We start from the raw sequence: 134,549 nt of genomic DNA, 5'->3' as shown, positions 1-134,549 counted from the left end.
ATTCCATAAAGCACTACAATAACATTTTGAAAACGTTAAAATGTTGTTGTAAAATATTTTGCAAACGTTTTTTGCAAAGTATTTTGTCAACTTTTAACTAACATATTAGACTGTTTTGCGTGAAATTTTCAAAAATGTTTTTGGAAAGTTATTGAAAGGTTTTATACCCTTCCGGAAAATGTTATGTGTTTGCTGGGTATTAAACCAATTCTGAAAATAGAAACCTTAGAATTACTGGAAGTTAGAAACTTTGTGTAGGGTATCATTTATCATGTAGGTGATATTGCAGTACATTTGTGTTATTTTCACTCCAAAAAAAAGTTTTGCATTATATTTGAAACTTACATGTACATGTATGTTTCACAAGATAGATGTACAGAAAGTTAAAAAAATTAATTTTGATATAATTTTTAACAAAAGTTTATATTTTAAAGTCTTTCTCATTAGTAATTTGTACATTTGATACTGAAGAAAGATCTTGTTAATAAAATTTGCCTGTGCTGTGTATTACATAGAAAATGGGCGATGGGGAGGCACAGCTGGAGTTTATACTTTGATCAGTTCATAATCGACGGACATTGCTGATTAATATCAAAATATTTAATTATGAGAATTGTCTTGTGACATCTCACCAAAAGCATCACAAATTATTAATTGAAGTCCTATACTTTGTCTACTTTCTTTAACACACAAATATAGTCCAGACAAGTCAACTAATAGCACTCTTACCATGGGTCTTCTTTTCGGCGTAGTGGTAAAAGCCTAACATTTCCCACCTATTACGAGCTGATCAAACCATAGGGTGTTATTGACAAATGGGATTTTGAATTGTCATTAAACCATATTGTGGTTTTCTTGTAAGGTCCTTAATAATTACCAGACATTTGTAAAGCACCTTACTCCATACTTGAGTAAATTTCAAGTTGAATTTGGGGTGTATACAGTGTAGCTTACTGCAGTAGAGAGAATTCACTGTGCTCCGATTTGCTTCAAAGTTGTGCTCCTCATGTATTCAAACTTGTTTATATTTTAATCTAAGGAGTCTTTTACTTTGACAGGATACCTCACAATGCTATTCATAGATTCCTTTGCTCAGCTAAATCTTAATCAGCTGGGGAGAAATATATAACAATTATATAACAATTGACAGCCATGTTGGTGGAATAGGCTTGAGGTATTTCTGAGGTTAAACTTTAACATGTGAATTCTGTTCTGTCTGTCATCAAAGTAACAGGTGTGAGTCAGTTCCTCTGTGGTGAACTGATTGAATGGGGTGGCCCTTTTAAAGGGATAGCTTGCATGTCTCAACCTACCTACATGTTGTACAGCAATATATTATTAGATTTGCTCACAATTGGCCTAAAAGAATGGCAGACACATTATGGGTGCCGTTCAGTTCGGGTATTCAAGCCTTTTGAAATTCCTGTGGATGGAAAATGTATAGATCATCTTATCATCTTTTTGCACACATGCTTTGTGTATTTGATGGATGTGGAAGAGTCAAATTGATATTTTGTATCAAACATTTTAATTATAGAAAGATTATTTTGATTTTTTAGATTGTGTTTTTATATACTAATCAATACAAGAAAACAGTGCAAAATATATAATAAGATCATTATTGCACAGCTCCTAAGAATACTAAACTAAAAGGCAAGATTACTTTTAGAGGTACTGTATTCATACCAATAAGCGCCCAGGGTGCATAACAAAGTGGGCGCTTATTTTTTACATGGTTTACCTAATTTTTTCCTAACAGGTGTTTATTAGAGACAAATTTATGTACGCTATAAAAGGGTCCTGAGACGTTCTAGTAGCTTTTCTGATGCAGAAAATGTATTGCATGTTTACACAGGACTTCTAATCCCCCAGCTATTTCACTGTATCGATGTATATCCATCACTTCAACATTAATGGTAATCTTTAGCAAATTGAAAATACCCTGGGTGGGCACTTATTGGGGCATGGGCGGCATTGGGCGCTTATTGGAATGAATATGTTAGTCCTAGCATAACTTAGCAATGCCAAGTGTGTGCTGTCTGCCATTGTTCAATTAACAGAATTAAAATTTGACCAAAATCATACATTATGGTTTGAACACAGATATCAGACAACTTTTCTAAACATCGTTTTTGCACATTCATTGAAACAATGACATAAGACCAAGAAAAATATAGATACAGATTGTATACAATTAACAATTGTATTGATTTACTCTTTTTTTATGAAGCAGTCTATAATAGATGTACTGTAGAGCATGATATATTCACATGTATGAAATTTGTTGAGTGCAGTAAATTCACAAAATATTTGTGCATGTGAATATTTTTCTTCCCATAAGCCTCAAAGGAAATGTACAAATTGGCGCAAATTTCATGTCTTAGAAACATGTGTTCTTCCCAAAATGCAAAATTTTAATGCAGCGAAAATATCATGCATTAAAGTATAATGAGGTTGAATAATGATATCATTTAAATGTAATCATGGAAGTATGATATGAAGCTTGTAGATGGATCTAATAAAGCATGTATAATATGTACAGGTCGTGAAGATAAAGGTTTATCAAAAGTTAATTCATTTATGTCACATAAGAGAATTAAATGTATGAACAAAATGATTATATTATGTGCAATTAAATGTACAAATTATATGGCAGTATTAAATACATTGTGTGTGTTGTCAGTTTTGTGTCTTTTATATTATATCTTTTTGGTTTTCTTGAGCTAACTAAACATTTTCATATACTGTAAAAGTGGAAATTTTTGTGTTTCCCTTGTTAGATTTGTGATTCTAAATTTCCTTATATGTGACATGGTATATCAACTTTTGAGCAGGTTATCAATTTTAAGTGTTTTACCATACCTCTTAAATAAAGAGATATTTTACTCCATAACGCTGTTTTCCCCGATGAAATTGGAATTGGACATTCCTAAGCAAAGATATTGAGTTCGTAACTTATGGTATTATGAAATTGAGATATCGGCCTTGAAAAGTATTATTGACAATGTTGAGAGTAGGAATGACCTTGAAAAATGTCTCAAAAAATACAAGATGGTAGTTATATTCCGGTCTGAAACTATCAAACAATATTTTAAATATTAACATCACAAATTTGTAACAAACCCAAATTGTGAAAAAATCACCCCTGGGCAGATTTTTTACTATTTCTGCCCAAAAGTGTCTCCTTTCGATATACCACATCACATATTGACCTAGACACAAAAGGACTTTTACAATCCTGATGAATCTATTCCAAGACAAAAGGAATATATTTGTGTGTCATTTTCTTTTGTGGTAGCAGCTTGTAACATGAAAAGCATGAAATAAATAGAGCACAAAAATTTCTATTTTTACAGTACATGTTTTTGTTCTATTTTTCTTTTAGTGAAATAGTTTCCAGGGGGGCTCATCTTTAGAAGTGATGGGTATGTGGCTATTGATTTTGGGAATTAGGGGCCTTTCGCCTATAAATGTTTATGAAAAAGGGGGTCATAGATATAAAATTCAGAAGAAAGGGTCTTTTGGTATAAAATTTTGAAGAAAGGGGTCATCGGGTAGAAAAAAAATTCCTTCCAAATTTACAATACAAATTTGTTGAAATAAGAGCATTTGAAAGTTTCTGCATTATTCTATGGCATTTTGATGACAAAATTCTAGAGAAAAAAAGTCATTGAGAAGCCTATTATGTGATGTGATGTGATCAAGCAAAATGAGTTGGACGTCGGGAATATTGATAGCCAATAATAGTATTCAACTTCCATTTCTTTGTTATGAGCAACACTAAACTAGCCATATCTCTGGAAGCATAAGTCTAATTATGAGGGGGGGGGGGGGGCAAGCACAGCCACTGCATGTTAGTGTGTATAAGTATAAATTCGACCCTTGGAGCGTGTTCGAATATGTCTCCCTTATTCTGCCCATAAGGCAAGTCTGAGCCTTCTTCCAGTTTTGGTCATTTTGCTTATAAAGTTTATTTCTGCAGAGTAATACCTGATCTGAGTCAATGAAGCCTGCATGGTCAAATATTTCCATGTATTGCAGTTGTTGAGTTATGATAAAAAATATGTCAAAATGTAAGTTTTAACTACCCCCTCCCAGTGAAAATCATACACATTGGGAAAAATAAAACCCATTACATTGAGCCTTGGGATCAAACCCATACCCAGGAGGGGTGGGGGGAGTGCGATGCACCCCCCATTTGCAAAAGTATACAAAAAGTTTAAAAAATTAAGAATTTGCGAGCGTAGCTTGCCAAAAAATTTGAATTTTTAAGCTTTTTTTGGTCAAAAATGATCTAAATTTGCCCCATTCCCCAGAATTGCCCATCCCCCTTGGAAAAAAGTCCACTTTTTCAAAATCAGCACCCCCACAAAAATCCTGGCTACGGGCCTGCTTGGGATCTCACATATTGAACCCATACCTTACCCTATGACTAGTACAGTGAGGGCTTTATTTTTATTTGAGCACAAACCCCACTAGCTCAGGCACCACTCCAACTGTCGCCTAAAAATGTTCAGTGCAAAAATGAGGAAACAAAATCGTTTTTTATAGCCTAAGGCAGAATAGGTCACTTGTCAAAGCACTTTACTCTCTGCATTTTCCAAGGTGCGAAATGCTGAGGGGTGGGTGCAGGAGCCTGGGGGAAGCTTTTGAAATGCATACATTTGACATGAATTGTACCTTTTACACCTTAAAATTTTACCCTACAAATAGATAACTTTACCCAAAAATTATTATTTTACCTTAAATCATTGGTGATAGGCCTAGGGTAATACCGTATTGCAGCTCACGAAAATGGGGGAAGCGGGGGGAGGGCCCCGCACTGCCCGGCCGTAAGTCTTTCTCAGTTCTTTCTAGTCTTTCCTTTTTTGTCTTATTCAGTTTCTTTCTATTCCTGCATTCACTTTCTTACACACATTCAGTGTCAAATGTTCTCATCAAGCTCAAAGCTTGCAATCTGTTGGTTTTCAATGCACCTGCTGCTGCATGCTGTCTACTGAAGATAGCATATAGCAATTTTATTTAGGCCTATATGCATTGGGCTATTCCAGATAAAACATGCACCCCCCCTATAGAGGGCAAAATTGTTTTTTTCTAAAATGTCTGGAATTCCAAAGCATACTTGAGGAAAAAACCTGGATTTCCGGCCCTGTTTAGTGCATGTAAAATCTGGAAATCCATGGAGGGTATAGAGGGTTTTTAAAAATTGTCAAAAAAAGTTGGAATTTTCAATTGACTTACCAAAAAAATCTGAATTCCATCGCCTCTATAGAGGGTTTCTAAAAATACTCAAATAAAAAGTTGGAATTTTTCAATTGACTAGCAAAAAAGTCTGGAATTCCATGGAGGGGTATAGAGGGTTTTAAAAATTATCAAAAAAAGTTGGAATTTTCAATTGACTTAACAAAAAAATCTGAATTCCATCGCCCTCTATAGAGGGTATCTAAAATTACACAAATAAGTTGGAATTTTTCAATTGACTACCAAAAAGTCTGGAATTCCATGTTAGGGTTTTTAGAGTTGTGTTAATTAGGCTTGTATAGGTGTTTATTGTTCTAAAGGTTTCATTATATTTGCTTTATCTGCATTTATTCCAAGTCATCTATGATGTTTTACATGTATAATATAGGCCCACCACCAAAGGCGTGTGTTTGGCAGTAACGTCGCAGGTTTTCAAAGTCTGGTTCAGGGTCTCGAATCTCTGACTGTTTTAAAATTTAATAACTAATTCCCCAGTTTCCCCGATTGGGTGCATTATTTCCCTAACTTTTGACAAAAAAAGGGGAAGGGCACATCCCCTGTCCCCTTTATGCATGTCACTGGTGTTGGTATCCTAGGTAACCACTAAAATTAAGCATCGCTTGTGTGAAGGGTTGCTGTTCTCCTTACGGGTTTCAATAACAATATGTGGTATGTAGGCCTACTAGTTTCTATATTAGGCCTAAAAAATGTTTTATTGGCGTAACATAATTTTAACATTCTTGTTAAATCGGGTCTTTAAGTCCATGAACTGAACCACACAAATTAGGGACGCATACTCTGTCGGCAGCACACATTTCGAACTATAAAAGGATTGTATTGTGAAACTCAGTTTCTTGCTTCAGCTCTTTCTAAAAAATCATTAGGGCAAAATTCTTTCTTTATGTCCTTAATTATTCTTCATTTATTCCTGTTCTTTCTTTCTTGAGGCCTAGATCTTTTTTCCCTACTTTACAACTCGAATATTGTTGTATTGTCAATGGATATACCGTAGAACGTTGGCCTAATGGCGCTATGGGCCCCTATGATATAACTGGTATTTTAGACACAAACTTAAAGTGCCCTCCTACAAAAATCCCACCAGCAAATAAGGGCATGCGCATACCCTTAATTCTTGTTGTGATTTTAGAGGAGGTAGCTCTCTCTTTGTACATGAAATTTACCCCAAGGCAAAGGAGCCCATGTGCGCCATTAGGCTTAACGCTTATGTACATAAGAATTCAAACTTTCTTACTTTGGTTTGAGCTGAGACTAAAATACCTAAAGCCTCAAATGTTGTTTTTATATTAAATACATACCTGTATTTGAATGAAATAGATATATTTATAATAGGCTACATGATAAATACATGAAGCCACAGCAAGTAGAACGAGTGCGACCTTGTCGCGCCTATGGTGCCTAATTGCTGCAGTACCTTGTACTACGTAGGTGCTCCTTTGTTAAACGGGAATTCCCTGATTGGGGAGTGGACATTAAAGAGCTCATATCTAAATTGTTGGGGACTGTTACTTTTTAAAGTTTCAACGTCCAGTATACATACGACATGTATGAATAAAATACGACATGAATAAAGTAATAATAAAGTGTACATCTTCCAAATCTAGGTATACATGTTGCATGGATCGAATGGTGCAATTAATAATACCTTGTCTGTGTCATGTGCTCATTTCTTCGATAAAACAAAACAAATAACCACTCGTATCATACTGATGTCTGAGTGAGGGATTATTATTTGAAAGGAAAATAAGTTCACGACTGCATTTCAGACCACAAATTGACCCCACTAACCCTAGTAAAAATCAAAATGCAAGTTTAAGAACTTGCAAGTTTTGGATTGGGAAACTTGCATGTTTTTACTCCACTTGACTCACAAATGCTAGTGTTTGAGCATAATGCAACTTCTTTTCTAAAATTGGCAAGTTTCTTGAGTTTTCTTGAGTAAACACGACCAAGCTGAGTTGTCCACACTTGCGTTTTACTTGACTTTGTTTATGTAAATATATTCAAGGTTTTTATAATTGACACCTGTCTATTTCTTTCCTTGCCCTGTTACATGTATAGCTATTATTATAAGATGAGCTCAAAGTGTATATTTCTACATTTTGAGCTCAAAATATTTAATCAATGATATAGGGATATCATATGTCTATACTATTGTGTGTGGGGGTGTGGGCTGTGGGAGTGAGTGTGATGCTGTTAAATAGGCCTATAAAAACAAAATCTTCGCACAAGCTAGAATGAAGAAGAGTGAAGACCCAAGTCGGGCTGGGGATCACCATTGCAGGGGATGAACCTATAGACCCACACCACTCTTCGTCATACATAAATTCTCCCAGGCGCATTTCATAATATGAAATTTAAAAAAAAAAAGGAAATTTAGTTCGGCAGAGGTGGGGCTCGAACCCACGCTGCACCGCTATCATGTATAGGCCTACAGTATCGTATCGGCATATTACCAGCGCCTTTACCATGTTTACCGCTCGGCCAACTGAACTACTTCTTGGAGCCATCTTGAAAATTTGAACATATAATCACAACTTCAATTACCGGTACTTCATTACTTCAACATACCACGTGACAAGCAAAGACAGAAAACGTACCATATTTTGGAATTTTATCTGCTTAAAAACATTAATGTGTAGAGCTACCATTATTAATATTGTTGAATTCTCAGGCGCATAAAACAATACGAGGGGCTTATGATACATACACAATTGATTTCGTGCATGCACATGCTCTGCAAGGTAGGGAGCCTAGTCAGCCTACCATTTTTCTTGTAAGACAGTCTGGATTAAGTAGTCCACATAGGTCCCCAAAGTTCTTTCAGATATTAAAAGATTAAATTCCCATAAAGACGAAACAGTAATCTTTAGTGGGGACCTACGTAAATTTTACATAAAATTTCCGCCATCAATTCCGTGTTCATTTTTATTATTCAGAAAATATTTTGGCGTATATAAAATTTAAATAAAATTCTCTGCTTCCTAAACCACTGAAGCATGATTGGGTATCACGAATCGTTATATATGATGTACAGTTAATATTCAAATATTCTTTTACACATATGATGCTTCAGTTTTTACACAAACAAGAATTTGCACTTATTCGACAATAAATAAGTGATATGAGGCTTAATAATGATACATGTGTCTTGACTCTGAAAAACAATATTTTTTTTTTTTTTTTTTTTTTTTAGTTTTTTAAGCCACCTCGGAAGCCACCTACAGGATCTCATTTTGCATTTAGGGTTTTTATTGCGTTGCAAAGTAGCAAAACTTTCTTTATATATGGCCAATTCGTGCCTGGAAAAGGCTATTCCTCTTACAACCTATCAACAGGTCTGATTTCTATAATGAGGTGTCACCGGGTTTCATGAGATAATAATACCAAATTTAAACACCATGAAATTCAATACATCACGACCAAGCTCACACTGGGCGCCCCATTCCTTTTTTAAAGGAATTTTTATTAAGCCACCTACAGGAAACAAATTTGGCTATAAACTACGAAGAGTCTAATAAATAAATAAAATAAATAAAATAAAATGAAAATTGTACATGTATGCAAGATGCCTTATCACTGAAGTAAACAATTTACCCAGCCATTTGCTCTTGCTATAGCTTTTGTCAGGGTCAGGGATATTTGTCTCATAGTCCTGCTTTTATGAACACCAATATTATACAGGTTTATAGGCCTACACATGGGTTATTACAAGAGTCAATGAAAATTTGACCAATTAACTATAGATAATGGACTTAGTTTTATGCAATGTAGTTATATTGAACTTTTTCTGAAGTAAGTCGCCTGCTGCATAATTTTCTATGTATACAGATGATATGTTTACTTTGTGATTAGGCCTGACCATGACCTGCTAGTTTGATTAACCAATCAGTTATGTGTATTGTCAGCATGTGATGGCTATAAGCCAATTGCAAACATATTTATAAAAAAAAAGGATAAAAAATTCCTACACTGAGCAGACTCTTTGCTGGGTTTAAGGGCTAAATAGTAAGTTGTCATGTTGGGCAAGATTAGATAAAGGCATACAAACTAGGGTATGAGATATTAGGAATTATTTCCTAGCCTCTTAACCACAGGGTTGGGCTATATAGCTATTCAAGACACAGGACATGTAAGGGATAAACTGTGCATATGAGATGTGTGGGCAAATGGCATCATTTCACTGACGTGAAATGACGTGAAAAAAATATTTCATTGAAAACCCTCCCACTCAGCTATTTTAAAAAGGTAATCAGGCTTCCTCAGCATATCACATGTGTTATGGTATTATTTTGTGAATTGCCCTTGGTACTTTATGGAGGGGAGACTTTTATTTAAATATAAAGGACGAGTGGCCAGTATTCGGTAGGGTCTATTTACAAATTCAGAGTCTTGCAATTATGATTTTAGAGCCAAAGGGGTAACTATATATTGTAAAATTATAAAAGGTTAGAAAGTCAGTATTAAAAGCAAGTCAGTAAAATACACCTCTACACTACAGGCTGCACTCCATAGTAGGCCTACAGCTAAAAACTACACTGACAGAAAAAAAACTTTAAAAAGAGGAGAACTTTTTTATTTTTATTTTTTTCTACAATGCAAAATTGATCATTAAGAGGAAGAAGCAAATTATATTGCCAATATGTTAACTTTAATTTTCCACTTTTATGCAAGAAATAAAAGAAGAAGATAAAAATTCCCTTTAAAAGGGGAAGCCAGCTTCAATGCAGAAGAGGTCTTGTAATTAGTTTGGGTGGAAGGCATTTTAGGATCACTTTTTTATGATCCATCATGTTCCATGACAGCCCACCAATAATGGGATTATTTTGAAAATTTAAAACGCTTGAAATTTCACAAACAAATAGGCCTATATGTTAATAAATAATATAAATACAAGCTAAAACCATGGGGGTTCGATAATGACCGAGTATTTGGAAAATGCCATACTGACGGGCGGTTTCACAAGCTGCCGGCTCTATCATGCCATTCGCCGCCGCGCCTGCACCAAACCATAAATGTCCGGCATCAATGATAAGAACATGCACACAGAAAAACCAAACATTAGGCCCCTAACAGTCAATTTTGAGTTTCCCGTCACATAATTTCTGAAAACAAGTGAGGTAACTTTTTCATTATTCATTATTCATTATTTGTCTGCCTCTCATTATATGACCAACACGCATGTAAAATGTGTTGTTATTTGCCGCTCACTCACTTGAAGATGGTTGTTTAGCACAAATGAGATTCAAAAGTATATTAAAAAGAGTCTGCAAGGTTGACAGCAAAATGTATGGTTTGATTTGGATTTTTCCACCAAAAATAAAGGGATATTCATAATTTTTTGGCAAATATAACCAGTTTTATTGGTATTTTTGGAAAATCACAATAATGAATTCAAGTGAGGGTCAGAAAATGAAGTGAGGGCGGGTGACGGGAAACTCAAAATCGACTTTCCTTGGCCTTAACTCCTATAACTTCCTGTCAACTCTTTAATTAATTACTCCAAATTGTTCTGTCTTTTTGTCTTTTCTGCCTTGTCTTTTCTGTCTTTTAGGCTACCCTCATTATTAATATAAAGAAATACACTGCAGTTTTTAGTTAATTGGCTAAAAACTGCCATCTTATTTGCATTATACATGCACATTAGTTTTATATCAATTTATATATTAATTCATGCAATTTATACATAGCACATTATAAAATGTACAAAGACTGATATTGTACAATAGGCCTGCATGTATATGAATTGTACCCATATCAAAAATAGGCCCTGAAATTACATCGAATTTTTCCTGTTGAAAAGACAAAACTGATGTTTAAGATATCAATTATTTCAAAATGACATTTTAAGTCATTTTTATCCATAAAACGATACAGGATATAGGATATAAATTTGAGTAAGTCAAATTTTTTCTTAAGTTGTATGACCAGTTTAAACTTACCTCAACAGGATATAGGATAGTTTTACTTTGACTTTTACGTCCATAAAGGTTTTAATCATGTTATTAATACACTCACATCTCATGCTGTGCTGATCTCCAGGTCTGCAAATGTAAATCTAAGAACGCCTGATAACAAGGATACTATCATTTTCTTTCGTTGATATGCTGTGGAAACTATTATAGGCCTGGCATATAACTTTTAATGTTATATTTCCTTCAAACCATAACTTTTGAAATTCTCACTCGTTTTCATTCGTTGAAACGGCAAAACATACTTTCTTTTTCTTACAAATCGAATAACAGCTAGGTCTTACATTATATTTTCAACATAAAAGTTCCGCTAAGTAATTCAAACCAATGCTAGTACCCGTAATCTCTTTAGCAAACAAAGGCGATCTCTGAATTAGATAGCCAGCTCTAAGCTGGCGAAAATCAGCCCTCAAAGGGGTAGGGACAATCAAGTGTTTGTTTGTTGTTGTTGTTTTGGCCAAATAATTATTTTCGCCAGCCCATAGGGCTGGTATCTAATTCTGAGATGGGATTTGTGTACACTAAAGATTAGCTAAGATTATAGCCTTCTTCTATTGGTATGAATTATTGTTTTTACTTCTTGTGGTGGAAATGTTTTTGATGTCTGCTAATTCGATTTGCAAGGAAAAGAAAGTATGTTTTGGAGTTTCAACGAACGAAAACGATTGAGTATTGCCAAAGTTATGTTTGAATTAATTATGACTTAAAAAGTTATCATAGGTTAGGCCTACACATATAAACATAAACTTGTTCAGCAATCAGCATAACAAAAAAATGACATGGTCAACAATTAGTAATTAGCGGGGAATGGTCACTGGAACATTAACGAGGTCATATCAGTGGACTACTGAGCATAGCATGATGTTTGGTTGCCTGTGAGTGCATAATTGATATGTTGATAACAGATCTAATAATGTTGTAGAATCAAAATCTTCATTATATGAACCACATTGAAGTCAAAGTAATTATCTATCCTATCCTGTATCGTTTTATGGATAAAATTGACTCAAAATGTTATTGATGATATTATTGCTATCTTTAACATCAGTTTTGTCTTTTCAACTGGAAAAATCCGATGGAAAATAAAGTTTTAGGGGCTAGCTATAATATTGAACAATATATCCCATATTTTGACATGCACATTTATAGAAAATAAATAAATTATTGTCTTACTTTATAAATTATAAAACTGTAAAATGACACATAACTAAAGTGAGGCCACTTTCTATCATTTTTATTTGATTCATAAAATTACATTCATCAAAATGATTGAAGACTGAGAAAACACACAATGCAGACTATTACAGAATGGAGTAGGTATAAGATGCCATGTCCATAGCTTTGCAGGAGTTTCTGGCTAACAATCAACACATTAAAAAAAATACAGTTTAAAAGTGAAGATTGTAGTGAATGATATCAGTCCTTTATCATGTGCTTGCCATTATCTACTTTATAGTAAACTATACATTGCGAAATAATATAAAATCATTTTAAAATAAAATGTGCATGTAAGTTGAGTTTAGATAGCGAATTAACTAACAACTGCAGTGTATTTCTTGATTTTAATAATAAGCATGGGTAAAAAAAGCAGTAAAGACAAAAATACAGAACAATTTGGAGTAATGAATTAAAGAGTTGACAGGAGTTATAGGAGTTAATGTTTTTTGCTGTTTCAGTATGCATGTTCTCACCATTGATGGTTTGGTGGACTGTCATGTAACATGGATGTAAGCGTGATTCTAAAAATGCCTTTCACGGTGACCCAAACTATTTACAAGACCTCTTCTGCATTGAGGCTGGCCTTCCCTTTTAAAGGGAATTTTTATATTGTTTTGATTATGTTCGATAAATTTGGTTTTACGATAGACCACTTATCTTTCCTATTTTGGAGATTGATGATAAAAGAATAATGTATGATTTTGGTAAAATTTTAATTTTGTTCTTCTTTTTTGTCAAAAATTACTATGATTACATAATATTACTACTACTAGTAACACTTTATCTGTCAAGGGGGTCTTCTGATCATTTTAACCTGAGACTAGTAAACCAATAGTCTCAGTTTTAACTAAGCGAAAATAATGTGGTAAAAAGTAAAAAACCGACTTAGCCGCTTAACTGTGGAGCTTTGGGGATCCCAGTTTTATTATAAAACTCTAAATTTTACTTTGGCATGGTATTTCAGATAGCATTGGGCAATTACAATACCCGGGTAACAATCATGTAAGAAGTGCAAATTTGAGCAAAATATGCAGCAAATGATAGCTTTACTGTAATACCAGAAGATGGGAGAAATATCTCTTCTGCTGATCAAACAGACCCCCGATCCAAAACAGCCTGGAGTGACTGTGAAGACTGCATGTATTATAAACTCAAGTGTGTATAACTTTGTTTGCCAAGTCATGGAACCTTTAATGTGTTTGAAGAGCATAATTATCTTTATCCATGGTTAAACAAACAACCATGAACAAGATCTTGTTCTGTTACATGTTGTACTGCTCTGTGGTTAAGGGCTGGGGTAGCGACGTTGGTCAGGGTAGCCCCTGTCGAAAAGTAAAGATGCCCTACACTCATTATCATGTGTGATAACTGCCATGGGTCAGTACATGTCATGTATACTCTTTTTTTACTAACTTTTATATCTGGTCAGATTTTTGGGGCAAATTAGTGAAAAATCGGTTTTTTGCACATTTTTCATTAAAGAGAAATGTCAGAAACAATCGCTGTTGGACAGTTGTTATAGGGGAGAGCGGGGAGTGTTCGCCCTATTTTTTTCTGACCAGCCTAGCGATGTCAATTTTAAGGTTAGGGATGACCTGATTAGCCCATGTGAAAGCCCTAAGTCTTAGCTATATACCGCCGCAAACCCAAAACTATAGGCCTTACAATAGCAACAGGATAGAGCAAACAAAAAAGTTTTGCAAAGTGGCGAACTTGCCCCACATTGGGGCAGGTTCGCCCATATGGTGGGGTAAGTTCACCCTAATCACAAAAAAAGATTTAAACATTGCATAACAATTACATATTCAATGCAAACATTTAGCAAGAGTATACAGGGCATTCATTCTCTTCTGGGGAGTCACTAAATTTGTTGCAGGGGTTGGGTCATGGTAAAATGTAGGGGTCCAAAGTGAGCTTAAACGTATCATGTTTACAACTTCGGGGAGATTATGGATTAGGACCTAAACGGTGGTATGAGTAATACTGATATCACATAACTTTAAAAAACATGTTTTTCAGTAGTTTTACCTTGTTTAACGGTATAATAATCAATATTTTGCATAATACGCTGATGGGGCAGGTTCGCCCTCCAGTTTGGGGTAAGTCCGCCTGGGAAGATATAGAAAGGCGAACATGCCCCATCCTCAAAAGGGCGAACGTGCCCCTTGTGCACATTTTTGTATTTTCTTCAGGGTATGCAAAATACAAATCGAATAAGGAGTTTATAACTGCATTCAATCTTTGAGAAATCCCATATGTTCCCCACACAGATTTCCATTAAAACCATCGGTATTTATGTATCAATGATAATACAACATTATTAATGCAACAAAAAATTACGTTTTGGTGTAATTTTTTTGTTTTGGCTGCAGTTCGATGAACACGTCCCTATATGTCGCGTAGCTAATATGAGAAGTTTATAATGACCTATGTCACCTAATTTTGCCATCACCAAATCCCCCGATAGCCGTAGTGCTGAGAAACAAGGGGTGGGCGAACCTGCCCCTAGGGCGAACACTCCCCGCTCTCCCCTACATACATACACACAAAATTTCAGTATGGTTTTAGCACCTGCGAGTTTTCCATTTAAATATTACACTCGAATTTGTCTTCCCATTTTGCTGTTTTCTGTCGGTTTTATGTATGTTTTCGCATTAAGAATCGTTTTCACAATGACATGCTCAAAATTTTGGTCTGACCGTCGGCATTTCTTGCAAACATTATCGCATTACAACCGAATTTTATTCAAGTCACTCTATGTGTATATTTTGGTTGCTACCGAAGTTTGCAAGTGATATAAACACAGTGAGACACATGTAAAAAAGCGAGAAAATTGTTTCTCGTAAATTGGCAGTCTAGATGTTTCGTAAAAAACGACGGTTTCTGGGGTAATTCTGATATTTATACTCACATTGTTTTTCCTCAGAGTGCCTGCAGTTTAGATATTCCATTTTCTTCTGAAATAGACTATTTTTATAGTCTACTAGTGCACCTGCGGCTGTGAGAGCCCAGATGCTGTGAGAGCACTGGCATGATAGTGATACTGTTTGACCCCAGATGACCTTTGAACTCGGATGACCTTGGTGCAATTTTTTTCATGCTCCCTCAATCATACGAAGGATTCCACCTATCAAGTTTAAGCCCAATAGGGCAAAGTTTAAATTTAGCCCCTTCATGACCTTTGCCCTTGGTTGACCTCAATTTCGTTTCGCGCATATATTCCCCTTGTATCAAGGATTGCACCCACCAAGTTTGAACCCGATAGGACAAAGTTTGAAATCCACGACCTTTGACCTCGGATGACTTCCATATAATGTTTTTCATGCTCCCCTCATACGAAGGTTTCGACCCACCAAGTTTGAGCCCGATCGGACAAAGTTTGAAATTTGACCCCTCCGTAATGACCTTTGACCTCGCTTGACCTCGGTTTTATTTCGCGCATTATATTCCCCTCCTATCAAGGATCCCACCCACCAAGTTTGGGCCCGATCGGACAAAGTTTGAAATTTTGACCTTTGACCTCCGGTCAACATGCTTTTCCTGTTACCTATCCATATCCGAAATATTGCATCGATGCGGCGGAACGCATAGCCGGACAGACAGATAGAGACCGCTTATTATTTTAGTAGTATAGATTATTGGGGTATGGGCGCTTATTGGGGTATGGGCGCTTATTGGGGTATGGGCGCTTATTGGGGTATGGGCACTTATTGGGTTGTGGGCACTTATTGGGGTATGGGCGCTTACAGAATTCATTTCCAGCAAGTTTGGGCCCGATCGGACAAAGTTTGAAATTTAAGATTCATTTGCAGCAATGCATTCTGGGTAGACATTACAGTGCATTTCAAATTGGGCAGATAGCCAAAAGCTGGATGAAACATGTCCAGAGTTGCCCAGTACACATATTTGTATCCACTTGCTGCTGCTTTTGCTATCCAGTTGGGGTATTTTCCCCCTAGATGACCTTTGACCTCGAGGGGCCCTTCGAAAACCACCGGTCAACATGCTTTTCCCGTTACCTATCTAGGCCTATATCCGAAATTGCGGCTCGATGCGTCGAAGCACGGCGGAACGCATAGCCGGACAGACAGACAGACAGATAGATAGATAGACAGATAGATAGAGACCGCTTATTATTTTATTAGTATAGATTTTGAGTCCAATTATTCTGGTAGAAAGTCGAGCTAGCTCGTATAATTAATATGGTTTTAAATGGCACGCCATTTTATTTATTCGTCCTTGACCCATGATGACACGTGATCTATTTTGAGGCAGAAAGTAATTCCTTATGACAATTCTACTTCAACTGTGCATAGTAAACCTAATTTTTATTGTTGCTTTTTGCAATATTTGCAAGAATTTAGAAAAAAAGACATTTTCAGCCATTTTAAAGCCCAAAATATAAATATTTATCAGTATCATTACGTACGATCTCAGGTCACGTCCTATTAACGTCCTATTGCGCTTAGCGTGCACAAGTAATATGAATGAGACTACATAGTGGGAATTTCCCACAGAGGTCAAACATGCGAAGAAAAGTTAGATCACTCAGCTCACATCATGATCATGCACTATTATGGCAATTCTTTCCTACTTTTCTGACTGTTTGCTGCTCAAATTTGTTGTCCAGTTATCCGTGAATGTTAGTCCCTATAATCATTCAATGGAATTATTTTGCCTAGCTATAGCATAATGTTCAAACAAGAATCACAAACGTTGCGATCAAAATTCGGCAGTCTTTATCATAGTTATTATAACATGTATAACCACACCAGAGAAGATGTTATAACCATTAAGACACATCGTTCGTACCCCGGCGCACAAAGACAAGGTCAAAAGGATGCAGAAGAAACAAAACTTCAACCTGAACCAGGTAATGTTTGATTTTAATATAAACATGATAAAGCATGAAAATGAAGCCAGCTATGAATATGTGTACTATTGGGCCTGTGCTGTGTGCAATATGGGGCGGTGGGATTTCTTTTGGAATACCCTACCTACCACTGCAGATTTTCAATGTCATCTTTTATGAACGACCCATACACATACACTGTGAATGTAAAAAGATGGTACCAGGGTATTCTAAAAGATGGCCGGGCGGTGCAATAAATTGTGAGCCCCGATTCCCAAACGGTTGCCAAAAATCGCTTGCCCCCCCTCCTCTCGCCAAAAATTTGCTTGCCCTCCCTCCCCGGCCCTTAAAATATCTTTGCTCCCCAACTTTACACATGTCAAATTTTTGGGATCCCAATTTGCAAACCTTAAATGGCCTAGATCATGTTGCGAGTGCAGCGTGCTAGAAAATTTGCATATTAAAAGCGTTTCGGTACTTTTTTTTCCTAAGCCTTTTAGAGTGTTTTATTTTAAAGGCGGCCCGGCATGAATATGTGCCAAAAATCGCTTGCCCCTCCCTCTCAGCTGGCCAAAAATCCCTTCCCCTTCTTGGCTCAGCAAAAATTGCCCCCCCCCCCTCGGCCTGCCAACAAATCTTTTCCCCTTCCCCCTTTGCACATGCCACATTTTTGGGTTCCCAATTTGCAAACTTTCTCAGATTTATAATTACATGATTAGCGAGCAGGAAATTGTACATTTTTAAACGTTTCTGTAGTGTGTTGCTATTTTAGCATGTGTAATTTAAAGGGTGCTCTGTAAATGTATGCCAAAATTGTACCTCCCCCCCATTCCCAGCCAGCCAAAAATTGCTTGCCCTCTCACCTTTTGGCTCGTTAAAAAATCCCTCCCCAAAAAAATATATATACGGTACCCTCCCCTAGGGCTCATAATTATTGCAAAGCCTCTAAGTGAAACTTATGCATTCCCAGGCTAATAATAATATGATAATGGATTTATGGGGAAGATGTTTATTTTGTCAAGACCGTAACCATGATTCTTTGTGGGGGGGTGCTGATTGGGGGGGCAATTTTGTGGAAGTAGACTTTCTTCCACAAATTTTGACCAAAAAAGCTTTAAAAATCGCTGGCAAATTATTACATTTTGGGGCTTTTTGTATACTTTTTGCAAATTGGGGGGCTGCCCCACCGCACTCCAGTCTAGCATAAAATTGGGCTCTGAGAGCTTCATTAGTTTACGATAGAGAACACTAAAATATCAAAACGGTAGGTGGTAAGTGCAGTCATTTTTACTCTGCGTTTCATGGTTTCAACACAGGAGAACTTTTGTGTTTATATGTCAGAAATTTAGCAAAATATTGTGTCAATTATTTTACTTGATCTTTTCGAGCAAATGTTGCCTATTTCGAGAAATTCAAAATATTTTGGTTCACTATTCTTGCTGTAATCAACATTTCCCACAGATTGAGCAAACTTAGTGGCAAATTGGAGTCATATACCCCTTTGTGCACATTGATTGAAACAAAAAATCACACTCAGCAGAGTTTTTTTTACAGTTGTCAGTCGGTCAGGTTAAGGGGTACTGCACCCTGGCCAATTTAGTGCTTATTTTGCATTTTTCTCAAAAATTATAGCGCATTTGATACAAGTAAGATATGTATATGTTAGGGGCATACAAGGACTACAACTACTGCACTGAAAATTCAGCGACTCAAGGCAAGTAGTTATTGATTTATTGATCAAATAATGGTTTTCCCTCATTTTTGACTGTAACTCCACAACTATTGTCTGTGCTGAAATAAAATTTCCAGTGCAAGAGTTGCAGTCCTTGCCCCTATAATATACATATTACTTGTCACCAATCAATGCGCTCTAATTTTTGAGAAAATACAAAAAATAGGCACAAAATTGGGCAGGGGTGTAGTACCCCTTAGACAAACTACTCACCTATATGTTAATTTCTCGCATCACAAACATTGCATTTAGGCTAACACATGGAAACCCTTTGTTTGGCAATATAAGCAGTTTGGTCGGGAATTAAAATTTTGAGTTTCATTTTGATAATGCTGGCAATATTTTACACATACACTGAATCGCATTTGTTTTGTATCTCAAATGCAGTTGCTGACATGGACACAAGCAGTGATGAGGATGTACTCCCAAGAAAAAAACATCTACTTGCATATAACGGTTAAGTATTTGTTCAACTGAACAGCCACAGCAGCACTCCAAAGATGTGCTGTCACATATTTGCATTGTCTGCAACAAAGTATAATACCCTGCCACAAAGGAAGCAGATTGAGATGCCAAGGGGCTCTGACATCTTGTACTTTCATAAGACAGAAATTGACGAAAGCCGTAGATGACAAATCATAGCAAAGACTGAAGGTGCATGCAGCAGCTTACAGGACCGGACAAACTGTGTTGTGCTAGTGGTTTGAAGTATCATGCAACATGCTACAGGGATTTTATCCCATATTAATTACCAACTCAACTTCAACTCCCAGGAATAATGTACATGTAGAGTATACTTTGTAGATACAGCAATCCAGCTGTTTATGTTTGTGAATTCATGTGTTCAAGAGAAAGTCATAAGAGCCTCAAAGACTCAAAAAGTTGAATAAACTGTTAAGTAGAGCAGGTAAAAGAGACAGACAGAGAAGATATTCTTATAAAACAACAATAAAGGCTGCAGCAGACATTTTCATTCACAGCTAAACAACTTGCGGTTCCGCCATTATAATGTGGGGAGAGCCTCGAACTGCAGCATACATGAATGGGAATTGAACGAGTCATAACGTGCTGTGTAAAGTTACATAATAATTCCGCCATTATGCACTATGTGCGGGGAGAGCCTCGAACTGGCAGCATACATGAATGGGAATTGAACTAGTCATGTAAGGTTACATAATTCTTCCTTTCATGTATGCAGCCAGTTCGAGGCTCTCCCCGCACATAGTGCATAATGGCGGAACCGTGCAAGTAGCGAATGCCGTGTAAAACCACATCAGCACAACTGAAGTGAAATGGTGTATATGACACTTTGTTGATGACTGGCTTTATGATGAGTGTCAATAGTTAAGGAATTGCAGATTCTAAGTGAGACAATTCAGTGTTCTTCAAGTGATGTAAACAGACTCGGAGACATTAATTATGTATTATATTTATAGGAAGTTTATTGACATTTGACACACTGCTTTGGATAACCATGAACACATTTCAATTTTGATACTTGGAAGTGTATGATTACAGACATCAAATAAATGTCAGGGCCGTCTATTCTTCTATTATTCACCCCCCACACACACACACCAGGGGAGGAAATAATTTTACCCCTTTGAGGAAGAATTTGGTTTTTCAAAGAAAAAAAGCTAGTTTCAAGGAAGATTAAAATAAAATGAATTATTATGTTATGGAGATGGGCTATGTAATTGGATTGGCTGGCAGTGACCGCTCTACAGGGTATGCAAATTATCAAGTGTCATTTAGGAAAGAATTATAATGGGTTTATATCATTTTATACATGTAGCAGTCTGTGGCTTTTACCCATCCCCATCAACAAAAATAATGATTTTGTAGGAAAACCAGGGAATGCTTAAAACAGGACAGTTGGTCAGTAATTTGTCCTCGCCTGGGCAATAGTGATCACTTATAATAATAATAAAGAGCCTACATATACCCCATTGTGGCCTGCAGGGGCATGTACACCATCCGCAATAATAAAAACATGTAAAAGGGTAGTATTCGCAGGTACTGAGGCATGTTACATGGGTAATACGCACAAGGTGCTACAAAATTACAGTTGCATTTGACAAATTTCAATTTGCATAATCAATTAGGGCCACTAATTAGAAAAGTTGATTAGGGTCCTAATTATTTTTATGCAAATTATGGAAATTTGCCAAATACATCCATAGGTTTGTTGCATTTTATGTGTATAGCCCATGTACCAAGTTTCAGTACTACCATACCTCTTATAATTGTATCTGAAAACTTTACTTTGCATAATTCATGCATATATAATGAAAAAATTACCTGACAACACTTCATGCCAAAAATAAAGAAAATTATAAAAAGAAAGTTGTTGCCAATTTGTTGGTTTTGTACCATTTTGACAGACCATATCTTGAGAACCGAATGTCCGATTAAAATCAAAATTTCAGTTTTGTAATCAGGAGAGCATGGACTTTTAAATTAGAAAAAAAAATCTATATACTAGTGTTACCTTAGTTAAAACGTATTGAATAAACGTTTTAAGAACATTTTGTGTTTGCTGGGAACACATTGCCCAGAGGTGTTTTTTTAAAGATGTGTCTCAATTTCACTTAATTGTTGACCAAAGTGAGAGGGGTGGACCAAATATTTTCTCCTCCATTTTTTTCCCTAGTAAATACTTCTTATAACCACTGACTCGTGCCCCCACCTGCCCCCCCCCCACTAGCTATGGCTATATAATAACATGGTTCATTGAACTTCATTCTCATATTTGAAGGGTATATTTTTGTTGTCTATCGCTACAAGATGAAAATAATTCTCAGGTATATCAAATCATTTTTAAATGAACATGTACGTTTTCAAGATTTTGTACACATTACACTTTGCACTTACAATTTCAAACGTCAACTTTAAGGGTACTTCACCTGCCAAATTTTGTGCCTATTTTTGCATTTTTTAAAATTATAGCGCGTGGGGACAAGTAAGATATGTATATTATAGGGGCAAGGACTACAACTAATGCACTGGAAATTTTATTTCAGCACCGACAACAGTTGTGGATTTACAGTCAAAATGAGGAAAACCAATATTTGATCAATAAATCAATAACTATTTTCCTTGAGTTGCTGAATTTTCAGTGCAGTAGTTGTAGTCCTTGCCCCTATAATATACATATCTTACTTGTCACCAATGCACTATAATTTGTAAGAAAAAAATGCAAGAATAGGCACAAAATTGGGCAGGGGTGTAATACCCCCTTAAGGGGGTACTACACCCCTGTGGTAAATTTGCGACTATTTTTGCAATTTTCTCAAAAATAATAACACACTGGTAACAAAAGTTATGTATATTATTGGGGCAAGGAATCCAATTTACACTGAAATTTCAGTGAACCAAGATAAGCGGTTCAGTAAATATGATAGGAAATGAGGTACATCCTAGCGGTACCTCATTTTCTATCACAAGTTATGTAATTATTTGTCTTGGGTCACTGAAATTTCAGTGAACCAGTAATAATTCCTTCCCTATAATATACATAACTTTTGTTACCAGGGTGTTATTAGTTTTGAAAAATGCAAAATAGTCATAAATTTATTTGGGTGTAGTACTTAAGGTTGGTCTGAAACCTAAAATTGAATGGAATTATGGAAACTTTCTGGGCCTCTAAATTGTTGGTCTAAAGTATATAAAAGTATACATATTTAGAATGGCAAAGACTTGATAAGTTCATCTGTGAGGTCAAATGTGGGCCAAAATGCCATTTTTCGCCCAAAATCCCAAAAATAACAGTTTTGGCCCACTTCTTTTTCAGTACATCGTAACAAAAAATTCTTGGGCCAAAATTTTGTTTTAAATTATTAATATTTAAAACTTGAATTCAAAAAAAAAAAAAAATGGGTCCTAGATATTTTTAAATTTTTATGGCGCTGGATAGTACATTACCCGGGAGATTACCCCACTGATCTCTAACCAATGTCTGTGGTTCACATACATGGATAGGCCTCCCAAAAGCATTTTTTCAGAAAGAAAAGTTCTGGTAGATTTTTGTCTTGCTATTAAAACCAGCCACATGTGTGTATGACCTATAATATAATAATAAAGGAATCATGGGTTTTCATTTGTGTAGTTTCATTTTTTTTCGCCTCCAAAGGCTAGATATTTTTTTTTCAATTTTAATGTATACTTTTATACAAAGTTGGTTGGGGAATTTTTTTTACTCATCAGTGAGGCAAAATTTTTTTTTTTCGTCTCACTAGCGGGTGAAGTTTTTTTTTTTTCGTCTCACTAGTGGGCGAAGTTTTTTTTTTTCAAAAACTCCCATGCCCCCTGGAAATCTAATGGTGCGCCCTTACCAACATCGTAACCTTGATATCGTCTTCTTGACTGATCTGTATTCAGGGAATGCTGAATTCCATTACCCCCTCAGTGACTTAAGAATGTAGGCCTACTATTTTCCTTCTACCTTCAGTCTTGGAAAATAGTAGACATATACTCTCCAGATCACCTTGGGGTAATAATTTGCACACTTTCTATCATGAGCAGCCAATATTCCCACCATCCACTTGGTCATTGGGCTATTCCAGTTTAAATCCACACTACCCCTGTGGAAGATTTAGCCAAAGTCTTCCACAGATGGAGTATGAGTTTTCGAATAGAATAGACAGTTGGGTAACTTCCATTTGAAATACTCACTCCATCTATGGAAGATATAGACCACTTGACATGTGACGTCATTACCCGGCAGGATGCATGCACGCATTATGGCACTTTCCATTGTTCTTTGCCCTGCATTGTGCGTGTGCATCGTAGTTTGCTCAGGGCGTGTGTATTTTAAATCTCCCACCACATTTCATATGGTACAAGAAAGCCATTGAACTGTGAAGCGGTTCGTTCGAGCAAATCGAAAGACCAATCCCTCGCCTTTGTTGATAAACATTGATGTCAAGTGGTCTATAGGTAAAGCCATAATGCAGGGGGTGTATGGGTTTCAAAATAATTAACCCTGACCAATTACATTTGAAAAACATACTCCCCCTGTGGAAGGATTGTAACTGGAATAGCTCAATATGAAGATATGACCTTAATCTCCCAGGGAGTGTGAATTTCAATTGTGGTTACCTGAATGGGTGACTCCACTTGAAATCTACATCACCTGTGTCAAAGATTAAGGTCATGTATTCCATAGGGGTGTATGGATTTCAACTGGAATAGCCCATTTGGTGTATAACAATGTGTTTGAATAATAACAATGAAAAAAACACTTTATCACAAGTTTGTACTTAATCATTAATATCTTTTATTTGCTAAATAAAGTTATCTCCATTTGTAATAAATGTGTTTGTTGAATATAAATTACTGACATCATTTGCCACTTGTATTGTATTACTAGTATATCATACTGTTATAACATGACAGAGTGCGAATAACAACTTACTAAATATATAACTATAAAGCGTCCCCATTTGTTGAATTGCTTCCCGGGAGTGTTTCAGTTAATCGCTTGAATTCGAGATCAAGTTTTTATATTGTTTTATCATGTCAACAGACTCACCACAGGACTAGCGTAGATACCCGGCCCCCAACTCAACACAAAAGTTGACAACCATGAGAGTTACCAAATCTTTCAAAAGCCCCCTTTTGCAATGATTTTTCATCAGATTTACCCCCTTTTTCATGCAAAATCGAGGACGAAATATGGCCAAAACAACCCCTTTTTTGCGGTTTTAAATGACTAGAATTTCAAACATCCGCTTTCAATGATTAGAATTTCAAACACCCTTATCAATGACACTAAATATTGACATAAAATTTCTGGATTTTCTCAATTACTTTTTATCAAAATATCGCGGACAGTGCAAATTAAATACCCTATTATGCTAATTTCACTGTCAAATTTCACGAAATTTTGCCAATTTCAAGGTCCTTGCTACTGGTAAAAAATAACCCCTTTTCCACGCAATTTGGTAACTCTCATGGTTGTCAACTTTTGTGTTGAGTTGGGGGCGGGCGTGAATATCGAAACAATATGAATTTAATACACCCTTGATGCCATTTTCCAAAAAAATGCTATGTCTCGGAGCTTGCAAACATTTCAAAATCCAATGATTTCAGTTCATATGCACTACAAGTTGCCATATTTGGCTGAGAAATAGCACTATTAATCTAGGCTATGGAGCCATTTCAACAACACCTTGCATTCAGTGGGAAAAGGTCATTGAACTTTCAAACTTGATCATAACCCATTTAAGGTTGTACTATTCCTCTGTGGTAAATTTGTGACTATTTTTGCATTTTTCTCAAAAATTAATAACATATACTGGTAACAAAAGTTATGTATATTATTGGGGCAAGGAATCCAATTACTATACTGAAATTTCAGTGAATCAAGACAAGCGGTTCAGTAAATATGATAGGAAATGAGGTACATCCTAGCGGTACATGTACCTCATTTTCTATCACAAGTATCAAACCGCTTGTCTTGTGTAAGCACTCAAAGAGCTATTTGGTTGAATACAATACTTGCACTTAAAAATTATGAATGATTAGAGTTTTGCCTTTTCACAAAGAAACAAACAACTGAAAAATGCCCATTACGGGCAAAACCTAGGTGGTACTACACCCCTTGATAAATTTGCGATTATTTTTGCATTTTTCTCTATAAGTAATAACACATTGGTAACAATTAAAAGTTATGCATATTATAGGGCAAGGAATCCAGTTACTACACTGTAATTTAAGTGACTCAAGACAAGCGGTATGTTATTGATGATAAGAAAAGAGGTACCGCTAGAATGTACCTCATTTCTTTATATAATGAACCACTTGTCTTCAATCACTGAAATGTCAGTGAAGTATTATACATAACTTTTGTTACCAGAGTGTAGTAATTTTTTAAGAAAAATGCAAAATTAGTCACAAAATTTATCAAGTGGCGTAGTACCATACCACCTTAAAGCCTTCAATTTATAATGTACATCAAGGTTTAGGTGTAAGTAACATTAAAGGAGGCTGGTCAAATTTCATCGCATGATATTTCTACCATGGATGAATGATCTTGAAGTTAATACTACTGCCTATACCTCTTGGGACAGAATATTCCTTTGTTGCTACATCATAACACAAAAATACTTTTTTTTATCTTGAGACGACATTCTAGAAACAGTTTTTTTTAATTTTTTTGATATCGGCCTTATTAACAAAAAAAAATAACTTAATAAATTTCACATATGCCAATATGCACAAAATGATGCATAAAATCAGAGTCTCCGGCAATCATAGCATTGTGCCTTTTATGTTAGAAAAATAATTATGAAGCATGAATCGCATGGTTTATTTAAAACAAACTCATATTGACTATAAAAGCGAATAAAACAGTCGGCTCTCAACACGCGATATTCAAAATTCCTGCGCTGAATCTGTCTAAGTGCAATGACATAATGGTTATTTGTACCAGTACTCAATTGTCATTACACTCGACAATTTCAGCGCCCAGGAATTTTGAATGTCGCCGATTGAAGACGGTGTTTTAATCGCTTTATAGTCACGATGATGAGTTTGTTTTAAATAAAACCATGTGATTCGATGCTTGATAGTTATTTTTACATATAAGGCATAATGTTGTGATTGCCAGAGACTTCCTTTAAAGATACTACAATGTAGGCCTAGTTCACCTGTCAATCAAACTCAGAAACAGTTTGTTTGTATACATTTTTCTTGATGATTGAAATTTCTAACCCATCGGAAACAGCATGCCCTATGGTTAGTTTTTTACCTTTAAACATACAAACTCTCTAAAAGTTAGGTCTTAGTAATAGGAAACTAATGCTAGAAAACAATTCCTAGAAAAGTTGCCCTTTTCCTTCCTAAAGTTCAGACATCATTGGCCATTGTCTCTGATTGTGTGCTTTTAAAGTTAAACATATCACAGGCCGTGGTGAGGATTGACATGATCGTCAGATGCAAAATAGTTCACTCATTTCTGACTATCATTATGAATGCATGTTTTTGAAGCTCCTAAAAATTGGTTAATGCAAACCATGCAATACAAACAAAATGCCCTTTTAATATGATACATGCAGAGAGCAGCATGCACTTTGCTCAGTGTGCTACACTATATATGCAGTATGCTCTGTGTGATACAAAAATTCTCTATTACTTTACTATCAACAATAGCATTGACATAACTACACAAAAGATACAGAAAAGGGATATACAGGGTGTAACAAAAAAGTTTACCATCAACGTTTGCTTGTAAAGTTGACCAGGTGCATATAGCCAGGATATGTGGCTGCTAAGGGGCTGTTATTTTCTTCGGGCAGGGAGGGCACCTATGTTTCAGATGGACATTTTATTTTTAAAAAGACCATATATATACAATACATAAAAAATATTTCGTATAGCCCCCTCACGAAAACTAGTGCATTGCATTTGTGCTTGCTCAATTAGCATTTTGTGCAAATTTTAGTACACAATTTGTTACCGTTCTTTTTTATGGACCTTTTCATTTTACATGTAAAGTCTATGGAGATTAATATTAGAGAAGGCTGTTAATTATGGATGCTATAGCCTCATTTTAGGCTATTTTAAGAACTTACAAGTTCATAAAAAATGGCAACAAATTGTGTAATAAGGGACCGTTCATTATTTCCACCGGAGGGGGGGCCGGGAGAATACATGGGGGGGTCAGATGGTTTTGGTCTGGCAAAAGGGGGGTCAGATGGTTTTTAGTTATTGAAAGGGGGGGTCAGATGGTTTTGCACCTCAAAAATCCTGGAGCTTCCGGGGGCTTCGCCCCCTGGACCCCCATCTGGAACATTGCCCCTGGACCCCTGACCATTAGATTTGTGCTTTGCGTTTCAAACATCGCAGCATCGTGCGATGAAATTAAAATGTACATTTTAATTTCATCGCGCGATGTTGAGATGTTTTAAAAACATGTGGGGTCTGCATCTCCTTTTAAGGTCATTCTACCGACCTTGATTTTCCAGCAGCCAATCAGAAGCGTGCACGAAATTTCCACCGCGCGATGAGAATTTCCACCGCTGAGCTCGTAAAAACCTGGCTCAGATTCCTTATAGTATCGCATCGCGCTGCGATGTGGAGTCAGGACCGGGCTTTACACTATACAAAGACTCGCCCAAACCACCATGACAGTAACTAGCTTGATAGTTTGATAAATGAAGAAATTAAACTTATTTGATTTATTCTGTATGATTTGATTTAAATTACAACCTCTTTACAAAAGAAATTTTTTGAAGTAATTGATTTAAATTAAAAAATAAAATAAATTCATTAAAAGTAGTATTTCATCCAACCCTAAATTGTTAATCAATTTACAGCCATTTTAGCCTAATTACATAAAACCAATGAATTATAATAATTTTGACCCCAAGTTTCCAAACCTGCCACTTGAAAGATTGTTCTTGGTGCAAACTTTAATCACTCAGTCTAAATGGATAATATCACTGTGGTTTGTTCAGGGACCTGTAGTATTGTAGTACATGTACTAGTGGGAGCACAGGGTGGCAGTTTGAACCAAAAACTGTGTACATGCATGTGAAACAAATAATATTGTAAAAAAACAACAAGTTTTGAAGTTAAAATACCCTGTGGGGTTCTACCTGCAGTAGTGTAGCCAGCAGGGGAAGGGGGGTGCAGAGTGCCCCCATGACAAAAAAAATGATAGAAAAAAGTGCCCCTCTGACAAAAAATGAAAGAGAAAATCAGGAGGGCAAGGAGCCCCTTTTATACCAAAATTCAGACCAATCATGGGCCAATATAGTGTAAAATACAAAATTTTTGCCCGCTATGCGCGCACATTGTAAAGATAAAGCCATTTCTATCCTGATAATGGCCGAAAATAGTGTAAAATACCAAATTTTCTGCGCGCTACGCGTGCACATCGTCCCAATAAAGCCTTTTCTGAAGCTCAAAGACATACAGTCTGTATGTATTGTTATGATGCAACTGTAATTTTTTCCGTCTGTGCCCCCGAAATTTTATTTTGCCCTCCCCTGACCAAAAAAGCTGGCTACGCCCCTGTCTACCTGGTTGAAGGTATATGAGGATGTGCCATGATTTTGGGGTCCTTTTCAGCGATTTTGGTATATTGATGGGTGGCTATTCAGTAGAGACCAATATTTGGGGAAAAGTGCCCAATTACTGCAATTAGGGTAAATTTAGGTGCTTTTTGTGAAAAATTGATAGCCGGGTGGCAAAAACAGCAAGAAAGGCATAATTTTTCAGCCTGGTATGTGGCAGTGACGTAGTGTGTTGAGGCAGCTGATCTAACATGCGCCCATCTATTGCGCGTCATTACATGTACACGTGCATATGTCAGCACTTTAAGCATCCACTAGCTACTGTGCCTATTTTAAATGAAATGTACACTGACATCACTGCTACATACAGAGAAAGTCAGCATTCAAAGGTCTGCGTGGCACATCCCTGTAAACCAAAATTACAAAGACCCCACTCCTCCACGGCAATACCCTTTCTTTTTTTTTTTGGTGGGGGGGGGGGTCATATGATTTTCATGTAGCTCGGAGGGGGGTCATATGGTTTTTATTATCGGAGAAGGGGGGTCATATAGTTTTCGGTGGCGACTTTCTGTCTGCTCCGGCCCCCCCTCCGGTAGAAATAATGAACGGTCCCTAAAATAGAAAATGCCACTTGAGCAAGTCCAATTAAAAATACGTCTGGAGTGGGGGCTATAGCTAAAACAAAAAAATGTCCTACACCTTAGGCCAAGTAAAAAAATAAACATATTTCACGTCCGGGTTTTTGAAAAAAAAAGGAGGAAGAGGGCCTTTTATTTTGTATTTTTATCATAAAATCAGTGTAAATACCCATAATTAGAGCTGTTTTAGCGTATACAATAATGCCTGGAAAAAGGAGGAGGCCTCTTTTATTTGTTGTTCTGAGAGATAGGCCCCTCTAACTATCACAAAACCTTTAGACTATAGAAAGCATCTCTACTTCCTAGACATATTTTTGAAAAGTTGTAACTGAATTTCAAAAATAAAAATATAATTGAAGAAACCTCAAAAAAGGAAGCGGGAGGGGACGTGAAACATGTTTATTTTTTTATTTGGCCTTAGTGGTTATGAAACAAAGGTGAGGGTCATGAATATGTCAGTGAGCAGAGTCGATTTTTATGAACCCCTTCCATCGTGGGCTGAAAATTTTGTGACCCCCTATTTTTGGCGGAATATTTTGATGACCGCCCTTTTGTCGCATACCAGAGATAAATTTCCAAAAAGTTAAGAAATGTGTGTTTGATGGAAAGGTGTGCACAGTACAGAAACATTATTTTGTCATTGTAACTAAAGATTGTAAAATTTGTGATGGAAAGTGTAAATGTGCTCGTAGGGCACCCACATTTTAAAGTCACGCCCTTTCACTCGTTTTCAGAGAAGAACGGCAGCCCTTGCTCAGATTGACCTTGAATGCCTTGTTATTCTGTTAATGAGCGACATATACAAGGAGCTTTGTTTGTGCAGACCAATGTCTAAGGCGCGTAATCGGCCAAGCAAATTCGCACGTCTGTAGTTATGTTTGTCAGCCGCTTGAATCAGCCAATCAGAACCAGTGCCGTAACTACGGGGCAGAGGGGGGGCAACGTAGCGTGCCTGGCGCTACCCTTAAGGGGCACCAAATTGACCAATTCAGCATCGATTCCGCGCCCTCCAAGCGATGAAAGTCAAAATTTTCAGCACAAAATCTATTGAAAGAACATTTTAAGACCGATATTCAACTTCTAGTAACCAAAATTAATTAGTGGTAGGCCTTATTTGTCCAAAATTTTGCGTGCAAATGTTTAAAAAATTTCCCACGTCTAAGATATTCTGGGGGTGTAGGGCTAAATTTTTTTTCTTGCCCCAGGCGCTACCAAACCTAGTTACGCCACTGATCAGAACCCTACTACCGTGTTGACACTGTGCCCACTCTCAAAATGTAAACAAGTGCCATTCTTCTTTGAAGGAAACTGTAGTAATTATAACCTCCTTTTTGGTGTAAAAAATTATGACCCTCACTATTTTTGGTATACAATTTGTATGACCCTAGTATATTCATGACCCCATTCTGAAGAAAATGACAGCCCCCTAAATGCACAAAAAATTGTCTTTTATGCAAAGGTCATTCAGCACTTTTGAGCCAACCTGAAGCATTCATCCTTGTTCACCTTAACTGATATTGGAGGTCAAGCTTCACCTCGATCAGCTTACTTTTTGCTCACAAATTTGAAGTCAACTTTCACTATATAAAGTGTTCTGTTGGGCCAAGCTTCACCATGCATCCAAAAGGATTTTCATTGTCTCACCATTTATGCGTTCAATTTGTCACCATGCATCGGTTCACGATAATATAATGCCTGAAAGCGAAAGCCAAGTTTAACCTTAATCATACGAATGCTTTTATTAGTTCAAGCTTCACGCAGAAGTTCATTTTGATAAGTCTAAACTTAATCATCGTAAAGCTGTATCCAAGAAGAAGAAGAAAATAGTGAAGCTTGACGTGGCTTGAGGAGGGTACTGAGTTCCAAGATTCACAATGATGCCCACATTAATGTCTACTGGATCTTCTTATTGTGGGATAGCAACCCCTGTAAACATGGTAAATGTATTCCTTATTTTTAAGATGCTCGCTTGGCTTCTGTAACAGTATCCACATCAAGTTGTGAAGCAAGTGTGTATGCTGTGGATAGAAAAAAATACGATTATTATTGACATATCTCTGTTGAAATGTTCTCATTCCTAAAACACTATTACAATGTACCAAATCATTGTATATATTATCTTCAATTAATTGTCACCATAATTAGTTCCCTTCTCCTAATAAACAAGAAATCAAGGGCTCAGGGACATAACATCTTAACTCAAAATTGCTAGTTTGAGTGCACTGTGTAAATACAAACCATGATGTAGATCTATATGATTTTGTGTACATTAAAATTTTCATATTAAAATCTCATTTTCATCACAACGATACTGTGGCGTATATTGGGGGTGCCACCAGTGTTCGAAATATGCCTCGAAAAGTTACAGGCCAGCCAGGCTTGACCTTTTAAAAAGTTACCGGCCAGCCAACTAGATGCCAGTCAGAAAATTTCGGCCAGGCCAAAAGTTACATGCCAATGGCCGACTGACCGGCCATATTTTGTATGCTGGGTGCCACCCCCAGTCCCAACCTTTCCCTGGTTCTGGAGTAAGGTGCATCTCATGCCCCTCTTGTCAAGCAAATTTCTTGTCCCTAGTCTCAAAACATGCCATTGGTCAATATATTACTGCATACCAAATTTAAAATTATTCCAAAATCATAATAGGGGCCTCCGTGATGCTGAAATTGTTGGTCAATGACCATACCCTAATGTTTATGTTAGAAATTATTGCTGCCTTATGCATTTTAGTTCATGCAGTTAGGACTATTAATGAATAAAGATGTAAAAAAAGCATACTTGTCTCAAAATTAAACATAAGGGAGCTATCTACAAAGACCAAGTTTATGTAAACACAAATGGCTGCCTTGTGCTGTCTTTACTGTGTAATTGTGAAATTGCTAAAATATTCATAACTTTCCTATTTGTGCTATAAACTTTGACCTGTTAGGCAGATAATACTAAAGACTTGAGATCACACACTTGCATCTAGACCTTGCTCAATTTGATGAGACAACACACACAGGCCTGATGAGCTCGAGGGTAGCCTTGTTCAAGGCCTTCTAAGATTTCCTCCCTGCTTGAACTATTTTTGGGCTCATGAAGTCAGTGAGGGCCACAGATTACAGCTATTAATGACCGTGCGTATGCTGAAAAATTGAACTTGGGCTCAGTCACGAACCGCTAAACAGCCTTGTCTCGCCATACGAGCTGCAGGCACAACCCGAGTTTGATTGTTCAACTTAAAACACATGATTATAAGCAGCCACAGTCTGTGATGGTCATATCATGGACAGGGTTGTAGCTAGGATATTTTCAGTGCTGGGTGGCATTTGATGAAAATCTTGCATATTTATTTATTTATTTATTTCTTATTTAACCTGGGGTGACCAATCAATGCACTGGCATTGTTCTACCTTGGTTCCCAGGTGGAAATTGTTTGCCAAAATAGACCAAATTCTTAACTAATTCAATAAAATGCTGCAATTTTGGCCTCTGAGTGGTGGGCTCCAATGCTAAAATTGGAGCTGAGTGATAGGCTCCAAAACCGATTGGTGGGCTCTACCGCCCACCACCGCCCACTGTAGCTACATCCCTGATCATGGACTTGCCAAGCCCAAAAGTTGTGATAGGATTCAAGTGCTGGTCATGAGGGAGGAAACTTAGAGGGCTAGCCAGAGGGCTGAGGTTCTTCAAATCTTGAGATTGGATATCTTCGATTGGCACTCATGAGGAAATCAGAGCTGGGTTTTACTCCATGCTCAACGCTCATTGATATTGAGGGCATTAATGTCATTGAGTGATGCTTTGGTACATGTATGCTTCAGAGTCTCAACATTCTTGGGGAAAGGAAATCAGGACCATATTGTTTATCTCTGGAATATGAAGTGTGATCCAAGGATCATGCACATTGCACAGCTAGATCAGCAAGGGCTGCAGATGGAGTCATTTCTGTAGACACTGATGAGGGTTTCCCAAATCCAGTTTCAATAAGGCATATATGTGTCATGATTATTTACGTCATTCTGCTTCATACTTTGCCTTTCATCTGGCCTAGCATCTACAATGCTCTAGAATTTTAAACTTCTGAGTTTGCTCACCACTACCTATCCACAACTTCACGATATAAACCACCTCTGCTGAGAACTCCCATCTGAAGATTTGAAGAACCTCAGCCTCCATTCTTTTAACATATTGGGTGCTGTGACTGCTGTCTCATCAAATTGAGCAAGGTCTATAAATGTGCAAATGTGCGATCACTCTTCTGTAGTAGTATCAGCCTAACAGGTCAAAGTTGGCACAAAAACAGTAACGTTATGTATTCACAATTACACAGTAAAGACAGCAAATGGCAGCCAATTTTGTTTACATAAACTTGGCCTTGTTATTTTTTGAGTAAGACTGTTATTTTGATCATCTTTTATTCATTGATAGTAGTAAGGACTAAGTTACTAGTACAGCAGTCATTTGTAATGTACACAATGCATGAATAAAATAGCTGCCTTATGCATATGGTATGGCTATTGACCCCCAAAACGACTTTGGAATAATTTTAAATTTGCAATGGGGACAAGAAATTTGTGTGACATGAGGTGATGGGGGGCGCGAGGTGTACCCTATTCTGGAGCCACTGATTTTGTTTCTAGATATTTGTGTAACTGCATTTCACAAAATGACCAAGTGATAATTTTGACAAGTTGGTACTTTCACAGCTTTGGGGCACATCCATTTTGTATCCTTGCCCTTGGCGCACAACCCCTAGCTACACCAGGCAACATGAAAAGAAACATATATACTGGGAATAGCTGTTCTTACCAACAATGGCTGGTGTGTGTCATTCATGGTCTTGTTTGATCACATCTAATCCTGTTCTGCCCCACTGTAAAAATCATCCATCAATCTTCTACATAGTTTTGCAAATGTCTTCTCCATATCCAGTGTACTTGGAAACACAAACACTGCCATGCCTGGAGTAAGCTCCACCATCTGGAAGTAGTAAAACAGTTCAGTATAATTATAACACTTACTGGCAAAGTTCATGGAGATTGAATGAAAGTTAAAAAATTGGCTCAAATTTATTTAGCTGTCAACGTCACACAAGTAGCCTACAGGTACTGTATTCACCATAATTAGTTCCCTTCTCCTAATAACCACCCTTAAAGAAACTTTTGAAAGACAGCTGTACAACTAAATTCATCAAATGTCTAAATAAAAGTATACCTCAGTTCTAAACAGTGGTGGCACTACTAGGGGCAGGGGCATTTGCACATAAAAAATAATTTTATTAAAGAACATCCATGGATCACTTTGCAGGGTCTTAGGCAAGATTTGAAGGTTTGGGTGTGTAAATTGAAAAAACTGGGTGTGTAAATTTAAACATTTGTGTACAAAGTATAGGCCATGTGGGCAAAAACTGGATGTGTACAAATGTGGGTGTGTAACATTTGCTGGCTGCCTAAGCCCTACAATCAAAGAAATTAATGTTGGTACACTCGGGCATACTAAATGTAAATCGCCACCCCTCTCCCCCAGTTCAATGTTGATGAAAGCACTTTTTCCATTGGGCTCTCCAGTCTCCCCAACATTGATTGAGGGGAATGGGGAGGAAGAGGAAAGGAGAAGGTATGTACTTCTCATCAAACATAGTTATACTAATTTCACTTAACTCTCAGAGCGGCAATGAAGAGTTCCAACATATTGTCAAGGTGTACCAACTATTAAATTCCTTGATTGTAGCTTCCAAGACTATTTGTGGTACTATTTGTGATTTATCCTCAGAATGGATAAAATAAAAATCAAATCAAATGCCTTGATCAAACTTCATCCAGCAGGAATATCTCCAATATTCTACATTTCAATTTTTTATTTACGATTTAGCAAAGGAATATACTATAGATAATGCATGATGTATATATCGAATTTTTTATATGATGTATTTTATTGACACGAAATTTGATACAGGTAAAATATGCCCTTCCTGACTGCCATTCTGCCCTTTTTTATGTCCTCTACCAACGGCTAAATAGTACAAAATATTGCACCAAATGGCGTCATTTGCACCTCAAATTTTTTAAATCGATAGCTTCACAGGGGGACACCCTCTGGCTCCCCACCGCAGGTGCTAAAGCAGCCATTGAGTGGCACTTTGCTGTTTTCTTTTATTTCATGTGGCACTTCAACATATTTGAGGAAGCCTAATGTACATGATACTTGTTGTGAACGCAGCGAGCAGGAAATTGGCAAAGTGTTTCCGTAACTGTTTTCCTTTATAAAGCCATTTTAGAGTGTTTTATTTAAAAGGCGCCCTTACTTGATAACTCTAGCTTCAATTTCAAATTTTTTTTGCACACGATAGTTACGCATTCTATGCTAGAGTGCATTGCTAAAATGTTTTTCGGTGGGACAGCGGTGCAATCTTTTGTTATATTTATTCTGTTTAAATGTTGAAATTTGGATGAAAGTTATTTTGATGAGTCAACTACAGTACCGTATCTTTTGAGCAAGATTTGCCTATTTTGAACAGTCTAAAATTTTGCTAAAGTTTAATTTTAACAACATTTTTGATGCGATTGTCTGTCGTGATCAGCTGTGTAATTTACTATTTTACTTCTGAACTTCCATTGCTTTACACGGTATGTGTCATGCTTCAGCAAATCCGACTAGATTTTGAATGCAATGGTCTCTAGAATGTAGGTATGCTAGGTGAATTCAAATTTGCCATCAAACTGCATCATTTTATATATCAAATTAAAGCCCTTGAGTAAACAAAGCCAAAACTGAAAACCTTTTTTTTTCATAGCACTTTCCGTAGCAAAGTTACATCTTGTCAAAGATTGACTTTCATCAAACAATGTCAAAAAGATTCAGCTAGCAAAATTCCCCAAAACGGCATTTCGGGGTGTTTCTAGATCTTAGTCTCATTATGAGAGCAGCTTTTTTTAATGGAACTGCTATCAAAATCAAAAATTCCATGTGCTTGAGTGACTTATCACCATAAAAAATCATATATTTGGGTCAAGTGAAGTATAGAAAACATATTTATGTAGGTTTCTTTCTTGGGCACAAGTTTTAAATTTCTATGTAAAAATGCATTGACATTGTCGGCGAATTTGGCTGACTAGCAAATGTGTTTGCCTGGCATACCTAGAATGTGAAGCTATCGGTGAACAAATTCTTGGCTATCTCTTCTCGAGCAACTTGGAGCAAGGCACCCATGTGTGCCAAAAATCACTTGCTCCCCCCTCGGCTCGGCTTGCCAAAATTGCTTGCCCCACCCCTTTCGCTCGATAAAAATTTCTTGGCACCCCCTCCCATTTTACCGCCAGGAATTTTTATAGGGCATTAGGGGGTGCTTATTTTGTACAAGTGGACTTTTTTTTTTTTTTTTGTGGCAATTTTACATCGCACCCACCCCCACCCCGCACCCCCCCCGGCTCATAATTATTGCACAGCCCCTACGTCAGAAGTAGGTATAGTGCAATAGATAGAACAGTCCCCGGCATGCCCGGGAACAGCCCCGACCGAGAGAATGCTAAATATCTTTATGTTTACTTTAAGCTTACCCATGTTGTTACCCGGGCTAAGTTACTAAACACACGTCACACATATTTTTAGACTGAAGTACTTACTTAATATAGGTGATAGCTGCTAACGACGCCTCTTTCTTTCTCCAGGCATGCCAGGATATCAGTAAAAGTAATATTAGTGGATGAATTATTCACTAGAAAGAATAAGATGACTGGAATTCTTCTTCGCATGTGTGTACATATATACCAATCCAGCTGATCAGCTGATTCGTTGATTAGTCTCCCACCAGTCGTAAACCAAACTGGTTACGGCATGTATAGCAAGTCAACCCTGCCATAAATCGTTTTAAATTGAAAGAGATGAAATTCCCCTCAAATTCGCATTTTGAAAAGGAAATTTTTAACTTTATCTGGCTGACCTGATAGCTTATGATTTTCTTAAACAAAATATGGCAAAAAAAATTTTTTGGAAAATTTTTTTGAGGGGTCTTGGACCACGCCCATTCCACCTCCCTTAAAGTTGTGCAAATTACCAGTTTAGTTTGATTTTGTTTACTTACGTTTTTTTAATCTCCATGTGTTATTCAACCTTTTTATGTTCACTCAGCATGCAGGAGAATTTTAGATGCGCTATAAAGAACATTGTAGGCTTTACAAAACTTTAATGATAATTTTAATGAGTTAAATTAAATAAAGCCTAGTAGAAACGAGATGCAAGGTATCTTAATATTTTAATGACATTATCAATCAAAGTTTGTTTCCTCCATCCCCTACACAAAACCCAATGGCATATAAATATTTAAATTCCTCATCAAATTTATAATATGCTAATTAATCAGGGTCGGTACAATTTGTGACCCTACTTCTCATACCCGATTTTTCATTATTCATACCCCACCTGAACCGACTTATTTTTTAAGTTTTGTGAAATATTCGCAACGAATTCAGTAGGTAATTTTAATTTAAAAATATTAAATAGTAGGGTCACAAATTGTACCAACCCCTACGCCACTGCTAGTACATGTTTTGAAATATCTGAAATAGAAGATGTGAGTGACTTGTAGCATAGCCTACATTACTACAATGCAACCCACAGGTATTACTATAGGATGACCATCAAAATTTCATATTGTTTTCTGGATAGAACTCATCAACAGAAGTATGAAAATCGGACAAAAACTTTTCGAATTATGAATTTTCAAAGTGTCCCATTCTGACGGTCATTGGAACTGAATAAAATAACAATAGCAAAATTAACACAAGTACATAGTTACCTTTTTATACATGCATTGTGAAAGTGTCAAATAAAAGGGGTTTCTTATGAAATGGCACTTTATAAGTCAATTATCAATTATTTTTTTCAAACAGAGGCACTGAAATCATGCTTTTAAAAATCATGGCCGACATGGCACAAGGTCAACAGTCCAGGTGATTTTTTTTCACACCCAAGAGTTTAAATGTTATTGGGTTTAATATGCGTCAAATAGTAAAATGAACAAAAAAGTTTTGAGGAATTTTTATTTCTGCAGTCATGGGTCAGAATTCTGAAATTTTAAGGACAAAATCACCAAAATCCATACAAGCTGAAACTTGATCAATAATTTATATTTAGTTCTATAAATATTATTTTGTGTATATGTTCCAGTCTCCATAATATTTTTCACAAGTACCAGCATATAAAATATCCCATAATTTATCATAATTCAAATACCAAGGGTGTAGAATTAAGCAACCTTGTCAGCAAAAATAACCAATTTCTCAAACCAGCAAATTATTGTGACTAAATTCAGTGAATTGTTTATGTGCATTGTGCATAGTAAGCCTGTGTACATATGCAATCTTAGTGTTAATTAACTAAAATAATTTGGGACCTATATCAATTATCATTTATAGTGACATGACAAATATATAGAATTTAAACCAGTTGAGTAGGCCTAGTCTTATTTGCATCACTTGAAAGTAAAAATCACTCATCATTCATCATTTATTATAAAAAAAAAAAAACGATTAAAATAAATTAACACAATTGTACACTCTTAAAAATACTCAACCTTGAGTAAAATCTCTTTTGGATGGTAAAAGCTAGGGCACAACCCTTCTAGCATGATCAATTTTACTCAATTTGATTGAGTAACACGTTTACTCGGTATTGTGCAAAATTTTACAAAATCATTTCCCCTTTTGCTGTGATTTTTGGTTTACATTGTGCTATTTTTGGCTTAAAATGTGATTTTTGATTTAAAAAAAACATGATTTGGGTCAAAAACTTAGTTTTTCGTCTAAAATGTGATTTTTGGTCAATAATTTGATTTTGGTCAAGAATGTGATGTTTGGTATGGAAAGGGTTTTGGTCAAAAAGGTGATTTTTGGTCAAAATGTGATTTGTTTATTCTTGTAGGCCTATGTATGTTTCTGTTTTCCTTCTAAAATATAACTTGGTTTGAAATTGGGAAACAGATGAATGATGTGATATTTATTTATTTCATATACATTGCCCACCTAAAAATCCGGACAAGCCTATTTTACATAACATCGATCAGAGAAGATGAGCTCATCTTCACATGTATTTTGATTGCATTTTGTTCCATTCAAAGAATTAGCTAGTTAACTCAGAGTCAGACAATCCATAGAGATGAATTCGTCTGACATTTGGTTTGTAATGGAACATTTTCCAAATGCAAAACATGTAAAAAAAACTCAATGTCCGGATTTTTTAGGCGAGGAACATCATTTAAATATAAATTATTTTTAATAATAATAATAATATGCACTTCTTGATTTATGCTTTTGGATTTTTAAATGTATATTTAGAGTCCCTCTTTCAAATTTTATATTTATGTGTAATCTCGCTATATCATATGCTGATACTTTGGTCAAAATTTACATGATCAGAAAAAAACTATTATTGTCAAAATTTCTGTTTTTGGTGTCATGTTATTTATTAATCTAAAAGTATTTTGGCGACAAAAAAAACTGAACCCACCCTATTATACGGGTGGACCTTTCAACTTCAAGTAGGGTTGGTGTTTTTTGTACTTGTTTTTCCAGAGAGAGGCTATCTTGAAATTACACTAAAATATCACTGGTGAATTTTTCACAAACATATTTTCTATGATTTAAGCAAAATAAACGGTTTTTTTTAATTCTCAAAAACACAAATTCCAGGTCGGTTGGAAGGGTTTTTTCATAGCCTTTGATACTATAGTTATTTTTTTAATTTATTAATTTTGCAACATTTTATAAAACTTAACTAAATATTAACAAAAACTGATGCTAAACTTAAAATTTGTATCCATCATTGAAAATCAATCAATCCCTGAAATTAAACCTGTTATTAAAACCCCAAGCCACGATGGGTTGATTTGTTTTTAATACACAGAATAATATTTTCCCTCAGCTACGGTAGCACCCAAATCTGCTATCCTAAAATATTCTAAAAGCACATAGTAAAATTTGAAAACAGATAACAGTCACAGGGCTACATTTTGTACTGCATTGATGGAAGCGAGGTTTATGACCAATCCGTGTGTGCAAAGTGTGTGTGTGTGCACTATCTATGGTGTGCAATGTACCATGAACAAACAATTACGTAATAGTATTGACTTTTGTTGAACCTCATCACTCCAACCAGAGAGTTTCTCTGCTCCTGGTAATTACTGTTTATAAGTGGTAATTTTCGCGTACAGTTATTTTCGCGATTTGGAGTTACAGAGACATTTTTGCAATTGTTATTTTTGCGATGCTATGTCTTGCCCTATACTTGCAATACATTATTATATATATTCGTGAGGTGTTAATTTCGTCGATGGAACTCCATTTGCGAAATCAGCGAAAATAAAACCCTCGCGAAGTGCGCTTGCTTTCTGTGAACTTGTTTTCATTAAGGTAGTGCACTTGCTAGCTGTTTAAACTTTCATTGAGTAAAGAAACAGCTTATTTTCATGGCAACCGTTTTTTTTGGGGGGGGGGGGGTTGACTTCATTTGAAATCTACACCCCCTGTGTGAGAGACTAAAGTAATGTATTCCATACAGGGTGTATGTCTTTCAACTGGAATAGCCTAAAATGTGAATTATCATATCATGACCTGGTATATGGCCGGATTTACCTTTAGATGGTCCTGTGGGCAAGGCAACATGATTGTCACTCGGCTTCAGTGGCGTAGCCAGCACTTTTTCAGTGGGGGGGGTGGGAGGGGAAGGGGGAAACAAATTTTAAGGGGGCAACTTTTGGCGACAAAATCAGTTAATGTTACAAATGCGCGTGAAGCGCTCGAAAACTTTTGGCATATTGAAGCTAAACTGGTGAAATATGGTACAAAAATGGAATAAAGTCACGCTAAGCCTTGTAAAAATTGGCACTTTTTAGGTTAAAATGGCAAAATATAATGTCAATTTGGTCAGAAACACAAAAAGTCTTAAATGTCGGGATTTGCCACCCCATCCCACAGGTGGGGGGGGTAAGACTTTTCAAAGGGGGGCAGCTGTCCCCCCTGCCCCTGGCTACGCCACTGAATGGCTTTATCGAGTTGCGCGCAAAGCGCGGCAATTTGGCATTTTAATACTAAATAGGCCAAACAAGGGTTAATTTTGGTCTAAAATAGACCAAAAGGGAGATGCAAATTGTAAATTTTGTCACAACATATCTGTCAACTGAGCAGGGAGGGGTCTGATTCGCCACCCTGCGACTTGTTTCCGTCAAGTTGATGTACCTTGCTCTTTTCTTTCCTATTAATAATTAGGGCTTACTCAACAAGAAAGTTGGTTGTCATGGTCATCACTTGGGCTGTCAATCATGATGATTATAACTAGTACCCACCACCTACTTGTGGGTGATGGGAGACCCCCCCCCCCCACATACATATGCGTATACATAATGACAAATTGCATTGAACTGGAAGAGAATGGAATTCCTGATTGCACAAAAGGCTGGAAATCCCGACAAATTATTAATAAAACGATCTGGAATTCCAGCACCTCAATGGACAAAAATGTGGATTATTTTGTTGACCAGAGGCAAAAAAGTCTGGAAATCCAACCAAGGATAAGCACACAATAAACCTGGAATTCCAAAACCCTCTATGCCTTCAGACTAACAAAATGGTGGAAAAATCTGGAAATTTTGTTGACCAGAGGCAAAAAAGTCTGGAAATCCAACCAAGGATAAACACAATAAACCTGGAATTCCAAAACCCTCTATGCCTTCAGACTAACAAAACGGTGGAAAAATCTGGAAATTTTGCGCCAAGCATAGGCAAAATAGGCTGGAATTTGGAACAGCATAAGTAGAATAGGCTGGAATTCCGAGCCCCAAAGACCACCAAAAAATCTGGATTTCCGTTGCCCTCTATAGGGGGGGTGCATGTTTTATCTGGAATAGCCCATTGCTGTACACTGAGACCATAATACCTAAATGGTCTCAGGCTGTACATGAGTGAGCAAGTTAGTTGTCAATTAAAATAAAATTCATAAAGCATCTTTTACGTTTGAAATATATATGAACTTGGTAGAACTGTTAAAAAAAACTTTACAATGTAGGCCTATTTATGACAAACTGAACCGGGTGACAAAATGCATGTGCACTAGGGCGTTGACCTCAGATTTGTAAACAAACACCTTAACAGCGTTTTTATACGGAAGTTTTATTTATATAACATTATTAAGCTCATAAAACATTTAATCAGATAAATAAAGACATTGGAAATTACTGCCTGAATATGACTAACAAAACAGACGAAATGAGAATTTTGACAAATTAAAAAAAAATAATGTACGTGACTTCAAGAGAAACTTTAAAAAAGAGAATCTAGAAACTCTATCTTGGTGAGCTGTAAATCAGCTGATTTCCACGTATGGGAAACACATTACAATTAGGGCTGTATGTTTTGGCTACAAATTAATGTTGTGCAAAGTCTGAATCTGTGCAATTTGTTATCATTGGTGAGTATTAGAATCAGAAAATTACCATGCTCTTTTGTTTGCAGAATACACGGCTTATAAGCTGTCAATCTGATTAAGCTTACTGAATACTGAAGTTCCTCATCATCATCATGATCATGTGCATGTCTAGACCGAATAATCAGTCCCAATACAAAATTTGTATAGGGACTGAATTGGTTACAGCAGTAAAGCTTATGGCAACAGTTATGTCACTTTTGAGTTGCACTTGTACTCACTTGGATTATATTTATAACACACTCCAAATTGTTGCTTGGGTGTACACAGAAGTTTGGGTGTATAATCGATGTCAAAAACCGTTCTGCATTCCAACAAAAAAGCTATTTTCCAGTTGCGTTTTTAGCACAGTTTCTCTCGCCACACACTCGTATTTATTTACCTCTGCTAATGTCGATTGACTTAGTCTCCTCACCGGCTAGTTTGGTTCCGCTCCCGCCACACAGACACCAAACTGTCTGCGAAGGAGACTATAGGTTTACTTCTGTTGTCCAGCTTGTCCATGCAAACAAGGTTCGCGATGACCAGGAATTTTCGACGGTGTAGGCGCAAGAAATTAGATTTTTTTGCACATTCCCAGTGCACATCCAGAAGCTTGAAGTCCCGGGGGGGGGGGGGGTCGAACACTCTCATTTATACCTGGTCTCATGTACCCATACCTAGTGTATGGGTACATGGTATTACCAGGCATTCAAACATGCACGGAGAGAGCTGTCAAAGAGTGTATATTTCAAAACATGATAACTACACCAGTTATAAAAATTCCTGTATACCTACCACTTTCAACTTGCATTAAAAGTCCTTATTCCATGTCTGAAAAATATGATCCCCAATTTGTACTCACTTTGTTCAAGAAAGTTTAAATATCCACAGTCAAATTTCAGCTGTATATGTTCAATGTATATACTCCAACCCCAAATCATGATTTCCAATTATTACACCTCAATACAGCCCAAGGCAGTGCAAGCAATAAAAAAGTCACTGTGTGTCCACAGAGCATTTAATCCATAGCACCCCAATGTGTGCAGAAAGGCATGAAATGGCAACCCTTTCTAAATTGCCAACATGTTAACTCCTCATTGGTTAATGCTTGCATGCTTGAGTGGAGGGTATTTCAAGACATAGCATGCCATGCATGTGCAATGATGTGTGCAATATTGCATCATTATCTGGAACATGTGTGCATATTATCATCATATTGAGGCATAGTTCTTATTCTCTGCACTAGATGGTATTGAAGAATAGGTCAGCCAGTGCAAGGAATGAGATGGAAAAAAACATCCTATCCTGCATTTGGGAAGAAGCCATCTCCCAATGAGTGTGGTTGGGAGTTGATATGGCAATTGGGAGGCTTGGCCAAGCACATTGTCATAAAGGTCAGAACATGCTATGATAACATCTCTGATCAATTCATGAAAGTTGGACATTTAGGAAACTGCTGCTGGGAATATTGACATGAAATTGTCATTTTGAAGGAACATACATGTTGAAAATGGATTCTATAAATTCTTCACCATGTGCTGGTCAAGCTTGAGCAAACATGAAATGGTAAGTGAAACATATTTGGGAGAAAATTACAGCTGTACATCGAAGGTGGCATGTTTTGGTAGTCCATTGGGAAAGTGAATTAGTATGATGTTCTGAACATAACTCCCATTGTGGCCTGTACACCATCCGCGATAATGAAAACGCGTAAAAAGGGTAGCTTTTGGTGGGTAAGCACGATACGCGCGTAACGCGTTTAGGGTGTCAAAAACATGAAATATTGGAAAAAAAGGTGCGTAGCAAAATTGCAATTGCTAATACGCTGGAAATGAAATTTAGGGTATGAAATTTGATGCAAGGAATAAAATCCCTTTTTAGGGTATTGTTTTAGCCAAGGGGTAAATCTAGACTGCCTTACTAGCCTGTATCTCGTTTCGGCCAAAGAACGTCTGTAATACATACCTGTTTTTAATGACTTTGCAACAATGTTTCTATTGTCAGCAATAACAGCTTGCATTCATACTTTTGAGTTTATATGGTGAATTTTCGTACACATCATAAATAAGTGAAATCAGAATATCCTGAAAGGAATTTAGGTAACTAATTCAACGACACTGACCTCGCAGCAGCTAATGTTTTCATGTAAACATGGCGTCATTAGACATTTTAGCCTACGTTTCAGTATCCTACTATCGGATCGTTGAAACAACAAAACCTCAATCCCGGCCTCATTCACTTAATTCACTCACCTTCCTACACCACCAGTTGAAATAAAACTCGAAACATCCCGTGTTATTCCTCAAAACTACATGCACCTTCATTAATAAAAATTGAAATCCTAGTAGAAATCCGTTATCGAAAATTGTTTGATATAAAACGTCAACAAAAGTAATTTTTCTGAAGAGTAGATACCGCGTGTCAAAATGGCGGCCGCAGTCGCATCCCCCAGCTTTGTACGTGTACCCAGGTCACGGTATGTCTACGTGACGAACAGTCAAGGTCAGAGGACAGCGCAACCTGTCTGCTGTCATGTCCGAATATAATGGCTCGCCCAATGAACGGCGCTGTCAATCATCCTTATTCACAAGCGCCTTTGTCGAACAGACTTTTACGCAGGTAAGAGCTCACGCTGTCCTCACTTTAGCGATTAGGATCGACGAGCGTCAGGCCGACACAATCTGGTTGTGTAGGAGACTATCCTTGTGATGCCCACGTTGGAACCATTGGATTACGGAAGAAATATTCATACCAAGACTGAAGCAAATGTGGCCATTTCTATGTTTGTACCGGGCAAGTACCGGACATTTTTGAACACGGAGCTAGCGGAAATTACTACAAATTGGCCCAAGGTAAGCAAAGGGTTGGGGATCGCATTTTTAACTTTGACTAAACTGTTTCGGAGTTAAGGCACGCTAAAAGTAGACCATTTCGGGGCTGTATTTGGTGTACATGTGACGTTTTGAACAGAGTAAAAAACGACCACTTATTCGCTATTGCTGAAGTATACTCGCCGAATCATGTACCAATACACAAGGTATTGGTACATGAGATCAGGTATAGGGTAAATCCGTGTTTAGGGTGCTTTTCAAAAGTTGATTATCGCGGATGGTGTACAGGCCACAATGGGAGTGACACCCCCCCTGGGCTTGAAGTATTGTAGGAGAGAGGTAAGTAAGTTATTATCACGTAGAGGGGATTGCAGGTAATTATACAAAATGATTTAGTGGTGAAAAATATCATGTAAAACACAGAGTGGTCGTGAACAAGTTCAGGATGACAATATCGACATCCTCCCCGAATAGGAAAGTAACAGTGTTAGTACGGCACTAGTGCATGTCATGTTACTTACATGTAGGCTTGAACTTGAAGTTTGTGAGTTAATTGTAGCTTCAAGTTCAATCATCATGATCATGGTTCCGAAAATAGTACCGGTACCGGGTATATAGAAAAAATATTTAATTTGTGTACATCGTGGAACATTCAACTACGCTTAATTGTTTTATACTCTGTGACTACAACAGCTTACTACGCACAGCCATGCAAAGAGTATGAAAGGTGTATTCAAATTGGCCATCAAACTGCATCATTTTATATCAAATTAAAGCCCTTGAGTAAACAAAGCCAAATCTGAAAACCGTTTTGTCATAGCACTTTCCCTAGCAACTCGTCGTTGGTGTTTCTAGATCTTATAGTCTAACTGAAAAAAACGGGCAAAACAGATGTGTCATTTATCGGTATGACATTTTCGTTATTGATGCTGCCCTATTTTAGTACGGTATGGGTTCCTCGTACTATTACTTATGATAGCAGCTTTTATATGGAACTGCTATCAAAATCCCTCTAAAATTCCATGTGCGATTGTCTCATCACCAAAAAAAATCATATATTTGGGTCAAATGAAGTAGACAACATATTTATGTAGGTTTCCTTGAGCAAGCTGTTCTTTTAAATTTCTATGTAAATATATATTGTGTTTGGGCCTCGGATTAGGCCATTTTGGCTGACTAGCAACAGGGGTGTCTATTCTTCCAGAAAATTGAAATTATTCCCTCACCCTACCGCGCTGTGTTACATCCGTCCCCAGATTCTTCCCCAATTGAGATCCCCAAAAATGGACCCATAAGGGAAAATTTTAGGCTGGTTGCTAATGCTATCTACATGTACTTTTCCTTATTTCTTGTTCCCTCCCTTCCCTGACTAAATATAGACTCAGAAACTTCTTTATACAACTGTTAGGTTAAGTTGTGAGTTGTTCCCTAAAAACATCAAATTCTTTCCTAGATGGTACGTACAGTCTGGACACTGAACCATTGCATCTAAGGACTAATGGTTCAAAGGGAAGACAGGCTGGCAAACACCTCTGCGCCAATAAAAGGATTAGGGATTAATCTAATGTGATAATCACAACCAGGCACATGTAGCTTCCACGAGTGCAGAGACAGAGAGAGAGAGCCCATCCAGGCTCAGTGCACCTTAAGGGCACACAACTATGAATCAACTGGCGTAACTACCTCTTTCTCTCTTTTTGCTTTTTTTAAGAAAAAAAAAAGGATCACTTTCCTCACAAGGAAGTGAGGATAACACTACTAAACAACTACTACTAACAACTGACTTGCAGAAACCAATCTAACAGCTTATGTGAATGAAGACACTGCTGGTTAGAACACTCAAAATAGGCAATGTGCCAACAGTCAATAACATCAACAGTTCAAGAGTCTTTTTGTCTGCAATGACAAACTGACATTCAACATGAATGTAAAATGGTTCAAAGTTCAAAGAAGTAAACGTCAGTTCCAGAGTTTTCTTTTAGAATTCCAAATGACATACGTAAATCAGTTCAAAGTTCAATGAAGTGACCATATAGGAGGACACCGATGATGGATAAATGTCATAGTACACAGTGACCTGTCCATTTAGTTTAACACATAGTCTTTTAGGTGCTCAGGAAGTTTGTGAGGGCGCATGAACGCCTTTTGTGTGAGCAATGGTGGCATGATCTCAGGGCCAACCATACAAGCTTGGGGGATACTTTCACTAACCTCACTGCTGTTACCGGTACATGGATTAGACTGTGCAACCAAACCGGAGGTATTGCTGGAGCTATGACCGCTATCGCGCAAGGGATCGCGAGGATCTGACTCAGAACTGGGGTGCGAGTGATTAGCATTCCTGGGCAGGGGGTCACAAGTAGCAGGTGTGGACAACTCGCCAGGTATGAACGGAGGCTCTGGAGGAGTACATTCAGGGACCACTTCAACAAACTCGGAATCCTCGGTGGGTGGAGACGACTTGGGAAAGGGCCGAGAATCCAGGTCAGGATAATCCTGGACCTTAAAGCACTCAGATTTCTTGATACGATAAGAAGTATTCCGAAGCTGAGAACCCACAAATTTGCGGATGTTGCACCATGGGCCTTCGATAGTAGTGACTAAGTAGCGATCTCTAGCATGAGATTTCTTGCGATCTGAGTAGAGGTAGACAAGATCACCAACCTCCAACTCTGCTGCTGGGGAGGCAGAGGCTAATGGGGCCTTTGAATGAGCACTGTGTGGGTGGTTGGCTTTTCGCAAGGCATGCTGGGCCTGAATCATTTGACAATCAGTGAAAGGAACCTGCTCATTGGTAAACTGGTCTCGCTGAAACCACATCTCACGGGCTGAAAGACCTCGGGATCTGATTCGAGTATTAAGGGCTGCAGTAGCAATGGCAAGTGATAATGCTGTAGCCGGACCACCTGTAGAATCTTGTCTGAGCAACTCATCTTCAAGCTCACGAATGGCTTTCTCAGCAACAGGATTCTTGTTATTATTTTTAATACGACCGATCTCAACCGATAGATGGTAACGTTTGAGAAGTTTGTCATTGGCGAGTCGAACAAACCCTGGTGCTGGGTCAGTACGAATGACTGCAGGGGGGCCATCAAGTGGGCGAAGTTCAATGCACAATTGAATCAGGGCATCACGCAACGTGCCATGTTGTTCATTCTCGACAATGCAAGAAGCTGTGTAGGACGTTGAGGTTTCGCGCAGCACAAGGACTAGCTGGCGGCTACGCTTCAGGATATCAGCTGCAAAAGAAATGCCAACCGCATCGGGAGGGTCACTTGAGGACTGCTCGATCAATGTCTTAGGGGCATTGGACAGAGAAGCACACTGGTGACAAGTTGATGTCACTTGATCAATAGCCTTGTCCATACCAAGAGCATAAAAGTAAAGCTGGGTCACCAAACTGAGCTGATGTTTGGAGGGATGGTCAAGTTGGATGTGCAGGGCAGTGAGAAGACCATTTAAGACCTGTCTGGGAACAACAATACAATCGCGAGTTGGGGACAATGGTTGATCACGACGAACAACAAGTAGGCCATCTCTAGCGATAGATGCAACCTGCAAATAGCGCTTCACATCTTTGACAGAAGTAGCTTTCTTTGAAGGGCGAGTGCCCTGAACTAGATGAGCATGTGTTCGTCGTGAGATCCGGGCATTCCTGCTGAATAGCATGCCAGGCTGCTTTGCTGGCAAAGGGAGCTTAGCTTTCCGGACAGAATGTCATGTGCGGAAACACGAAGGACAGTTGCTTCCTCTTCACGTTTGATAAAGGAGCATATTTGACAAGTGGGCTCAGTGCAGTCAGGGGCATTACGACTAGCAAAGTCTGAGGGGTGTTAGCTGATCCTGCAAGATGACGAACAGATGCTTGGAAACGACTGACAGTGGAGAGGAATGTGGACACGCTGAGGACTGGCTGAAAACTCACCCCGGCAGAGCTTTTCATATGCCTGAACACAAGGTTTGCTGTCAGTGAGGATACATGTCTTGTGTTTGGACTGAATAACATAGGGACTGAAGTGCTTGGTGGAGGCAGAAATAGACAGCGCCTCAATTTACTTGAGGGTAACCATGTTGGCTGTCGATCACGCAATTTAGCACTGAAGAACCCGGCGAGGAAGAGTTTGTCATTGGAAATATACAATGTCGACCCAATGCTATGTTTCTTCACGGATCCATCAGTAATGATCCAAAGCTGATCATTGGGATGGGGAAGTGTGACTGCCCTAGCGGAAGACAGTGCTGCTTGAGCCTTGTGAAAAGCAGTATGCAGACTATCAGACCATGTAAGCTCTTCAGTTGATTGGTGCCCTGGAATAGCATCATCTAATGGGGCTACCAGACTGGCACAATTCTGAATGACACGGGCCAGAACCTTGTATGCACCGATGAAGGACCGCATGCCACCAACTTTGCTTGGAGGCGAGCAGCTGGAAAGTGTGGCGATGCTATGGGGCTAGCACAAAGGGTTCCATTTGACCAAATCCAACCCAGAATTACTGTCTTTTGGGGGCAAATGACTGTTTTGGAAGCAGAAAGAGGCGTAACCCAGACTTAGACAAAGCTTGCAAAACTTGACGCCAATTCTCAACAAGTTCATCCACAGTATTACCACCACAGTACAAGTCATCAGCGAGTTTTGCTACGACACCTTTCTCTAAGAGGTCACCAAGGACACGACACATCAGTTCCTCAAGGGCTGTTTCAGAACCTGGCATACCCATGGCACACCGTGTATACACACGCACCCACGAAAGGGAGTTGCAACACCACAGTATTTCATGGACTCATGGGATAAAGGGATTTGGTAGAAAGCACTAGTCAAGTCAGTGGCAATCAAATACTTCCATTTGGCAATTGAACGCAATGTTGAGTCCACATTGGGCATTAGAGAGGGTTGTGGCTTGCTATATCTACCGACATCAGCAAATGCAGTAACCAGACGAAAGCCTCCATTAGGCTTCTTGACAAGAAAGGACGGGTTAAGGTATTCGACACACACACCAACATCATCAGGTCTAGCAAAGACGCCTGCTTTTTCAAGCTGATCAAACTTTGATTGCAACTCTTGGAGTTTATCCTGTGCATACAATGGGAGACGACCTTTGCGTTGGGGGGGTTGGACCGGTCCCATATTAACCACAGATTTGAAAGGGCCGACAGCACCATTGTAACCTGGGAAACTAGGGTCAAAAACCTCATGGTACTCATCGAGAAGACTGCGGAAGTTGGATTGCTCACAAGTGCCAAGTATACCATCTGGGTCAAGGGCAACAGCAGCTGAGTAGTTAACCGGTGAACTGGGCTTTGGGACACTGACTGATGCTGCTGCAGCAGTGTGTGATGGCTTAGAAGTTAGTGATGGTGAAAAAACAGTGTGTATCTGGCCAAGATGTTCATGCTTTCTGATGACAAGTGGCACACCAGTATTGTTGGGAATGCGAACCCTGCCTGCAATACTTGTGATTACATCAGGCTTGGGCCAGGCTTGTTTGGGAGGTAGGAATCTACCGAAGCGGGGGTATCAACACGGGCTCAATGGCAAAAGTAGCATCTGATTCAATGATGTCTGCAGGAGATTTACCTCAACGTATGAGCCTGGCCATATGGTAGTGTTTTGAGAAGGTCCACGAAGTATATGGGCACGACGAACAGTGTGCTGGGATTTGGGGCTCTTGTTGGCGCCATAAGTGATAATTGTACCATCTGTCAAGATGATTTGGTTCTTAGCAGGGTAATTGCGACATCATTGCATTTCATGAAGGGAATACCTGCAAGGATTTCTTCGTCAAGGTCTCTAACAACTAGACCTTTAAAGACAAAGGAGTGTCTGTCACGAGTAAAGGTGAGGGTTGTTTCCCCAACTACCTTAAGAGGGGATGACCCAGCAGCTTGACGGGCAGACTGCGAACTCTGATGAATGGGGCATCCTAATCGTTGGACAGTGTTTTCGCGAATGAGATTACCAGTGGATCCACTGTCAATGGTGATGCGGACCGCATGGTGCTTGTGGAATGCATCTACATAAGGAGACTGATCAACATGAATTCGCAGCGCTGTCTGAACATTGGGCTGCGCACTAAGGTCAGATTGGTCAACAAAGGCGCATGCTAAATCTGAGTCGCTGTCAGAATCATCAAGGATGTTAAGCTGACGAGCGCGGGCCAGGTATTTTCTGTCCTTTTCAGGGAGGTACGAGCACTCGCTTAAGAAATGCGCATGGTCATGCCGACCAGGTTGCTCACACAGAGGGCAGGATTTACCAAATGATTTCTTAGCTTTCAATTTAGGCATCGGTCTCACGCTGACTACTAGTAGCGCATGCTGCGAGCAGCATCGTTTGAGCTCAGCTCATCCAGGAGCCGAATCCAGAGCTTGAGAAATTTCGCTTTGATAGAAGCCAAGGTGCGGATCTTAGCTCTGTACCGTGCCGCTGCTTTACTAATCGGGGCAGATCAGGGTTTATAAGACGCAACCACGTTAACACTACAAAGTTTTCGAGTGTAGGCGTAATCTCCTCATCTTCATCGATGACTTGGTCATGGTGACTGATGCTGCCTCCTTCACGCATGAGGTTGTCTTCGGTGAATGCTACTAGACGCTGGTACAAGTCCTCTGGCCGTTCATCAGGGCCAAGGGTAATATTGTTGAACTCTAGGAAGTGGCCACCTGTTGTTTGGAAGCCAAAATGGAGACGGATGACTTGCCATATCTTTTTCAGGCTGGTGCAGTTTTTGAGTATTGTATTTCGTGAGATAATTGGACAATAGTTGGCTATTTGTCCAAGCATAAGCTCCAATGCAGCATTTTTCTGGACTGCTGTTTTCCTTTGGGCTTCCTGTATGTCCTCACCGTCGTTAGTGAGACCTCAAGAGGGAAGTTTTTGACTTTTTGCCCCATACCGCTCCTTCAACCAAGTAGGGAGGAAAGCTTGGGTCTAATGACAGTGTATACTGGAGGTTATGTTTCCAGCTTTCAAATGAGTTTATTGTTTCGTTCTTTGTTAGAGGCCATTGCTTGGCGCACGATGTGTTGTGGCCATTGCTGATTGTTTTACACTCTGTATGTGAACCAGAATAAAAGCTAATATAATGCAGCCTTGCAGGCTTAAGCTTACTGTTTTAAGCTTACTGGTCGCTCACAGTCTTGTGAAAGATCACACATTTAGGGTTCAAGATGACCACCAATTTCGTCAGGAAGGTCAGCTGAGAGACTTCAGAGATGACTGGTTTCGAATCCAAGCTGTCACCACGCCAATAAAAGGATTAGGGATTAATCTAATGTGATAATCACAACCAGGCACATGTAGCTTCCACGAGTGCAGAGACAGAGAGAGAGAGCCCATCCAGGCTCAGTGCACCTTAAGGGCACACAACTATGAATCAACTGGCGCTGGGCTCTTTATTATTTTCAGAGCTAGCTGTGATTTATTATTTACCATGTTTACAGGGGTGTGAGAGTTCAGCTTTTTTGTTTTGATTTTCAGCTTTTTTTTGTACCAGTACACTTGCTCTGTACAAAAGTCTAGCTCTTAATTGCACCTTTTTGCTAGGTGTTTTTAGCTTTACTGTTTTCAGCATTTTCAGCTCTTTTATATGTGGTGACTCGCATGCCCCTGAATGATTTATAAAGCCTTAGCAGGGTTCGAATTCAGTCAATTTTTTTGCATCACAGTTTGTGCTATGCAAAACACATGTTTGCATAGCAGTATAGCACTTTTAGCTATGCATTTTGGAAAAGTGCATAGCAGTTGATGGAAATTGCATCGCATTTTGCGATGCGATACCGTCGGATTCGATCGCTGAGCCTTAGAATTAAAATTCTTCTGTAGCAGAGTTCAGAGATTGCCACTGAACTATTGCATCTACATTGTAGGCCTAGGGAAGGATAATCAAGGATTTGGATCTACAGCTGAGGTTAAAAAGGGAAGATAAACTTGGACAAGAGAGCTGTTAACAAATTGATGGTTCTGTCTTCCCTTAGAATCCCAAAAGGCAGATGTCCAAACTAAAATGAAAATGGATTTTGTATGAAATATGCAAAGCAGAGTTCCCTTTATCTTATAGTATGATAGTCACTATTGCCCAGGCAGGGAAGAATTACTGACCCAACTTTTCCCTGTTTTATGCTAAAGTCCATGGTTTCCCTTGAAATAATTATTTTTGGGATGGGAATGGGTAAAAGCCACAGCAGCTGGAGGGAGTATCCCATTATGCTTTGCGGTACCATTAATAGAACTGTATGTGCCATAGAAAATGTACACAAAATCCCTCACTTCAACTTTCAATAGTGGCTAAAAATCATGGGAGGTTAAGACTTTTTTTTGCAAAAATATGACCCCTTTTCATTTTCAGCTCTTTTATATATGTGGTGACTCGCATGCAGCGTTCGAAATTTTGGTTGTCCGTTCGCCCGGGACAACTAAAAAAGTCTCCGGACAACCAAAAATACTGATTCGGTTGTCCGCCGGACAACCATAAATCTGTAGCCAAAACTCACCTTTTGTACGAGTATCTTTTAGCCGATGGTAATATTTAAAATGTGAAACTATTTTTGAATAAAATAAACATGAATTTAAGCGTGGTTCCACAACCCATGAGCTGCGAAACTCGACCGCAGCCATTATCTGTTTACTTTATCGAGCCCCTCGATGATACCGGAAAAAAAAGTTTATGCATCGGGGGAAGTTCAGTCCTTTGCGTTCGATTACAAGTCTGGATTACAAGTTACAACCATAAAAATGTGCACCACTGTTACTGAATAAGCTTAACATAAAATGCATTGCATTATTATCTTGAAATTTTCAGAAGAAATCATGACCAATGTAGTAAAAAACACCCATAATTTGTAGCCAGTATTTTTAAATACCCAACCCTGGCCATATGCATCGGTAAATGTAAACAGCTGGTTTGGGCATTTTGACACACGGTTGGTCGAGGGCTAGCATGGTTCCCGAATCTGTCAAGCTCTTGCAATAGTAAAATCATGTCTAAAGAAAAACTGGCTGTCAGCAAAAACCCAGGCAAAAAATCTGACCTCTGACCGTTGCTAAGTGATTACTGATGATGATATTATTATAAGTTTCAAGACACACCGTGGCAATTATAATGTGCATAAAAAATATTCAGATCAGATCAGTTTCAAAACACCCATTGGTTTTTCGGGGGATTTCCCGATGAACTCATGAATAATTAATGAGGTATATTTCAATGGAGATTTTTGCGTACATATTAAAATCTTGACTTCTTGAAAACAATCATGAATTCTGATGGCTCTTAAGCATAAAATACGGCACAAATATGGATTTATTGATGATAAATAATTGATGAACATAGGCCTACAACCTGTATTTTCTTGGATATATTTGATATTTTATTAGCAACAAGGTGAGTTTGGGGAAAGTGTGTGACTGTGTGAATTTGGCGGCTTTGTATGTTTTTAAACTTGCAACTTTAAGCTTAAAAAGTTCATTAAAATTTCGGACAACCAAAAATATTTTCGGACAACCAAAAAATTTGTTGAGGTTGTCCGGCGGACAACCTCAAAAAATTGCTTAATTCGAACACTGCTCGCATGCCCCTGAATGATTTATAAAGCCGTAGCAGGGTTCGAATTCAGTCAATTTTTTTGCATCACAGTTTGTGCTATGCAAAACACATGTTTGCATAGCAGTATATACTTTTAGCTATGCATTTTGGAAAAGTGCATAGCAGTTGATGGAAATTGCATCGCATTTTGCGATGCGATACCGTCGAATTCGATCGCTGAGCCTTAGAATTAAAATTCTTCTGTAGCAGAGTTCAGAGATTGCCACTGAACTATTGCATCTACATTGTAGGCCTAGGGAAGGATAATCAAGGATTTGGATCTACAGCTGAGGTTAAAAAGGGAAGATAAACTTGGACAATAGAGCTGTTAACAAATTGATGGTTCTGTCTTCCCTTAGAATCCCAAAAGGCAGATGTCCAAACTAAAATGAAAATGGATTTTGTATGAAATATGCAAAGCAGAGCTCCCTTTATCTTATAGTATGATAGTCACTATTGCCCAGACAGGGAAGAATTACTGACCCAACTTTTCCCTGTTTTATGCTAAAGTCCATGGTTTCCCTTGAAATAATTATTTTTGGGATGGGAATGGGTAAAAGCCACAGCAGCTGGAGGGAGTATCCCATTATGCTTTGCGGTACCATTAATAGAACTGTATGTGCCATAGAAAATGTACACAAAATCCCTCACTTCAACTTTCAATAGTGGCTAAAATCATGGGAGGTTAAGACTTTTGTTTGCAAAAATATGACCCCTAAAGTATTGTGAAACTATCCATAGGTCTCAATATCTAAGAGGCCCTTGTTTATATTTTGTATACATTTACTATGGAGCATACAGCTATACTGCAATGCTTGCTGGGATACTCCTTTCAGCTGATGTGGGTAAAAGCCAAGGGACTACTACATGTATCCTAATGCTATGTACCCATTATAATTCTTCCCTAAATGACACTTGATGAATTCACCTACCCTGTAGAACAGTCATTGCCAGCCAGTGACCATCTATTTCATTCCAAAAATAACCATAAAACATAATAACACATGTTCCAGTTATACATTTACCCCCAAATTAGTTAATTTTATTTTTAATCTTCCTTGAATCCTGTTGACTTTTTTCTGTTTTTCCCCTCTTTTTTTTTTCTTTTTCAAAATGCAAAATTCTTCCCCAAAGGGGTAAAATTATTCCCTCCCCTTTGGGGGCGATTAACGGAAGAATAGGTGCCCCTGTAGCAAATTTAATATAACAGCGTTCAAGCTTTGACTTACGTTTGGTGGCCAGAATGGTGAGAACTTAAAGTGAAAGATATCCTACTTAAAGGAACATTTTCACTCCTGGTAGAGTCAATCGGATAGATTGATATGCCCATATGCGGTTCAATAGTCTCTGTTTAATTTCTTGGTTTCTTGTAGGTGTTATGTTACAGTAGTTTTATATTGAGAGGGATCTATTATGAAGTATTTTGATTTAACATATTACTGACTGATTATCCCTTTAATAAGTGAGTCCTTTCAAAGAGGTGCTTTACTACTAACATGTAATGAAAGCAAGGGTTTCATTTCATATTTATTCAGCACTCAAACATTAAAAATTACAATTGCACACAATTTAGATCAGATATTAAAAGACATAAAATATAGGATGAATGCAAAGTGAGAAGTACCAGTATAATTATAAAACAACAAAAGTAAGAATAATTATTCTTAAAGTTCCAAAGAGTACCAAGGATAGCCCAAAAGCCTTCAAATGGAGGCTTATTACGTTGGGGTCCTTTTAAAAGGGTGACCATTCTACAATAATTTGCTAACACTGGGAATAGTTTTACCACTTCGATGAAGATTTTGAAGATGTAGATATTATAAATATTTGTAAACAATGAAAAATTAATACAGCAATTTGAAGTTCTAATGACAAGTCATATTAGCCAAGGATAGTGTATGGGGAAGGAAATTACATGCTAATATTTAGGTGGGGTACACTTAGTAAGATGTAGGGTACAAAATTAGGATATGGGTATAAGCATGGGTAAGGTCAGGGAAGAATTTAGCTTTATGGAAGTAGGACTGTACTAGAGATGCCCATAAATAAAAGACAATTTCTGCATTCCATGCATAGCATTGTTGTTACGATTCAAAGTTATAAATTAGAAACAATGAATTTATTGCATGAAAGTGGGACTTCCATTTGCAACCCAACGCTAACATAATGGTCTTGTCTTTTACTTTACATTTACCCCTATCTCGTGCTCCCGCTCAAGTTAACATCAAAGCTTCACGCAGCAAAAAAAAGGAATCATCTGTAACTTGATAGTTCTTTATATTGGGTGATTTTTTACTCTGGTGACTTTCATTTATATACAGATGCATCACCCTGATCACTCACTTGCACAACGATGGCAAAGATTACCAACATACATTTCCACTCAGCCGATGGTCAGAAACTCCTCCAGGAGGCAGATGAAGCACAAACACTCCTCATTAGACTCTTCAAAAAGGAAGAAAATAACACATTCTGTGGGGTGCACAGTTCAGCTCTTCTCTTAAGTGCACAGCACTTTGGTGCAAAGTTCCCTGATGTAGCATCTCAGAAAGATTGTAGCTTAGAATCACCACCGTATGTTGAAGGAAACATGTTTAGTTATACGGAAACCAAAGCGGCTATGGATGAAGCTAAAGTGGATGTTGAGGGTTGCACTATGGAGCAGGTTTATAATCTATTCAAGCAGCATGGTAGGAACGTCAAGATATATCACGCAGATACTGTCACCGTTGACGAATTTCGATCATTAGCAATTAAAGCATTGTCTCATCAAGATTCCAGCTGGGGCATTATCGCTAATTACGATGAAGTTGAACTCCAACAAGATTTGCGTGTGCCACTTCATGTGTCATTAAAACACATACAGCAAATAAATCTTGTTCCATTTCAGCCTATTGGCCATTTCAGCCCATTAGGTGCATATCACGCTGAAACAGATCGGTTCTTGCTTCTCGATGTGTGGTATGAAGCGCATGAAGTTTGGGTGAAAACACAAGATTTATTTCGGACAATGCAGAACATTGATGGAGACAGTCAAAAGTACAGAGGGTTTATCATCTTGGAAAGTTAACTCTGTTACGCAGGAAAGCCAAGTTACAGGTACCAGTAAATATAAAGATGAAATAAATAACGGCAAGAAACACATGCAAATGTACATTTAGGTCAACCTAAATATACATGTACTGGGTGTATATCATCTTGCATTGGTCTTGGACTTGGATTTGACAAAAATGACTTGCTACCAACGCAAGTCTGAGGTTACTTTCCTGTAAATTGAAATTTATGGATTTTTAGTGGGCCTACAATTACATTTATGAATTATCCGCTGGCGGGCCTCGTGTCCGGCATAACCTGAACTGGAAATAAATAAATACATAAATAGATAGTGCCCTCAATCAGCGACAGGGCTCGGTGTGGGAAGTAAAAGTATGTCGAGTTGCAAACTTGGAGTCCTGTACTGTATGTTATGGTATCGAGTACGATGTTTATGATATCGCCCATGCCTATATTGTATATTCATGTAAGGTCAGAGTTCACGTAATAAAGGTCTCTTTACGTTACCACAACATGGAGGCACGCGGTGGTTAATTTTCCTCGAAAAAAGCAGCAAATTTTTGAGGAAATTTCGGTATTTAGCAGCACAAAATGCGGACGCCGAATGAAGCTGGCGATGGGGCAGCTGCCGGTGATGCAGTGAAGATGATCGGTGGTGTCAAACCGCCAGCGCAGCCCACTATTTCCAACGGGATCATAGACGATTGGAAACTGTGGAAGCAAGCTTGGGACAATTATGTTATCGTCTCGCGACTAAACAAACAGCCAGCGGACTATCAAACAGCCATGTTTCTAAATGTAATTGGCCCACAAGGGCTTAAAATCTATAATAGCTTTGAACTTAAGGAAAATTCTAGGGATCTGGCAAGCATCCTTCAGCATTTCCATGCATACGCCATAGGCGAAGTGAATGAAACCTATGAGCGTTATATTTTCAATCAGCGTGTGCAGAAAGCTGATGAAAATTTTGAGACATATTTAGCTTCCTTACGAGTTTTGGCCAAGACTTGTAGTTTTGAACCTCTTACAGATTCGCTAATACGCGACAGAATTGTGTTAGGAATTCTGAAGGATGATGCCAGGAAGTTATTATTGCAAGAACGCGGTCTCACCCTGGCCAAAGCCATCAGCATTTGCAAATCGTGTGAAGCAGCAGAAACTCAAGCAAAAGCTTTTACAGAATCCGTAGCACCCACAGCCATCAACAAAGTTGCCAGAAATTTCAGAAAATCTTCTGGCACAAAGCCAAAACCTAGAAATCAAGCAACAGCTAAAAGGCTAGGCCCAGAGCGAGACTGCTGGTATTGCGGTAACAAACACATTAGAGATAAAAGTGTGTGCCCCGCCCTTGGTAAAACATGTAAAAAGTGTGGCTTAAAAGATCACTTTGCCAAAATGTGCAAGCAAGCCTTGGATAAGCCCTATGCAGCAGGTACTACTAGTAAGAAAAAAGTAAATGCAATTAACGAGAATAGTTATGAATATGATAGTGATTCTAGTAGTACAGAATACATCTCCATGGTTAATGTGCATGTAAATAGTGTCAAATCTAACATGGATCTGGCTGACATGTTAATTAATGACAAAACCACAGTCGCATTCCAGTTAGATAATGGTGCGGAGTGCAATATCCTCCCACGACAGCATATTGACAATGAAACAGCGCAAATGATTGTCAATCAAGAGACTACGCTACGCATGTGGAATAAGACCACGCTGACCGCAACAGGCAAATGCAGACTAAAATTACGCAATCCAAAAACCAACGCAAATACTCTGTAGAGTTTAAGGTGGTTGACACACCTGGGCTGCAGCCATTGCTCGGGCGCGTGATCGTGTCAACAAATGGGTTTGATAACTGTGAACCATGATCAGTTTGACAGTACAGTCTCAGCAGTACAAGCACCGGTACTGAAACCTGAAGACAATTATGCAAGCGTCTTTGATGGTCAGCTTGGTAGTATTCCCGGTGAAGTGCATCTCGAGACTGATGCCAGTGTAGAGTCGTCTATTTTGCCGCCTCGTCGTTTACCGCACGCAATGAAAGCAAGAGTTAAGAAAGAACTTAATGATCTCGTGGAAAAGCAAGTAATCGCGTCAGTTCCGCCTGAAGAGCCAGCACAGTGGGTTAGTCAGCTTGTAGTTGCGGAAAAGAAGAATGGTAGCTTACGCGTGTGCATTGACCCGCGACCCTGAATGAAGCACTTAAGCGTGTGCACTACCAGCTACCTACTCTGGATGATATACTCCCTGACCTAGCACAAGCAAAACTTTTCTCCAAGCTGGACCTCAGCAACGCATTCTGGCAGTTAAGTTTGGATGACGAGTCGTCACTGTTGACATGCTTCAACACACCCTTCGGCAGGTATAGATGGCGCCGTCTCCCATTTGGTCTCTGCATATCATCAGAAATCTTTCAAAGTCGCCTACATGCTGCACTGGAAGGATTACCGGTGTAATCTGTGTGGCAGATGACATTGTCGTATCACGGTACAGGTGCGATGATGTAACCGCACTCAAGAACCACGATGCAAATCTTAAGAGCCTTCTGGAACGCTGCACAGCGCTAGACATCAAGATGAACAAAAGCAAGTCAGTGTTCAGAACCACAGACATTCCATTTCTGGGACACAGAGTGACAAACCACGGACTGCGAGCTGACCCAGATAAAGTTGAAGCAGTTCTGAACATGCCGACACCCACAGACGCACAGGGTGTGCAGCGCTTAGTTGGATTTGTCAACTATTTGAGCAGATATTTACCAAGTCTGTCAGACACGCTGGAGCCAATACGCCAACTAGCTAGACCTGATGTCCCATGGCACTGGACACACGCACAGCAGGAAGCACTGGATCGCGTAAAGACTCTTGTAACTGCTGCACCAGTGTTAGCCTATTATGACCCAGCCAAAGAACTAACAATTCAGTGTGACGCGAGCGGCAAAGGCCTCGGGCCGCATTGCTGCAAAACGAACGCCCCATAGCGCACGCCAGCCAGCAAGCAATTACGGACACTGAATCCAGATATGCCTCCATCGAGAAGGAAATGCTAGCCGTCGTTTTCTCTCTCGAACACTTTTCACCAGTATACTTTTGGTCGCCATACCAGAGTCATCAGTGACCATAAGCCTTTGGAAGTCATCGTCAAAAAGCCCCTCGTAAAAGCCCCCAAGAGACTACAGGGCATGATGCTTCGCTTACAGAAATATGACTTTGACATTACCCACCAAGCAGGCAAATTCATGTACCTCGCTGACACTCTCTCCAGAGCGTTCATCAGCAACACACCCCAAGATAGCCACGACTTGAAGAAGTGAATGTAAATAAGCTACTTGCCGATACGCGAGGATCGTCTAGAGCAAATCCGCAAAGAAACGGAACAAGATGAGTCGCTGCAACTCCTCAAAGAAACAATCATGAACGGATGGCCAGAGAACCGCGAGACTTCAATGCCAGAACAATTGACACCATACTTCAGCTTCAGAGAAGAGCTTGTTGTGCAAGATGGATTGGTGTTTAAGGGAAACAGAGTGGTCATTCCACAGAAACTACGGAGTGACATGAAGCTGAAACTACACTCTTCGCATCTGGGTGTTGACGGTTGTCTGCGTCGCGCACGCAATGTATCTTCTGGCCGGGAATGTCTAGCGAAATCAAGCAGTACATCGCAACTTGCGATATTTGTCGCACTTATGAGAGCAGCCAGCAGAAAGAGACTCTCATGAATCATGAAACACCATCCAGACCATGGGAACGTGTTGGTACTGATCTGTTTTCATGGAATGGAAATGACTTTCTGGTAACTGTGGACTACTATAGCAATTTCTGGGAAATAGACCCTCTAACTGACACCTCAAGTAGCACAGTAGTCAAGAAACTCAAAGGGCATTTTGCCAGATATGGATGCCCAACTCAAGTGGTCAGTGACAATGGCCCGCAGTACACAGCAGAAACTTTCAGGAAGTTCGCACACGATTGGGACTTTGAACATTTAACATCTTCCCCAGGCAACAGCCAAGCCAATGGCAAAGCGAATCCGCTGTCAAGACAGCGGCGAATCCTGACCAAGTCTGCAAAAGCACGGACAGCCCAGGAGATTGCTGTCCTTGATCACCGAAACACGCCTTCGCAAGGTCTTACAACAAGCCCTGCAAGACGTCTGATGAGCCGACGTACGTAACGCTGCTGCCAACATCTGCCAATCTCCTACAGCCAAGAGTTGTGAATGAGAAAGACAATACCAAGCAAAAACAAGACAAACAAGCTGAACATTTCAATAAATCAGCAAAGGATTTGACACCCTTGGCAACAGGTGACGTTGTCCGTATGAAGCCATTAGTACGCGGCAACAGAACCTGGGAGAAAGCAGTTGTCTCTGAACGTCTGGACGAAAGATCATACCTAGTGGAAACAGAGAAAGGGAGCTACAGGCGCAATAGAGTGCATCTTCGCAAATCGCAAGAAAATCCGCCTCTAGTCATGCCCAAACTGCCACTGAAAAAGAAAAAGACTGTTAATGATCACAAAACAACAAAGACAACGACAGACAACACGTTGAAAACAACAGCGAAAGGCGACACGTCGAAAAACGCATACACAAACAGCGAAGACGACACGTCGAAAAACGCAGACACAAACAGCGAAAAACAGCGAAAGAGACGACACGTCGAAAACGCATACACAAACAGCGAAAGACAAGACACCGAAAACGCAAACAGCAAAGGACAATTACTGCACAAGGGCAGGCCGCAGGTTGCGGCCACCGGAACATCTTAAAGACTATGTACAATAAGAGAATAACTGCATGTAGTCAATGAAAACACATTGACATTTTAAACATTTATGTTTCTAGCACAAATCAAAACAAGAAGTTTTGAAAGTAAACAAGAAGTTTTGAGAGTGGTTCAAGTGTATCCAAATTCCAAAACAAGAAGTTTTGAAAGTTGTTCAAGTGTATCCAAATTCCAAAACAAGAAGTTTTGAGAGTTGTTAAAGTGTATCCAAATTCCAAAACAAGAAGTTTTGAAAGTTGTTAAAATGTATCCAAAACAAGAAGCATTGAGATACATTCTGCTAAGGACTATTTGACTTTACTTAAAAGAAAGCTAAAATTTTGCATAAAATCATGAAAGTGAAATTTAGTTTCAGGAAAAAGTTTCAAGTGTTATTGCCAGTCTCACCCAAAAGAAAGTGAGCACTTTTTTTTTATCATTTTTTTGAGAAAAAAAGGGATGTTATGGTATCGAGTACGATGTTTATGATATCGCCCATGCCTATATTGTATATTCATGTAAGGTCAGAGTTCACGTAATAAAGGTCTCTTTACGTTACCACAACACTGTATAAAGCCAGTTTTTACTGCTAAAACACTTCGTGTGTCACGACTCAATCGATCTATACATTTTGTAGTCTGTGAATATGGTGCTCCTAATGAAGAGGACATTTCAAACAAGCATAATTATTCGGAATATGTCAACAACCATTGGTGCAAGCGCAGATCTATGGCTGATGAAAGTGCTTCAACTTCAAGCAGCGGTACATGCATTATATCTAGAGTAATTTCATTTGGATATATTATAATTACCATGATTACAGTATTTTATACTGAAAATTACAGGAATCACTTGACATTCAGTTGTTTACAGTTCTTCTCACTATACTGTGATTTGCAACATTGTTTTATATGGGAAATGTCCATTCCACTTTAAGTGCCAACTTGAAATGACTTTAACTTGCACTGGGTGCTAATAGAGTGAACAATATCCAAATAAATTAAATTTCAGCTCTAATATTTCACAGGGGGAAAATATGTGATTTTCCACTGATATTGATGGAGGAAACAGTGTAGATGATGAGGTTGTTGATTGATTGATTGGCCGTCCTATAATTATATCACTGTAAAAACAATAGTACCTGTGTGAAAAGTAGCCATGATCAAACGAGACAAAGTCATTTTACAACTCATAACAAGAGAGATTATGCAGTAATTTTTTTGAAGTTCAGCTTTATTATTTTATTTGAACTATATATAAATTTCTACATTGTATGTTACATTACATTTTGATCTTTACTGTTGTTACCACAGAAAGTGGTTTTACTGTTAGAGACTACAATGTTAGTCTTCAAAGGGCTTTAGGCTTACCCCTCCATCGATCCCACACTGAGTCAAGGAAGCCACTGGTCACAGAATTTAATTATATTTCCATATATATAATACAGGGTGTCCCAAAAGTCTTGATACCAGTTTTAACCGTCATATCTTTCACAAGGATTGCCCGAGGGGAAATCACTGAAAATACATATTTGGAAAGAGTAAATTCATGCAATTGTTTTGATACCAAACATATTACGTTTTCCTTCACTATTACAACATAGAAGACCAATCAAAAGTACAACTCAAATGCAACATATCAATACCAGTAAAAAAATGTGTGTAATTTCTCATTGAGAATTATGAAATTGAATTTTAAACTTCTCTCTTCACCTTCTTTGAAAATCATTATCTTATTCTGCAGTGAAAGCTTAGCCAGGGGTAGGGCCAGACTGCCCCCCATGAGAGAACTTTTTAATTTTAGCTCATTTTTGACCACTTCATCAAAGTTTGCCACCTGGAAATTTGCCTTGCCCCACCCCCTGAAAAGTCCTGGCCGTACGCCACTGTTATTCTGTTGTGGTCTAGGCCTAGTTGATGATGATAGATTGAAATTATTTCTTAATAGGAAATCCAATCTAAGAAGGGGTATATAATATGCTGTCTACTGAAGATAAGTCTACTGAATTAAAGTGAGCACCTGCTGTCTACTGAAGATAGCATGAATAAAGCAATTTAATCAGGCATGAGAATTTTCAGGTAAAAAACTGAATTCAGTTTTTTTTATAGTCAAAATTTCCGCAACTTTATTTAATTTCAGCCTGTTTTGGGTACTTTTTGCCCAATTTCACGCGCATTTTCAGTTTTTTCAGTTTTTTTTAGGAAAGTGCAGTCTCATGCCTGTTTAATATCGGCTGATGTACATGAGTGAGGCGGTTAAATAAAATTCATAAAGCACTTGTTGAACTTGATAATGGTAGGTTTATTAATATTAGAATTATATGACAAAACTGGGTGACAAAATTGCAGATCAGTGCAAAATTCATGTGCAATAGGGCATTGACCTCAGATTTGTAAACAAACACTTTGACAGCGTTTTTACATATCTTAAATTCCTGTCCATGAAAATGAACAAAAATTAAACACAGGATTACTTCAATGACTCAAAGGAATCATCTGGGGAATCAGATCTGTAAGTGCTTTCTTTATATCCATTTGAGTTGGGTGATTTTTGACTCTGGTGCCTTTCATTTATACTGCAGATGCATCACCCTGATCACTGACTCACAACAATGGCAAAGATTACCAACATACATTTCCACTCAGCCGATGGTCAGAAACTCCTCCAGGAGGCGGATGAAGCACAAACACTCCTCATTAGACTCTTCAAAAAGCAAGAAAACAACACATTCTGTGGGGTGCAAAGTTCAGCTCTTCTCTTCAGTGCACAGCATTTTGGTGCAAAGTTCCCTGATGTAACATCTCAGAAAGATTGTAACTTAGAATCACCACCGTATGTTGAAGGAAACATGTTTAGTTATACGGAAACCAGTGCGGCTATGGATGAAGCTAAAGTGGATGCTGAGGGCTGCACTATGGAGCAGGTTTATAATCTATTCAAGCAGCATGGCAGGAACATCAAGATGTATCACGCAGATACTGTCACCGTTGACGAGTTTCGATCATTAGCAATTAAAGCTTTGTCTCACCAAGATTCCAGCTGGGGCATTATCGCTAATTACGATGAAGTTGAACTCCAACCAGATTTGCGTGTGCCACTTCATGTGTCATTAAAAGACATACGGCAAATCAATCCATTTCAGCCTATTGGCCATTTCAGCCCATTAGGTGCATATCACGCTGAAACAGATCGGTTCTTGCTTCTGGATGTGTGGTATGAAGCGCATGAAATCTGGGTGAAAACACAAGATTTATTTCGGACAATGCAGAACATTGATGGAGACAGTCAGAAGTACAGAGGGTTTATCATCTTGGAAAGTTAACTCTGTTACGAGGAAAGCCAAGTTATTTACAGGTACCGAGTATATTAAAAACTCAGATTTTTTTAAATATTGTGAGAAACATGCAAATTAATAACCTTGTACATTTACATGTAGGTGTATATGATCAGAGTCTATGGGGGAAGCGCAGGTCTCAGTCAGTAGCATGTTTTGCACACAACTGTTTTTTCTATGCGTAATTATGAATTCAAGGTCTGCAACAGTTTATACACGTGATATAGAACTACATGTACACCTTTATGCTGCTGGTCTGGACAACCGGTTCTACAAAGAGCCATACTTGTACTTGAATCTTGCAAAGCAATCAGTTAACAATTGAAAAGAGTGGGGTGTCAAAGTCTCACTGCCGCTATCCATCAGGGATGTAGCCAGGTTTTCAGAACAGGGGTGGGCTCCCTGGCGGGTGGGCTGGGGCACAAACTTGTAAATGTATCCTCAAAAACAGATTTAGCGACGAGTGTCCTTGTCAAGCCTGTTATATTTAGTCTCCCCTATGGCTGAATAACAAAATTGCACTGTACGTAGTAAACTAACACAATGAGCAATATTTAACTTTCACTGAATTAATCAAATTCTTTTACCCATTGGGGTTATTGTTGCTGTATCCAAATTAAACAGTATTGAAAGAACATATTTTGAAACTTTCAGATTTTTATCTAAAGAATTCCAAAGAATGGGATCACTTGTATGAATGGCTTGATCCAGTGGCGTAGATTTCTTTTTGACATTGGGGGGGATGGAGTTGGAAAAAATTGTTAAAGTATAGTAAATGCAGCATCTTTTGGCGACAGAATAAGCTTATTGTACAAATGCGTGCGAAGCGCGCGAAAAATTTTGCTATTTTGAAGCTAAACTGATGAAATATAGTGTAAAAGTGGAATAAATGCGCGCAGAGGGCGCGAAAATTTGGAGTTTTGGGGGGAAAATGGGCAAATATGAGGTTAATTTGGTCAGAAACCCATTATTAGGCGTCAACATTGGGGGGATGATTGTATGGACCATCCCCTGACAAAATATTGGGGGATAAATCCCCCATCCCCCGGGATCACGCCTATGGCTTGATCAGAAAAGACTTTCTTGTTTTGGGTTAAATTTAGGTCATTTACATGTCTTGTAGTCATGGATGTCAGAACATTTGGTGAAATAATTATCAACTGAAGAGGGCAGCTCATTTTACGGAGTGCCTGTACAAGATATCGTACAACCAAAGTTGCGAGATAATATGTTCAGTCCGACACATTACGATTTGTACGTTATTCAGTTGTCACTACGAAGCATAACACAAGTGCATGGGGTGATGGTGAGTGTAGATGACTGATGGATTTAGTCTTGAATGTACCTAATTCCATAATAAGCACCTCCTTGAAATGATTTTAAGTTGGTGCTTGGCACACTAGTAATTAGGTTGAAAACTACGGTACACATTTTCACAGTTCTTCCATTTTGCTGTGTTTTTATCTGTTCCAGACATCATGACACAAATCAATAAGATTCCATTCCATTCTCCTGAAGGCCAACAACTCCTCCAAGAATCCAGTGCCTTCCAGACTCTCCTCACTAGACTCTTCAAAAAGCAAGAAAACAACACATTCTGTGGGGTGCAAAGTTCAGCTCTTCTCTTAAGTGCACAGCACTTTGGTGCAAAGTTCCCTGATGTAGCATCTCAGAAAGATTGTAGCTTAGAATCACCGCCGTATGTTGAAGGAAACATGTTTAGTTATACGGAAACCAAAGCGGCTATGGATGAAGCTAAAGTGGATGCTGAGGGCTGCACTATGGAGCAGGTTTATAATCTATTCAAGCAGCATGGTAGGAACATCAAGATGTATCATGCAGATACTGTCACTGTTGATGAGTTCAGATCTTTGGCTTCCAAAGCCCTGTCTCACCACGATTCTAGTTGGGGTGTGATAGCGAATTTCGATGAGTATGATCTACAGCAAGATTTTACCGTGCATGGACATTTTAGTCCTCTGGCGGCTTACCATGCCCCGACGGATCGCTTCTTGCTGCTTGATACGTGGATGAATACAGTGGATGTGTGGGTGAAAACAGAAGATATGTTTGCTGCTATGAAAACTATAGACTCGGATACTAACAAATATAGAGGATTTATTATATTGGAAAGCTAATTGGCAGGATTGGGCTTCTCCAGTTCAAATGGCAGCATCCTTCTATTTCCCAAAGAAATTGTCCAGTATCCATGTATTCCCCAAGATGCAATGGACTATTCCAGTTGAAATCCATACACACTTGTGGAAGACGGGTGACTCAAATGGAGTCACCCATTCAGGTAACCTCATTTGAAATTCACACTCCTGATGCGGGAGATTAAAGTCATGTCTTCCATAGTGGACGGATTTCATCTTGAATAGCCCATTGCATCTTGGGGAATGCATGAATACTGGTGCATTTCTTTTGGGAATAGGATGCCATCATTTTTAAAAAAACCTTTATAAATTTTTAGCCAATTATTAGACAATTAACAAAAGAAATGGCACAAACTACTTGTGCAAGACTGCAAGTGCAATTTTGCAAATAAATGCCAAATAAAAATTCAGCAGAATTTTTGTCTTCAAAAAATAAAAAAAATACTTATGTCCCAAAGCCCATGGCAGTTTCAAAAACAAACGCAGAATGGGGTGTTTTTTTAAGATTTTTATTTTTTTTTAAAGATTTTTTTAAAACCAAATTTTGAATTAAGATGTCATTTAATTTTCGAATGTTCAAAACTACACAGCAAAAAACTGTGGTTGATTTTCACAATTGAAGCACAAATATCAATTGTTTTATTGTTGCAAGTATCGAATCATGTAACTTTTCTTCCAATTTTTTTTACAATTTGATGATTTTACGGCAAAAAACTATTAAAAAAAACGAAGGAAATAAAAAATGAATTTGCCATTGAAAAAAAGAACGCACGGCAGCTTTGAGACCTAAATATTTGTTTAGACTTATGTAAGTCTCTTCATTTCATCTATTAAGTTTGTGTTAGTATTTTAGAATCAATTGTATGTTGGGAGAAATGGAGATTTATTAATTAAGTGACAAATAGAAATTTTATCCATAGGCCAGAAAGATGCCACAAAGCGGAAAGAAAAAGTGGACTGAAAACACACAAAAAACACATATCACATAGCTTTTTGTGCCAAATGTTTGCCAGACAAACCCGCTTATATTTTTGGAACTGTCTTTTGTCACAAATAATGGGCTATTCCAGCTGAATGCATACTTCTGTTACTTGAGTGTGGAAAATTTAAAAATAAGTATTTTTGGAAGATTGAAAAAAAAACCCTTTTACTCATTAAAATAACATGTCAAGTTATAGAAATATAGGCCCTAAACATATCTTGACATTATCATATAGAACAAATAAAAAAACTTGTAAAACTGCATACCCCTGCTGCAAGTAGGCCCACTGTATATAAAATGAGTATGCTCAAAATTCTATATTATAAACTCTGTACATATAATACTACATGTAAGAGTCTTACAATAATACATGCTGCATTGTATGCAAAATTTACTTAGATTTTCTGTATATAAACTCTAGATACCTAATATGAATAGGCCTATATGAATATACTAATACAAGCTATATATTTACATACAAAATGTACTTAGATTTTCTGTATATCAACTCTATACTTACACTCATGAGTCAAAAGTGCCATTACAAGCTATATATTTTTATTGTATACAAAATTTACTTAAGATTTTGTTCATTTTGTATAAACAATAAAAACAAAAATTTTAAATTTTGATTTATTAGATATTTTTAAAATGTTTTTAAATTTTAATAAAACATTTTAAGTAATATTTTGTAAGCACAAAAAAACATTTTCCTCATAGCAGAGTTCAGCTGTACAAAAATGTGCTAATGCATTAGGAATTTTATGCCACTATCGCTTTTTACAGTATAGATATCAGACCCGGACACCCGGTGTCCCCCAATCATGGTCGGTGCCCCCCCATGTGACGACCCATGCTACACTGGCACTGGTTCCCCCCTTTGGCTTTTGCATATGTGCTAAATTTTGGTGACCTTATATATGCACATGTAATTCCAAACCAGATAAATTTGGATATTTTCATACCATTTTTCTTAGTCATTTCATTGAATACTATAAACAATGTATGCCAAAAGTTGCTTACTTCTCAATTTTACCTTCCTAGGGCACATAATTATTGCACCACCCCTTAACCCTATGAGAACTACCTGCCGATTGGCCAAAAAGAAGTTCTCATTATCAATTGGACCAATCAGCAACATTGTTAGAATAATTTCACCATACAAAAAAATTGGGGTGAATTAGTTGCAAAGCTCCATTCTGATTAGTGATTAAAGTGAAGATATCATGTATAAATTGACCAATCAGAGGCAATGTTAGATCGGCAGGTACTGGTGTCAAAATTGGTATTCAGAATAATAATGGGCTTCATCAGCACCACAAAGCCTTATTATTTGCAATGACCAATGCTATTCCAGTTGAAATCCATACACCCCTATGGAAGACATGACTTTAATCTTCCACACAGGGAGGGGTGTAGACTTGAAATGGAGTTACCTGAATGTTACCTCCATTTGAAAATCTGCACCCTTGTGTGGGAGATCAAGGTCATGACTTCCATAGGGGGTGTATGATTTCAACTGGAATAGCCAATTCTATAACACCTATTATTTACCTCGATATAAAATATGTTGTTTATCACTGTTTATGTTGTCATGGTGATCATCATATTATTAAAAAGCATTGTGATAGCACTGTATATGAGCTGTTTTTAGTGTGTCTTTTTTGTCTTTAATGTGCATGAATGTCTTTCAAAAATCATTTGAATAATTAGATGGCATGGTACACTGCTTAGGCCTACAATAACTAGGAACAACCCAAAAGTTCAACGAAGCCCTTTCGTTAGAAGGCTAACCCTTCCCCTCTAACGTAAGTGTCAAATATCGAAAATTCCAACCCGTATTCATTGGGCACAGGGCCGTCACTACGGTCGATGGGGTTGTGGAGGGGTGCGACATTACTAGGATATTGATCACGTTTAAGAAACAATAATTCTATTTTATTTTGAAATATTTTTCTTCATAAATAATTAGGGACTTGCTGGATTTTCAAATAAAAAAGAATCAAAGTGCGGTACAGCTGTAGTACTGCACTCTATATTTATTTGAAATCATTTTGAAGCAACCATTGTAAAATGTCAATATCGTTCTTCAGAAAATACTAAAATTTTACAATTATATATTAAATCCTTAAAAAAAGATCAACTTTGACCGATGTTTGAACTACTACTTTACAAAGGTAATCAGACTTGTTGACCCCCTCCCTCCCTAACGAAAGGACTTTCGTTTATAGGGCTTCATCGAACTTTTGGGTTGTTCCCTTACAATTAAAAGGGCATTTCGTGATCCACAGCCTCATCCCCCCACTTTTCTCAAAAAAAGTTGAGATTTTTATATCACTGGAAACCTCTGGCTACATATGTTTATGTGCAAAATATTTCTTGCAGATTAAGGGAAGGGGTATGAACGTTTGGACAGTATTTATTGTGGGACATTAGAGCACATCAGACATATCATATTGCATTCTGAATACGAAGAATGTCCTTCTGATATCAAATAATTTTGATTTTTTGAAATTCGCAATGTAATACACATTTTATGGCAAATCATTCAAAATTGATATTTTGATATTTAACAGTACTTGAAGTAAACTTTATAAATCTGATGATTTATACTTAAAGTGTATGTAGGTGGGATGAAAAGCCGACGATCAATTGAAAATTTTGACCTTTCATTATTGAAGATATGGATTTTTTTTCCCAAAACACCAAAAAAAAAAAGGTCTTTTTGGGAAAAAAATCCATATCTTCAATATGAAAGGTCCAAATTTTCAATTGATCGTCGGCTTTTCCTCCCAGTTACATAAATTTTAAAAATATGTCATTAGATTTATAAAATTTAATTAGAGGACTGTTATATATCAAAAATTTGAAAAATATCAAATTTTAATAATTTGTCATAAAATTTGTATTATATCATGAATTTCACAAAATGAAAATTATTTGATACCAGAAAGACATGCTTCGTATTCAGAATGCGATTCGATACATCTGAGGTGCTCTCATGTCCCACAAAAAATACTGTCGAAACACCATAAACGCTCATTCTAGATCCCTTAATTCGTTTAACAAAGATATCGTGAAATTTTTTGGTTGTTTGTGCTTTGGTGATGTGCATATAGTATCTAGGCTTAAGGGCTCGGTCACTTGCCTTTACACAGTACATTTTTGACTTGAAGTGAACTAGGTAGAGTTTATAAATCGTAACAGTCGCATAGCATCAGGGGAGCATGGGGTACATATGCCCCCAATCGATCTGAAAATAGAGAAAATTGGAAAATTGCTAAAAAATGGCTTGTGCCACCCTCCCCTCAATCAGGCCTGGTGCCCCCCAATATGATGACCCACACTACGCCACTGAAAACTAATGCTACATACAAAGCCGACCATCATACGATAAATTTTGACCTTAGTAGGCGACGAAAAAGGAAAACCCTGTTCTACGGGCCAGACCGACCCAGATTTTGAACAAATTGGGAAATAAATGCCAACCCAAATTTCAAAAATTTCGGGAACAATTTTTTTTTTGTATTTACCCAAATCGCAAAATATTGACAGATTTTGGTGATTTTTGGGTCATTTCCCAAAAAAACTGACTGACTGACCCAACTTGAAAGGTCCGTCCTTGGCCCCGTAGAACAGGGTTTCTTTTTTTCGTCAGCCTTGACGTGTTCATTTTAGGTCTTCTAGGAAACTTAATGTATATCTTCAATACTGAAAGGTCAAAAGTTTCATTTGATGGTTGGCTTTTCTTCCCAGCTACATCCAATTAAAATACATATCATTAGATTTAAAAAGTTTGTCAAAAAATGTCAACTTTTGATAATTTGTCATAAATTTTGTATTATATTGGGAATTTCAACAAAAGTATTTAATTTAAAAATTATTTCATATCAGGACATTCCTGGTATTTATAATGCAATTTGGTGTGTCTGATGTGCTTTCATGTCCCACAAAAATCCCTGTACAAAGGTGGGTTACAGAGCCCTTAAGGCATTGTCATGATGCAGTAGTGTAACCTGGACTTTTTCATAGGGGGAAAGGGGGGCACAAAGTATTGTTACACTTACCGGTAAATGAGGACAAAATTCTTTATGAAATTATCACTCAATTTTCAGGACGGTAAGATATCAGTATTGAGCTATTTGCTTCTTATCTCCAAACCATTTCTTATAATGAATTAAAATATTTTAATAATGACCATATAAGAAACTATTATGGTCAAAATTTCAAATATGTTGTAGAAAGAATGTTTGTTCAGATCTGAATAGTGGGGAATGTCACATATTCTGGACCAAACTAACACCATGGCAACAATTATAGTATAGGCCTACTCATAGAAAAATACAGCACCAATTTTGGGGGATTAAAAATAATATTAGTTTTGCCAACTAAAACCTATCTCAATCCTAAACCTTCAGTTGGAACTGGCAATAAAAGTCCAAAAATTTGATTTACAATAAATCAATTTCATTGATTTAAATTGATCTTAGACTTTGTGCAAGTCTTTAGGTTAGATTTTCACCGCATACAAAACAGCACTTTAAAAATGCATGTCTTTGGCTCTCATTTAAAATAAATTGGCCATATATTGAAATTTGACTATATTGCATGCCAGTTAAGTCCAACTAAAGGATTAGAATTGGGCTATATAAGCTTATATATATGTTTTATTTGGCAAAATAAAATAATAATTTTTTAAACCAAAATAAATGAGTGCTGTATCATCAGAGTACTAGTAGTATTGAATCAGAATAGTAATTGACCAAATGTTAAAATTCGCCTTAGTTCTGTTGTGGCGATATACTTCAACATACCTGAAGTTGATGGTGGGGCAAAATGTCTGACATTGGTTTTCAGGGGGGTCAAAATGTACAAAAAATGTACAATTGGGGTTTTGCATGGGTAATATCTCAGCTAAAATTATTCGAATAGGCTCAATATTGGATAAGAGTAATGTCCTACCAAAGGGCTCTGACTGGCAAAAAAATGGACAGTAAAATTATTTTTACTTTTGGAGTTCTGACCCCCCCCAAAGTTGGTCCTGGATGGACGAAGTTGCATTTTCAGGGCCCTATATCTTTTAAAGTAAAGGAGTTACAAGTTTTCTGATGCCAGATTTGAATTCTACACAAATAAGTACCCCAGGATACATACTTTTTAAAGTTGTAAAGGGTTCCTTGATACATTTATGGACCTCCAACGTCGTCTTTCGGCGTTGCGACACATTTTTACACTGACCCCCTAAATTTCAAATTGATGCCACGGAAAAACGAAATGGAGTATGAAAGCTCAAATTTTCGGGATTGTACTTTCTCATCAATATCTACCACCACACAGAAAAAAAAAAAATTGAAGAGGTGCTGCGGTGCACATCCCTGGAGTTGACATGGAATGGGTCTATAGCTAAAAGTTAAGAATTGGGCTCTTTCATTTGGCAAAACAAAATATTTTTTAATCCCAAAAAATGAGTGATGTATATTTTTTTGGAATCAGTTTAGTATTACGTTCCCTGTTTTTTAAAGGACAATTATGTAGCTATACTCTATCTTATAGCCCAGATGGTCCCTTTTTAAAATAACTTTTAATTGATTGTGATTTGCTGTTACCCCCCACCTCCATCTTCTTAGCTGCAAAATACACCAAAATCTGCTAAAACAAGAAGTAGAATGTTTTTGTTGTTGTTGAAATAGCGCAAAATATGTCGCATATTCTGGACCAAACTAACGCTATAGCAAAGAATATTCTGAAATGGAGCACTTTTTGTCCATAATATATTTCACTTGTTTTGACTTAGGGCCGCTACAGACTCCGAGTATTTGATGTATAATTAATATTTGATGTAACATATCTACGTTGTTTAAACTAGCCCATTTCCAGTAATGTTTAAGTTCTAACAAATGTTTGATGACGTAAAATCGATGTTGCGTATATTATCTGTTAGAAATATATTATCGATTTTATGTCAAACATTCGTTAGAACTTAAACATTACTGGAAATAGAATGGGAATAGATTAAACAAGGTAGATTTATCTAATATTTTACGTCAAATACAAAGTCTGTAGGGTCACTTAGGAGGACGTATGCAAGGTACTCGTTTTTAAGTGGGGCTAAACAAATTATTTTTTATGTATGGGAAAGATAAAAAAATTATTTTTTATGTATTGAATGTATGGTCTTTTCAAAACTAGAATGTCCATCTGAAGCAAAAGGCTGGTGATAATTATTAAAGTAATGTATTCCTGCAAATGAATACATAATTAAATGATGCAAGTAACCATACCATGGAAAGTAGGCCTGTTGCCCATGGGGGTCGACAATAAGTGTGGGGTGTTAGCGAAATCAAAAATAGCGCGAGCGTGCAAAAAGAGGGAGTATGTGCAAGTGCTGATAAGTTGAGCACTCTGTGTACACTCAGATATTAGCTATGTTGCCACTCACCAGGTCTGAACACTATACAGTGTCAGCTGAATTCAAGGCGCTCAGAGGGCACAGGCATGGAACGCTCCAATTTATGTATCAATAATCAAAGCGATTGCCAAATAGGGGGCAACTTTACTATTACAAGACTGCCCTACCCCAACCCTAACCTCCGTAAACGAGGACTGGAATCAAGTCTAGCAAGTTGCACCCTATTCGGTAATTGTACCCAATAATCTATAGATGTTACTTACCTGCAACTTTTGGCAATTTTGTGTTTTTCACAGATATGACTTCACAGAAGATTCCATTTCACTCACCAGATGGGCAGAAGTTGTTGGCCCAGTCTGACACTACACATCAACCCCATCTAATCAAGCTATTCAAGAAGCAGATTGGTGCTAAGACATGTGGGATTCAGAGTGCTGCTCTCCTCCTTAGTGCTCGCCATCTTGGTAACCATGGTAACACATCTCCTGACAACCCATCAGAACATGATGATACTAATCTACCCTACACTGAAACAAATATGTTTTCTTATAAAGAAACAAACCATGTCATAGTCAAGAAAGTTTTAGAACAAAGCGGATGCAGCCTAAATCAATTACATTCTTTGTTCATCTCACATGGATTTAAAGCATCAATACATCATAGCGATGCAATAACTGTGGAGACATTTAGATCAACGGCATCCAAAGCTTTATCACACACAGACTCAAAGTGTGGTGTTATTGTAAACTATGTTTTAGCAGCTTTAGGACAGGATGTTAATGGCAAAGGTCATTTCAGTCCACTGGCGGGTTATAATCAGAGTAAAGATATGTTTTTGTTGCTTGATACATGGTGGAATACACAAGATGTTTGGGTGAAGACTGAATTTTTGTATGAAGCAATGTGTACAGTGGATTCTGCAAGTGGGAAAGCAAGAGGATTTATTATTCTGGAGCAATGATGACTAACCATCATGATGATCACAACATTCAAGTTTATTTACGCAGGGGCTGTCCAATAATTAAAAGCCTCAGTAAATTGTGTGCCTCAATTTGCTTGTACTCGCCTCTCATTATGCTAAAATTGCTTTCAAAAACAAACATCCTCTCATCCCCTTCCTACACATACCAAATTTTTGGGAACCCAACTTTCAAACCTCACAATCCTAAATTTTGACACAAGAGGTTAAAATGGACTTTCAACAAAATTATGCTGCAATGACGACCTTTTTCATATACCTGAGATGTCGTCATTTGACGTCAGTACGCATCAGGCCGATGCACATATCGTTTAGTGAACATTGTAACTGCGCATTGCATGTCGGCGTGACATCAAATGACGAAATCTAAGGTGTACTTGCAAAGGCTTATGTGATTTACCAAAAAGGTCAATAGGAACTGTGCAATATTAAAATGTTACAACTCATGAAACTTGATGCTGAAGATCTTTTTTTGTTGATTCAATTAAATCATTTCAACTCAATTTTATTTAAAAGTACGCTAAGAGGGGTGCTTAAATAAATCATTATAAGTTTGACAAAGTGCTGAATATCGATGTTATACATGTCTTTGAACTAGCGAACAACTAAGGGATTGGTTATTGAGATACATGTAGAGCTAGCCAGAGGGCAGCATGTCATTTATTTAAGGCCAGAGTAATGGAAGACACATTCGTCCATGCCCGAATTTGAGATTTCTTGATATTTATCAACACTAAGATGTATTCTTTCACTTGAAACTGATAAAATACAACTTATTACTATTTACTCATATTTTTTGCTTGATTTATTTCACTCTTTTCAACTCTAAAAAGTCACATGGCTCAAGACAGGTTAGTAAATTGGCGGAAATAATGAGTCAGAAATGCGTGATTGCGAAATATTGTGATTACTGGCATGACGATTTGCGTCGGCGTGACGCAATTGGCGCAACTCTGCGTATGTCCTACGAGTTGAGGCGATTCGGTATGTTGTTAACGCCAGCAAAATGTGGTGTAAACAAAACAAAAATTTGCAGTCAAAATGCCAAATATATTTTTTAATTATTTTGAATTTTGGCGCACTGAAAGCAGACATTATAGATTCATTAATGCAAAACGATGCATATTTAGACCATGCACAAGATACAGCTTTTACAAGCGTGAAAGTCTTACCGTTTTAAAATATAAGGATGTTTTGTGCATAAATTTGACATTTTTTACTAAAACGTCGATTTCTCAGAGTTCACTTTTAACAATATTGCACGATTTTTTGTGACAAGATAACTCGAAAAATATGCAAGCAAACGGTAAACTTTTTGCACTATCGTTTAGAGTACATCAAAGTCTAGGGAAGGTTTTCTCATTTTTGCAAAATATTTGTTTTAAAGAAAAATATACACCATTATGTGCAATTTTTAGCTTAATAGAGTGACAGAATTGCTTTTTTTACATGTTTTTTCCAATATTTCGAAAAAAGAGAGGAATTTCAAAAAAATAAAAAAACCTTCCCTAAAGTTCATGTCTCTTCGTCATGAAAAGCTAACTGATTTTTTTTTACTCCTAACAGATTTTTTTCTAAGTTGTCACAAAAAATTGGGGTAAAAAGTGAATTTTTGTGATTTTTCAAAACTCAAGATTTTTGAACAAATCTGACATCACCATGGGATTCCTTGACTCATTTCCTTTCCAAAAATGTATAGTTTTATATACTTTGGACATACAATTCAGAAATAATGATGCTCGAAAAGGTCCATGTTCTCTCCCATTACTCTGGCCTTAAAGGTGATTTAGCATGAGAGGAGCATGGCCAAGCGGTTAAGGTGTTGGGCTGTGAATCCAAGGGTTGCGGGTTTGAAATCTGAGTAGGTCCGCTTGAGCTCGGCTGGCTCTTTGTGTCCTTGAGCAAGGCACTTCACTCTATTTGCTTAGTGCTTCGGAGGGCAAAAGAGGGCAGCTTACAGGGTATGTGAAGTGTTACACCATCTCATTCTATATATATTTAAGAGAATTCATGCGTAACATGGATTTAACAAAGAGACAAATTGATAACAAGTCCTTGGAAATTTACACGCATTACATCAGTAGCGCACGCAGGAATTTCAAGGGGTGTGATGATAAAAAGTTAAAATATGGCACAGAAGGATATCGCATCACGCTTATGTGACGCCAGGGGTATCCGAGGTGGGATGTGCCCCCCTCAGAAGTAAGAAACTTTTGCAAAATGAATACCTATTTGAAGTGATTTGGTGGACCATTTTGGCATTATTAGTATGTAAAATTTTAGTCTGAAAAAGCCGAAAATTTGTGAAATGATGGTCCATGAAGTCTTTCGTGAACAAGTTTTGGCTTTAATTGTAGGCCTATAAATTGTGTTAAACACAAATTGGTAAGCGTGGAAAGTCCACAGTGTACACATGTGGTACCACACTTAACCACAGTGATTCCTGAGTGGAAAATAGCGAAAACTTATATTTGTCATAAATCAATAACTGCTATCAATAAGGAAATATAAATGTGATCAGTGGTTTGCTTGATTCATTTCCTATAAGATTAATGTAATACTCGGCAGAAATAAAATGTATTATTTCAGCAAAATAACTAAAACTGGTAAAATATGATCCGAAGGCTAATAATGCAATTACCAAAGACTTGAACCAAGACTTGTTGACTGTTACTGTTTTTACTGTATACAAATAGTAATAACAGACATTCAAAGGTGTAAGTTTTCAACTTTTATTTTGTATAATTTGTAGCATCAACTGTTTGTAGTTTACTATTTACAAGGCAAGTGAACTTATTGTTACCTTTTAACTAAACTGGCCTCAAAAAGAAACTTATAATTATTCACAAGGTCATATCTTAAAATCCTGTCAATAAAAATTAACAAAAATTACACACAGGATTACTTCAATACTCTACTCAAAACATGTGTCAGTAACGAAGCAGTTGTCCCACTGACACAACAGCAAAATGCACCGACACGGAACAGCTTCCTTGTCCATATTCACAGGCAAATAATTGGCACCCAGCAAAATAAATCTGTGAGAATGCGTTCAAGATCCTTGTACAGGTGATTATTCCCAAAGAGTAAGTGGAATAGTGTGGAACGTGGCTGTTTCTGCTCTTCACACTTTATTCAAGAACCAGGTTTTGTTCCACACTATTCCTCTTACTCACAGATTTCTTGTGTTGCATGCCAATTATTGGGCTGTGAATGTGGTCCAGGAAGCTGTTCCATGTCCGTGCATTTTGCTGTTGTGCCAGTTGGACAACCGCTTAGCATACTGACCAGTGTTTAGAGTAGAGTATTGAAGTAATCCTGTGTGCAATGTTGGTTCATTTTTATGGACAGGATTTTAAGATATGACCTTGTGAAAAATTGTCAACCATGTAAATTTGTAGTTTACCATTTACAAGACAAATTAACTTTGCTAGTACCTTTTTAATTGTGTACAAATAGTAACAAGCCAATGAATACATATATTCAAAGGTACAAGTTTTCAACTTTTATTTGGTAACATTTGTAGCATAAAATGTTTGTAGCTAACTTTTTACAAGGCAAATAAAACTTTCTGTTACCTTTTAATTATGTACAAATGTGCCCATCCACCACAAACTGGTCAGTAAAGTCGGCATTTTCCATTTTGAGATACAATCAAAAACAGTATATGGATTTCTATGTAAAATATAGTAGGAATTTGACCTTTGATGAACCATAACTTCACTTCCAGATGTCAGATGAAGCTGGTTGAGGTGTCATTTTAAAGCTGAAAGTGAATTCTTTCAAAATCTGCAATAAAAAGAAAATGATCTAGAGCCGACTTTACTACCACTTTGTGGTGGATGGTCACAAATAGTAACAAACCAATGAATACATGATATTCAAAGGTATAAGTTTTCAACTTTTGTTTGGCAACATTTGTAACATCATCTGTTTGTAGCTTACTATTTACACATAAACTTACTGTTACCTTAATTGTGTACAAATACAGACTTGACATTAAAAGAGGCCTAGGCCGAATTTCACATTCTGTTTTCTATCTCAGATTGAGGCCTGCCATTAAGGCCAATATGTTTCAAAATTGCGAGTTGTATTGCTCAAGCGGTTTTGATATGAGAAGCAAAAACGTATATAACAATACCCCATATGATAGTACATACATGTACATGTACACTTCCGATGCGGTTACCACAAATCATTACGTTTTTGTTCACACCATGTACACAAAAAATATCTTGGGTGATAAATTTCACTGGAATAATGAGAAAAACATGAGCTTTAATTTTCTTTTGATAACAAAATCTCAATTTTGATTTAAAAAAATGGGGGATGAGGCTGTCGATCGAGTCAAGGACCTTTCTAAGTATGGATTATTTTTCACAAAGTGCCAAGACTAGCCTGAAAGGGGTCTTCCATTAGGCAAATTTACTACATTATAAACACCATAATGTAAACTAATGGTAAGTTTATTTTCTATCAAACAATATTATTATTTGACAACATCTCCCAACACACCCCAAATAATATTTAGTTTGTGCAAACCCCTTTCAGACTAGTCTTTGCACCTCGTGTAAAAATATTCCATACTTAATGTCAAGTCTGTAGTAACAAACCAATTAATACAAATATTCAAAAGTATATAAAAAGTTTCCAACCTTTTCAATATTTTCTTTAACATATGTGACCCCTCGGCACAAATGAGCCCTGAAGTCGCCAATCATCATTTTTGAGATATTCAACCAAAATATTCTGCTTGAAATTAGCTTTAAAATGATGTATATCATGTCTATAGTACTTGACATTTAAGTAGTGAAAAATCAATAAAATAGTCAATAAATCCTTTGTTTCCTATTGTTTATTGTTAAGTTCGATGGAGCATATCTCAATAGTGGCACTGGCGACATCCGGGCTCAGTTGTGCCGAGGGGTCACATATAATAACAACTGTATGTAGTTCATTAAATGTTTACAAAACTGAAAACAAATAAACTTGTGATATTCATCATAAGAAAAAACACGTCAGACTATAAATGATGCGACTTCTTTTGGTTGTACCACAATGGTTATAACAAAGTACTATATGTGTACATACATATCAAAACGATGCACTTGTCGGCTGCTACATGTGTCTCATTTTACATAATAGCTAGGAATAAATACCCATCTCAAGTGGAGGTCACCTCAAATCATACAGAAGTCACTTGATTCTGGAATACAGAGAACATATTCCTAAACCATGTGACCTGGGGATGATTTGAAGTAACCACCACTTGAGATGATATACCAAAAGGCCGAAAATGCTACCCATATTTGCGGCACCTTCCGGTATGGTCATTTGTACTAAGTACACCTCCCCCCGGATGTTATAAACCCAAAGATATACTTTTCCAGCTTGAATTCAGAAACATAATAGTTTGCATTATATACTTCATTAATATATTCTTGTTCATTGATTGGTTAAAAGTGGACCATATGACCAAAAATAGTTCTACCATCAGTACTCCTATCCGTAAATAGTACCTCTAAGCCGTAAATAGTATTTGCAATGTCCCGGATGAGCCGTAAATAGTACCTCCAAGCCGTAAATAGTACTTTTGACCATGCCTTCCGTGTGCACGCATTTGATGCGACGGAACAGTTCACGCACACGAAACTGCCATAGCGTGATTTCGCGCTGCTGTAATTGGTTAGCCCGATTTTAGCCTGTTTGATTTTTTGATGGGCAAAATATAGGTTGTGCTGTTCACTCAGGATAGAAGCTGGAGAGTCAAAACATCAAATAATTTTCTTTTAACCAATCAATGAACATATTAATGAAGTATAAAACAAATATGGTATACTGCCTTCATTCGAAGTTCTGGTTAAAACCATGGTCCCTCGTTGAGCATCAATTAATACTATTTTCCTTTGGGGCTGCGCCCCTCAGGAAAATAGTACTATTGATCTCACCTCGTGCCCATAGTTTTAACCAGAACCTCTCATGGCAGTATATATTTGTATACTATCATGTAAAGTTAATATGATAACAAAGGTCAAACACCATAGATTGCTATTGAGATTGACCTATAAATGCAATATTTGTCTCCGTAATTCATCAACCAGACATCGGAGCTAATCTGAACTATTATGTTTCTGAAATCCTTCTGGTAGACAAACAATTTGCTACAACTTTTAAAAAAATTGGAGCAACTTTGATTTTTGACCCCTATGCAAAGTGGAAGCAAGTATTTTTCATTTGTGTTAAATGGACCCAAAGCAAGTACTACACAGTTAAATTATTTTAGTGAGAGCCAGAACATCAGGCGATTACATGCAATCTTCAATCAACCTGAATAGAGCACGCATACGATTGACTTCATTCCAATGGATCAAGGGGTATTCCCCTATGTCATAAACATGGTTATCCTGAACACCTCGCCGATCTACTCTGATCCACTTCAAACCATCCACAAGAACTGCGAGGCCATGTATGACCGTCTGATTACATGCCAGTGCCGCCATGCATTTGTGGACAAGTTGCTCAGTAGTTTTTGAAATGGTTGACTGAAATTTCCCTGTGAATTTGCGATATGATAAACATTCAACCAAAATTTTAGCAGAAGCTCTTTGAGGCGCCTCTTCTGTCCTGCAAATCAAAGAAGTGTCTGGTGTATGGGGTTCAAAGTACACATGATGGTTATGGGTGTTCACTGTATACCTATCAGGATGATCAAGGATGGTCCGAATGCTATCCGTGGATGGGAGTACATGCTTATGCAAATGAGCCGCATTGGCTCGCTTTTACTGGAGATCGTGAACGTGATTTTGTTCTTTCCCTAATCGTTTTTCTAACAAAACTCTCTTTTCTAAACGCCCACGCCCCGCGCCCTTGAGGATGACCATCACTAGTACCTGGATGATCTGAAAATCTGGAACACCAGAATCATCTGAATGTGGACTTTGCTTCATAGCATAGCCATAGAGTAAACAACGCCGCACTCCCCTGCTGATACTGATATTCTTAGTGGATTCACCTGGGGGATTAAACCACCTTTGCTTCATCCCTTCTGTAGAAGTTGGAAAGAGTGTCTTCAATACCTTCTCAAAAGCTGCATTATTATTATCTAGGCCATCGAACACACATATTGCCCATTCCCGGAAAGTTTCATTCTGTGTCTGAAAACAAAACAAAACACACAGACACCCAAATTAACACACAAAACAATACAAAGAGTTTCCCACAAGTTTTCTGCTAAATAAACAATCAATAAAAAATACATCAACCACCAGGGGCGGTATAGACAGACGGAGTCGCAGTTGAAGATGGTGGCTCATGGATTTCCAGCTTGTGAACCATAAGGGTCATGCTATAGTTTGACCTCACAACTCTCAATGACATTTAAGTTAACCCCCCCCGGAAACTACTCGTCATCTCACAGCATAAATTTCTGATTGGTTAATAACTTGAAATGCTCATTTCAATTGCCAATTATGACTAGGCTTTAAACTATTTATGGTCAAACTTGCATTAAAGATGATCTTTATACCCTCCTTGATTGGTTCAAAATTGGACACAATTATTCATTCTGGCCAATCAGCAGGTAATTCTCATGGGGTTAAGCCACATTTTTTCAATACCCTATTATACCCCTGGCCCTGACTAAAGGATACATTCCATGCAAATACAATCAAGATTCATCTAATTCTGAACACCTTGAGTTTATTTGTAAATGACCTCAAATGACCTCTAGATGACCTTTGACCTCACATCACACATGTCTCTCTACCCAAGGGTCCTTGTGTCCAAGTCAGAAAATTTGAAATCCATCAATTTATCGAAACATATGGAAGAAATGACCAAATGTTAACCTTTGGTGTCCTAAATCAACAATAACTTCACTTGACCCCTAAATAACCTTTGACTCCTGCAGGCGTACGGGACACAGGTCCAGTGAATTATAATTCTAAAGATAAATTGATACTTACCCAAGTTCCTCTATTCCCCATATATGCCTGTATATGTTCCATACGATCAAAAATATCTGTATAGTCAAAATTATCATAAAGTCCTCCTCGCCAGTAATTTGCTTTCATAGCTTTGTATAATGTAACTGGTGCATGCCGGTTGGGTCTGGTCATCTGTAATATGAAAAAACAAACAAAATGTTATGCAAAAATTATCCACCTGGGGCAGCATGAAGAGATTGCATCCATGAAGGTGTTGGTTCTTAACCCCTGAGCACTACCTGCCGATCTAACATTGCCTCTGATTGGTCAATTAAATGATATTGGTGGAGAGCGTGGCGCAGTGGTTAGGTACTTGCCTTTAGTGCATGAGGTCCCGGTTCGATTTCGGTGGCGATTTGCTGGGATATTGACTTGGAAAAAAAAAAGTCTGAAATTAATTGGCAACTTCTGTAGATTAAATTCAGACTTCCGCTCTCCCATGGTTCATTTAGAATTGGGTAAATGAATCATGAAAGTACTCCGTCCTTCGGAGGGGCGTTAAGCCGTCGGTCCCGTGTACAGAGAGCCATACCTGTACATGTATCTCGCAGCCAGTTTGAAAAAGAGTAGGGTGTTAACCCCTGACTGTTCCCAACCCGCCCGGTGTTCAAATGGACCCCAATGGAAATAAGCTTCAATAGAGGCTTTCTTGGGTTATCCAGGGTTGTCAAAACCCGAACAAATCAAATCAAAAAAATCTTCACTTTAATCACCAATCAGAATGAAGCTTTGCAAATAATTCACCCCAATTTTTTTGCGAGGTGAAATTATTCTAACAATGTGGCTGATTGGTCCAATTGATAATGAAAACTTCTTTTTGGCCAATCGGCAGGTAGTACTCATCCATGGGTTAAACCTCCAGGTTTGTTTTTGTTATTTAACATTGATGGGCTCGGATGAGTGCATGGATCATCACTAAGATAAACATTCGGGGGATTACTCACTCACATCCTGCTGGATTTTCACCTATGCTATGAATATCGCAATTAATCACACCTTGATTTAAGGTGAGTCGGATGGCAGGAGCCATAATTTTCCATTTTAACCATTTTTAAAACTAAACAAGAGCACCAATGGTGCTGCAGCTCAATTGTTATTTTTAAATGCCCATTCAGAGATCCTGTGGTGATCCTAACCTCTTCTGCTTTGCCCATAATTTTACAAAGGACAACAAAAACATGCTGTAATTTCCAGTTGATTCTAACACTCTGTTTTAATTTTAAGTATAGGAGCAAGCTATGGAGTAAGTCTACTACCGTCGAATTGGTCAAGCTGGGAGATTCAGCACTTGTTGATAGAAAGACAGCTTAGGCTAATAGAAATTGCCACTCCATTCCGACGGTGGTGGATAATAATCAAGTATAAAACATGTGAGGCCTATGTCCGGCACTTAGGCAGGGTGATTCTTTGTTGGATTATTTGATCCTATTTGTGACCTCTTCTCATAATTTATTACTTTATTTTTCTCACAAATCTGACACATCCGAGTCGACCGTCCGAACTTGGATGTAAGCTTAGTAAGCTTTAGGCCTATATCATGTGTGTTTTCAAGAAAGTAGAAAACTTGGAAATATGACTTAAATGACTATATATATCTCCTTAAATTTGCCTCTGTATTTTGCAAACTAAAACAAGAATATGGCCTACTTTAATAAATATGAATATGAGAGTAGGCCTATGACTCAGTGAATTTTAAGATGCGAAGACAAGCTGATAATGATATCGTAAAAGTCACCGGCGCTTGCAAAAGTTATGAATGAACGCTATACAATGGTTTATACTCGTCACATGTATATCGCCATGGTCGGGGCACGACTGTAGGCCTATATTTGTATGCTTGTCGTGAATCAACCCGGCTAAAAATCCTGGCGTTTGCGGGCCGAATGTGGCAACCCAAAATTTACGGTCGACCTGGGAGAAACCAATTTACGATAACTTAGGTGGTCTATCGTGTGCGATACGCTATTTTTGGTCGACCTGGGATTTTTTTCTCCCAGCTTGACCCAAAACGCTCTACTACCTGTCTACTACACAAACAACAGCATTGCTCACCCTACATTATGTATACAGTATGTCACATTATATTGCACATTACCTGCTGTAATAAGGCACCTTGTAATTCTGCCATGAAAATTGTAAATTCCTCCCATATTGGCCGAGCACCAATGGGGTGAGGAGGCGGCAGGTGAAGATACTGTAGGTTTCTTGCAGGAGCATTTGGAACAGCAGGAGCATTTGGCCAGTTGACCGGCGAAAACTCATTCTGGCTCATAACTGGTCTTACAATTCCGGTATCTACTTGTTGGAAGGCTATGCCAGTTATACTTCCGTAAGGTCCCACTCCCAGTTGACCCGCAACTCTTTCCCCCTCGACGACTGCCTCTGCATCCTCTTCTAAGGCTAAACAAGCTACTTTGCCTTCTGGCCTGGAAGGGAAAAACAAACAAACTAGACATCATGTTATATACATACAGTGGGTATTGTCAGGAGAGTTTAAGAGCACTTCTGGGTCAAATGGTTACAACAATGCTGGACCGAAAGACACAACATTTTTAACGCATGTGTGTTCGTCACTACAGCTTTAGTCTCCTCCACCTTCGCAACACGCTATGTGGAGTGACTGGAATCACACTGACGGCGGAGTGAGAATACTAGCTGGTCAGACAGTCTTTAAATTCTATCAAGCATATAATACCTCAACAATCAACAATCACTTTATATTTTGATGACCTATGCAAAGATAGCCACAAATGATGTTTGACCTCAACCATTATAAACAATTTATTACACTCAGTGGTCAAGTTTAGGTGCAATCGGACGAACTTCAATATTTAACTCGTAAATGCCCTTCGACCTCGGCTGATCCTAATTCCATTTTTCATGTCCTCCTTATATACTCTATAGGCCTACACATGTATTGTTTGGCAATAATGCAGAGGATGATTTAAGCACTACCTAACACTCCACTGGGGTCAACTTGCGGTTAGCACAGCTGTGTGTGTGAACATGACACCACTGCTAGCTGCTTGCCCACTGCATAGACCCGCATGGTTAAATTTGAATTTGGACTGATATACATGTATTTACAATAAAACACATTCAAAATGTTGGTCGATTTCACATTTTATGTTATCTACAGAAGGTGTGAATTATCCTTTGTGCATACATCACTTTTGTTCTGAAATCGACCAAGTAATAATGACACACACACAATTCTTTTGCACAAAATTCAATGGGATTTGAAAAGTAAAGTGGCAGTTGAAACTCTAGTGATAACACTTTTACAGTGCATGATGGGGCTTCTTTAAATCATCCTCTGGCAATAATGTATGCAGGCCCGTACGCAGGATTTCATTTGAGGGGTGCTGATTTTGAAAAAGTGGACTTTTTTTCCAAAGGGGGGGATTTTGTGAAAAGTGAACAAAATATGGTCCAAAAAAGCGTAAAAAAACCTTATTTTTTTGCTTGAAGATTCTGAAATTTTGGGACTTTTTGTATACTTTTCCAAATTGGGGGGGGCCCAAGCACCACAATGTTTTTAAAAAAAGTCACTGTTTTAATGAGGTGTCCAGTTACAGCATCAGGAATTTTTTGGGGGGACATGGGGGAAAAGTGAAAAGGGGCGATCGACAAATTTTGCCAAAATTGCCTTAAAATTGGAAATTTACGTAATTTCGGGGATTTTACCTCCAAAGTGGGGGGTAAACTGGGGGGCAAGAAAAATATGCCCCCCGGTAGCCCCGCCACTGCCAGTGTAGCATCCAGAGACCTGTCTAGCAGTAAGGTCAATGCACATAATGAAATGAATGTACCTCTGTTGAGAAGGGACTGGCCAGAGGTTCTCAATGGGCATAGCTCTTTTACTCAAATGTAAAAATTTGGAAAAAGTAGCGTGGTGTCCACAGTAGCATCGGTTACCATGTGACGTGTAGCATTGGTAGGGACTGATTTATTAAAAAAAAACATTAAGATGTTCTGGTAATTTCTTATTTTTATTGAAACTACATGTATGTGGTGTACAAATGAACCGTGTTGGAATTAAGCATTTTTTTTATGCATAGCAAAATTTGCTTATACTTTTCTCTGGCACATTCACATACTTCATTGTGCAAATCTATGGCATAATTAATGCTACTCAACTCCAAAATTGCCTAAAAAGTATGGTTTTTAGTATTTTACTCATTTTTGTGCAAAATTCATAATATTGCAAGGTCATGAACCAAATTTCTGGTATTTCAATTTGTTTAAATAAAAATGTTAGTAAGAGATTAAAAACACAAAAATTGGAAGTCTTAAAACTTTTAGAAAATTGCTAAAGGTCATGTGTCTTATGGTGGGACCCCAAAATACCTGGTGACGTTACATTTTTCTCTCCTGATTTAGGGCTCATATTGAAATTCCCTTACACAGGAAGGTGTGCGCCATCCTGCAGCTTTCCTGTATGTGCTAGCCTTCTTTTGTTAAAATCCTGGGCAGGGTGTATCACTGATGCATATAATCCATCCGTTTTATGACCGAGCTTTCCTGAGGCGCGCGCTTAGTGAGGGGAATCCTGCCTTCTTTCTGTGTCAAAAGCGTGGTAGGGTATTTCAATATGAGCCCTTAAGGTGGTACGTACTACACCCCTTGATAAATTTGTGACAATTTTTTCACTAATTAAACACTGGTAACAAAAGTTATGTATATTATAGGGGCAAGGAATCCAGTTACTACACTGGAATTTCAGTGACTGAAGACAAGTAGTTATTGATTTATTGATCAAATATTGGTTTTCCCTCATTTTTAACTGTATAACTCCACTAGTTAATTACTACCCCTTTTCATGAAAATCAGTGTTTTTTACCCCCTTAACGCGTCACACACGTAAATGTGCTCAACCAAGAAAAAACACATCATTACATCATTATATTTGAGTGGCCCCCAGGTATAATTTACCGGTTATTACTTTCCAACCACTTTGCCGACCTGGGGTTAGGGTTAGAGCATCGAGCTAAATAGAAGGAGATATAAATCCTAATCCACTCAGCCGATTACGCTATTCAATGCGAGTCATCACTTGAATGGATTTAATCAGTGCAGTCCCTCAAACACGGCCTTTGATGTTTAAATGATCGTTATGCGACAATATCGATTGATTTTAAAATTTAATTTAAACCGACCCCCCACAGGGGTAGAAATAAGGGACCATTTCCTGATAGCCATCCGGGCTATCTAGCCATTTTTCTGATAGCCCTGAAGGAAATTCAATAGCCCTGAAGAATTCAAACCAATTGTTTGTTCAAGCATTCAATTATTAGCGAGTAACAAAAATACCCAGGGATTGAGTTTTAAGGCGTGCGAGTGCGATTCGCACGCGCCGCACGCCTGAAAATACGCCAGAGTGAAAAATTTTTTTAAAAAAAAAAAAAAAAATTTTTTTTTTTTTTTTTATTTTTTATTTAGAATGTCCCTGGAACTTAAAAATGTCCCTGGAAATATTTTTAATTTTTTTTTTAAACTTGAAAAAAATTACAAAAGATTTAAAAAATTATAAATTCATGTTCAAAATAGGCAAATTTATAATTGATGTTCACATTACAACCTATTTATGAAGTAAAGAAGCATACAAAACAAATGCATTTTAAAATCATTCATAGATTATTATGTGAACATAATTTACAAATTTGCCTATTTTAAACAAGAATTTATAATTTTTAAATTTTTTAATTTTTTTTTTTTTTAATTATTTTTTTTTGTTGGATTTAAAATGTAGTTAGAATGTTCTTAGAAATTTAGAATGTCCATGGAAAAAAACTAATTAAAAAAAAAAAAATTACAAATGACACTAGCAATAAGTCCAAAGTCCAGGGACATCTATGCAGTATACACCATTCATTACCCCAGAGCTTTTACCATGGCCATTTAAAAAAAGTACATGTATGTTGTCACAATTGCTAAGTTTTAGCTGAAAATGAAATCATAGTCATACACCAGTTTTGAAAAAAGCACACCTTGGTTTATTTAGGTGTGCGATTTGCAGCACACCTAAAAGCACACCTCGGGTTATCCAGGCGTGCGATTTACAGCACACCTGTCACATTGCAAAACTCAATGCCTGATTATTATACCTGTACATTTTATTTTACTATTACTTACACAATTTTGTTAAATGAGACATAAATCCATTATTTGATCAATTATTTCAATAGCAATAAAACTTCATGATAACATTCAAATGATTCAGATCCAATGATGATTGATCATGGCTTCATTTTAAAGGTCCGTGACCCGATCGACAGCATCATCCCTCCCCCCCATTTTTCTCATTGTTGATGAGTTTTTGGTATCATTTAATAGATTATATTTTCTCATTACCATCCTGAAATTTGACGATCCAATTTGATGTATTTTCGAGAAATCAAGAAACAAACAGGCTATACTGGTAGCCACCTTCGACATTCTGGGTAGGAAAAAGCGATTCCGTGAATAAGAGCCGTTTTACTCCCATGCCAATTCGCACAAGCGGAAATAGGTCCGAAATAATGAGGCGCTATAATGATAAACGCTTAAAACAAACATAAAGAAATACATAAGGGATGAAATAAATACAAAACAAGACCTTATCTTGTTAAGTATGATATGAGGAATATGAAACAAAATATGAGAAAAAATGTCCCCCACTATAAAATTAATTAATTAATTAATTAAAAATATTATTTAAAACAAATTTTTTCATTAAAACAAATCCTAAAATAAAAGATAAGTGTAAAATGTACGTGATGATAATATACAAAATTAAAAGGAAATATATCGGGGTCAAATTAAAATAAAAAGAATGAGATATTTTGTCACAAGAATGATGAGCGTAGTGGTATGGCGAAGCACTCGGACGGGAGTGTTGTTTCTGGATGCGGACCACAATGCAATTCATGCGTACCAACGTATTGGCTTACTATTGTGCTAATTATTCACTTTTATGCTGAAAATCGTTTTCTCACAAATTGATGCATAAAGGGGACAATATTTGAAATTGTATGTAAGTTTGAAGACAATCCATATCCTAAACTGATAGGGTTACCCCCCTTTAATATTATAGTCTGAGACTCACAGCCACTTACTGTTAAACTCCCTGACTCTGGCGCTTTCATATGACTCATCGGTCTTTGGCTTTTTTTTGGTGGTGGAGTAGGAGCCGTGGGCTTGTAATTGTTAAAAACCTTTCCATTTTCAATCTGAATGATTGATCTACTACCCCGAGTCTACATGTACTACACACATGCACGGCACAGCATTACAGCTCAGGGCGTGATCATGGTGATTGCTTCCTGAAATATCGGACTCTTGTGAATTGTCAGACATGTGTGGAGCTTACACACACAGAGAGTATCAATAGCCCTACGGGCTACATGGAGATAAAACCCAATAGCCCGACAGAAAACCTGATAGCCATGGCTATCGGGCTACCGCTTATTTCGACCCCTGCCCCCAGGTGACCTAGGCTTCTGTACCGGAAATGGATGGTATTAGTGCCCTTTTGCATCGGTCACTTGTTCTTCGATTGCGTCATTGTGTTTCCGAGTTCAAGTTGATTTACTAGCGAAACCTGATTGAATTCCCTCATTTCCAACCACCGGGCCGACCTTGGGTTAGGGTTAGAGCATCGAACTAATCGAGATATAAATCCTAATCCACTCAATAGGGTTAAGCCGATTACGCTATTCAATGCGAGTCATCACTTGAATGGATTTAATCAGTGCAGTCCCTCAAACATGGCCTTTGATGTTTATGATCGTTATGCGACAATATCGATTGATTTTAAAATTTAATTTAAACCGACCCCCCAGGACTAGCTGTATACCGGAAATGGATGGTACATTGTATAATAGTGCTCTTTTGCATCGGTCACTTGTTCTTCGATTGCGTCATTGTGTTTCCGAGTTCAAGTTGATTTACTAGCCACCCCTTCATTTTGGCCGCCCCTGCTTTTACCCGGGGGGCTGGTGCCCCCAAAGGCAAGCCCCCCCAAAATACGCGCATGGATAAAGATGATCGATATTGTCGCATAACGATCATAAACATCAAGGAAGGTAAATCCATTCAAGTGATGACTCGCGTTGAATAGCGTAATCGGCTAGGCCTATTGAGTGGAATATGACTTGTCTGTGGAACCTCCTTCTACATGTTTATGTATAAATACCTACCATGGTAGTATTGGAAACTTACTTGATTGAGAAGATATTGTAGTCACATAAATCATCGGCGGGAGGTAGACCGGGCGGGTTGATATTCCCGGCCATGTTATTAAATATATACGGCATTATGTACGCTTCCTCAGCTGCAGCTCACAGTCTCAGTCAAAGCTGAGACTAGTATACTAGTCTCAGGTCAAAGTTATCAAAAAATCAAGTCGCAGACAAATAGTTGCAATCAAAATATACAAAATCGCAATTATTGTTTTGTTGGTACTGCGCCACTGCGGTTGCAATAACCTCCATCCCGACCTACTCCCTACATATTTGCGACAGTCCGTATTCATTTACGTGATAAAGATTTAGGGGTGGAATAGACCGAGATTCAGCTTCTTGCACTGCGGTTGATTGACTGGAAATCCCGCCTTTTATCAGGCGCACCAAACGTATAATAATTATAGGGACCGTTGATCACCGTTCACAAACACTTGTTGGGGGGAGGCTGATGCAAAGAGGGGCCCCTTACAAGTTTTGACCCTCCTAAACGGGGGCCCCTGAACAAAATGACCACAAATTTTCCTGGGAAAATTGAGCATATAAATGCTTTTCTATGAGGATAAGAAGAATATTTGGGGGGCTGAGGGGGGGGCAATTAGCGATTTTTGGCGGGCCGAGAGGGGGCAAGCGATTTTTGGCGAGCCGTTTGGAAATTTTACCCTCATAATTATTGCACAGCCCCTTAATAACGCCAGCGTCCGAGTACGATATTTTGCTCCCCTCGCCTGTGCAATTACGTGCATGCGGGGAAGTAGGGCCTAATAGGGGCCTATACAAATACAACACTGACGTTTTGAGGGGAAGTAGTCAAAACTACTGGTCCCGAGGTGTTGGATGATTTGACTACTTCCCGACGCATCAGCGGAGAAGTAGTCGTCAAATCATTTACACCGCGAGTGCCCAGCTGCTTAGGGAGTGTTCAGAAATACTTTGGTGGGGGGCTGGAATTTTTTTTTTCATGTCGAATTTTTTTAACCCCCCTCTTCGTGAACCCAAAACTTTTTTGACCCCCCCTCTTAATGGACCTTAAACTTTTTGCCCCCCCCCTCATATAGGTTCAAAACTATTTTGACCCCCCCCCCCCATCATAATGTACCATTCTACATCAAATGGCAGAGGAAACATATTTTAAAATCATACTAAAAGCTACTAAAATTCGTATTCATGTGCAATGAAATTGTATCCATGTCATTGATATAGAATATGTGGAATTGAGGAAATGTTTTGAAGTAGCAAAAGTATGTTTATGCAACCCAGCATTAATAAACCATGCATTTATGATTGGAATCAGTGGCGACGGAAGCATTACAATTTAGGTGATGGGGGGTCGGGGGACGAGTATATTTTGTTCTGGTTTTACTGGGACTTTTTGTTGCGGCGAAGCGCGCAAAAATCTTACAACTATTTTAGCTCAAAATACAGGGGCGTAGCCAATTTTCTCGGTCGTGGGGGAGGGAAATAACTTGAATTTGGGGGCACAGACGAAAAAAGAAATTGCAGTTGCAAATACATATACCGGTTTTGTTTTTTAGCAGACTGTATTTTGAGCTTCCAAAAAAGGCTTTATTGGGACAAAAAGCGTGTAAAAATTGTGTATTTCGCCCATGATGGGATGAAAATGCCTTTATTGTGACAATGTGCACACACAGCGTGCAAACATTTTATAATTTACACTATTTTGGCCCATGATCGGGGTGAATTTGGATGGAAAAGGGGCTCCTTGCTCCTTTTCTTTGCCCTCCAGATTTTCTCTTTCATTTTATGTCAGAGGGGCACTTTTTTTTTCAGGGAGCCCTTCCACCCCCTGTCTAGTACGCTACTGCCGAAATGGTGTGTTTTGCTAATTGGTGGGCCAGTTCGTGTGATCGCGAAGCGCAAAATTTTGTAATTTTACCCTATTTGGGCCCAAAACATGGTGCTTTTCGATGTGCTAAAAAAAGTTGCACATGTCAATTATTGCTTTATTTTTTCTTCTATTAGGATTTTTATGTCCCCCATGGAAAAATTAGGGGGTGTATCCCGGTACTCCAAGCTTCCTCCGCCTATAATTGTAATGCAACATGATTTAGTTGTATTATATCAGTGATAATAAATTAATAATCTGTACTATACATGAAACATCTACTATACTAAAATAATAAGCGGTCTCTGTCTGTCTATCTGTCTGTCTGTCCGGCTATGCGTTCCGGCGGTCTCTGTCTGTCTATCTGTCTGTCTGTCCGGCTATGCGTTCCGCCGTGCTGCGACGCATCGATCCGATATTTGGGACATGGGTAGGTGCTGGGAAAAGCATGTTGACCGTGTGGTTTTGAAGGTCATCGGAGGTCAAGGTCAAAGGTCAAATTTTCAAACTTTGTCCGATCAGGCCCAAATTTGGTGGGTGGGAACCTTGATACAAGGGGAATATAGGGGCGAAATAAAATCGAGGTCAACCGAGGGCAAAGGTCATTACGGAGGGGTCAAATTTCAAACTTTGTCCGATCGGGCTCAAACTTGGTAGGTGGAATCCTTTATATGAGGGGAGCATGAAAAACATTATATGGAGGTCATCCGAGGTCAAAGGTCAAAGGTCATGGATTTCAAACTTTGTCCTATCGGGCTCAAACTTGGTGGGTGGCATCCTCCATACGAGGGGAATATATATATGCGCAAACAAAATTGAGGTCAGCCAGTGCTCTCACAGCATCAGGGCTCTCACAGCTGCAGGTGCACTAGTCTATACTAATAAAATAATAAGCGGTCTCTGTCTGTCTGTCTGTCTATCTGTCTGTCCGGCTATGCGTTTCGCCGTGCTTCGACGCATCGAGCCGACATTTCGGATATGGATAGGTAACGGGAAAAGCATGTTGACCGGGTGGTTTTCGAAGGGCCCCCTCGAGGTCAAAGGTCATCTAGGGGGGAAAATACCCCAACTGGATAGCAAAAGCAGCAGCAAGTGGATACAAATATGTGTACTGGGCAGCTCTGGACATGTTTCATCCAGCCCATCCAGCCTTTGGCTATCTGCCCAATTTGAAATGCACTGTAATGTCTACCCACAATGCATTGCTGCAACATAATAAGCGGTCTCTCTCTATCTGTCTGTCCGGCTATGCGTTTACGCAGCGGTTCGGACTTGATCGCTCAAATTTCAGATATAGATAGGTATTGGAAAAAGCATGTTGGCCATGTGGTTTTGAAGGTCATCGGAGGTCAAGGTCAAAGGTCAAAATTTCAAACTTTGTCCGATCGGGCCCAAACTTGGTGGGTCGAAACCTTCGTATGAGGGGAGCATGAAAAACATTATATGGAGGTCATCCAAGGTCAAAGGTCATGAATTTCAAACTTTGTCCTATCAGGCTCATACTTGGTGGGTGCAATCCTTGATACGAGGGGAATATATGCGCAAAACAAAATTGAGGTCAACAGAGGTCAAAGGTCATGTAGGGGCTACATTTAACATTTGCCCTATTGGGCTTAAACTTTATAGGTGGAATTCTTCGTATGACTGAGGGGAGCATGAAAAAAATTGCACCAAGGTCATCCGAGTTCAAAGGTCATCTGGGGTCAAACAGTATCGCTATCATGCCAGTGCTCTCACAGCATCTGGGCTCTCACAGCCGCAGGTGCACTAGTTATTGTAAAAATTGTCAACATTAAAGAAGAGCAAAGATATTGCAGCTGTTAGTGATTTACAGAGCTGACCAGAAAGAACTGACACAAACCTCAAAATTAAGTTAGAGACAAAACAATTTTGAACACTGGATCAAATGTAGGCCTACTTTTCTTTTGGTTTCATACTGGAACATTTGCGCGCGAATTTTTTTTACACCCCCCCCCCCTACGTGCCAAAGAACTTTTTAACCCGCCCTGTTCATACACCCAAAACTTTTTTAACCCCCCTATTCAGAACTCCTCTAAAATTTTATGACCCACCTTACATATTTTCCAGCCCCCCCCACCAGAGTATTTCTGAACACTCCCTTAGCTAGAATGACGTCATGATTATCCACCAATCAGCGCGCAGCATTGTATGTCTGTTTTGCACTTCATGCAGACATCAGTGATTATAGGGGCTGTGCAATAATTATGACCCCCCTGTGGTGGGGTAAAAAGTTCTGAACGATTTGCCAAAAATCGCTTGCCCCCCTCTAGGCATGCCAAAAATCGCTTGGCCCCTCTCGGCCTGCCAAAAATTCTTTGCCCAAATTTTTGGGATCCCAATTGACAAACCTTACGTGGTCTATAGATACCTGTTGCAAACACAGCAAGCAGTGCATATTTAAGCATTTCCGTACTGTTTTCCTAAGCCTTTTTAGAGCGTTTTATTTAAAAGGCACCCCATGAATGTGTGCCAAAAATTGCTTGCCCCCCGCTCTCGGCTTGCCAAAAATTGCCTTGCCCCCCCTTTCGGCTCGCCAAAAATTTCTTGCCCCAATTTTACCCTCCCTCCCAGGGTATTCACAAAAACAAGGGGCCCTACTATGTCTGAAAATTTATGAACATTATTCCATGCATGTATAACCACCTCTTAAATTTTCGCATGGGGGATTTCCCCCCCCCTTCTCAAAAATCCTAATTGAAAAAAAAAAGTCAATCAATAATTGCCCTGTTCATCCCCCTTTTTAGCACTAAACACATTGTGCGAAACTGGCCCAATCAAATAGCAAAACACACCAATTTGGGCCAAAAGAGTCTGAAATTAAACTTTAAAAAATAAGTATCTTATCTTGACCAGTGATTGCACCAGGATTTTTTTTTTCGGGTGGGGGCATGGGGGGTGTTGAGTGAGTTTCGGAAGCGAAATCAACCAATTTTGCACAAAATTGCTGACAGCGAGCGGCGAGTTCAGTGGAATATTATAGGTGGCGCTCCCACTACGGTGGTCCAGGCGGGGTCCGGGCAGAGCCTTGTTGTAAGGCTAGATAGGCTGTGGATAAGAGCACCTTTGACCTATTGACCTCTATACATGCAAAAGGCTTGTTCTTCCTGTGTTAAAGAATTGAACTCGGAAGTGGATTTGCACTAGTATCAAATCACTGACCTCTTTACATGGATAGCGGTAGCGACCAAAAAATGAAACCACTTGGCCGCCATATTGGAGAGGGAATAAAAAAATTTCACCTCACTGATGAGTAAAAAAAAGTCCCCCACTCAAAGGTATACATAATTATATTGAAATTAAATTTTTAAAATAATCGCTGCCGAAGGCGGCGTAAAGAAAACATTAGTTCATATCGTCCTCCACAAAATATGGAAATACACGGAGTACAAAAGAATTAATACCACTGTAACAGGTTTGAAGTCCAAGTTTTTATTTGGAATTCACTTTTACATCAGTGCAAGTGGCACTCTATCCGATGATGTATCCAGTACATTAAATATACAATAAAAAGACTGCAATTAAAACAAAATTAAAGGATACACGCAAAAGGTAGCCTACACATAAATAATCTAAAGTAAGAAAGAAAGTGCAAGAGAGAGGGGAGGGGTGGTTGGAGAGAGAGATGGGGGGATGAGGGGAGAGGAGGAGGTTAATGAGAGAGTGAGAAGCAAGACAATTATAAATCAATTAAAGCTTATAATCAAATGTTACAAAAAGATAATTATATACATTTCATACAGATATATTTATATGTTTGTATGAGCTTTATAAATCAATACATTATGGTTTATAGGTCTTTCATTATCAACCAATCAGCACGTGGCATTGTATGGTATTATTGAGGAGCCTCTTTTCCAATTCGTGCAGACATAGGTGATTAGAGGCTGTGCAATAATTTGTCCAGTAGGCCTATTTGTCCAGTATAAATCAGTGGAACCGAGGGGGCACAACTTGTAAATGTACCGGCGGAAATATTTTTTGCCGACGCAAGTTGTGATTTGTTGACCCAAACATTTTTTGCATGGTTTGAAAAAGTGAAAAGCAAAAAAAAAGAAAAAAGAAAAAAAGTCTATTGTTAACCCAATTTTTTTTCACCAACGCCTTCCGTCGACTGACAGCCTTACGTGAACCGACAGCCCCCACTGGCTACCCCACTGGTATAAACCCTAGATCATAATTATCTTTGAAGGTGTTATCTAAGAGGAGATGGTGCCTGATGTTCACTAAGCTTTCCCAAACGAGAACATAATTTATGTCAAATTACTTCCCACCTGTTAGTACACAACTCTCTTTCAAGCCTCTTAAGGGGGTACTACACCCCTGTCCAATTTTGTGCCTATTTTCGCATTTTTCTCAAAAATTATAGCGCAATGGGGACAAGTAAGATGTGTATATTATAGGGGCAAGGACTACAACTACTGCACTGGAAATTTTATTTCAGCACAGGCAACAGTTGTGGAGTTACAGTCAAAAATGAGGGAAAACCAATATTTCATCAATAACTACTTGCTTTGAGTTGCTGAATTTTCAGTACAGTAGTTGTAGCCCTTGCCCTATAATATACATATCTTACTTGTCACCAATGTGCTATAATTTTGAGAAAAATACAAAAATAGGCACAAAATTAGCCAGGGGTGTTGTACCCCCTTAAAGTGGTCATTCCTTATGTAGTCCAAACTTGACTTTGAATAGAAAGTGATCTACTGTTTCCTCCTGCTTTAGATTATATAGGATCCACAAGTTCCCTCTAGTATATATCGAAAAATATTTGAAGAAATGCAAACATGTAAAAAGGTATGGGTAGCCTTATTTGTTTTACACATACAGACCAAATTATAGTGTCACCAGTAGCGTAGCCAGCGGGGGGCAGGGGGGCAGACTGCCCCCTGACAAAAATGAAAGAAAAAAGTGCCCCTCTGACCAAAGGGCAAAGGAAAAGAAAAAGGGCAAGGAGCCCCTTTTTCATCAATATTCACCCTGATCATGGGCCAAAATAGTGTAAAATACAAAAATTTTGCGCACTGCGTGCGCACATTGTCACAATAAAGCAAATTTTGTCTCGATCATGGGCAAAAATAGTGTCAAATTCAAAATTTGCGCATATCACCCCAATAAAGCCTTTTTTGGAAGCTCGAAAACATGTACAGTCTCTCTAAAAATGTTGCATCTGCAATTGGTTTTCAGCTGTGCCCCTGAAATTTGTTTTGCCCCCCCCCCCGACCAAGAAAGCTGGCTACGCCCCTGAGTGTCACACATCATTGCGTTCAGTCACAATGATTGATTGTGTAAAAAAAGAAACCGTTTTAAACAGTGCTAAAAGTTGCATCTGAGTCTATATGATTCAACTCTCAAACAATACAGTTAGCCAGCTAGTCTATTCATCATGTGTTTGTTAAAGAAAACCTGACTGCTATGCACTCAGGTGCAACTTTTAAAACGGCCTCTTTTCTTACACAATTAACCATTGTGATTGAACGCAATGATGTGTGACACTACAAATTGGTCCACATGTGTAAAACAAATACATACCTTTTTACATTTTTATATTTTGTAAAATATTTTTTGACTTATTTCAAAATGTATTAGGGGGAACTTATAAGTTGTGGACCCTATATATACATATCTTACAAAGACCTGTGTTTTTGTCTGATGACTGTTTCCTTCCTTTCAAATCGAAAGAGTTAGAGCGAGCTTTGAATTTTAAGTTTGACCCATAGAAAGATCTATAACATTGCCTCTGATTGGTTAATTACATGATATCATTATTTTAATCACCAATCAGAATGGAGTTTTGCAAATATTTCACCCAAATGTTTTTTCGTGATGAAATTATTCTAGCAATGTTGACGATTGGTCCAATTGATAATGAAAACTTCTTTTTGGCCAATCGGCAGGTAGTTCTCATGGGGTTAAAGCTAAATGCAGTCCATGCATTACTCTTTTATATACATCGATCAGCTGCACCAACAAGGTTTTATTACACTGCCAGATTCCTATTACAACCACCTGCACAGGTACACAGTCGCTATGTACTTGGCTGGTACTGTACATCAGTATCCAGTTTAGTACCAGTGCAGTACCACTGCTGGTGGGTCTTGTGCAGTAACAGCATTGGAACTGTGTAGGTACTCTGTGGGTACACCTTGGCGGAGGTACTCTGTGGGTACACCTTGGCGACGACGAACCTGTGCAGGCGGCTGCAATAGGAATCTTGTTGTATACTTTGGTAGCCTATTACAGTACACACATGTTTTGAAATATATGTTCTATTTTGTCTGAAATTGTTTGTAAAAAACAATAAAATATAACACTTGTTGAGTGTGTATGCATCGATCTTAATTTCCATGTGAAAACGTATTATACAATATTAAATTGGAATCATAACACTAATCAACATTATATCTTTGATATCTTATAATCTTATAATTTGCAATTGACCAAACAGGTTTTTCTTCAAGAGAAATTGAATGCTTCACAAACAAAGCAAAAACAAATTACAATTTAAATAAGGCTAACTAAAGGTATATTTTAATTCTTGGCCAAGTTGGAATACTCGCACGCTTGTAGCTCCACGATAAACACTTGTAGCGAGTATAACATGGTCCATAAGATTGCATGTATACACGCCTTACACTGCATACACGCTTAGTACGCTACATGGATGCAACAGTTACATTCCAGCTTGGCCAAGAATGAGCTAAGGCTCTTCACAATCAATTCTAGTTTACTGTTAACTGCCCGCGTCCAAACTGTTTGAAAATTATCATTTTATTTATATTTTGCATTTTGTCCTTTAAAATTGCTTTTAATGACTTTTACTTGCTACTTTCTAACATGAATCATATCAACAATAATGATGAATAAACAAACAACATAACTGCACCTTATACTATGTGTAAAAGTAAGCATAATAATTAAATAATTAAATGCAGACTCCCGTCAAAACGGGTTCATAATTGGTTGTGATATAACTAATACTAAAGAAAATAATAGATTATTAATAATTAATAATTAAAAATCACCTTGTCCTATTTTAAAAATCTTGAACAGTAAACTCGGAATCAATTGTGAAGGGCCTATATACCTATATTAAACAAGAGCACCTATCATACTGTTCATAGCCTTACCTGTTTGTTTGTTTGTTTGTTACTTTGTTTGTTTGTTTACCCATTACGCTTTTGAACTTTGTACTGTATGTTGGGCAAATAAATCTCTCCCACACCTTCAAATCTATTTCCAGCAAGTATTTGCCTGATCAGAGGCATTTTCTGAAATTGACAATTGTGTATGTGACCCCTGGGTGACCTTTGGTCCTTTGTTCATATTGTCGTTTATTCCCCATTTGACCCTTCCCATATGAAGTATTTTGACCAACTTTGGTAATATAATGATCTATTAATTTAATACTTCCAGGGAAAAATTATTAGATTTTTAGTATTTGTGCATATATTTACCTCATTTGACCCCAATGTTACCCTGAACCTCAACATCCTTCAGGTCACCATGCATCCCCCACCCAATAAGGGGGCTGGCATTTTCTTCAGAAGGGGGGTCCCAAATTTACAAAAAGTTGGGGTCAATAAAATTGTGATCCCCCCTATTTCGGCAACAAAAATTTTATGACCCCCACCTTACCCCTAAACAGGATAAAATTGTATTAAAATCAGTCTTTTTGAATAAAATAAACACACTATCTGTGGTCATCTTGTGACTCCCTAAAAAATGTATGACCCCCTATTTTTCTTTCCTGAAGAAAATGCCAGGCCCTAATCATTGCAATAATCCAGAGATAAAGATACCATGGTTCATGTCTGATGTCACCACCTGCCAAAAATGGTAATATGATTTATATGGTGATTGACATTCCTGAACCTAGCAAAAACAGCGTACACTATACGGTTAGTTTTCACTTTCAAATACCATCTCAAAAGTTAGATTTTAGTAATTGGAATCTTTCTTTACTGGAGGCACCATGTCAACAATGCCTAAAAAAAGTAGCTTTTTGCATTGTAAAAGTTCCAAATACCAACATTATTTGCCATTTTCTTTAGACTCAAACTAGCATCTTTATCTCTGGCTCCGATTGATCCAAGTTTGATTTTACCGGCAGTGATACTTTTGGAATGGCACCTATTTGATGAAACTTGAATCGAATTTAACACATACACATAGGCAGACAGAAATATGTGACCCCTCAGCACAACTGAACCCCGAAGTCGCCAATCATCATTTTTGAGATATTCAACCAAAATATTCTGCTTGAAATTAGCTTTAAAATGATGTATATCATGTCTATAGTACTTGACATTTAAGTAGTGAAAATCAATAAAACAGTCAATAAATCCTTTGTTTCCTATTGTTTATTGTTAAGTTCGATGGAGCATATCTCAATAGTGGCACTGGCAACATCCAGGCTCAGTTGTGCCGAGGGGTCACATATAGTGATTGTATAATAGTCTTCATCTATTAAAACAAGTTCAAGCAAGACAAAAAGGCTAATATTTTTAGTTAATTCAACCTGTTATATACTTTTACATAAAGTGTTTCCAACCAATAAACAAATCGGGCAAAACATACTAGCTACTACCTGACAGTCAGAGACAGCAAAGTTGTTGACTAGTGCAAGACAAATGGAGACTGGTGCTAAGAATCTGTACTGACAGCAGGCACAGGCCCAGTGAGCAGGCATAAGCCCAGTGAGTAGGCACAGGTCCAGTGAGCAGAGTAGGCACAGGCCCAGTGGGTAGGCACAGGCCCAGTGTGTAGGCACAAGTTGAGTGAGTAAGGCACAGGCCCAGCGAGTAGGTACATGCCACATTGCCCAGTGAGTAGGCAGGCCCAGTGAGTAGGCACAGGCCCAGTGAGTAGGCACAAGTCCAGTGAGTAGGCACAGGTCCAATGGGTAGGCGCAGGCCCAGTGAGTAGGCACAGGCGTAGTGAGTAGGCGCAGGCGTAGTGTGTAGGCACAGGTCCAGTGAGTATGCACAGGCCCAGTGAGTAGGCACAGGCCGAGTGAGTAGGCAGAGGCCGAGTGAGTAGGCAGAGGCCGAGTGAGTATGCACAGGCCCAGTGAGTAGGCACAGGCCAAGTGAGTAGGCACATGCCCAGTGAGTAGGTACATGCCCAGCGAGTAGGTACATGCCCAGTGAGAAGGCACATGCCCAGTGAGTAGGCACAGGTCCAGTGAGTAAGGCACAGGCATACAGGCACAGTGAGTAAGGCACAGGCCCAGTGGTAGGCACAGGTCCAGTGAGTAAGGCACAGGCCCAGTGAGTAGGTACATGCCCAGTGAGAAGGCACATGCCCAGTGAGTAAGGCACATGCCCAGTGAGTAGGCACAGGCCCAGTGAGTAGGCACATGCCCAGTGAGTAGGCACAGGCCCAGTGAATAGGCACAGGTCCAGTGAGTAGGCACAGGCCCAGTGAGTAAGGCACAGGCCCAGTGAGTACATAGGTACATGCCCAGTGAGAAGGCACAGACCCAGTGAGTAGGTACATGCCCAGTGAGTAAGGCACAGGCCCAGTGAGTAGGTACATGCCCAGTGAGAAGGCACAGGCCCAGTGAGTAAGGCACAGGCCCAATGAGTAGGCACAGGTCCAGTGAGTAAGGCACAGGCACAGTGAGTAAGGCACAGGCCCAGTGAGTAGGCACAGGTCCAGTGAGTAAGGCACAGGCCCAGTGAGTAGGTACATGCCCAGTGAGAAGGCACATGCCCAGTGAGTAAGGCACAGGCCCAGTGAATAGGCACAGGTCCAGTGAGTAGGCACATGCCCAGTGGGTAGGCACAGGCCCAGTGAGTAGGCACAGGTTGAGTGAGTAAGGCACAGGTCCAGCGAGTAGGTAACATGCCCAGTGAGTAGGCACAGGCCCAGTGAGTAGGCACAGGCCCAGTGAGTAGGCACAGGCCAAGTGAGTACGCACAGGCCCACTGAGTAGGCACAGACCTAGTGCGTAGTCACAGGCCCAGTGAATAGAATTACACACAGGCCCAGTGAGAATTACGCACAGGCCCAATGAGAATTATGCAAGGCCCAGTGAGAATTACGCACAGGCGCGGTGAGAATTATGTACAGGCCCAGTGAGAATTACGCACAGGCCCAGTGAGAATTACGCACAGGCCCAGTGAGAATTACACACAGGCCCAGTGAGAATTACGCACAGGCCCAGTGATAATTACACACAGGCCCAGTGAGATCTCCTCCAAACGTGGACGCTGTTTAGGACTATGCACACGTGGCTGTCTGAATGTTCATCAAGTTACCATCCCTAATCTGAAAAGCTTGCCTTGTAATAACCAATAGAGAACATACAATTATTCTCATTTAATCTGAGAAGTGTATACTCATATTCTGTTACCCAAGGATTATGTCAACTGAAAGAAGAAAAGTTGATCTTTAAATGTGGTAGGCATTGGATTTGGAAAAGAGTACAGCACTTGTTGAATCTTACCCATATGCCTCAACCATCCTGTGCCAGCAATTTGGCATGCTCTTGGAAGTTAGGTAGCCAACAACGAAGTTTCAAATGTTGTCCATCATGTGAGATGCCTTTGATATTTTGAAAAACCTGGGACCTGACACACTTTGTGAGAAATGGTGACTTTACATAGTCAATTCTAGAAACATAGATGTCTGGCAGATACAGGGTGGTCAAATTTGAAACATACATTCCGTATCTCAGTAATGCTTCAACACCTTTGGCATGGCGAATACCTCTCACTACTTCATCAGGAAAACTTTCCTGTTGTCCATGTAATTGTAGTATTTCCAATGTAGGCATATTCTTCAGTTGTTGTGCAATGGTACACAGCCCATCTGACCAAAGTGCATTGCCACATAAATCAAGTGAGATCAAATGCTTGAAACTGGAAAATGGTAATAGAGCAACATCCTCATCTGTCAGTTCAGTACAACTCAACTGAAGTTCTCTCAGATTCTTCAGGTATTGTAGCTTTTCTGACAACTTAGCAATACCTTTGCCCAGTTTGCCAAACTTGTTACTTCCCAACCATAGCTTAGTCAAGTCTGGCAGACATTCAAAGGGTAAGAATTCAACTGAGTCACCTGTCAACATGGTGTAATGCAAGAGCAACACTTGAAGCTTCTTGAGATGCTTCAGACCCTGGCCCAATTCCTTCATGGAATCCCCTATGGTATTGCCAATCAGATCCAGCTCTGTCAAGTTATGGAGATGCTTCAGTGCTGGACCACAGACTTTAAAATCTTGTTCTTTCAAGCCAGGTTCTTTCTTGTTAAACGCATGCTGAAGATTCAAGCACTTCAGATCAGGAAGATACTTCACAGCCTCTGCAAGACTCTTGCCAGCATCATCCTTGTTACTACCTTGCAAAGAGAGTTTGACGAGGGGCAACTTTTTGTTCATACTTGATACCATGTCAAGTATATCCTTGCAGCTATTTGTCCCTTCAACATAAACTCGTGAAATTTGCAGCACCTGGAGGTGTGGAATCAGCGGCTTTAGGCAATTCACATACTGATTCAAGGCAAATTCATCTAATATCAACTCTTGCAGAGGGGTTGACCTATTTGCATTTGTTACTGCATCTACTATCTTCCTTATCTCCTGGGGATCCTTCTTTCCTCCTTCTCCTCCAATCTCCAAGATAGTTAAACACTTTTGACGGGAAAGAAAATCAGCCATTGCCTGCGGTCGGAAATCGTACTCTCTGCAAACAAATTGAGTCAATGATGTGCTGGCTTTACAGCTTCTAGCCATATTTTGTATCAGACTAGAGCAGTTTTGCATCATGCTTCCGTTGATAATCAGTGACTTCAGATTTGACATGCAAGGTACTGCTGCTGCCACTGCTGAATCCTTTAAAAACTGACTACGACCCAAAATGTTGCTTCCTTTCCCACCACATTTATCTACTATGTAGACATCTTTCACCAATGCAAACCAAGTCTGATTTTCAGGCTCAGATTTTACTTTTTCAGAGAAGCTTTTCAGAACAGCCCAAAGCTCACCCACTCTTTCATGACAATTTGCTTCAATTTCCAACTTGGAAACCAATGGACTCAGCAAACAGTGAAGGTTTGCTTTATCTGTGCAAATGTCATGATCAATTCCAAACAGTAAAAGCAATGGCAATCTCCAAGGATCTAGCTCCTTGTAGTAATGACCAAGGAAGCACTTCTTTTGCTTTGACTTCATGTCATCTCTGAGTGCACAGGACTTTTCTACCACACTAGGTAAAATTAATTCTGCTGCTCTGCAGCTGGCACCACAGCAAAACCTCAACATCAATTCATTATCTTCCAAAGCATCAATTTGTTCCTGATATGAGAGGAACAACAGTTCATCCAATCCTGCTAGGCTAGCCCAGTAATAAGCAGCAGACATCTCTTGAAACGTTTTGTGTATGAATGTCACATGAATAACCGGGTTCAATTTGGAGCGTTTCCTCTCCTTTGAAACCAATCCTATTACACATGCATCGTTCAATGTGTCTTGATCAAAATCATTTGCTGTGAATAGAAGTTTGTTTACCAACATACCATCTAAAGCAACCTTGCCTACCTTCAATAAAAGACTATCTACACATTTTTTGATACTTTGGACATCCATCTGTTCTTTGCATCGATTTTTGGCAACATGGACAACTGCTTCATGGTATAAGTTGGTCAAAATCAATGAAAGATCCTGGTCATCCTCCCACAGGAAGCAAACCATCGTCAGAATCATTGGATAACGACAAATTTGAAGTAAATGGTCAGATGTTGATATTTGTGCTATCAAGGATGCTACCTTTTCTGCATCATTTTTCTGGTTTGCAGGGGTTCAACAATTTCTGCACTAGGCAATGACTGAATTCCTATACGGCTATTGAACCAGTCAACATACTTCAAAGGAACCTGGAAGAATTTAGAAACATATCTGAAAATGCTAGCTACAGGTAATCCAAGGACCTCCACATGAGTGTAGTGTGTCTTGAATTTGCTGGTGACGTCAGAAACTTTGTGCGGTCTCGTTGTCATAATGACAAAGCTGTCAGGGAAAAGTGTACTAGAAAGAACACCTTTGAAATCTTTGCAACCAGCTGGAAATGATGAAGGTATTTCATCATATCCATCAAACAAAAACAACACAGATTCAGCCTGACGTTCTATATACTTCTCTAGATCTCTCCTGGAAACTTTGGGAAGAAGCTGATCTTGTATCACATCAAAGAGATCAGCTCCTGAAGGAACTTCTTTCAAGTCAATGGCAAACACCAACTGAAACTGGGCATAGACTGATTGGGGATCTTCACTTTTGGCCCAATCATATGCTATCTTTGAAATCAGTGTAGATTTTCCACACCCTGGGTTCCCCCTCACAAGAATGTGCTTCATAATTTTCTCCTGGTTATCTTTTACACTAAGAATATCACAGTAAGATTGAAGGTTTCTAGGTGGTACCCTACTAGTCTTTATTTGTTGTTCACAGAGTTCCATATCTACAAAGATGTCTTCTATACTTGCACACTCTTCCGGCATTCCTGGAAGTAACTGGACTTGACTTCTTGTCTGTTTGTATTCTGAAATCAACTGCCTTCTTACAGCTTGAACATCAAACTGGTCTTCATCTGCAAATAGGAAAAAATTAAAACAATTTAACAAAGGAAAGAGCAAGGTATACTGACTTGATGTGGGGAAACAAGTGAAACACAGATGGTATGCAGAGGGGGCAAGAAACATAAAAATGTAGGCACGAAGTAGGTTAAGTTTGATCGCCAAAATGACCAATTCCAAAGCTTACAGACATGTTAACCTGCACAAACAACAGAAACCAACCAGAATACAAATAATAGAAGATTTCTTGTAATCTCAGATTAGTTTTGCAAAGCAAAATACAATCAAAGTTCTGCTATCATTGACCAATGTTAATGGATTCCAGCACAAAATATACATGTATGCATTTGAACATCTTTTCCACAGCATTATCCAACTAAATCGAAGCTGTTTTGACAAACTGTTGTATGACGAAAAATGCAGTTTTGAGAAAATCGCATTTAAAGTTTTTCCCATTTTTTAAGACCCACTGGAGAGCACCAAAGTAAAATATGTTTATTATTATCAGAATATAATCAATAATATATCTGTCTTTGTTCTCAACATATACTTTTTATTCATTCACTAATTAGAAGTAATTAATCTGCAAACTCATACGACCGTATGCCAAACATGCATAATTTGACAACCTATGTATTAATAATGATACGTCATGTGATACGACAGTATGTCAAAACAATAGGCAACTGCAGTTACACGGTGGCCTATAGCGACATATCATGTTACGACTATATGTTAAAATTTCAGAATGACGTTTTTCGGGGGTGTAAATAAAAACCATGTCGTATCACACTAATTATGTGCCATATCTCATTAACTAATTACATTTAGGTCTCAAAACTTTGCAAATATATAAGAGTTTCATTCACAGATTTTGAAAGTTTATATAACTCATTTTGCCCAACAATCGTCATACGACACTTAATATGTCAAAACAGCGATGAAATATAGCAAATAAACATCCCGCTTCACATTTCCACATAAAACCTTGAAATAAACCATATGGATAGATTCTTATTATTTGGTAGGAATCGTCTGCTAATAGCAGCTTCTGCTATCTTGGTAATTTTGTCCTCAAGGTCTTGGTTCCGATCTTCTATGATCTGTTTACGGTTTGTATGGCCTTCTTCTACTATCTTCTTGAGTTCTTTGAGGTCTTGTGGGATTTTGAAATGATATGCTACAAAATAGAAATTTGTTGTTGAAGTGCTTCTGCTGCTGTTGCATTACCTTCCTTTACCATGTCTACTGCCAGCTTCAAGTCTTCTTCTATAGAATGTTGTAGATGTTTGGTTTGTTATTGAAGTGTTTCTGCTCCCTTTGTCCTGAGCAGTCAGCTTTGTGTCTTGGATTATCGATACAACACTGCAAATCTGTGTTTTTGTTGAAGTGCCTGTTCTACATGTAATCCATCGATATCTGTTATACGTACGGTATGCATTGCTCTTTCCAACTGCCACATCTGATTTTTGCATCTGAAATTGCTTGTCCCTTTCACATCTTCATATTTATGCGAATCTAGGTTCAGCACTCTGGTAGCTAACAAGTGATGTTATAGTTCAACTCTGACAGTCAGCTCAGACCTGAGATGCACTGTGATCTTTATATCACGTTAGTTTTGGTAACATGTATTATTCTGTAGACTGTGGGTCATGTCATATTTTCTCATGAAATATTGGTCACAGGATAAAAAAGTTTCAGAAACCCTGCCCTACAATAGTTACTTACTTTCAATAGCCAACTTTGCAATTCCTTCCTCTACCATCCGTTTGGTGTCTTGGGTATGTTGCTCAAACTGATGTTGCAAATCTTCCATTTGCTGCTGAAGTGCCTCTGCATGCCTAGAATTTCCTTCCTCTACCATTAGCTTCAGGTCTTGGATGTTTTCTTCTATACAATGCTGCAGATCTTTGGTTTGTTGTTGAAGCGCTTCAGCTGCATCTGAATTGCCAGCCTCTATCATTTTCTTAAGGTCTTTGATGCGTTCCCCAAAGAAATTCTGCAAATCTCTGGTTTGTTGTTCAAGTTCCTGTTGAAGTGCTTGTTTCAATCCATCTGTTAGAGGACGTGTGGCTCTTCTTATCCTTTCATCTGTTACATCTGATTGGTGTATCTATGTGTTCAATATTGTAAGAGAAAGTAGAAAATAAGTTTAAAGCCTTATTGTTCCAATTTCTTACATCTCATTTACTCATTATGTTGGGTCACATGTCATCCCAGGTACGTGCAAAAACATTGTATGTCACATTTTGGGTGACAATACCTTTTTTTTCAGATTGTGAAAATTATTAATGCTAGTCATTGCACACATTTGAAGCTTTTAAAGTACACTATAAAGAAAAATAGCTTAGAATTATATCCAAAAGTTTTAACTTTTTATGGAACATCTAATTTCTTAAATGCACACAAGATGTTCTTGCGAAACTCCCCGAATTTCTGCATGACTATCGTATGTAGCGCATAAATATAGTTTGTGAAACAGTAAAAATATGAAACGCACATAGATATAACAGTGGTGGCACTGGCACCAGGAATTTGTTGGCATGGGGCAATATGGGGGAAGTGAAATATGGTGGGAAATCAGGAAATTTGCTTAAAAGTTCACATTTTTGCCAAAATTTAGGTTCAATTTCATTGATTTTGGTTCTAATGAAAGTTGGGGGAGGGGGAATGCCTTCCATGCTCTTGAAAGCAAGTTATTTTAAAAGCAAAATTTCTGAATAATTGAAAATTAAAATCGCCCATTTGATCTGATACAAAGTTCACATTATTTTCTTTCACCTACTTTTTAAAAAAATTAAAAAAAATGCTTGATATAGGTTCTCTCATCAAATATTTGAATTGATATTTTATACCACATAGCTACTTTCGTCAGAAAGTGAGGTGGAGCGGACAGAGGTAAAAAAATGCTTCTCTTGAAAAACTACTAAAATGCACAAGTTATTCTTACACTGAAATGGCGATATATCCCTAGTGAAACCAGCCCGAGCTCTGAAGTTGCAGGGAACGCCAAAATATTCTGCTAATTAGAGAAGGGGGTACTAATAGGTCCAATAGAGTTACCTTGTTCACCAGAGTCATAATGGTGTCTGCTTTCAAACACGGATATCGGCTCTCCAGATTGGTTACCAGGTCTTTGATGTCGTCAAAATATCTGTTCATCTGTGCATCAGGGACTTGCATCTTGTCTTTCACTTTCATGTGAGACAGATCATTCCGGATGTTTACTACCTAAATATTACAAACAAACAAAACAAACAAACAATAAATAAATAAAAGGATCGATAATCAATATCATAGCACAAATATTTAAATTTTACAACCTTATAATTCAAAAATAGCATTCAAGAAATTGCTAGTTTTTTTACAACTTACAATTTCGTGAATGATCTATGGTTATTCAAAAGCTACAGCAGCTTTTTATTTTATTATGTTCACCAGAAGTTCTGGTATTTTACTCAATTACTCAATTAAGCACTCCCATTTTGAGGTGATGTGTATGTAAGGGCTGTTAAGATTATCCCCCTTTTCAGCAGTGCTGTCATCCAAACACCCACCATTTTTCCTGTTTCCTCTTTGATCTGTCACCCAAAGGTCTAATTTTTTTCGAATCAAACACTCAACTTGCATTTTTTTGGTCAAGCATATCTAGGAAATTAACACCTGAAATCAGGAAGATAAACACTGACAAAACTTCATCTAGACCAAGTGATCTGGTGGTGGGGTTGCCTTAGATGGCAGGTGAGGGTATTTTTACAGGACAGTCAAATGTAAGCAACAATCAGGCGTTACTCTGATTGGAAACAACTGTAACAAAGTCTCTAACAAAGACAGGGACCTAATTTAGGTCAAAAAGTCTGCCTCTTCCAAACTACCCCTTATGTTTTTTACATTTATGCATTTGTGGCTCATCAACTTCACTATTATGCGCAGTTCTGGAAGCGCTCAATAAAGCCAAAATAATTGTTGTGTCATTGCACCCTCAGCAACTGATCCTAAATCCTGAAAAATTAGGATTGCTTTTTTTTTTTTTTTGGAATGACGATTTTTCACAGATATGTTAAAAAATCAATGTTTTTCAATTAAATTAATATTTTATTGAAAGACTAGTCTTAAATTGATTATCTAACAAGTATCCAGTAGTCAACTCAAATTTGACAAATGTCCCCAATGAAAAAAGCATTATTTAATATTTGTGGCGATTTTTAAAAACTATAAACAAACAAACAACGACCGACCAACCCAACTTTCCCATTTTTCCCAACACAACAATACTGTTACCCATTGCAGACAATGGTTGAGTTCTTAACAGTTTCCCAAAGAATTCGGATGATATAGAATCTGTTGTATTTGTGACCCGATCTAGTCCATGGAGGCCAAAGTTGGCAAATTTGAAATTGAGATAAAGGCAAAAATATGGATTAAAAAACAATACAAAACAAATACATAAGAATAAAGACATCACAAACTTCATAACCTTCGAACCAAGTATGCTAGAACTTAGGTGTTTTCAGTATATCATAGCCTAATGCAGGGGCGGCGGAACGATTTTGAAAGTGGGGGGCCAGTCAGGGTGATGTAAAAATGTAAATAATGGCATGAGCCTTTCATCCCATCGTCGCTTATGCTGCATGAGAGGTGTGTGAGGGGATGTGCCCCCCCTCAGAAGTGAGAAACTTTTGCAAACTGAAGGCCCAATTGAAGCCATTTGGTGGACTATTCTGGCACTATTATTGTGAACAAAACCGAAAATGGGTCAAATGAAGGCCCAAATTGAAGCCATTCGTTTTCACTATTATTGTATAAATTATTGCTTTTAGTGTTGGGTGTCCAAAGCAGAAGTGAAAAGGGGAATTTTTTTTATCCATAGGCCTACACACTGTGTATTAACACAGGGGAGTTGGAAATTTTGCAAAAGGAAAGTCCAATTGAAGCCATTTCATGCATCATTTTTACACTTTCTTAAGCATGTTAAGGGTCTAGAATAGAGATTTGATTATTTATGTTCACGCAGACATGTTACACACAGCACATTATGGGTTAAAAGTGGGGGGCCATGCCCCCCAGTCAAAAAAGTGGAGGGGCCACTGCCCCCCGGTTCCGCCGCCTATGGCCTAATGTTTGTGTAAAGTGATAATTACAGTAACTCAATTTTCAAAAATGCCTCCTATGGCCTCCATGGACCAGATCGTGTCACATATATGCTTACCTTCTGTATTTTGTCCACACAATTCTGATCACCATGGTGATATGGCTTGAACCATAACATCATCTTCAGGATTCCTCCAACATCAAAATCGTCAAAACTTGAACACTTCTGACCATGTAATTTGAACACAAACCCTTTGGCAACCTCCACAGGATCCTTATGCAGCAATGATGCATCAAGATTCTGCCACTCAACATCTTTACCTGTAGGATAACGCTCTGCCTTAACAGCATCTCCCCAGTCAATGCAGCTTTGACAAGCTCTAGATTTTTGAGGACTCTTATTTGGTGTGCATGTTTTTAACTTCTGACATGATGATGGTAATTTCTTTTGTTTGTTTTTATGCCATTGTTCAACACAATCCTGAATGGACGGAAGACTCCATTCACTAAATGCTTGAACTGCTTCATGGATCTTTACATAGTTGGTAGTATCACCCATAGTAATTTGACATTAAGCCCAATGCGGCAGCTTACTGATCACCTGTTAAAAAACAAAAAATAAACAAATGAATTCTTTGGTTCACTTATATTGGACTAGAGGTACTTCAAAATGTATGCAACTGATATTAATCACAACTGAAAATCTTTTAAATCTTTTGTTTTGGGTTGGAATTTTCAACATTTTGAGGGAGGGAGGGGGTCTTGCCCCCTAACAAAAGCACTTTTGTTTACAGGTTGTCATCAAACTTTTGGAATATGTTACCTTGAACAACTATTTGGTCAATAGTTTTTGACACAAAGAGTACGGGCGTACCAAGAGCACTGGGCCAAGGGGGAAAGTCCAAATCTTCCCCAATCACCATGCTACTAAAATGACTTTACCGGGACAAACATTTGCTCATGTGGTTCCAAATTAGGCCAATTGAGGCCTAAAACCAGGGCAATGAAAGATGCACATTACCAGTGGCATAGCTAGGGGGAAAGGGAGGTCATGTGCCCTGTGCATCATCTTAGAGGGGATACCAAATCAACCAATTCAGCACCTTCTAGATCAATTCTGCACCCCCTGTAAGTGGTGAAAGTTACAATTTGCAGGCGCTTCGCAAGCATTTCAAAATAAATAGTCATTTTGAAATCAAAATTTAACTTGATTATAACCAAATTGGTGGTAATTGTGTTAGTTTTCATGCACAATTGTTTCAGGAATGCGGGGGTACCATTCTGTATCCCGACCCCCTTGCACCACAATCCCTAGCTATGTCACTGCACATAACAACTTTCGGTCAATTTTGTCCCGGTATTTTGAGCCAGTGGGCCAATTTCCTGCCCCCGGTCAGTACACCTCTGATGAAGAGGCACTTTTCAAAGTTCAGCAGATGCCTTGCAGAAAGATCGGTGAGGGTATCATAAGAATGAGTTGAAACAGATGATGAGATGAGTTGGGAAGATGAGCGCATGTTCCTGGTGGATGGTTTGTAGATCTGTCAGATAGTCAGGTCCATGTAAACATTTATAAGTTACACACACCAACATTATTGGGGGATCATCCCCAGTTCCGGAGCCACTGCTATATACATGAGTCTTCTTGCATTAAGTCCTTGTTTTAGTGTAGAAAGCATTAAATTGGGTTTCCAACACCATTATTATGTATTGGAGCCATCATTCACCGAGTTAACAGTTCATTATGTGTGAATCCAATGCAGTCATCAGCAAATTAATGCTGTACCACAGGTTGAATATTTGTCCCGGGTGGGGGGGGGTCACTCCCATTGTGGCCTGTACACCATCCGCGATAATCAACTTTTTAAAAGCACCCTAAACAAGGATTTAACTCTTCGCTAAAACGATACCCTAAACAGGTTTCACACCCTAAACAGAGATTTTATTCCTTGCATCAAATTTCATTTCCGCGTATTAGCAATTGCAATTTTGCTACCCTTTAAAAAAAAAATTTCATGTTTTTGACACCCTAAACACGATACGCATGTATCGTGCCTAGACCCACAAAAAACTACCCTTTTTACGCATTTTTATTATCGCGGATGGTGTACAGGCCACAATGGGAGTGACCCCCCCCCCCCGGATATTTGTATGTCTGTACATGTACATAATTATATGCTTCAAAAACCATGTACTGCAAATCTCGCAGTTTATTCTCATCATGCAGACTATGTCCAGGCATGTCACCTGTATGAATCTCCTGTATTCAACCATTTGACAATGTGATTTTGATGATCCACTATGATCAGAGAACACTGCATTTCTGAAAAGATTATCCAATGAGTAGTGCTCCCACCAGTGGAAGGAATCTTTGTATGTTCACATCCATGTCTATCCCTCTAGATCAATTCAGAGCAAGTTTCTCCTCTTGAAAACTTGTCCTTTCTTCTCATTTCAGATCAGGTTAGTAATTTTACTTCTATCATCATTGCTGTTCCATCTCACAAAACAGTAAATGGCATAATACAGATCATTCTAGTTCAATTCAAAGGAAGTTTCTTTTCTTAAAAACTTCTTTTCTTATCATTTCAGATCATGTTAATTTACTTCTATCATCATTGCATCTCACAAAACCAGTAACAATGCAGATCCTTCTAATTGAATTCACATGAAGTTTTTTTCTTAAAAACTTGTCCTTTCTTCTCAAAAGAGTTGGTCTTCTTTTGTGGTATGAATTTTTGCGTGGCTTCACAAAAAGTGACATTCTCAAGTTTCTGGGCAGTCTCTTATGAGAAGACTCTTCCATGGAGCTGCTGCAAGATGGTTTCTCAATCTATTCCAGTCAACTTTATTGCACAGCCAAACTTGCCTTGGCGGAGTCACCTTTGATACTGGCGAAGGTATTTGCATCTTAATTTTGTTAATGTTTTGACAAGTATAATGGGTGATCTGATGTTCCTATATTGTGATCAATGGTAGCTGGTGTGGAAAAGTTAGGAGCATTGGGAATGAGGTTCAGGCAGTTAATGCCACACTGATGGGTAGCCCTTGATTTGGTTGAGATTATATGTGCAGCAGAAATCAAAAGCAGGTCTGTCTTCTTCGTCTGTTGGAGATTTGCTACCATGCACTCTCGATGATGACAATTGAAGTCTGACAATGGGCAATTAAGCTATTCTTGTGATGGACCAAGCACCTGCTCTATCCACTTTTGTCACATCCATCTTTCCTCATGCTAAAGAAACCATCCACAAAGATGGTATAGTTTCAGTTTATTCAGTTCCAGTTTATGTTTCACCATACAATATAATACAGTAGGATCATCTTCAGAAGCATCAAGGACTTGGGTGGAGTACGTACTACAACTCCTAGCCTCCAGTTGCCCTTTGGTAGATCTGATCAAGTCCTCTTATGTTGATGAGCCACACATACCAATTAATGTTAGTCGATAATCAGGAGCATGTTTGGTCATATTCGTTTTGTCTTTTGTCTGTCCATTTCCTTCATGACAAGAATGCAGAATTGGGTGAGTCAACCCCATGCATGGAGAAAGCACCCATAGGGGAATTCAAACATTAAACATCCAGTACTGCAACATAAGAAGTATAATTATATAGCCACAAGGAATCTGCTTCCTGGCAACAGTTCTGTGACAGTACCTACCTTTCTGATATCTGTAACTAAAACAAACTGTACATTTACATACCAATCAATCAACTTTTCAATTTCATATAATTTCATGCACCTCACCACATTGCTTATAAATATAGGACAAACGATCACTTCCCATTAGATTTGGGAACGAGTATCAAATGGGCACAATACATCACAGTATGGAAAAATCATTGATCACAGAAATAATCTGCACAGTTTCTGCATAATCCAAACTTCAGGTTTTCAAAATCTCTTTCTAGATCAAAGGCAGTTTCATCAAACCAAACAGCTACACCAGATGGTGCCGCTTGCCTAAAATCATATTTTACGTACACAGGCTATAAATCTTACACACCTGAACAGTGCGGTGGAGGTATATGTGCTATGCATGACCTGATCTGAAAACATCTATTTGACTCATAACAGATCATTTCTATGAAGAACCACTTGGCCAAGGATGGGGTGATCAGCACTTATAAATATACCTCCACTACCCCAAATAATAATTACATTACCTTTACTTGTTCCCTTTGTGTGATATATTCCCCACCTGTAAATATAAGTCATGATATGAATGACAGCAAGCAATTGATGCACAAACTGTAGACTTGAACTTAAAGCCTTATTAAAGGGCAGAGTAATGGGAGAGAACATGGACCTTTTCGAGCTTCATTATTTCTGAATTGTATGTCCAAAGTATATAAAACTATACATTTTTGGAAAGGAAATGAGTCAAGGAATCCCATGGTGACGTCAGATTTGTTCAAAAATCTCAAGTTTTTGAAAAAATCACAAAAATTCACTTTTTTACCCCAATTTTTGTGTGACAACTTGGAAAAAAATCCGTTCGGAGTAAAAAAAATTCAGTTAGCTTTTCATGAAGAAGAGACATGAACTTAGGGAAGGTTTTTTTATTTTTTTGAAATTCGTCTTTTTTTTTCGAAAATAAGAAAAAAAACATGTGAAAAATGCCATTTTGTCACTCTATTAAGCTAAAATTGCACATAATGGTGTATATTTTTGTTTAAAACAAATATTTTGAAAAAATGAAAAAACCTTCCCTAGACTTTGATGTATTCTAAAGGATAGTGCAAAAAGTTTACCCTTTGCTTGCATATTTTTCGAGTTATCTTGTCACAAAAATCGCGCAATATTGTCAAAAGTGAACTCTGAGAAATCGACGTTTTAGTAAAAAAATGTCAAAATTATACACAAAACATCCTTAAATTTTAAAACGGTAAGACTTTCACACTTGTAAAAGCTGTATCTGGTGCATGGTCTAAATATGCCTCTTTTTGCACCAATGAATCTATAATCTCTGCTTTCAGTGCGCCAAAATTCAAAATAATTAAAAAATGTAAGTGGCATTTTGACTGCAAATTTTGTTTTGTTTACACCACATTTGCTGGCGTTAACAACATACCGAATGCGCCTTGATTGCGTTGGACATATGGCGCAGAGTTGCGCCAGCGTCACACGACGCGAATCGCTAGCAGTAATCACAATATTTCGCAGATTCAGCAAGCATTTCTGACTCATTATTTCCGCCAATTTACTAAGCTGTCTTGAGCCATGTGACTTTTTAGAGTTGAAAAGAGTGAAATAAATCAAGCAAAAATACGAATAAATATTAGCAAGTTGTATTTTATCAGTTTCAAGTGAAAGAATACATCTTAGTGTTGATAAATATCAAAAATCTCAAATTCGGTCGTGGGACGAATGTGTCTTCCATTACTCTGGCCTTAAGCCTGGTAAATTTGTGACTATTTTTGTATTTTTCTCAAAAAATAATTACACACTGGTAACAAAAGTTATGTATATTATTGGGGCAATGAATCCAATGACTACACTGAAATTTCAGTGACTCAAGACAAGCGGTTCAGTATATATGATAGGAAACGAGGTACACCCTAGCGGTACCTTTTTTCTGATCATAAATAACAAACCGCTTGTCTTGGGTCACTGAAATTCCAGTGTAGTAATTGGATTCCTTGCCCCTATAATATACATAACGTTGTTACCACTGTGTTATTAGTTTTTGAGAAAAATGCAAAAATAGACACAAATTTATCGAGGGGTGTAGTACCCCCTTAATGTACAATTTTCGTTAAATTTTAATTTTGTTATTCTTCATTCAAAATGTTGAAATAATATTAATTAGTAATAACTGCCAGGAAGGGTTCCTGTCCATTTAAAGCTGAAATACCAAGGTAAAGTGAAAGAAATCGCACTGGTTATTTTGGCCATTTAACATACAGTTCTATGGGAGGACATAAAGTCATAATTTCATGAATTTATGTCGAACTTTGTACTGTTGACCTACAAAGACAAAAAAAAATCCGGTTTGAAAAAAATTAATCAATTTCATATTATAAAATCGTACATTATGGCTTTAAAAGTGGATGACCCATTTGACAAGCCTCATCCCCCACTTTACCAAATCAAAAAGCAGAATTTAGTATCAGGTGAAAGCTCAAAACATGTTTTCTCATTTACATATTGAAATTAGGCATTCCAAATTGCTAAAGATATCTTCAAAAAACTGTTGAATTAGTCTTGACAATGTCTATACCACATTTGAGACTAATTTGACAGTTTTTTATGATATCTTCAGAAATACACTGATTTGGAACTCCTAATTTCAATATATTAATGAGAAATATAAAAAAATGGGTCTTTCATTTGATATCAATATATTACATGATCATGATGATTATTATTAATAAAAACACTGTAGACTACCAATATCGGGCTGCATGTCAGTAATTCCATGAGGAATTAGTCACATTTACAAGAATCATTTATGTATTGTTTTTGCATGAATGAAAGGGACAGCATTTTATGTTATACTTAAGTTTGAAAGAATTTGATTTTCAAATATATATCAATGTACCTTCCTATAATGATGCCAACAGCTTAAGCTGAATTATTGCGATGCGCTGCTTTTTGAAGAGCGATGGGCAAGGCATCCAACCTGAAGGCTCAAATAGCCCAATTTCCAAAAGAATAGGGACTTCCAAAATTCTTATGTTTGGATGCTTTTACTGAATTTAACAGTGAAATTACCCAATAGATAAATAATCATGACCTGTTCTCAAATGAGCAGCAAAGTCACCATGGAAGAAAAGGAAATATAGTTCATTGTACATGTCAGCAGGCAGGGCCGTTCCTAGGTATTTTGGCGCCCTAGGCAAAGCCACTCCCTGTCGCCCCACCAAAGCATATCAAAAGAGTGTTAAGGGGAGTTACCCGCCTTGAAAACTCATCAGTTTAACTTTTATTAAACCTATTTGTATACTGCCCATTTTTTCTTTTTATCCGCCCTAATGTTTTCCCTTTTCTTTCTCCATTCCCGTTTTTTCTTTTTTCGCCCCCACCCTTTTTTTATGCGCCCCTCTGTGTTTGCCGCCCTAGGCGACCGCCTTACCTGGCCTAATGGTCGGAACGGCCCTGTCAGCAGGCAATAGAAAGTAAAAAAGAATTCTTCATTGAAATATTGAACTTTGAAGACCAATTGAGGGAGCTATTATACATAAAATATAAATTTCATCTTGTCAATATTTGTAAATTATATTTTACTGACAGTTTCGACCATCTTGGGTGATGGACATATTCAGATGTTTTTTGATCCAACTTATGTACACCAAATGAGGGTGCACCAGTGTGAAGAGGTGGATTGTATATAATGTGACTTAAGATAATGGGCCCATCATCTCTGTTCATGGTGTTCAATGCTCTCTTCCTTATCCAGATTGCTTCTCTGATATGGCGGGCTCCGGAATTACATTCTTTCTTGAGAACTTGGGCATCTTTCCAATTGATAACATGATTTTGTTGAATGGCATGGTCCGCAATCGCTGATTTGGATTGTTCACTGTCCCATTAATGTTTTCTTGTTTGGTGAGTAAAGGTTCCTTCACTATGAGCTACTTTCGAAATGTCTTGTTTTAAAGTGATGCCCAGTTTCTCCTACATAAGTACTATCACAATTTGCTCATTATCTTAGTCACATACAATATCCACTTCTGGTGCGCTGGTGCACTCTCTGTTGGTGTACAGAAGTTGGATCGAAAAAAATCCCTCTGAAGATAGCCATCGCCCAAGGTGGTCGAAACTGTCAGCACAGCAGGTCAGTAAAATATAATTGGATTTGACAAGATTAAATTTATAGTATGAGTTTCTACAAACCCAATGAACCTCTTCAAAAAGTTACACATCATTTCAAAGTTTATGATCCAGAGATTATGAATCTGCACATAACTCAAAATAAAAATGCGCAACTTTCTTCTGATTTTGTGGGAACAGGATTTTGATGATTGTGTACATTTTCTGCACTTCAAGATCTATCTATCAAGTGGTATAAATCACTTGTTCAGTTCAGTTCAATTTATTTCAATACAGCTTTTGAGAGGCTCATAATACATATCAATTCTTTTTTTAAACAAAATACATTGTTGGTATTGCATATTACATATAGATGTTCATTGTACATGACTGTGTTTAACAGATACACCTGCATTTAACAATTATAATACTTTTGAGCTTTGAAAGCAAAGTGAACATACCGTATTTCATCAAATAGTCGCCCCCCTCAAATAAACGCCTCCACCACTTTTTTCAACCAAGATGTTTCAAAAATGCTGATATTTCCATGCTATCTAGTGTAGTAAGCTTACCAAGTTGCCCACATGGTCGATAATAGCGTCAATAATTGGCGAAAATCAAAGTGAACCAGAAGTCAGTGTTTCTAGTTCATATTTCGTCATTTTAGCGTGAGTTTTAAGTTTACCTAATGATTTTAACGGGAATTATCATTCTAAAATAGACCTTGAATAAACGCCCCCCCTTGGGGAAATGTAACGCCCCCGGGGGCGTTTATTTGACAAAATATGGTATTGCTCTACAAGTGAAACATGATCCACATCAATGTGCACTCCTGGGATGCGTTTCAATGCGATATCCTCTTGTGCATGCCAATGGCATTGTGTTCTGAGTGCCATACACATACCTGCACCCCATCGCATGATACACGCACTGTAACGCACTAACAAGAAACACACTCACTATATGGGATATTTCCTAGATGCGAATCCAAATGCAGTGTAACACTTTCTATTATGGATGCGCACCCAGGGAGATCGCATGTATACATCACATTAACCCCCTGAGCACTACCTGCCGATCTAACATTGCTTCTGCTTGGTCAATTACATGATATCTTCAGTGGCGTAGATTTCTTTTTTGACATGGGGGGGATGGTGTTGAAAAAAATTCTTGAAGAATAGTGAATCCAGCACCTTTTGGCGACAGAATAAGTTGATGTTACAAATGCGCGTGAAGCGCGCGAAAAAATTTACTATTTTGAAGCTTAACTAATGAAATATGGTGCAAAATTGGAATAAATGCGCGCGAAGCGCGCGAAAATTTGCACTTTTGGGGCTAAAATGGGCAAATATGAGGTTAATTTGGTCAGAAACCTATATTCAGGCGTCAACATTGGGGGGGATGATTGTATGGAGCATCCCCCCTGGCAAAATATTGGGGGGGATAAATCCCCCCATCCCCCCCGGGATCTACGCCTATGGATATCATCATTTTAATCACCAATCAGAATGGAGCTTTGCAAACAATTCACCCGAATTTTTTGCATGGTGAAATTATTCTAACAATGTTGCCGATTGGTCGAATTGATAATGAAAACTTCTTTTTGGCCAATCGGCAGGTAGTTCTCATGGGGTTAATGTGGATCCCGTTCTTGTGTGGAGTACGTCAAACCCAGGTGTTTCAGTTCCTTACCCCACAAAAGGAAATTTCACACCCCAAGCCAATCAATCAGTGGCATACTGGGAACAATTTTCAAGGGGACGGGCAAAGTTGACATATCATCTCACTGACCTACTACCAAAATAACATTATAGGGCTTCCATAGGGGGTGTATGGATTTCAACTGGAACAGCACAATGTAGACAACATCACTGACAACATTTGCAGAGCAACTAGAGGATATGCAATATCCAATAATTACATCATCAGTATCGAAACAGAGGATGGTGGAAAATTCCATTCCTTGATCATCAGAAAACCTACTGTGATAGTGTTTGCTTATAGGAAACAGACACACAGAAATACATATTAGTCATTCTCCTCTCACCACCACCTTCACCACAGATTAGGTCTCATATGTACATTGCTAGACAGAGGTGAAAAGATCATCACCGCTGAAAACGATAAGATCACAGATGAAAATCAAATCAAGAAAGTGTTAGTAGGGTGCAGCTACCCTGATTGGACTATATAAATAGTAAAAATGTACAGAGCAAATAAGGTAACAAATAAACTAAACAGAAAAGACAAGGCAAATGAGATACAAGCAAATGTTGTAATTGCTTACATAGCAGGCATCTTGGAAAAGATCAGCCATTTTATGAAAAGTCACAACATTTCTAGGTACTGATGAAGCCCATCAAAAAGATGCTTGTTTAGAAAAAAAGAACTATGAATTGCGTTTACAAAATCCTGTGCAAAAATTGCCCCCAAACAAACATACATCTTTGAGACTAAAAAAAGTTTGGCATTTGCATGAGTGAGCACAACAGAGAAAGTTAGCCAGCATAAATACACCTGCTCCAAAAGAACAAAATCATTTACGGAAAAAGAAAAAAAAAATCACCAATTAATGATCATGTGTCAAGAAAAAAACACATACATGTATGCAATAGAAAAACACCACATACATGTATGTAATATACTAGGAGAGTTCATCAATTCTAAACAAAGAAGAAAGTCGCAGAGCAAGATGGGCCACAGAATCAATATGGATTTGCAAGAGAGGAGATCATGAACAGAGACGAGGACACATACATTCTTTCTAAATCAAATCTTGGATCCTCTATTCAAGACAGCAGACAGGAATGCGTAGGTACAACTTCAGGTTTATCAAAGTTAACATCATCAAATTTCCAATGAGGAGACATTCTTTCTAAGTCAAATCTTTGTTCCTCTATTCAAGACAGAAGGCTGGAGTACCACTTCTGGTAAAACCAAAACATTCGGTCCAGGTTCCCGCTCAAATGCAGATGGATCAATAACATCATCAATGCTTTTTGAAAGCCAGAAGTTTTCTGGTGAAACTGTCTGCAGAAAACTTTTTAAGTTTTTTATTTGGTCTTGACAAATTAACTCTAAATTAGCTATTTACATAACTTGGCATTCCACAGTTAAGTTGGAGTGATACATGTTAAAGCACTGCATAACTAAACAGTGTTATTTGTGACACTATTAACACTAACAACATAGCATGCACAATTAATATGATCACTGATATGTAACACACCTGCATTCTTACTTCCATGATTATCTGTACATTACAGAGAGAATACAAGCTTAGTGAACTCTTGACCTTCATGTTGAACGGTTCCCTGAAAATGCAGCTTCTTACAACTAGTAAGAAACTGTGACTTATAGTAGTCACTGCGACACACATAGATGTTAGGCACAAACATGACCGTCAAATTTGAAACATACTTCTTATTTCTCAGTAATGCTTCAACACCCTTGGCATGACGGATACCTCTCACTACCTCATCAGGAAAATTGCTGTTTTGTCCCTGTAAGCGTAATATTTTTAATTTAGGCATATTCTTGACTTGAGTTGTTGAGCAACGGTACAGAGTCCATCTGACCACAGTTCATTGCAACATAAATCAAGTGAGATCAAATGCTTGAAACTGGACAATGGCAATAGAGCAACATCCTCATCTGTCAGATCAGCACTACTCAAGTGAAAGTCTCTCAGATTCTTCAGGAATGTCAGCTTTTCTGACAACTTAGCAATACCTTTGCCAAACTTGTTTCCTCCTAAGGATAGCTTTCTCAAGTTTAGTAAACATTCAAAGGGTAAGAAAGGAACAGAAGCACTTGTCAACTTGGTCTTATGTAAGAGCAGGGCTTTCAGCTTCTTAAGATGCTTCAGACCCTGGCTCAATTCCTTCATGGAATCCCCTATAGTATTGCCACACAGATCAAGCTCTGTCAAGTTCTGAACAAACTTCAATGCTGGACCAAACACTTTGAAGTCTTGTTCTTCAATGCAAGGATCTTCCTTGTTATAAACATGGCGAAGGTTCAAACACTGCAAGCCAGATAGATACTTGACAGCTCCCACAAAGCTCTGAATGCTACCATCCAACATCCTACTATGCTGCAAGGAGAGTTTAACAAGTGGTACCTTTCTACCTGAATCCGACAACATATCAAATATTTTCTTGCAATTTATGCTCATTTCATCTAACACCAAAACCTTCAATCTACTGGATTTAACAGTGCTTACAACTGCATCAACTAGGTTCTCCTCTGGATCCTTCTTTTTGCCATCATAAAATCCCACTATCTCCAAGGTAGTAAGACATTTCTGCTGCAAAATGAAATCAGCCATTGCCTGGGGGAGAAAACAAAATGATCGGCAAACTAACTTGTTCAACAAGGTGCTGGCTTTGGAACTATCAGCCATGTTTTGAAAGAAACAAGAATAGTCATGCCCGATGTTACCATCAATAACCAGTGTTTTCAAATTTGACATACATGTTATTGCCAATATCAATGCTGGGATTTTCTGCAGATCTTTCCAATAGCCTGACTCAGCTACAATGACGACCTCTGTCACCAATTCAAACCACGTCACTCTTTCAGGTTCTGATTTTGCTTTTTCAGAAAAACTTTTCAGAACAGCCCACAGCTCACCCAATACTTCATGGCAAGTTGGTGCAATTTCCAACTTGGAAACTAATGGTTTCATCAAAGAATGAAGCTGCTCTGATTTATCTGTGCTGATGTCATGATCAACTTCAAAGAGCAAAAACAATGGTAATCTACAAGGATCTAGCTCCCTGGAAAAATTACCAAGAAAGCATTCCTCTTCAGTTGACTTTTTAATATAATCCCTGAGTGAACGGGACATATCTACTACGCAAGGTATAATCAATTCAGCTGCTCTCAAACTTGCTCCACAGCAAAACCTCAGTATCATTTCATTATCTTCCAAATCATCAATTTGTTCCTGATATGAGAGGAATAGCGGTTCATCCAATCCTGCTAGGCTAGCCCAGTAATAAGCAGCAGACATCTCTTGCAAGGTTTTGTGTATGAATGTCACATAGATCTCCGGGTTCAATTTGGAGCGTTTCCTCTCCTTTGTAACCAACCCTACCTCACATGCATCATTCAAGGTATCATGATCAAAATCATTTACTGTGAAAAGAAGTTTGTTTACCAACAAACCATCCAAAGCAACCTTGCCTATCTTCAATAAAAGACTATCTACACGTTTCCTGATACTTCGGACATCAATTTCCCCATCACTATCTACACTGCATCGATTTTTGGCAACATGCATGACTGCTTCATAGTATAATTTGGTTAAAATCAATGATAGATCCTTGTTGTCCTCCCACAGGAAACAAACCATGGTCAAAATCATTGGATAACGACAAATTTGACGCAAATGCTCAGATGTTGATATATAGGTTACTAATGATGCTGCACTTTTTGTCCCTTTTTTTTTTTTTTATGGGGTTCAATTATTTCTGTATTGTGCAAAGGCTGGATAATTCCTCTCTGCCTATTGAACCAGTTAACAAACTCTACAGGAACATGGAAGAATTGACACACATATCTGAACATGCTAGCTTTAGGTAATCCAAGGACATCCACACAAGTGTAGTGTGTCTTGTATTTCCTGGTGACTTCAGAAACTTTGTGCGGTCTTGTTGTCATAATGACAAAGCTACTAGAAAGAACACCTTTGAAATCATTGCAACCAGCTGGAAATGATGAAGGTATTTCATCATATCCATCTAACAAAAACAACACAGATTCAGCCTGACATTCTATATACTTCTCTAGACCTTTCCTGGAAACTTTGGGAAGAAGCTGATCTTGTATCACATCAAAGAGATCAGCTCCTGAAGGAACTTCTTTCAAGTCAATGGCAAACACCAACTGAAACTGGGCATAGACTGATTGCGGATCTTCATTTTTGGCCCAATCATATGCTATTTTTGAAATCAGTGTAGATTTTCCACACCCTGGGTTCCCCCTTACAAGAATATGCTTCATAATCTGCTCTTGGTTATCTTTTACACTAAGAATATCACAGTAAGATTGAAGGTTTCTAGGTGGTACCCTACTAGTCTTGATTTGTTGTTCACAGAGTTCCATATCTACAAAGATATCTTCTATACTTGCACACTCTTCTTCTGGCATTCCTGGAATTAACTGGACTTGACTTCTTGTCTGTTTGTATACCGAAATCAACTGCCTTTTTACAGCTTGAACATCAAACTGGTCTTCATCTGCAAATAGGAAAAAATTAAAACAATTTAACATTAAAAGTAGGTAATGGTGAATCCAACTACGAGGACACAAAACATGTGAATGATCAATAAATGATACAAGAGGATACCATGAATATGCGAATAACTGAAAGAAAAGAGCAAGGTATACTTAATGTGGGGAAACAAGTGATACCCATATGGTATGCAGAGGGGGGCAAGAAACATAGAAATGTAGGCACAGAAGTAGGTTAAGTTTGATAGCCAAAATGACCAATTCCAAAGCTGACAGACGTGTTAACCTGCAAAAACAACAGAAACCAACCAGAATACAAATAATAGAAGATTTCTTGTAGCAGATTAGTCTTGCAAAGCACATAACAATAACAATACAATCAAAGTTCTGCTATCATTGACCAATGTTAATGGATTCCAGCACAAAATATACATGCATGCATTTGGACATCTTTTCCATAGCATTATCCAACTAAATAGAGCAAATAAACATCCCGCTTCACATTTCCACATAAAACCTTGAAATAAACCATGTACTAATGTAGATAGAATCTTATTATTTGGTTGGAGTCGTCTGCTAATAGCAGCTTCTGCTATCTTGGTAATTTCGTCCTCAAGGTCTTGGTTCCGATCTTCTATGAACTGTTTACGATTGGTATGGCCTTCTTCTACTATCTTCTTGAGTTCTTTGAGGTATTGTGTGATTTTGAAATGAGATACAAAATAGAAATTTGTTGTTGAAGTGCTTCTGCTGCTGTTGCATTACCTTCCTTTACCATGTCTACTGCCAGCTTCAAGTCTATAGAATGCTGTAGATGTTTGGTTTGTTTTTGAAGTTTTTCTGCTCCCTTTGTCCTAAGCAGTCAGCTTGGTGTCTTGGATTATCGATACAACACTGCAAATCTGTGTTTTTGCAATCCATCGATATCTGTGACTGTATGCATTGCTCTTCCAACTGCCACATCTGATTTTTGCATCTGAAATTGCTTCATATCTTCATATTTATGCAAATCTAGATTCAGCACTCTGGTAGCACTCAACTCTGACAGTCAGCTCAGACCTGATATGCACTGTGATCTATATATCACATTAGCTTTGGTAACATGTATTATTCTGTAGATGCCATATTTTCTTATGATATATTGGTCACAGGAAAAAAGTTTCAGAAACCCTGCCCTACAATAGTTACTTACTTTCACTAGCCAACTTTGCAATTCCTTCCTCTACCATCTGCTTGATGTCTTGGGTGTGTTCTTCAAAACGATGTTGCATATCTTCTATTTGTTGCTGAAGTGCTTCTCCCCTTGTATTTCCTTCCTCTATCAACAGCTTCAGGTCTTGGATGTTTTCTGCTATACAATGCTGCAGATCACTGGTTTGTTGTTGAAGTGCTTCCGCTATATCTGAATTACCCACCTCTATCATTATCTTAAGTCTTTGATGTGTTGTTGAATTGTCTGTTCAAGTTCCTGTTGAAGCGCTTGTTTCAATCCATCTGTTAGAGGACGCATGGCTCTTCTTATCCTTTCATCTGTCACATCTGATTTGTGTATCTGTGTGTTCAATATTGTAACAGAAAGTAAAAATAAGTTAAAAAGCCCATTCAGTGATCCCAGCAAAAGTGTACACAAATTAAAAATTGTGTATAAATTACTTTTAACTAGAATTAAGCGGTTCGTAATTAAGGTGGCACACAAAGGTGTGTAAACAACAAAGGTTTGTAAATACAAATAATATGCAATATGTTAATAAGCTCATTAATATTCATAAATATGCAAATAACATGACACAAAACTATAGAGCACATCAGGCCACTATCACAATTCAATTCAATATATATGCTTCATCATCCCAAGTCAATATCTGCAAATGTAATTTTTATAGTACATTTTAGAGGCCAAAACTAGGCGGCTATCAATGGGTGTAACATATCTGACATTTTGTTAAAACCAAAGAGATTTTTTTTTGTAAAAACTAAAAGATATTATAGATTTTGAGTGCGAGTGTCATTCATGGAGGGCAAAATGGTATACCGTATCCGTTCAATTATCAACCCAGAGCGCTTAACAAATTCATTTTAGGTGGGCGCTTATTTTTTACATTGTTTACATAATTGCATGTTCATTGCACCAGGAATTTGTTGGGGTGGGGGCAATATGGGGGAAGTGAAATATGGTGGGAAATCACAAAATTTGATTAAAAGTTCACATTTTTTGCCAAAATTAGGTTCATTTTCAGTGATTTTTGTTCTAACAGAAGTAGAGGGATTGCATATGCATCCCATGCCCCTGAAAGCAAGTTATTTTGAAAGCTCCCTCCACCAGTTCCAAGCACATGGAATTAAAAAAAAAGAAAAAGAAAAAAAAAGTTATTTTGAAAGCAAAAATTCTGACTAATCAAAAATAAAATCTCCCATTTGATCTGATACAGAGTTCACATTATTTTCTTTCACCTACTTTTTAAAAAAAAATAAAAAAATGCTTGATATACAGAGGTTCTCTCATCAAATATTTGAATTGATATTTCATACCACATAGCTATAGGATTTCTTCAGAAAGTGAGGTGGAGTGGAAAAATGCTTCTCTTGAAAACCTGACGCAAATGCATATAAGATGTTCTTGCACTGAAATGGTGATATATCCCTAGTGAAACTAGCCCGAGCTCTGAAGCTGCAGGGAATACCAACTTGAAAATTTCTTTCAAATAGAGTAATTACCTTGTTCACCAGAGTCAAAATGGTGCCTTTTTGCAAACATGGATATCGGCTCTCCAGATTGGTAACCAAGTCTTTGATGTCGTCAAAATATATGTTCATCTGAACATCAGGGACTTGCATCTTGTCTTTCAATTTCATGTGAGACAGATCATTCCGGATGTTAACTACCTAAAAATTACAAACAAACAACTTCACATTAATTCAAAAATAGGATGCAAGAATGGTTAGTTTTTTAACTTCTTGAATAATCTATGGTTATTCAAAAACTACAGCTGTTTTTCATCTTATTCTGTTCACCAGAAGTTCTTTAAATAATATTTTACTCATTCAATCTATTCCAATTTTTAGTGATGTGTACGATGGGTTAGATCCAAAAGTCTTGTCTCTCACCAAAAGACCCCATATTTTTTACATTTTTCTATCACCAAATGTTCATTACTGCAACCCTCAAATAAAATTAACCAAACAAACAGCAGAAAATATTTCATGTTTTGCACGTAATTTTAAAGTAATTTATTTTATGATCCACATTCATTTAGAGTAACCTGTTTTTGTACAGGTGCTATATTATAATGTAGACAGATTTTAGAACAGGCGGTTCAAATTTGTGAATATACCAACAAAAACATCAGTGCACCGACAAGGGTTCTTGTCAATCATGTCACGGGAGTGACTCCCCTTTAGTAGCCTTCATTGACATAACGGCCAACATTTCAGAATTACTTTACTGGTACACACTTCCCCAGGACCGTCAAGTACCAATGACAAGTGATGTAGATAGGCCAGACTGTAGCCCCCCCCCTTCACTCACACAATGCCTTAACCAGTAATATTGTCATTTGAGGCTCATTAATCCACTATTATGCACATCTAGGAAGCAAATATAATGCTTTATAATGTCAATTCTGTTCCCCATTTCAGACAAATGGTTGAGGTCTAATACTATAACATATTCACAAAGCTACAAAGCTCTAGGATATGATATGGAATAAGTTGTATTTATGCCTACCTTCTGTATTTTGTCCACACAAGTCTGATCACCATGGTGATATGGCTTGAACCATAACATCATCTTCAGGATTCCTCCAACATCAAAATCATCAAAACTTGAACACTTCTGACCATGTAATTTGAACACAAACCCTTTGGCAACCTCCACAGGATCCTTATGCAGCAAATGATGCATCAAGATTCTGCCACTCAACATCTTTACCTGTAGGATAACGCTCTGCCTTAACAGCATCTCCCCAGTCAATGCAGCTTTGACAAGCTCTAGATTTTTGAGGACTCTTATTTGGTGTGCATGTTTTTAACTTCTGACATGATGATGGTAATTTCTTTTGTTTGTTTTTATGCCATTGTTCAACACAATCCTGAATGGACGGTAGGCTCCATTCACTAAATGCTTGAACTGCTTCATGGATCTTTACATAGTTGGTAGTATCACCCATATTGATTTGACATTAAGCCCAATGCGGCAGCTTACTGATCAACCTGTTAAAAAACAAAAAATAAACAAATTAATTCTTTGGTTCACTTATATTGGACTAGAGGTACTTCAAAATTTGTTCTGATATTAATCATAACTGAAAATATTTTAAATCTTTTAGTTTTGGGTTGGAATTTTCAACATTTTGAGGGAGGTAGGGAGGGAAGGAGTCTGCCCTCTAACGAACGAAAGCACTTTTGTTTACAGGTTGTCATCAAACTTTTGAAATGTTCCCTTGAACAACTATTTGGTCAATAGTTTTTGACATGAAGAGTAGGGGCATACCAAGGGCACTGAGCCAAGGGGGAAAGTCCAAATCTTCCCCCTCACCATGCTACTAAAATGACTTTACCGGGACAAAAATTTGCTAATGTGGTTCCAAATTAGGCCAATTGAGGCCTAAAACCAGGGCAATGAAAGATGCACATTACCAGTGGCGTAGCTAGGGGGACAAAGGAGGTCATGTGCCCTGTGCGTCATCTTAGAGGGGATGCCTAATCAACCAATTCAGCTCCTTCTAGATCGATTCTGTGCCCCCTCCAAGTGGTGAAAGTTAAAATTTGCAGGCGTTTCACAAGCATTTCAAAATAAATAAGTCATTTGAAATATTGTTTTTTAAGACCAAAATTCAACTTGATTATAACCAAATTAGTGGTATTTGTGTTACGTTAGTTTTCATGCGCAATTGTTTCAGGAATGGGGGGGGGCAGGTACCATTCTGTATCCTGACCCCCTTGCACCACAACCCCTTGCTACGTCACTGCACATTACAACTTTCGGTCAATTTTGTCCTGGTATTTTGAGCCAGTGAGCCAACTTCCTGCCCCCGGTCAGTACACCTCTGATGAAGAGGCACTTTTCAAAGTTCAGCAGATGCTTTGCAGAAAGATCGGTGATGGTACCATAAGAATGAGTTGAAACAGATGATGAGATGAGTTGGTAAGATGAGCGCATGTTCCTGGTGGATGGTTTGTAGATCTGTCAGATAGTCAGAGTCAGAAGCAAGTCCATGTAAACATTTATAAGTTACACACACCAACATTATTGGGGATCACCCCCAGTTCCGGAGCCACTGCTATATACATGAGTCTTCTTGCATTATGTCCTTGTTTTAGTGTAGAAAGCATTAAATTGGATTTCCAACACCATTATTATGTATTGGAGCCATTATTCACTGAATTAACAGTTCATTATGTGTGAATCCAATGCAGTCATTAACAAATTAATGCTGTACCACAGGTTGAATATTTGTCCCGGGTGGGGGCTCTCCCATTGTGGCCTGTACACCATCCGCGATAATCAACTTTTTAAAAGCACCCAAAACAAGGATTTAACCCTTCGCTAAAACGACATCCTAAACAGGTAACACACAGCTGTTTTCACACCCTAAACAGGGATTTTATTCCTTTCATCAAATTTCATTTCCGCATATTAGCAATTGCAATTACGCTACCCTTTTTTTTCATTTTTTCATGTTTTTGACACCCTATCCACGAAAAACTACCCTTTTTACGCATTTTTCGGATGGTGTACAGGCCACAATGGGAGTGACCCCCCGGATATTTGTAGCTATTTGTATGTCTGTACATGTACATATATGCTTCAAAAACCATGTACTGCAAATCTCGCAGTTTATTCTCATCATGCAAACTATGTCCAGGCATGTCTCCTGTATGAATCTTCATTCAACATTTGACAATGTGATTTTAATGATCCACTATGATCAGAGAACATTGCACCCGGGACATTACATTTCTGAAAAGATTATCCAACGAGTAGTGCTCCCACCAGTGGAAGGAATCTTTGTATGTTCATGTCCATGTCTATCCCTCTAGTTCAATTCAGAGCAAGTTTCTCCTCTTGAAAACTTGTCCTTTCTTCTCATTTCAGATCAGGTTAGTAATTTACTTATATCATCATTGCTGTTCCATCTCACAAAACCATTAACAATGGCATCAGATATAATACAGGTCCTTCTAGTTCATTTCACAGCAAGTTTCTTTTCTTAAAAACATGCCCTTTCTTCTCATTTTAAAGTTATTCTGGTTAATTTACAAAAGTGTTGGTCTTCTTTTGTGGTATGAATTGTTGCATGGCATCACAAAAAGTGTTGGTGACATTCTCTCATGAATGAAGTTTCTGGGCATGCAGTCTCTTATGAGAAGACTATTCCATGGAGCTGCTGCAAGATGGTTTCTCAATATATACCAATCAACTTTATTGCACAGTCAAACTTGCCTTGGTGGAGTCACACCAGATACACTGTACTGGTTTTGCGTGTTAATTTTGTTAATGTTTTGACAAGTATAATGAGTGATCTGATGTTCCAATATTGTGATCAATGGTAGCTGGTGTGGAAGAGGTAGGAGCATTG

General features: G+C 38.2%; 6 protein-coding genes and 1 long non-coding RNA gene across 10 annotated transcripts; 3 read left to right on the top strand and 4 right to left on the bottom strand.

Annotated features, from left to right (window-relative positions):
• Window positions 1-31,502: 31,502 nt before the first annotated feature.
• LOC140165306 (uncharacterized) lies at window positions 31,503-37,480 on the bottom strand. The gene is made up of 3 exons (XR_011860673.1): window positions 37,301-37,480; window positions 34,488-34,658; window positions 31,503-31,711 (listed from the first exon to the last, which is right to left on the bottom strand). It is a non-coding gene; the product is annotated as an uncharacterized lncRNA (long non-coding RNA).
• Window positions 37,481-43,005: 5,525 nt separating this feature from the next.
• Window positions 43,006-71,483, top strand: LOC140165689 (uncharacterized). 3 transcript variants are annotated; one of them, XM_072188992.1, is made up of 3 exons: window positions 43,021-43,136; window positions 65,955-66,727; window positions 68,181-71,483. In XM_072188992.1, exons 2-3 carry the CDS (start codon window positions 66,649-66,651, stop codon window positions 68,843-68,845), a joined length of 744 nt encoding a protein of 247 aa, XP_072045093.1. In that variant the 5' UTR covers window positions 43,021-43,136; window positions 65,955-66,648; the 3' UTR covers window positions 68,846-71,483. The 3 variants fall into 3 exon arrangements, with proteins under 3 accessions (XP_072045095.1, XP_072045096.1, XP_072045093.1); XM_072188994.1 differs by lacking the exons at window positions 65,955-66,727; window positions 68,181-71,483 and adding an exon at window positions 57,870-59,005 and having other exon boundaries at window positions 43,006-43,136; XM_072188995.1 differs by lacking the exon at window positions 65,955-66,727 and having other exon boundaries at window positions 43,011-43,136.
• On the top strand, window positions 65,985-66,649 carry LOC140165570 (uncharacterized). The gene is made up of 2 exons (XM_072188857.1): window positions 65,985-66,540; window positions 66,642-66,649. Exons 1-2 carry the CDS (start codon window positions 65,985-65,987, stop codon window positions 66,647-66,649), a joined length of 564 nt encoding a protein of 187 aa, XP_072044958.1.
• A 5,069-nt stretch (window positions 71,484-76,552) lies between the features above and the next one.
• Window positions 76,553-77,215, top strand: LOC140165569 (uncharacterized). The gene has a single exon (XM_072188856.1). It carries the CDS (start codon window positions 76,553-76,555, stop codon window positions 77,213-77,215), a length of 663 nt encoding a protein of 220 aa, XP_072044957.1.
• Window positions 77,216-79,951: 2,736 nt separating this feature from the next.
• LOC140165688 (uncharacterized) lies at window positions 79,952-93,667 on the bottom strand. 2 transcript variants are annotated; one of them, XR_011860755.1, is made up of 6 exons: window positions 93,582-93,667; window positions 93,421-93,550; window positions 87,314-87,644; window positions 85,198-85,350; window positions 82,537-84,387; window positions 79,952-82,475 (listed from the first exon to the last, which is right to left on the bottom strand). XR_011860755.1 is itself a non-coding variant. In XM_072188991.1 (5 exons), the coding sequence occupies exons 2-5, from the start codon at window positions 93,513-93,515 to the stop codon at window positions 84,013-84,015; spliced, it is 954 nt and encodes a 317-aa protein (XP_072045092.1). In that variant the 5' UTR covers window positions 93,516-93,550; window positions 93,582-93,667; the 3' UTR covers window positions 79,952-84,012. The 2 variants fall into 2 exon arrangements, 1 of the variants encoding a protein (XP_072045092.1); XM_072188991.1 differs by having other exon boundaries at window positions 79,952-84,387.
• A 14,403-nt stretch (window positions 93,668-108,070) lies between these two features.
• LOC140165687 (uncharacterized) lies at window positions 108,071-114,570 on the bottom strand. The gene is made up of 4 exons (XM_072188990.1): window positions 114,092-114,570; window positions 111,946-112,113; window positions 110,611-110,995; window positions 108,071-108,896 (listed from the first exon to the last, which is right to left on the bottom strand). Exons 1-4 carry the CDS (start codon window positions 114,530-114,532, stop codon window positions 108,073-108,075), a joined length of 1,818 nt encoding a protein of 605 aa, XP_072045091.1. The 5' UTR covers window positions 114,533-114,570; the 3' UTR covers window positions 108,071-108,072.
• Window positions 114,571-125,251: 10,681 nt separating this feature from the next.
• On the bottom strand, window positions 125,252-129,395 carry LOC140165568 (NLR family CARD domain-containing protein 4-like). The gene is made up of 3 exons (XM_072188855.1): window positions 129,164-129,395; window positions 127,270-127,976; window positions 125,252-127,129 (listed from the first exon to the last, which is right to left on the bottom strand). Exons 1-3 carry the CDS (start codon window positions 129,393-129,395, stop codon window positions 125,252-125,254), a joined length of 2,817 nt encoding a protein of 938 aa, XP_072044956.1.
• Window positions 129,396-134,549: the final 5,154 nt, after the last annotated feature.

This window comes from Amphiura filiformis, chromosome 12, assembly GCF_039555335.1.
Source record: "Amphiura filiformis chromosome 12, Afil_fr2py, whole genome shotgun sequence".
Taxonomy (NCBI): Eukaryota; Metazoa; Echinodermata; class Ophiuroidea; order Amphilepidida; family Amphiuridae; genus Amphiura; species Amphiura filiformis.
The sequence above is the reverse complement of the archived record's forward strand: the minus strand, read 5'-3'. Positions and strand labels throughout refer to the sequence as shown.

What these genes read in the sequence shown, in the direction of transcription:
- LOC140165687 (XM_072188990.1), bottom strand. Translation starts at nt 114,532, where the DNA reads ATGGGTGATACTACCAACTATGTAAAGATCCATGAAGCAGTTCAAGCA. An exon ending in GTGTGGACAAAATACAGAAG is followed by an intron (nt 112,114 to 114,091) that starts GTAAGCATATAT and finishes TGTAATATTTAG; the next exon opens with GTAGTAAACATCCGGAATGA. An exon ending in TGCAAAGTTGGCTATTGAAA is followed by an intron (nt 108,897 to 110,610) that starts GTAAGTAACTAT and finishes TCCTATTTGCAG; the next exon opens with ATGAAGACCAGTTTGATGTT.
- LOC140165688 (XM_072188991.1), bottom strand. Translation starts at nt 93,515, where the DNA reads ATGCCGTATATATTTAATAACATGGCCGGGAATATCAACCCGCCCGGT. An exon ending in TACAATATCTTCTCAATCAA is followed by an intron (nt 87,645 to 93,420) that starts GTAAGTTTCCAA and finishes TTTCCCTTCCAG; the next exon opens with GCCAGAAGGCAAAGTAGCTT. An exon ending in AAGGTGCCTTATTACAGCAG is followed by an intron (nt 85,351 to 87,313) that starts GTAATGTGCAAT and finishes TTCATATTACAG; the next exon opens with ATGACCAGACCCAACCGGCA.
- LOC140165568 (XM_072188855.1), bottom strand. Translation starts at nt 129,395, where the DNA reads ATGATAGAGGTGGGTAATTCAGATATAGCGGAAGCACTTCAACAACAA. An exon ending in TGCAAAGTTGGCTAGTGAAA is followed by an intron (nt 127,977 to 129,163) that starts GTAAGTAACTAT and finishes TCCTATTTGCAG; the next exon opens with ATGAAGACCAGTTTGATGTT. An exon ending in GTCAATTCTTCCATGTTCCT is followed by an intron (nt 127,130 to 127,269) that starts GTAGAGTTTGTT and finishes TCAACATCTGAG; the next exon opens with CATTTGCGTCAAATTTGTCG.
- LOC140165569 (XM_072188856.1), top strand. Translation starts at nt 76,553, where the DNA reads ATGACTTCACAGAAGATTCCATTTCACTCACCAGATGGGCAGAAGTTG.
- LOC140165689 (XM_072188992.1), top strand. Translation starts at nt 66,649, where the DNA reads ATGGAGACAGTCAGAAGTACAGAGGGTTTATCATCTTGGAAAGTTAAC. An exon ending in GAAAGCCAAGTTATTTACAG is followed by an intron (nt 66,728 to 68,180) that starts GTACCGAGTATA and finishes TATCTGTTCCAG; the next exon opens with ACATCATGACACAAATCAAT.
- LOC140165570 (XM_072188857.1), top strand. Translation starts at nt 65,985, where the DNA reads ATGGCAAAGATTACCAACATACATTTCCACTCAGCCGATGGTCAGAAA.